Here is a 144,179-nt window from a genome sequence, read left to right on the forward strand (position 1 = left end):
AAAAACTATAAAGTTAGTAAAAAGATTGTAAACTGCTGTAAACTCTCGGATTACAAAACATTTCACGTAACTCATGACTAATTATCAAGGAAGTCATTACTCAGAAATGGGGTCAATAAAATGTACCACTATGTCATTGTGTTTTCCCAAGGAGTGGTCAATAGTTTTTTACATTTGTCATACTGAGATACCATAATGCACTGACTATTTGAAGAATACCCATTAGTTTGGTATTCAAGTCTTAAAGCTGACTGGTATGCATTAAACAACAAAACTCAGCCCCTCAATACTTAGTTGAGGATAAGAATGACCTAGAGTATTTACTTTTCATTTAACTAGGCAAGTCAGTTAAGAACAAATTCTTATTTACAACGGCCTAGGAACAGCGGGTTAACTGCCTTGTTCAGGGGCAGAACAACAGATTTTTTATCTTGTCAGCTCAGGGATTCAATCTAGCAAACTTTTGGTTACTGGCCCAACACTAACCACTAGGCTACCCGAGTAGCCTGGTTTCCAGATCTGTTTGTGCTTTTGCCAACTCCTCGGCCGTATGGTGTGAAAACAATCTTCAGGAGTTGTCTAAAGCACAACGAAGTCTGGTGACCAGACTAGAGCTAGACACAGATCTATCTATACTATAGGGGAACGTCTCACTGTTCTATATTTGGGAGGTGTGCTGCCCAAATTGCGGCCTTCCCGAGTTCCGACTAAGTGCTTGTGATAAAAGTTATTTTTTGAAAGTTATTGATTCTCTGTAGCGAAGTTATGCTCTCTCGTGTAGTATTTGGACGTATTTTATGTTGGTTCATTCAGGAGTAATATCATTTTGGGGAAAATTGTAATATAATTCTGGCTAAATTATTTTGATTTATCAGGGGGTGCTGCAGCAACTCTACTTCACGCGGCCATGTTTGCCATATAGTACTTGTTTTCTGATGCACAGTATCACACGGCATGGATGACGGACATCCACAAATGAATACATACCATACGAAATGTAACATATCATACTAAATGGAGTATATCAGATTTACATCTATTCCTGAATCCAGGTTGGATGAGACCCCTTCCCTGAACAAGTCGGGCTTGTAATATAGAATACATCCATGCACGATGTCTCAAACTGATTGCACAAAGCTTCCAGAACAATGGCAATTTTCTTTTGACGTTCTCTTTGGGAGTTACAAATTCGCGTGCCGATTTTAGAATCAATTGGCTGCGTTGAGTTGAAGAACAGAATGTACAATGAAAGCACAGTCCTCGAAATGACCCAATACAAAAATGTTGTGTAGCCAAGCAACTGTAAAGGTAAATAAAATAAAAGATGGTCAATATAGCTGGCAGGACTGTTATTATTTGCTCTACGTGTGTTATTGAGATGATAAAGGATCGGTGTGGTCCATCAGGCAAATAGAGTTGATGACCACAGGATAGCTATTTGAAGGTGGTCAGCTAACCATACTGTATCTAAGTCTTTCCACAGTAAATGACTGATAGTGTTACCATTTTGTTACACTTTCAGTAAGTGTAATGTGGAAAGACCCATCTGTGCTTACACATCGTTTGGCTAGACAATATGTTGGAAAAACAAATGTGCTGCCTGGCACCCAGGCTACAATACTGAAGAATCCATAATGCAAAACAAAAGCTGCCAACTTTTTCAGACATCTGCCATAATTAATATAGAACTGTCACAAAACAGACCAAAAACTAACTAACTAACTTATATATATATATATATATATAGTTTTAATTCATGACACCCTCTTGATAGCTCATAACAAAGCACAAGGAACAAGGAACTGCTCTCTCAGTTTACAACATTTACCATAACTCACAACAAATTACTAAGTCATTAGACTCAGAAATGGAGTCAATCAAATGTACTATTACGTCAGTGTGTTTTCCCAAGGAGTGCTAAATTGTTTTTTAAATTTGCGATACTGAGATGCCATAATGCACTGACTATTTGAATAATACACATTCGTTTTGTGTCCAAGTCTTAAAGCCGACTGGTATGCATTAAACAACAAAACTCAACCCCTCAATACTTAGTTGAGGATAAGAATGAGCTAGAGTATTCTGGTTTCCAGGTCGGTTTGTGCTTTTGCCAACTCCTCGGCCGTATGGTGTGAGAACCATCTTCAGGAGTTGTCTAAAGTACAACAAGATCTGGCGACCAGACGAGAGCTAGACACACCCACATGCATCTATAGGTGAACGTCTCATTGAAAAGATCCGAGATTCAGCAAGTCTGACCATCATGTATCTGGGATGTCTGTCAGTCAGTTTTAGGATGACAAATGGGGTCCAACCAGAGTCGAAGGTCTCAATCTACATTTGGGCAAAATGTCCTTGAATCTCACGTACTGTACCAACCCCAAACCAACACCAGTTCCAGTCCTGGCTGAGGAGCCATCAGCTCCAGACAAGCTCAGCTCTGGCCTTGGTCAGTATGAATGGAGATCAACTCCATCTCTCATTATTGTTTACTACTCAATATCTCCTATACATGTAGCCTTTCTCCAACACATCCCAGATGTTGAGGGATGTGTAGGAGAACTCTGCTTTGTTATCTAGTGCTTTGATGGGAAGAGAGAAACAAGTTGATGAAGCCTAAAAGAGAGAAATAAAACTGGCAAAACAGTGTTTAGAGGCCAAGGTTAAGTCAGTGCTTGGCTTCTTGATGACCAGCCAAGAACACCTCCTTGACATTCCACTCGGCACAAGCTGGGAGTCAACCCCATTGATTTGAGCTTTAATACAAACGTGTGTAAACTATATTTTCCCTTGTTGCTGCACCCCTATTGGGCATATGGTTTTCTTCCTGTACCTTTCCATTATGACAGGAAATGGGTAACGCGACTGCTTCCACATATCAGTGGGAGTATGATAGGATGACAAAGCCCAGTGACTAAACCACGTATCATGTCTGATGTATTATACACTATTCATCCAAACGCGCTCACCTGATACAACCAACACAGACATACAGTAACATTGGGGAAAGGAATTGACTAACCTGGGAATTGACTAACCTGAATTCCTGGCCATAAATCAATGTCAATGAACAAGGCACTCCTTCATGTAGATATAAAGCAGAAACCTTTTATCAAAATTGGCTACATATTCTTTCACGAGGGTGTAACGAAAGACAAACACATAGGCCAATACAGCCTGGCAACATCAATAGATATGAAATTGATTACATTACTGCTAAACGCTGGTTTTGGCTAGTAATTCAATAGACAGAAGTAGGTCATTCACTCAGGTCATAAAAAGTCATAAAAACACTCTACATCTGTAGGCTAATCAAAAGGTAAATGATCAAATACATCACCACTACAATGGCAACATTAACATAAGTCAACACAAACTCTTACATGTAAATGCATAGAAATGGAATACATGGCAATGTCTGATTTTAACCTGGGGAAGCACTTTAATTCCTCGAACAGTGCCCGAAGAGGAACTGACAGAGGTGTCAACTCACCAGTGCATAACAATGGGAGAGTGCAGAGCTTTTGAAAGTAGGCTTCCTTGTGGGAACCTCTACTAACAACGCCAACACGATTGTTATTTTGTGTAGAGGACGATGCACACAGTGTGGGTTGACTCATAACCCGCTATTTAGGGTCAATACAATAATATAAATCTCTAAATGTATAGCCTAATTATTGTGTGATTTATATCTATAGGCTACATTTGTTTTTATTGTATTATTTTTTAGGCTGTCATTAGGGTCATAAAAAAAAAAGACTCTGCATGGTCAATCTGACATATGTGGCCATACAGCATTTCCTGTGATGCAGCCTATGCAGAAGTCAGAGCATTAAGAGCCAATTTAAGCTTGATCTGAAAAGGTGGTCGGAGACTCCGTATGGAGGGAGGGATGCAATTGCAGATCCTCCAGAGGCATACAGAGGCCAAAATGAGCTCCGTACCGCATCACTGCGCCTCCCAAATTTTGCAACAGCGCAGAGGGCTCGCGTTGACATGATTGGCTGACGGTAGGTGGGGGTGGGAGGTCCTGTAAAAACCTTCTTCACAACAGCTCTGTGAAGTGCAAGGAGTAGGAATGCTCTGCCAATGCAGATGTCGGATTGACCATGCAGCGCCTTTAAACGAGGAGTTTGTGTTTATACAGGACCTCCCGCCCCGACCTACCATCAACCAATCATGTCAATGCAGAGCTATACGGAGCCCTCCCCATTGTTACAAAATTTGGGGGTGCATGGCGATGTGGTATGGAGCTCGCCTTGGCCTCCGGATGCTCCGCATCTGCGTGATACCCTCTGTATGGAGCTTCCGGAATGCATTTCCAGAGCAAGCATAAATTGGTATTAACTTCACATGAGCCAAATAGCCTACACGCCAATCGCCAAATGCTTCTAGGAATGGCAGAAAAAAAATTACGGTTCATCCACTGAGGCAAAAAGGACAATGAGATGAATTCAATAACAGAAAAGCTGCGAAACGGAGAGTTGAAAAGAAAGAGAAAGGAGGGCCAGGAAAGTAATGTTTGAGAAAGATTTGGTGAAGTGGTAAAAGAGGATGATAGCAGTACTGGCTTTGTTATGTGTGATGATTGTGAGGCGCTATACAAATTCCACAGTCACAAGACGGGGACTTCAAATACGGCCTATGGCACATCAAGGGAACTGTAGACTACTGTTCAGATTAGTTCAATTGAAATCTGGACACCGACTGTAGGTCTACATAACTTTACTATTAACTCAGAATGAAGCACTTATTGCAGTAAAACGATACACCAAATGTACATTTAAAAAAAATCAGGAATCAAGGTAAAGACCCAGATGCAGACTGTCGAAGTAACAATGTTTACTGTAGCAACCAGGCAGGAAAAGACAGGCAAGAGTCGAAAATCCGGGGTAAGGCTAAGGTACGCGATGGCAGGCGGATTCAGGGTCAGGGACGGGCAGAGTAGTTAGGCAGGCGTGTACAGGGTTATGACAGTCAACGGTCAAAACCAGTAGGAAGAGGAAAGAGGTTGGGAAACGATAGGAGCTTTCAGGAAAACCGCTGGTTAGCTTGAACGAAAAACTTGAACTGGCAACAAACAGACAGAGAACACAGGTATAAATACACAGGGGATAATAGGGAAGAGCGGCGACACCTGGAGGGTGGTGGAGACAAGCACAAAGACAGGTGAAACAGATCAGGGCGTGTCAATTTTGACTTGGGAACCGGAGTGGATAAAAATGTATTTCCTTCAGCATTTTGAGAGAATGCAAATGCACAGTTAGGGACATCTGTAGAGGTACTATCTTGATCAGTATCATAAAAGCTGATAGTATTTGGTCAAACTGATGCAATTTGGAAATTTCACAGAAAATATTTCCTGTTTTTTGGGGGAGCATTTTCTCCCCTGTGCCTAAATGTCTTTGCTTCATGAAAGAAGCAGAGATGAGAGAGAGAACCTTATCGAAGTCGACTAGGTTGAAGCATTCATTCTATCGATTTATGACATTCTGGTGAGCAAGGGTTTATTTCGTTTTCATGGGCAACTTCCACTGAGTGAACAAAACATTAAACCCTTTCCATGACGGACTGATCAGGTGAAAGCTATGATCCCTTATTGATGTCACTTGTTAAATCCACTTCAAATCAGTGTAGATGAAGGGGAGGAGACAGGTTAAAGAAGGCAAGACAAAAGATTTAAGTGCCTTTGAATGGGGTATGGTAGTAAGTGCCAGGCGCACTGGTGTGTGTCGAGAACTGCAACGCTGCTGTGTTTTTCACGCCCAACAGTTTCCTGTTTGTATAAACAATGATCCACCACCCGAAGGACGTACAGCCAATTTGACACAACTGTGGGAAGCATTGGAGACATGGGTCAGTATCCCTGTGGAACACTTTCAACACATTGTGAGTCCACACCCCGACAAATTGAGGCTGTTCTGAGGGCAAAAGGGAGGGGGGTGCAACTCAATATTAGGAAAGCGTTCTTAGTGTTTTGTACACTCTGTATAATGACAAGAGAAGCTGCATGTATCCAATTATAGACCGTTGACTAAGAAATCGATAGAACCTTGTATTCCCCAAGCTATATCTGCAAAAAGGTGGATTCTGAGAATTGGCTTTAATGTTCTGAACCGTGATCGGTTTGAATGGCATCAGCAATTTGTAAACTTGTATTATGTTGAACTTAACAAGAATTGGGATATTGAGTACTATATTTGGAGCACGTTGCACTGTGAATGAGGAAATATATGACTGTTTCTCCCTCGAGTTGTGTGAGAAACCACACGCTTGCTCCGTAAATGCACGTGAGATCTATGCACATTTATCCAAACAACATGGGAGAAATCGGACTCTTGCGCTGACATGTCAGGACTGTTCTCTTGGTACTTAACCATGTCTCTGGACTTCACACATCTACTGAAATATAGTATTAAAGACTGGTGACTATGGATTGTCATTCAAATGCAATCTATAAATCCAAAAGTCGTAACCCTCGATCTAGACTGGCCATTATCTAGTTGCTTCTACTGTCTGGAAATGTGCAATCTAACCCAGGTCCTGACATTCTTACCCCTGCCGAATTAAGTAGTCAGAGGCCTAAAGTTTCTGCATTTGAATGTAAAAAGTATTCTGCCGAAGCTTGATTTTGTGAATATATGGATAAAAACTGCCGACCCTGATATATTTATGCTTTCTAAAATCTGTCTTGAAAAATCTATTACAGACAAAAATATTGGCAGAAATAGTTCATGTTTTTCATACAGATTGTAAATCTAAGGGTGGTGGTGTTGCTGTATACGTAGAAGACAAGTTCTCAGCAGGCGTTCTGACTTCTGTTACTAAACCTACGCAATTTGAATTATCTGTCTTTGAACCTAAACCTTGGCTCATCTTATTGTTGTATCTTGTTAACGACCATCTGCTACTGCTGGCTCACTGGATTGTATTTTCAAATTGTTATAACAGAATGTCAATTCTGAATTTGTCCTGATGGGTGATCTGAATCAGGACTGGTTAACATCTAGCTCTGATCAACTCAAAGTTCTAGTTCTAATACCTATAATCTCACTCAGATTGTCAACAGTGTAACGAGGTCCAATATAAAATATCCTCTGAAATCCTCTGATTGATTTGACCCAATAGTCATCGTTTTAATGCTTATGGTATTTTTGCAAATGACATAAGTGATCACTGTGCTATTGCCTGTGTGAGAGATGGTAAAATTCCTAAGCAATCTCCATGTGTCATTACGAAAAGAAACTGGAAGCGGTTTGATATGTTTTTTTTTATACATGATGTATCTAGCATTGAATTGAATGGAATTAATCCCTGATGTTAAACCAGCCTTTTCTTACTTCCACAATGCATTCCAAAATGTATGCAAAAGGCATGCCCCAAATTCAGGATTAAGGGCAGCGAGAACCCTTGCTTTACTGAGGAATTTACTAAAATCATAAGGGAACGAAATGCTATGTGGGCTAAAGCAAGAGGGACTGGTTCGGCGGATGACTGGATGGCTTTTAAACGTCTTCGAAATATGGGTGTGGCTATGACCCGTAAATTGAAAGCAGACCACTACCTGAAATCTACATCGGATAATTGATATAATTTTGGCAAGTAGTGAAAGGTTTGGAGTGCAAAAAAGATACACAGCTTCCCAAACAATTGTTGGTAGACACACAGATTGTAACCGACAGAAACTCCATTCTGAAAGCTTTAAAATCAGCATTTTCTAGATGCAGGCAGTTTATTTTAAAAAGGTCAAAAGGTATAATTGAGCCCCCTATAAATTTACCTGACACCCCTTTGCCAGGTTCTCCTTTTCATCCTTCTGTTTCAGACGTGTGTAAAGCCTTGAAATAAATTGATAGAAAAAAAAATAATCCCCTGGCGATCTAGACCCCCGCTTCCTACACCTAGCTGCAGACATCATTGCGCCCCCGTAACATGTATTTTTAACCTCACTTCATGTTAAGGAAATCCAAGTTATGGAAATCTGCTTATGTACAGTGGGGCAAAAAAGTATTTAGTCAGCCACCAATTGTGCAAGTTCTCCAACTTAAAAAGATGAGGCCTGTAATTTTCATCATAGGTACACTTCAACTATGAAAGACAAAATGAGGAAAAACAATACAGAAAATCACATTGTAGGATTTGTTATGAATTTATTTGCAAATTATGGTGGAAAATAAGTATTTGGTCACCTACAAATAAGCAAGATTTCTGGCTCTCACAGACCTGTAACAACTTCTTTAAGAGGCTCCTCTCTCCTCCACTCGTTACCTGTATTAATGGCACCCGTTTGAACTTGTTATCAGTATAAAAGACATCTGTCCACAACCTCAAACAGTCACACTCCAAACTCCACTATGGCCAAGACCGAAGAGGTGTCAAAGGACACCAGAAACAAAATTGTAGACCTTCACCAGGCTGGGAAGACTGAATCTGCAATAGGTAAGCAGCTTGGTTTGAAGAAATCAACTGTGGGAGCAATTATTAGGAAATGGAAGACATACAAGACCACTGATAATCTCCCTCGATCTGGGTCTCCATGCAAGATCTCACCCCGTGGGGTCAAAATGATCACAAGAACGGTGAGCAAAAATCTCAGAACCACACGGGGGGACCTAGTGAATGACCTGCAGAGAGCTGGGACCAAAGTAACAAAGCCTACCATCAGTAACACACTATGCCGCCAGGGACTCAAATCCTGCAGTGCCAGGCGTGTCCCCCTGCTTAAGCCAGTACATGTCCAGGCCCGTCTGAAGTTTGCTAGAGAGCATTTGGATGATCCAGAAGAAGATTGGGAGAATGTCATATGGTCAGATGAAACCAAAATAGAACTTTTTGGTAAAAACTCAACTCGTCGTATTTGGAGGACAAAGAATGCTGAGTTGCATCCAAAGAACACCATACCTACTGTGAAGCATGGGGGTGGAAACATCATGCTTTGGGGCTGTTTTTCTGCAAAGGGACCAGGACGACTGATCCGTGTAAAGGAAAGAATGAATCGGGCCATGTATCGTGAGATTTTGAGTGAAAACCTCCTTCCATCAGCAAGGGGATTGAAGATGAAACGTGGCTGGGTCTTTCAGCATGACAATGATCCCAAACACACCGCCCGGGCAACGAAGGAGTGGCTTCGTAAGAAGCATTTCAAAGTCATGAGTGGCCTAGCCAGTCTCCAGATCTCAACCCCATAGAAAATATTTGGAGGGAGTTGAAAGTCCGTGTTGCCCAGCAACAGCCCCAAAACATCACTGCTCTAGAGATCTGCATGGAGGAATACCAGCAACAGTGTGTGAAAACCTTGTGAAGACTTACAGAAAACGTTTGACCCTTTGTTATATACCCTTTGTTGGCAATGACAAAGTATTGAGATAAACTTTTGTTATTGACCAAATACTTATTTTCCACCATCATTTGCAAATAAATTCATTTAAAAAAATCCTACAATGTGATTTTCTTCTTCTCATTTTGTCTGTCACAGTTGAAGTGTACCTATGATGAAAATTACAGGCGTCCCTCATCTTTAAGTGGGAGAACTTGCACAATTGGTGGCTGACTAAATACTTTTTTGCCCCACTGTACTGCCTCTCTTGAAAGGTCCTTCGCTACTTGACTATCGACCCACATAAAAATTGTCTGTACTGTCTAAGGTATTGGAGTCCTTAGTTTGTAGGCAGCTGAAGGCCTACCTCCAAGAAAACATCTTAAATGGAATGCAATCAGGTTTTAGGTCTGGCCACCACTGTTTCAGCAACATTGAAGGTTTTAAATGACATCCACTGTGCTCTTGACAAGAAGTTACATTGTGTGTCTGTCTTCATTGAGTTGTCGAAGGCATTTGACACCGTGAACCATCCTGTGTTATTGCAAAGCCTAAAATATAGAATTACTGGGCATGCTCTAGATTGGTTTATAAATTACCTATCAAATCGTACACAATGTGAAATGGCGGATGGTTATAAATCTGAGTCCATTGAGTTGTGCTCAGGTGTTCCGCAAGGTTCTATTTTGGGCCCACTGTTGTTCATTTTGTATATCAACAACATTGGGGAAAATATTGAAATGGCGCATGTTCATTTTTTATAACATAATACCACAGAATATGTATGATTTAAAGCTGGTTCTGAATTCAGGTAAAACAAAATGCATGATATTTTCAAATGCCAGACATGTTACTAATCATATCATTGCGACATTGGCTGGACATACTACAGTGCAAGTCAAAGTGTACAAATATTTGGGTGTGTGGGTTGATAAGCTGAGCTTCACTGTGCATGTAGAGAACTTGATAAGGAAGCTCAAACTGAGAATACGTTTTTATTACCGGCATAAGGCTGTTTTTTCTCTGGAGACCAGGAAGGAGCTGGTACGATGTACATTACTGGCGGTTTTAGATTTTAGTGATGTTATATACACTGCTCCAAAAAATAAAGGGAACACTTAAAACACCACAATGTAACTCCAAGTCAATCACACTTCTGTGAAATCAAACTGTCCACTTAGGAAGCAACACTGATTGACAATAACATTTCACATGCTGTTGTGCAAATGGAATAGACAACAGGTGGAAATGATAGGCAATTAGCAAGACACCCCCAATAAAGGAGTGGTTCTGCAGGTGGGGACCACAGACCACTTCTCAGTTCCTATGCTTCCTGGCTGATGTTTTGGTCACTTTTGAATGCTGGCGGTGCTTTCACTCTAGTGGTAGCATGAGACGGAGTCTACAACCCACACAAGTGGCTCAGGTAGTACAGCTCATCCAGGATGGGACATCAATGCGAGCTGTGGCAAGAAGGTTTGCTGTGTCTGTCAGCGTAGTGTCCAGAGCATGGAGGCGCTACCAGGAGACATACCAGTACATCAGGAGACGTGGAGGAGGCCGTAGGAGGGGAGTTCAAAAGTAACCGTATCTGGTTAAGCACTGCAGTGCATCTCCTCATGGACTGCACCAGATTTGCCAGTTCTTGCTGTGAGATGTTACCCCACTCTTCCACAAAGGCACCTGCAATTTCCCAGACATTTCTGGGGGGCAATGGCCCTAGCCTTCACCCTCTGATCCAACAGGTGAGATCCAGGCTCTTCGCTGGCAATGGCAGAACACTGAAATCACGCACAGAACAAGCAGTATGGCTAGTGGCATTGTCATGCTGGAGGGTCATGTCAGCATGAGCCCGCACTGCGTTGAGATTGCAGGCAATGACAAGCTCAGTCCGATAATGTGGTGACTCACCACCCCAGACCATGATGGACCCTCCACCTCCAAATCAATCCCGCTCTAGAGAACAGGCCTCGGTGTAACGCTCATTCCTTCAACGATGAAACATGAATCCGACCATCACCCCTGGTGAGACAAAACCGCGACTCGTCAGTGAAGTGAACTTTTGCCAGTCCTGTCTGGTCCAGTGACAGTGGGTTTGTGCCCAGAAATCTCTATTAAAATTACTCAAACATACAAGTATTTTATACCATTTTAAAGATAATCTTGTTGTTAATCCCACCACAGTGTCCGATTTCAAGTATGCTTTACACCGAAAGCACCACAAACGATTGTTAGGTCAGAGCCAAGCCACAGAAAAACAGACATTTATCCAGCCAAAGAGGAGTCACAAAAAGAGATAATTAAATCACTAACCTTTGATGATCTTCATCAGATGACTCATAGGACTTAATGTTACACAATACATGTATGTTTTGTTCGGTAAAGTTCATATTTATATAAAAAAAATCTCAGTATACTATGGCGCGTTACGTTCAGTAGTTCCAAAAACATCCGGTGACTTTGCAGAGAGCCACATCAATTTACAGAAATACTCATTATAAATGTTGATGAAAATACAAGTGTTATACATGGAAATATAGATATACTTCTCCTTAATGCAACCGCTGTCAGATTTCAAAAAAGCTTTACGGAAAAAACAAACCATGCAATAATCTGAATACAGCGCTCAGACAAACAAATACATCCGCCATGCTGGAGTCAGATGTCAGAAATAACAAATATTCACTTACCTTTGATGGTCTTGATCAGAATGCACTCCCAGGAATCCCATCTATAGGATCTTAACATAAATCTTCAACAATATTCCTACAGGAGAATTCCTTTGTCTTCAGAAAAGCAAAGGAACGGGAAATACCTCTCGTGTGACCAGCACGTGACTGCTGCCAGACCTCTGACTCAATCCCCTTTCATTCGGCCCCACTTCACAGTAGAAGCCTCAAACAAGTTTCTAAAGACGGATGACATTTGTGGAAGCCGTAGGAAGTGCAAAATGACCAATATCCCACTGTATCTTCGATAGGGATGGAGTTGAAAATCGACCAACCTCAGATTTCCCAATTCCTGGTTGGATTTTTCTCTCAGGTTTTTGCCTGCTATATGAGTTCTGTTTTACTCACAGACATCATTCATACAGTTTTAGAAACTTCAGAGTGTTTTCGATCCAAATAATACGCATATACTAGCAACTGGGACTGAGGAGCAGGCAGTTTACTCTGGGCACCTTATTCATCCAAGCTACTCAATACTGCCCCCCAGCCATAAGAAGTTATTATCTACCGTTCCACAGGTGCATGTTCATTCATTGTTTATGGTGAATTGAACAAGCATGGGAAACAGTGTTTAAACCCTTTCCAATGAAGATCTGTGAAGTTATTTGGATTTTTACAAATTATCTTTGATAAACAGGGTCTTGAAAAATTGCCTTTTTTGTTGTTGTTGTTGTCGTCGAGTTTACATCTACATTAGGCAACAAACCCAAAAAATCCCACACCCCCAAAAAATTATTCCACCGTCTGACTGTAGCCTACAATATATTTTCAGGTTAGGGTCAGGGCATCAGATTTTAGCAATGGGTTATTAGCAGTTGCGGGTGGGTGAACAAACAGTTGACCCACACCGCATGGACTTCGTGTAAAATACCATTAGAACAAACCACTTGTTTAAGTGTCAAACCAAAATCAACAAAATCGTGATAACAGCATTTATTGTTTTTCCCTAATCAATTATAAATTCATTGGACAGGTACAGCCCTGCAAATCATTACAAGAATCTGGAACAAAATAAGAGGGAAGATAACCTCAGCCCAAAATTTGGTGTGCTGACAAAAAAAAGAAAGAAAAAGAGCTGTACAAAAAAAGTTATGCGAATAATAATAATAATAATAATCATCCGGGGCAAGATTTAGATGTAGTGTTTTGTAAATTATTTTGTAAACAATAGGCATACAATATAGGAAGTAACAAATGTTACCTTGGGGACAATGAGTTGAACTGTAGACTGCAACACTGGCTGGCATGATTAGACATTTACAGAACCCTAAAGCAATAATATTACCCTCCTTGTCCAATAAATGTCATTAACACAATGTTTTAAAATAGCCACATACGACAGCATCTCTGCTCCATACATCCAACCTTTTGTCCAGTCCCTGCTTGTGTGTTTAGAGATAACGAGGTATAGAAAAAGGTCAATGTCCTTAATTGTTCACCTCTCAGCCACCTATCCAATAAAAACAGAGCATGGTTGTAGTGGTCAGTCATTGTTCCCTATGATATTGCAACGTTACAGAATCATGAAACATGGCTGAATGACTGCAAGACAAAAAAGGGGCATAAGGAAATAAAAGGATAAATAAAAATAGAATATATATATATTTTTTTTTAAAGAACGAAGTGTGACAGCATTTCTAGCACAAAAGGCCAGTTGTTGCTATGGAAGAAAATGCAATTTTTTGATTTACAAAAGTACATCAAATAAATTAAAGATTCATTGCAGGACTGCAAGAAATTACATAATCAAACGATGCATTAGACACATGCACAGAGAAATGTACATTTCATTTAGACAATGTGTACGTCCACAATGGCACCCTATTCTTCTATGGGCCCTGGTCAAAAGTAGTGCACTTTATAGAGTGCCATTTGGGACGCACTGAATTTATTTGTAGACAACATTTTCCAGGACTAGGCACCCCCATTCCTCATAAAATACCATTGTGGTAGTGCCAGCACACCAGAAATGTCTAATGCTTTGGGTTTGTTATAGGTATATGGGTTATATTTAATCACATGATCACTTCCTTACATGGTTTCCAGGCTGTCTCAGTAACAGGGGAAGAAATATTCAGCCACTTTTATACACTTAACTTTAAATTTAAATAGTAAAGCAAAGATGCTAAACAGAGTGGTGAATTACTTAACACGTTCACTCTCAATTTCACCGTTAATACATTTCTTTAAAACAACCCCCCTCCCCCCCATGACCTACACATGATAACATCCAGGAGATAATGCTAATTTTTAAAAAAACTCCCCAGGCCCAAACCCCCCCCCCCCCCCCCCCTCCCATAAGAGACCATGTCATCCAAACTTAGGGCATCCTAACCAAAGCCCCCCCTTCCCTTAACAACCCATTGCTCAAGATGCATTCAACCCCACATCTGCATACGGTAGTAACCCCAACCACATAAACACGTCTCTTTAGAAAGCAAGTCAGTTTGTTTCAAAATGTCTTCCATGATCTTATGGGGTAGTTTAGTTTATTCAATTAAATGGCTCAAAGTGCTAATCGGACTCTTAAGGAAAGAAAAGAATTGAAGAGGAAGAAGAGGAGAAATATGAGGAAGGCCATTCCACAGCTGTCCAACAGCAACCTCTATTGGCCAAGGAATAGAGTCACTATGTTCTCCTCAAACTAACAAGGAAAACTATTTATACCCCCCCCCCATTCCTCTACCTCACCTGGCAGTTCCCCAGAATGATTATAGCTGTTATTATACATGTATATATTGTTATAAATATATATGGCCCTTATTGAAAGAAAACATGAGTTTCACATTAACAAGAAAGTACCATAATCTCTATATAGCTAAGTGGAAAGTGTTCTCAGTGTAAGTGAGCTGGCAGCAGCCTCCATTATTTGTTGCACTCATCAACCAAGGTATAAAACAAGAAATAACCACACAAAGCATCCTCTTTGTAGTTGCAAATTTACACCTCTAAAATGAGTGCTCACTGCACTATACAATTGCCTCCGTTTACACTTTTTCCTGAGTAATACTTATCCTTGTAACAGACAATATCATTATTTATTTTTTGCTATTTCAGTTCTGGGCTATTTCCTGCCACCATCATTGTTATTCTCATTATTATGCTAGCTACAATTGTAAAGTTGATTGCTAAAACCCTTAAGCTCATGGGAGAAAAAAAAAACAAGTTCATTGCTACTCTGTTTGCTTTTAAAAAAAAAGGTACTTTTCATTCTAACGATTAACGAGCAGACCAAAAATGACAAGAAAAACAGACTAAATACATAGATATTTACTTAAAAAATATATCTTAAAAAATTGCATTTGAATAGTCCTTGAAGACCAGTCCTGGGGAGAGGGTTGAGGCATACGCATAGCGGCAGTGTAATAATAATAATTAAAACTTCACTTAATAAAAATAAGAATAAAATAGGAGCACTAAACATTTTTTAGAAAATAAAATAAATGGACAAAACATGAAACTCCAACAGAATGCTGTCCCCTCCCAGGCCCTTATCTGTAGCTTTGGCTTGTTGGGGTTTTGGAACCTGTACTTACTGCCTCATTGACGTCGGCTAACAAACTAGTATACCCTGAGAATTCGGAGACTGGTGTCCTTATCCTGTGGTCCACCTCCCCGCAAGAGTCAGCGCCGTACGACAAGGCGCCGCGGCCGGCCGACTTGAACTGGGATCCAAAGGCCTGGGCAAAGTTCTCGATCGTGTAGGAGCCCTTAGAGGGGTCCAGAGAAGCCAGGTTCTGCGAGTCCTTCTGGCTGCCCAGGTCAGACGGGTTGATCTGGTAGGAGGAGGGGGAAGAGGAGGAGTGTTGCTTCTCCATCTGGTCGGTGAGCTCCTGAGAAGGGGTAAGCTGCTGGTGGGTGGCAGGCTCCAGGCTGTTTAGGTGGAAGCTGTGCTGCGGAGAGGAGTCTGACAGCATCGCAAAGTGGGACTTTGGCACGGAGGAGGGCAGGGTGGGAGAGGCCACCGGCTGGCCGAAGCCACACTCCAGAGGGGACGTAGTGTACATGTGCTTGTCTGTAAAGAGTGGGTTGCGTTGGTGGGTGCTGGTGAAGGGCCCTGTAGCTGGGAGCCCGGGTCCCAGGGGGAAGCCTGTGTTGTGGCTGGTGCGTTCCAGGGCCTGCAGCAAGAAGCGGGAGTACTCGTGCATAATGACCGTCTTGTCTCCAGACGGGCTGGGAGAGTCTGCATCGTGGCTCAGGTCAGAGCCATCTGCTGAGACAGGGTGCAGCGCCACGTGCTGGTCACTGAGGTCAAAGTGCACGTCGTGGTGTGAGCTGTCTGGTTTCTGGGTGTAGTGGTCCAGCAGGCTCTGCAGTACCTCGTCAGGGATCCCCGACCTGTCGTGCTTGTCCACGCCCATGGGGGAGGAGTCTAGCAGACTCAGGGGCGAGTCGCTGTCCATCACACCTGAGACCACCCCCTGGATAACCGACTGCTGGGACGACAGGTGACCAACGTTGACCTCATAATCGTTGGTGCTGCTCCCTGCCACCCCGGCCCCTGATGCTGCACTGTTGGCCGCGTTAAGGTAGCGTCTCTTCTTGAGGAACTGCATGGCATCATCATAGTTGCTGCTGGTGGGACCCGATTTGGCCTCAGAGCCCTGCATGAGGCCCATCCCGACCATCCCAACACCCTCACCCTGCTCCATAGTGCCCTGCTTGGCCTGCCCCAAGCCCCCCTGGTCCAAGGCCTTACGGTTGGCCTTCTTGAAGGCCATCTTAGGGGCTCTGCCTTCATGCTCGTGGTGCATACTGGGCCCTGGCGGAGTGGACGAGGACACAGTGTGATTCTCCACGCTGTAGTCATGGAGACTGTAGCCTCCCGACGGCACCCCGTGGATGTGTTCTCCGCCCAGCCCTCCTGCTTCAGCCGGTCCCGCCGCTTTCTTCCTCTTGCGCTCCCCTCCCTCAGAGTTTTTGGACTTGCCCCTCTTCCGGACCGAGGCCCCAGTGTTTCCCTGAGTGATTCCGTAGCTGCCCTGCCCCATGTCCTCACAGCCCAGGTCCAACATCCCGGGCTCCAGACCCTTCTTTATGGCTTCTCCACAGGTTCGCTTGTGCTTGAGTAATCGGTCTGTCCTAGAAAAAAACTGCAGGGCAGAGAGACCATAAGTAGGGTACAGATTGTAAACAGCAGAATGGGATAGACACGAAGACATTTCCATCCCGAGAAATATAACTTGTCAGGTCATGCCTCATGCCATAATGGAAGTGGGCATATTAGGATGCATTGTCCCCGAGGGGACATTTGCTTCGGCCATTCAAAAGTGCTGCTGCTTCCACAGGTTAAAAGCAGACATGCATCATAACCACTCCCCTCCCAACACACGTCAACCTATTTCAGTAGATTTTTCATGTGGAGGTCACTACCTGTTGGCAGGTCTCACATCTGTATGGCTTTTCTCCACTGTGAGTCCTCTTGTGTCTCTCCATGTGGTATTTCTGAATGAAGCGCATGTTACACTGGTCACAGCAAAAAGGCTTCTCTCCTGTCATGGGAAACATCACAGAAGATCTAAAGAAAAATAATCATCTACAAAACATAGGTTTGCTCATTGTGTCATCCAACTATTGGTGCACAAAGGTAATTGACTGTTTGCCTCTCACGCATCATTAGTGTGCTTGCCATGTGTGTGTGGGATGTATGACATGCCACTCACCGCTGTGGATCTTCTCGTGCCGCTGTAGTAGGTACTTCTGGATGAAACTCATGTTACACTGGCTGCACCTGAACGGCCTCTCACCTAAGGCAACACCACAGCCACACAGTCATGGTTACTAAGTTAAATCCTCTGCGTCTGCCTAGTCTATTCAAAACTAATACTGCACTGGTTTAATTTCAAGGTTTCCTACAGTGACTTTGTGAAAAACTAGGTTTTTCTAACCACACGATCTATTCCAAAAATTTCTGGAGATATTTTTTATTTTATACTCTAGTGAGAAACTAACCGAGACCACACTGAATGCTAGAAATGAACAGACATTTTGATCAGTGGCCTAGGTACCCGTGTGAATGAGGACATCCCATAACAATCTCGTTTGTCTATTCAATTCAACACAAATACTGAACTTCTTTCATTTGTGAAAGTGAAAAATGTTCCCTCAAGATATAATTTTTCATTAAAAAACAAACAGATTAAAAATGAGCCTAATAGATCAGTCAGTAGGGTCCTGGGTACCTGTGTGGATGAGGACATGTCTGCGCAGGTGGTATGAGCTCCTGAAGGATGCGCTGCAGTGCTCACAGATGTGGAGCTTCCCGTTGGGCCACAGGCTGCCTCCATCTGCATCCAGCATCATTGATTGCTTTTGGACAAAAGAAGGTCAATTCAACTAACAAATGCAATTTAATTTATTTAATGCATGATCGTTTCACTGAAGATAGAAACTAAGTTCAGGAAAAAAAATATACTTTGATGTAATGGATGCTAAACTATTGAAAAATGAATTATATCTAAATCAAGATAACTTAAGATGCATATCAAACACATACAACTTGAATAGAAAGGACAGTTCACACACCTTAGGCTCTCCACGTTTCCTCCGGGGCTTGCTCTCTTCACCATTTGACCTTCGACCTCTCTTTCCTGAGGACTCCTTTCCTAACCGACTCGGCAGCTGGATGACAAAAGGGAGGCGCAGAGTGAGCGAGAAGACTTAAATGAACACTTGAGAGAATGGGAACGGCCTAGTTCAGTCACATAGCCGACATATTGCATGTGTACACAAGACAAAAACAGACTCATGCAGCATTTAGTGAAAGCTCATTTCAGCCATTGCAGAAGGCTGCCTTGGGGAAGTGCCAGAAGGTAGAGTAATAAACCACATATTTATGGCTCCCCCTGTGCATCTCTCCAGACAGTTAAGCAGTCATTCAAATGGGAGAGCTGCTGTTAATTTAGGATGCATATCAAAATGGCCTATATAAAGGGAATAGGGTGTCATTTGAGACGCACTTAGAATCCCATAGAAAAGGCCTATGCTTATTAACTAGCAACTCAAGTGTAAATACAGACTCATTAATATTCAGCATGTTCACCCACTATGAAGAGCAATCTTCAAACAAAAGGGTCTGTGGTTTAGGAAAGGGACACTGGGATTTCAATTACACTTCCCAACACCATATGGATACTAAGAACATGGCTGTCTGAAATGGCATCCTATTTCCTATATAGTGCACTAATTTTGACCAACGGCCTATGGGCCCTGGTCAAAAGTCGTACACAGCCTATGAGTGTGGATGGGTGCATGTGAAAGACGACGGAGCTCTCAAATATCAACCAATCATTGTATTAGATCAGGGGAAAGGCTAGCCAAAACAAACCCGTCTCATTTCCGCAACCAAACGAGCGCAGGATCAGTGGGATCAAAATGTCTGCAAGCTCACATTCATGTCATTATCCTGAAAATAATAGCACCATTTGGGGTGCTCCGACTGCACTCCAAATGAAACTACTCATAACTTTAGTAGGGAATCGGCTTTTTGAGTAGAGAAAAATGATTGTCTCCTCAGTAATATAATCATACATGTGTATAGATAACGCAGTTAAATAAAAGGTTAAATAAATAAAACATCTCAAAGTTAATGTAATGTATTCTCTAAGATGTCCTTGGATAAACTAATAAACCATATTTAGTGAGTAGGAAATGATATGTCTAGCTTTTCAATGAGCATGCCAAGTGCTGCCTAGTAAACCTCTGGAGTCTGGCTATTGTTAGGCAGAGAGAGAGAGCATGTGTGTGTAAAGACAATGTGTGAGTGCAAGCTCAAACAAGACGACCGTGTCCTTGCCAAGACGTTTCCATTCACACGGAGGACCAATCTCAATCATTTTGAGAGGGACATATTTTGCATTTGATGCCTTATATTTAGGTCACCATTACTAAATCCTTCCTCCCTCCGCTACCCCCACCCCTTTCACACATTCCCTCAATCCATCAGTCTTTGGTGAGATTGGCCATGTTACAAGCCCACACCCCAAAAGACAGGTGGACATCTGATCAACCAAACCTCCGGAGTAATTATTATTATTAATTTTTTTACTAATTGTAATGCTGCAGTAAATTAGACATTTCAATAGAGGACATTTTATTTTATTTTTTAACATAACAAAAGAGGTAAATTTGGTGTGGGTCAAGGCCAGACACCATAGGCTGAAATTATATTTTTGCATTTACCTATCAATTTAGAGATTTGTTGGTATTTGGGCCATTTAATATTATTCTTTTTTAGAAATGTACATGTCAAACTAAACTCAGCAAAAAAAGAAACATTCCTTTATCAGGATGCTGACTTTCAAAGATAATTCATAAAAATCCTATTAACTTCAGATATTCATTGTAAAGGGTTTAAACACTGTTTCCCATGCTTGTTCAATGAACCATAGACAATTAATGAACATGCACCTGTGGAACAGTCGTTAAAACAGCTAACAGCTTACAGACGGTAGGCAATTAAGGTCACAGTTATGAAAACTTAGAGGACACCAAAGAAGCCTTGCTACTGACTCTGAAAAACACCCAAAGAAAGATGCCCAGGGTCCCTGCTAATCTGTGTGAATGTGCCTTGGGCATGCTGCAAGGAGGCATGAGGATTGCAGATGTGGCCAGGGCAATAAATTGCAATGTCCGTACAGTGAGACACCTAAGACAGAGCGCTACAGGGAGACAGGACGGCCACTGATCATCCTTGCAGTGGCAGACCACGTGAAACAACACCTGAACAGGATCGGTTCATCCGAACATCACACCTGCGGGACAGGTACAGGATGGCAACAACAACGGAGTTACACCAGGAACGCACAATCACTCCATCAGCACTCAGACTGCCCGCAATAGGCTGAGAGAGGCTGGACTGGGTGCTTGTAGGCCTGTTGTAAGGTAGGTCCTCACCAGACATCACCGGCAACAACGTTGCCTATGGGCAAAAACCCACCGTCACTGGACCAGACAGGACTGGCAAAAAGTGAGTCGCGGCTTTGTCTCACCAGAAGTGATGGTCGGATTCGCATTTATCGTCGGAGGAATGAGCGTTACACCGAGGCCTGTACTCTGGAGCGGGATCGATTTGGAGGTGGAGGGTCCGTCATGGTCTGGGCCGGTGTGTCACAGCATCATCGGACTGAGCTTGTTGTCATTGCAGGCAATCTCAAAGCTGTGTGTTACAGGGAAGACATCCTCCTCCCTCATGTGGTACCCTTCCTGCAGGCTCATCCTGACATGACCCTCCAGCATGACAATGCCACCAGCCATACTGCTTGATCCGTGCATGATTTCCTGCAAGACAGAAATGTCAGTGTTCTGCCATGGCCAGCGAAGAGCCCAGATCTCAATCCCACGGAGCACGTCTGAGACATGTTGGATCGGATGGTGAGGGCTAGGGCCATTCCCTCCAGAAATGTCCGGGAACTTGCAGGTGCCTTGGTGGAAGAGTGGGGTAACATCTCACAGCAAGAACTGGCAAATCTGGTACAGTCCATGAGGAGATGCACTGCAGTACGTAATGCAGCTGGTGGCCACACTAGATACTGTTACTTTTGACCCCCCCCTTTTGTCTGTTGTTGAATCTTGTTATGTTCATACAAATATTTACATGTTAAGTTTGCTGAAAATAAACGCAGTTGACAGTGAGAAGACATTTCTTTTTTTGCTGAATTTAGATAAATGTATATTTTCTTTAGTTTATCATACTAGTCAACAGCATAATTCATTTTAACCACTTTAAAATGCACAAAATCATTTCAAAGCTCACTACATTGAATTACACAATTTAAAAGTACATTTCATAGAGAATGTTAAACTGGTCTATTTAGTAACTTACTTTGGAGATGGTGATTAGGTCTAAATAGGCCTTTGACAGCCTAATTTCACTGTACTTTTCTTCAACTGCCATTTACTGAAAGTCAGACCCTTCCCACACACCAAACAACTCATTTTCCTCAGCTTCAGAAGCATCTGGCTTCACCAAATTCTGTATGGTTATGCTTAGGTACAGACTTAGGAAATTGAGGATATCTTGTCAATTTTTTCTTCTGGGTAAGATCTTGTTGGGAAACATTTGCCAAAAAAGCTTTTTACCTACATCTATGTCTTTAGTATTTTACAGATCGAAAGATCGAAAGTATTTACCCACAATTTGCTCTGGACAAGTCCGGTCATGGAGTGTTAAAATGAAACAAAAATATTTAGGCTGTGTCCAGAAAAATTGATTTGCGTGATATGCAATCATGTGCATATTTAATGATATATTGCCCAATTTGCATATTTAAATAAAATATGTATGAAAATGTGTAATACCAAAAAGTCATTTGTCTACATACAACCGGTAAAGGTTGATGGTGAAACAAATACGATTTTTTTAATATTTTTTTTTTATCCCTATTATGGTGTGGTGCCTTGCCTTGAATTCCCTGGTTTAAAGAACATTACAGTCTGGTTTCCCAGACACAGATTAAGTTTAGTCCTGGACTAAAAAGCTATTTCAATGGAGAATCTCTGATGAGAAGGCTTTTTAATCCACAACTAGGCTTTGTGTGTGGGAAACCAGCCCTCGAAGTGTTGATGTGTCAGAAGGCCTTACGTTGCCTAGGCTAAGGTCATGCACCAGCAGATTCTGGTGGTTGCCCATGGACACCTCCAGGAGCTCTGTGCTCTTCCCCGGGCCTCCAGGGTACAGCGGCTGACGGTAGTCATGTTCTGTCATCTTCTCCTGCTTGATCTCCATGGCATGGACATAGTCCCCCACCCCGCCATACTCCACCAGGCCGCCCACCCCAGCCATGCTGCAGTCTGGAGAGTCCCGCTCCTTCTTCAGGATCATCTCGTGAGGGCCTGGCAGGTCCTGCATAACAGACTGGGTGGCCAGCCGGGTGAAGCTGGTCACTGGGGGCAGGTGACTGAACATGATCATGCCAGGGGAGAAGTTGGAGTCCATGCTCCCATTGGAGCGCAGGAAGTCATTACCTAGTTTGTCTTGAATGATGCTCATGATGAACTTGGTGGTGGGCAGGTTCAACTAAAGGGAGCCAACCGGAACCATCCTGGGAAAGAAAGAGCAGATGCTGAAGTACAATGCAACTTTATTGTCCATACGTTATAGCGAACGGAAATGTGTATTCTGCTCTAAAAATGTGTTTCTCCCCCCAGATAGCATATGTCGCACAGACACAGCTGAGAGGAGAGCAGGGTGAAGCTGCAGTGCAGCACTCCTGGATGAGTGGAAAATAAACATTAACATCTGGGTGGCCTTTCCATCAGTGATATATGATGGTTTGTTTTTGGTTTACATGTGCTGCTGACACCAACTCACATGAAATAAATTAACTGTCCACAGACATTGACTGGATGGGCAGCATTGTTACAATGGGCTGTCCCCGAGGAATCAGTTTCATGCCCTCTGATCTCCCCATCAAGTGCTTAGCCAGATTAATAATAAGGGTTTGTGGGTCAACAACAAACAGCCACAGTCTGGAGTCTGACTTGTGTGAATTATGGTACCCTAAAAACAGGCTATTTTTTAGAAAGTCTTCAGTCAACCTCAGATGTAGCTGAATTAACCTGGGTAAAAGGTATAGCCTAGAATATGTTAAACCCTGACGTCCTATGAGAGAGCGGAATAAACCTGAAGCGGTGTGTTAATCTGTCATCCTATTTGAGGACTAGGCTAATTAACTAAAAAAGGCAACAGCCCAGTTAGGTTATACAGGTAAAGGGAAGGTCCATTTCTGTATTTTAATTTGTGACTACAGGTCGTCATCATCATAGGACACCCATCAAACATGGGCTTTAAAGTTAAAGAACCAAGCAAGAGTAGCCAGTACTAGCCACTGAAATACTATCAAGAAACAAAATAAAACTAATAACATGGGTATACTGCAAAACGTTGGCTGTTTAATATACTTGTCTATAGCTACAGGAAGATTAGGCTGATCTCACAAAAGTAACACTTTTCTAAGTTACCATCATAACGCGACATTTGAGATGACTGAGGTTAGTCATGTCTCAGCTGCTGTGCTATTTTACAAATGTAACGAGGAATGACAGAGGATTCCAAAAGGCAAAATCAAAATGGAGTTTTTGGAATAAGAAGAACAACATCATCCAAACCAGTGCATCACCTTGAGGAAGATATCAGTGTCACTGATAGCTTAACTCGGTGAAATAGCGATAACAAAATATAAGCAGCAATTTCATAATTTAACATTGTCCAGACTACCATTACCTAGCCAGTTTCTTGTATTCAATTGAATTACTTTACAATAGTGTGTTTTCATTCACAAGACACAGTTCATTTGAATAGCTTCAGATTTCACGTGTAACTTAATCGTGTCTCTGAACTTCATTGTCTCCACCAGCATAGCTAGCCTAGCTCGATTGCAATTGCATTGGATGAAACTTGCTAGCATGCTGATACCAAATAAAGCTAACAGATGCATATGTAACATGCTACAGTAAAATGGTATGCATTGTAAGAAAGCGTTAGTTGAAAATTAAAACAAATTCAGTGGTAAAAAAAGAAGAAGAAAGTAATGACGTAGGCGGCAAATCGGTTCCCAGTGCTAAACTGTGATTTATTCATCGAGTGTCACTCACTTGGGCTAGAAAGACCGCTAGCTAGCTACTGCTAACGTCTGGCTAGCCACCAAGCAATTAGCCATTTGGCTAACCAGCCTGCCAGGCCCTTTGTGATGCAGGATCATGCAATAATTAGCTAATATGGCCATCAGCAGAGAACAGTAATACTCGGTAAAAATTCAATTAACACCATAGAATGAATTTAATATTACACCAAACATGTGAGGATCTGCCGTTCTCGCCTGACGTAGTCCTACATCGATTCCAAGGTATGGAATTAATTCTGAAATCATTTTGATTGACAAACTTGCGAGTCGGCGTATGCACGCGCAAGAGATTTTAGACAACACGGTGTGTCGTCATTCGTCAACATATTGTGAGCGGTTCTGAAATACATAATACCTGGCTAACTAATTAAACCAGTTGATATAAACTACTTGAACCTCTAACAGGCATTGGGTGAGGACTGAAATAAACCATAACTGAGCATACGTGCGACGTACCCATAACAAATGGCCCATGCAACTCAAGCGAACAATTGATGATGCTCGGCTCAAGCAACGGTATGCTATCTAGCTTTGCGCTTTGTTGTCTGTCCCACACTCTTGCCTGAGTTTCACATATTTAAACTCGCCCAAAATATATATTTCCTTTTGTCTTACCAGTACATGACCACCAATAGCTCTTTCGGCTGGTTTATTTCACCTTTGGTCGTCCGTTTCAATCTTTAGAGCCCAAACATTGTTCTCCCGCAGTGGCTGTATTCCTTCATTTTGTCTCAGCGCGGTGAATTATGGGTATAGCGGACGGGTCCTGCGAAGAGTCACAGACACTCTTGATCCGGGAGCACTGGACCGGGAATTAACACGCAGTGCGGGGACATATGCGTTAACATTTTGAACGACACTGTTGCCTACGTACACCAAATTCAACAGAAATATAAGTGTCATTTGCATAACTGATGGTGCTGTGCCATTTCATTAATTGTATGTGTGTTACCATAATTGATAGGCCTAGTGCCTTTTAACTACCTAAACCAGACTAATAATCATATTAAATTTAGAATACAAAAATGGAATGTTATGAAAACGCTATTATCAGTTAATAAAAGGGTGTGTGATTGGTTGTAGTTGCCTATGTGTAAATCAAATATGCAAGACACTGAAATAATAATGTGCAATGTTCCAGGATACCCATTGATTATTGTTGAATATTACATGCCTTGGGAATTTAGTACAACTGTCTATCATAAACCAAAATCTTAGGTTGCATTATTCCATTCGTTGTTTATCCTATGTTCTACCAAACAAAATGTTAGGGTCAGGCTTTTGAAATTACAGATTGGGAATGTAACATTTAGGGTAGACTATGCATCCACAATATCTAATGAGTTATTTCCTGAAACCTAGGTAAAAAGAAGTCTGACAGTGTGAATAATGGTTTCTTAAAACTATGTTCCAGCCTTGAGGATATTTTGCCTCCCTCATTGTGTACACGTTTCAAAACTGTGACTGTCCCCCTGGGTCCCAATTACTGAAGAAATAGGACACCTCACTAGCTCTTAAAAGTGTACATTGACAGAGCTATGCTATTCAATGATACTGTGCTGCATGAATATTGTGGCATATATAGCACAAAGTAAATACATTCCTGAAATAGCTTCGGACTAATTAGTCACAATGGTCAAGTCTCCTGTGAAGAGAGCGACCCTTAAAAACAAGTAAAATAAAATAAGAAAAGAGAATGAGAGAGGGAACAAGAATAGCCTACTAACAACAAACGTTGAATGAGCCAAGGGAGATACAATCATTAGAGACATTCTCTGAAGTGAAGCAGAATCTCTGAATTGGATATGAATAAGAGCCACATTCATTCACATGTGTGAATGAATGTGTATATATCTAACCACCACTCATCAGACTTTATCCCTCGTTTCCTCTGGTCTCAGCTGCACTCCTAATTGCCTGTGTTAACAACCCAATTAATTCAGAGGAGAGCATCATTGAAATGGAGACGGTATGAGTTAATGCAGAGGGTCAGTGGGCTGCCTTTTCATGTGTACCCCACTGCCCTCCCCCGTCTTCTTAATATATTCCTGATAACAACCCATAATGCTGACAGCAGCTGTATATGTCAAATCACTTCTCATCTCAAAGCGTTTAAATATGCATTAGGACTTCTCTAATCATCAAATTCAGCAGTGTGACACAATGCTAGGCTGGGGTGCATATGGCTGCTGTGCAGAGATCTATGGGATGATCAGAGAATAGATGGTGAGAATGTACATTTATGGCCATAGATTAAACATTCCTCTCCATTAAACAGAAAAGTCATCATTCATGCATAGCAAGACACCTCTTTAACAGTATTAACATACGCTACGACCACATACTGATATTATATTGGGATTAAGACCAGTGGTCTAGTGGAGGATAACCACATGTAAATGCAGTTTACCCACCTTTTTTATGCTCAACAGTTTACCCAACCTTTGCGGAAGAATGCATTGAACGATATAGGAAGCTTTACTTTTCAGATTTCACCCACCTAATATTTTAACACTAAATCTCTGAGAGGAGGATGTTACTTGGAAACCTATACACCATTTCAAATATTCCAAATGCGTCCACTAATTCCATCTCTGTGTTGGTGCATTTTGTTCTACTTGATTCTAATTGTATTGTATTTAGCCTCTCTCCCTCCAGACAGAAGATCTTGGCTGGCAGCCCGGTGGACTGTCTCTCTCTCTCTCTCTCTCTCTCTCTCTCTCTCTCTCTCTCTCTCTCTCTCTCTCTCTCTCTCTCTCTCTCTCTCTCTCTCTCTCTCTCTCTCTCTCTCTCTCTCTCTCTCTCTCTCTCTCTCTCTCTCTCTCTCTCTCTCTCTCTCTCTCTCTCTCTCTCTCTCTCTCTCTCTCTCTCTCTCTCTCTCTCTCTCTCTCTCTCTCTCTCTCTCTCTCTCTCTCTCTCTCTCTCTCTCTCTCTCTCTCTCTCTCTCTCTCTCTCTCTCTCTCTCTCTCTCTCTCTCTCTCTCTCTCTCTCTCTCTCTCTCTCTCTCTCTCTCTCTCTCTCTCTCTCTCTCTCTCTCTCTCTCTCTCTCTCTCTCTCTCTCTCTCTCTCTCTCTCTCTCTCTCTCTCTCTCTCTCTCTCTCTCTCTCTCTCTCTCTCTCTCTCCTCACTCACTCACTCACTCACTCACTCACTCACTCACTCACTCACTCACTCACTCACTCACTCACTCACTCACTCACTCACTCACTCACTCACTCACTCACTCACTCACTCACTCACTCACTCACTCACTCACTCACTCACTCACTCACTCACTCACTCACTCACTCACTCACTCACTCACTCACTCACTCACTCACTCACTCACTCACTCACTCACTCACTCACTCACTCACTCACTCACTCACACACACACACACACAGGACCACAATATTTGAAAAAAGGGTCCTTTGGCTGTCCCCATATGGGAACCCTTTTTGGCTCAAAAGGGTTATCAGTATTACTATACCTTACTATTCATGTTTTTGACTACTTTTACTTTTATCTTGTACTCCATACATTTTCCTTTACACCCAAAAGTACTCATTACATTTTGAATGCTTAGCAGGACAGAAATATGGTCCATTTCACGCACTTATCAACAGAACATCCCTGGTCATCCCTACTGCCTCTGATCTGTTGGGATCACTAAACACACATTTCATTTGTAAAAGATGTCTGAATGTTGGAGTGTTACTCTGGCTATCCTTACATTTAAAAAACAAGAACATTTTGCTGTCTGGTTTGCTTAATATAAGGAATTTGAAATTATTTATACTTTTACTTTTGATATTTTTAGTAATTACATTCACTTTTGATACTAAAGTATATTTTAAACCAAATACTTTTAGACTTAAACTCGGTAGAATTTTTTAAATGTTCTAATGAGGTAGCTTTTCTTTTACTCAAGTATGACAATTCTGTACTTTTTCCACCACTGAAGGTCATACCTGGAACCAAAAAGGGTTCTTCAAAGGGTTATTTTATGGGGACAGGCAAAGAACCCTTTCAGGTTCTAGCACCTTCTTTTCGAATAGTTTAGTTGCAGGGATTTTATCATTGTATTGTCAGTTCGAGTGCAGATAAAGATCAGCTTTCCATCACTGTCTCCTTCCAGCCCAGCGGTTAAGTTAAGGTTGTGGATGGGACAGAAAGGCATCAGAGGCTTCACCACCACTGCACCCCCAGGTAAACCAATCCTCTCTCTGTGCAGAGGAGACTGAGGAGAGAGCTAGTCTGTACAAGCTGTTCTTGACTACCAAGGATGAACAGGTCTGTAGGGTGGCCTAATCCCCCCAAGTGACTCTTTACACTGTATGCAAGGGTTCCTTTGTGTTGTCTTAGATTTCCTTCTTTGTGTTGCTCTTGACATCTCCCATTCTGTCACACCTCTATGAAGCAGAGGTTCTAATCTAATCTAATAGCTGATTGGAGGTTAACTTTACAGTAATAATATTGGTCAACAACTCAGATTTTGAATCCAAACAACTCAGATGTTATAAAGGGGTCTTGGATTCATTGTCTCCTTTTATTTGTTCCTGATCTGCACTTTGAGATACACTCTTCTCTCTTTCCTTCCCAAGGACTCTTGGGGCCATGGCCTTTCAGGCAATGACTTTTCTCTCTCTCTCTCTCTCTCTCTCTCTCTCTCTCTCTCTCTCTCGCTCTCTCTCCCCTCTCTGATCATGCCTAGAATAATGCCTTGTAATGGTTGTTAATGCTTTGTAACTTAATTAAGCTTTATGCATTGTAAAATGTATCGTTCATTTTACAATGACATTAAATCTATTTGCCTTTAGAATGACATTCTCAGACCTTTCTTGACCTTTCTATTACTGTAACTAATAGTCTCTTGCACATTGCTAAATCATCTTAATGGAGTCAGATATTCAGTTTAATAGACTTTGTTAACATACAAATAACGTAGTTCTATCACTTATATATACACAGTTGAAGTCGGAAGTTTACATACACCTTAGCCAAATACATTTAAACTCAGTTTTTCACAATTCCTGACATTAAATTTTTTGTAGATTTTTCCTTTATTTAACTAGGCAAGTCAGTTAAAAACAAATTCTTATTTTCAATGACTGCATAGGAACAGTGGCTTAACTGCCTTGTTCAGAGGCAGAACGACAGATTTGTACCTTGTCAGCTCGGGACATTAAATCCCCCCCAAAAATCCCTGTTTTAGGGCAGTTAGGATCACCACTTTATTTTAAGAATGTGAAATGTCAGAATAATAGTAGAGAGAAGGATTTATTTCAGCTTTTATTTCTTTCATCACATTCCCAGTGGGTCAGAAATGTACATACACTCAATTTTAGTATTTGGTAGCATTGCCTTTCAATTGTTTAACTTGGGTCAAATGTTTTGGGTAGCCTTCCACAATCTTCCCACAATATGTTGGGTCAATTTTGGCCCATTCCTCCTGACAGAGCTGGTGTAACTGAGTCAGGTTTGTAAGGCCTCCTTGCTCTCGCGCGCTTTTTCCGTTCTGCACATACATTTTTCTATAGGATTGAGTTCAGGGCTGTCACGACTCCTATCGAAGGTGGCCCCCTTCCTGTTCGGGTGGCGTTCGGCGGTCGTCGTCACCGGCCTACTAGCTGCCACTGATCCCTTTTCCCCCTTTTCTGTTTATTGGTTGCACCTGTGTTTAGTTTAGGCTAATTGGTTGGGCTTTATTTACCAGCCGGCCCGCCTGCTGGTTGTGCGGGATTATTTTCAGTGTACATGTGTACACGGCTGTATGTCACGGTTGTCCGTGTGTTTGGATTTTTGCTGGACTGTTTAAGTCCCCCGTGTTTGGGGCATTTGTTTGGGTTGGCGTCTGTTCACCGTTGTGGTGCATTAAAAAGTAGCGCAACCCTGAACTCTCTGCTTCCTGCGCCTGACTTCTTCCCCACTACACCCCGGGCGTTACAAGGGCTTTGTGATGGCCACCCCAATACCTTGACTTTGTTGTCCGTAAGCCATTTCCCCACAACTTTGGAAGTATGCTTGGTATTGTCCATTTGGAAGACTCATTTGCGACCAAGCTTTAACTTCCTGACTGATGTCTTGAGATGTTACTTCAATATATCCACATAATTTTCCTCCTTCATGATGCCATCTATTTTGTGAAGTGCACCAGTTCCACCTGCAGCAAAGCACCCCCACAATGTGATGCTGCCACCTCCGTGCTTCACGGTTGGGATGGTGTTCTTTGGCTTGCAGGCATCCCCCTTTTTCCTCCAAACATAACAATGGTCATTATGGCCAAACAGTTCTATTTTTGTTTCATCAGACCAGAGGACATTTCTCCAAAAAGTACAATCTTTGTCCCCATGTCCAAGGACGAACCAGACTTGTGGAGGTCTACAATTTTTTTTCTGAGATCTTGGCTGATTTCTTTTAATTTTCCCATGATGTCAAGCAAAGAGGCACTGAGTTTGAAGGTAGGCCTTGAAATACAGCCACAGGTACACCTCCAATTGACTCAAATTATGACAATTAGCCTATTAGAAACGTCTAAAGCCATGACATCATTTTCTGGAATTTTCCAAGCTGTTTAAAGGCACAGTCAACTTAGAGTATGTAAACTTCTGACCCACTGGAATTGTGATACAGTGAATTATAAGTGAAATAATCTGTCTGTAAACAATTGTTGGAAAAATTACTTGTGTCATGCACAAAGTAGATGTCCTAACCAACTTGCCAAACCTATAATTTGTTAATTAACAAGACATTTGTGGGGTGGTTGAAAATAGTTTTAATGACTCCAACCTAAGTGTATGTAAACTTCCGACTTCAACTGTAATATCATATGATAAGTATTACCCCACTATAGGTTCGACTAGGACAGCAGAAAAACAAATCTCACACAATCTAAGTCCCTAATGACACCCTATTCCCTTTATAGTACATTACTTCTGACCAGAGCACTAGTGCACTAAATATGGAATAGGGTGCCATTTTGGGACTCAGACATCATTACCTCAACTGGTATTTAAGGCAACTTGCTGGGTCACTTGACAAACTGCTCATAGATGGTTATCAATTCTCTTTACTCATCTATAATTCAGGGCATTGCATTACTATGTCTTTCCTCGGTCTCCCTTCCTCTGTTCCTTTGTCTCTCCTCCCCCCAGATCCACCCAACACGAGAGACGATCCGCACAAAATAGAATTTCTGAATATCACATTACATTCTTTGTCTATTATTGGAAGCCAAGGAGAGAGGGATGATTGACAGGCCAGGCTGAGTGGCTGGCCTTGATTTGCAAAACTAAGCTCCTCATTGAGGGAAACCCCTGCCAGTCAAACAACAAGATAGGAAATCTCAACATGGCTGTTAAAGACATTTTGAAAGGCTCATTAACCATTTTAGTTGTGTGTCTACATTATTGCGGTAGCTCTTCTTCTACAATATACTATTATATTAGGATTAAGACCAGTGGTCTAGTGGAGGATAACCACATGTAAATGCAGTTTACCCACCTTTTTTAGTGGGTTTACCCAACCTTTGCGGAAGAATGCATTGAAAGATATAGGAAGCTTTACTTTTCAGATTTCACCCACCTAATATTTTAACACTAAATCTCTGAGAGGAGGATGTTACTTGGACACCTATACACCATTTCAAATATTCCAAATGCATCCACTAATTCCATCTCTGTGTTGGTGCATTTTGTTTTACTTGATTCTAATTATATTGTATTGAATTTAGCCTCTCTCCCTCCAGACAGAAGATCTTGGCTGGCAGCCCGGTGGACTGTCTCCTGCTCTCTGGCTGACTACTTCTGGCTAAAGTTTTTATCTCTCTCTCTCTCTCTCTCTCTCTCTCTCTCTCTCAGGGCTTTATTGGCATGGGAAACATGTGTTAACAATGCCAAAGCAAGCGAGGTAGATAATATATAAAGTGAAATAAACAATACAAATTAACAGTAAACATTACACATACAGAAGTTTCAAAACAATAAAGACATTACAAATGTCATATTATATATATATACAGTGTTTTAACAATGTACAAATGGTTAAAGGACACAAGATACAATAAATAAGCATAAAAAAAGGCACAGCACACCAACACCAAAAACTTATGCCAACTGTAAAGTATGGTGGAGGGAGCATCATGGTTTTGGGGTGCTTTGCTGCCTCAGGACCTGGACAGCTTGCTATCATCGACAGAAAAACGAATTCCCAAGTTTATCAATACAATACAGGCTATCTGTCTGCCAATTGAAGCTCAACAGAAGTTGGGTGATGCAACAGGACAACGACCCAAAACACACAAGTAAATCAACAACAGAATGCCTTCAACAGAGGTAAATACACCTTCTGGAGTGGCCCAGTCAGAGTCCTGACCTGAACCCAATTGAGATGCTGCTGTGGCATGACCTCAAGAGAGCGGTTCACACCAGACATCCCAAGAATATTGCTGAACTGAAACAGTTTTGTAAAGAGGAATGGTCCAAAATTCTTCCTGATAGTTGTGCAGGTCTGATCCGCAACTACAGAAAGTGTTTGGTTGAGATTATTGCTGCCAAAGGAGGGTCAACCAGTTATTAAATCCAAGGGTCCACATACTTTTCCCACCCTACACTGTGAATGTTTACACAGTGTGTTCAAGAGACATGAAAATGTATAATCGTTTGTGTGTTATTAGTTTAAGCAGACTGTGTTTGTCTATTGTTGTGACTTAGATGAAGATCAGATCAAATTTTATGACCAATTTATGCAGAACTCCAGGTAATTCCAAAGGGTTCACATACTTTGTCTTGACACTGTATACAATATTCAAAATGACGTCACTCTAGGGGGCTATAAAGGCTGGTTCAGTTCAGTTCAATATTCATGACACACACACGGAGCCGGTGGAAGCAAAACTTCCCATTATATTCATCTGCTATATAATTTCTGATGGATGCTTTTAATACAGTTTTCAACAGGCCTATCAATGAAAACAATACATCTGCAAAGAATCCATATAATTTCTTTATTTGATACCTCCATCACTATAATTTAGAGCAAGAGAGAAAATTACACCAGTCAATCTTGTGATACTCTGTTCCAGAGGAAAGTAATAAACATTGAATCTAATAAGGTCCAACTCGTTAATTTTAAACTGTATTTCCTGCCAGTTGCTGATACAGTATATTTGACAATGACTCAATACTCTTATTTCAACATACAGTACCAGTCAAAAGTTTGGACACAGCTACTCATTCAAGGGTTTTTCTTTGTTTGACTATTTTCTACAATGTAGAACAATAGTGAAAAGATCGAAACTATGAAATCACACATGGAATCATGTAGTAACCAAAAAAGAGGTCAACAAATCAAAATATATTTTAGATTCTTCAAAGAAGCCACCCTTTGCCTTGATTACAGCTTTGCACACTCTTGGCATTCTCTCAACCAGCATCATGAGGTAGTCACCTGGACTTAAAAATGACGGCGGAAGAAATGGCAGCAGTTTTACAGGCGCTCAACCAATTGTGCTATTATGTGGGTTTTTTCCCATTATTTGTAACTTATTTGGTACATAATGTTTCTGCAACCGTATCTTACAGGGAAAAAAATAGCTCCTGGATATCAGGACAACGATCACTCACCTCGGATTAGACAAAGATTTTTTCCTCAACAAGCAAGACGCACAAGACATTCTCCAAACACCTGACAGGGCCATCATCCCCGTTATTTGCAAGAGGAGGCGACGCAGGTACAGAGAACAACGAGCCGGATGCCTTGTCAGGACCTGGAAAAGACGAGTGGGAAAGCTTCTGTTACCGTCAATACTACTCACCAACGTGCAATCATTGGAGGTACGATCACGAATATCCTACCAACGGGATATAAAAAACAGTAATACCCTATATTTCACGGAATCGTGGCTGAATGATATGGATATTCAGCTAGCGGGATATACGCTGCACCGGCAAGATAGAACAGGACACCCCGGTAAGATGGGGGGGGGGGTGGTCCTGTGCATATTTGTAAACAACAGCTGGTGCAGCATATACGAAATCTAAGGAAGTCTCTAGATTTTGCTCGCCTGAAGTGAGTATATTGTGATAAATTGCAGGCCACACTACTTGTCTAGAGAGTTTTCAGCTATACTTTTCTTGCCTGTCTATTTACCACCACAGACAGATGCTGGCACTAAGACCGCACTCAGACAGCTGTATAAGGAAATAAACAAACCACTCACCCAGAGGCGTCACTCCTAGTGGCCGGAGACTTTAATTACAGGGAAACTTAAATCAGTTCTTCCAAATTTCCATCAACATGTTAAATGTGCAACCAGAGGGAAAACAATTCTAGATCACCTGTACTCCACACACAGAGACATGTACAAAGCTCTCCCTTGCCCTCCATTTGGTAAATCTGACCACAACTCTATCCTCCTGATTCCTGCTTACAAGCAAAAATTAAAGCAGGAAGCACCAGTGACTCGGTCTATAAAAAAGTGATCAGATGAAGCAAATGCTAAAACTACAGGACTGTTTTGCTATCACTGACTGGAACATGTTCCCGAGATTCTTCCGATGGCATTTTCAGAGTACACCACATCAGTCACTGGCTTTATCAATAAGTGCATCGAGGACGTCGTCCCCAACGTGACTGTACGTACATACCCCAACCAGAAGCCTTGGATTACACGCAACATTCGCACTGAGCTAAAGGGTAGAGCTCTCGCTTTCAAGGTGCGGGACTCTATCCGGAAGCTTACAAGAAATCCTGCTATGCCTGGGACGAACCATCAAACAGGCAAAGCGTCAATACAGGGCTAAGATTGAATCATACTACACTGGCTCTGACGCTCGTCTTATATGGCAGGGCTTGCAAACTATTACAGACTACAAAGGGAAGCTGATAAGAGAGCTGCCCAGTGACACGAGCCTACCAGACGAGCTAAATCACTTCTATGCTCGCTTCGAGTCAAGCAACACTGAGGCATGCATGAGAGCATCAGCTGTTCCGGACAACTGTGTGATCACGCTCTCCATAGCCGACGTGAGTAAGACCTTTAAACAGGTCAACATACACAAGGCCACAGGGCCAGACGGATTACCAGGACGTGTGCTCCGGGCATGTGCTGACCAACTGGCGGTTGACTTCACTGACATTTTCAACATGTCCCTGATTGAGTCTGTAATACCAACATGTTTCAAGCAGACCACCATAGTCCCTGTGCCCAAGAACAAAAAGGCACCCTGCCTAAATGACTACAGACCCGTAGCACTCACGTCTGTAGCCATGAAGTGCTTTGAAAGGTTGGTAATGGCTCACATCAACACCATTAACCCGACCGCCGAACGCCACCCGAACAAGGAGAGGGACCGACTTCGGCGGAAGTCATGACAGTTGAGTGTCTAACCTCTGGGGACCCATTCTCATTTCATTTGAACACAACAGCACACCCATTCATTGTCTGTCTGTTAGATTACTGGGAATCTATCTATCACTAAATGACTAATCACAGTGAAACAGCTGGTTATCTCCTTGTGGGCCTGTTAATGGCAGTAACAGACAATTGTACTATTGCAACAGAAAATGTATTTGATCACGACTGCTCTGCTGAACGGACCTACTGTATGTCATCAGCCACGCCACACTAGTCTCTTTCTCTCTCTATAAACACAAGGTACTGCCAGAATAAGTTGCGCCTAGAATTAGCCTAACCACAACTATGACAAACCCCATGTGTGATACAGTGAAGAATTGTTTTGATACACACTGATTGTACAAAACATTAAGACCCCTCCCACCCGTTTGCCCCTCAGAACAGCTTTAATTTGTCAAGGCATGGACGCTACAGGCTGTCGAAAGCAAATTGGCTGAATGTCCTTTGGGTCGTGGACCATTTTTGATATACAGGGGAAATAGTTGAGTGTGAATAACCCGGTAGCGTTGCAGTTCACACAAACTGGTGCGCCTGGCACCTATTATCATACCCAATTCAAAGGCACTTAACTGTCAATCTTTTGTCTTGCCCATTCACCTTCTGAATGGCACACATACACAATACATGTCTCACGGCGTAAAAATCCTTCTTGAACCCGTCTCCTCCCCTTCATCTACACTAACTGAAGTCGATTTAAGTGGTCTTTCACCTGGATTCACCTGGTCAGTCTATGTCAGTGGTTCCAAATCTTTTTATAGTCCTGTACCCCTTCAAACTTTCAACCTCCAGCTGCGTACCCCCCTCTAGCACCAGTGTTCTGTCAAATGTTGTTTTTTGCCATCCTTGTAAGCCTGCCGCACAAATACTATACGATACATTTATTAAACATAGGACTGAGTGTGAGTTCGTGGGAAGTGACAAAGAACTCTTATAGGACCAGGGAACAAATAATAATAATCAATAATTTAGCTCTTTATTTAGCCGTCTTACATATAAAACTTTATTTGTTCATCGAAAATGGTGAATAACTCACCACAGGTTAATGAGAAGTGTATGCTTGAAAGGATGCACATAACTCTGCAATGTTGGGTTGTATTGGAGAGAGTCTTATATAATTTTCCACACACAGTCTGTGCCTGTATTTACTTTTCATGCTAGTGAGGGCCGAGAATCCACTCTCACATAGGTGGTTGCAAAGGGCATTAGTGTCTTAACAGCAAAGTGTCTTAACAGCGCAATTTTCCAAAGCAGGATACTCTGAGCGCAGCTCAATCCAGAAAATTGATTAAATTCAATTTTCACAGAACCGCTTGTTGCAATTTCAATGAGGCTCTCTTGTTCAGATACCAGTAAGCAGACTGGGGGCAGGGCAATAAAGGGGTAATGAATCCAGTTGTTTGTGTCATCCATTTCTGGAAAGTACCTGTGTAATTGCGCAACCAACTCACTCAGGTGCTTCGTTCATTTACACACACAAAAAAAATCACACAATGATGGAAAGACCTGTGTGTTGTCGTTGTTAATGCAGAGAGAGAAGAGCTCCAACTTCTTAATCATCTCCTCAATTTTGTCCCACACATTGAACATAGTCGCGGAGAGTCCCTGTAATCCTAGATTCAGATCATTCATGCGAGAAAAAACATCACCCAGAAAGGCCAGTCGTGTGAGAAACTCGTCATGCAAGCAGTCAGACTCGTGAAAATTATGGTCAGTAAAGGTCAATCAATTAAAAAAAACATGTCAATACTTTACCCCATTGATGACCAGCACACTTCTGTATGTTGTAAAAGCGTTACATGGTCACTGCCCATATCATTGCATAGTGCAGAAAATACACAAGAGTTCAGGGGGCTTTGCCTTAACAAAGTTTTCACTGTAGTGTCCAAAACATATTTCAAGCTCTCAGGCATTCCCTTGGCAGCAAGAGCCTCTCGGTGGATGCTGCAGTGTACCCAGGTGGCGTTGGGAGCAACTGCTTGCACGCACGTTACCATTCCACTATGTCTCCCATTCTTGGCTTTTGCACCATCAGTACAGATACCAACACATCTTGACCACCTAAGTCTATTTGACGTCACAAAGCTGTCTAGTACTTTAAACATATCCTCTCCTGTTGTCCTGGTTTCCAGCGGTTTGCAGAAGAGGATGTCTTCCTTCATTGACCCCCCATAAAAGTAACGGACATATACCAGGAGCTGTGCTAGGCCTGCCACGTCTGTTGACTCATCCAGCTGTAACGCATAGAATTCACTGGCTAGTATGCGAAGCACTAATTGTTTTAAAACATCTCTTGCCATGTCGCTGATGTGTCGTGAAACAGTGTTGTTTGATGAAGACATGGTCTGTATAGTTTTTTTGTCTTTTCCCCCAGCATTGTCCCAGCCACATCTGCGGCAGCAGGAAGAATTAAGTCCTCCACAATAGTATGGGGCTTGCCTGTCCTAGCCACTCGGTAGCTCACCATATAAGACTCCACTAGACCCTTCTTATTAATGGTATCTGTTGATCTTATACATGTCCGACTACTTGACAGTCATCTTAATTGTTGCTCAAAAAACTCCTGCAGCATATTTAAAAAATTGGCATGTTTTTGTTTCTAAATGTCTGCGTTTTTTATGAATAAAAACAAACAAACATGTGAATCACATTTGAATCTGGTGTAGCCTGACGGCATTGCGTACCCCAGTTTGTGAATACCTGGTTTATGTCATGGGTGTTTTGTACACTCAGTGTAGATAAAATGACATAACCATGTCCGACAGATGGTTATGAAGTTCAATCAATGCAGAATCGGACTAACGGGAATTAACATTATAGCATATGCAGGGGATTCAGCCATCTTCTATAGCTACAATACACTCTTTTCTGCTGGGCTGATTAGCAGCAAGTGCCAAGGTTGAACCTACCCATCGTTTTGAAGATGTCCTCTGGGACAGATCTGAAAACTGCGTGGAGTATGTTTGAATCAATAACAGCCTCTCGACAGGAAACTAGAGGAGAGCTACTCCATTAGCAAGTGGGTTGGATTTTTTAGCTGTGTAGAAATAGAATGCACGGAAAGTTGCTACAAAGCAAATTGGAGTAAATTAATAAACACTGTTTTTACTTGACTGTTTTAATAGAGGACATCAAAGAAAAGTATAGGCTCACTAAATCACTGACAGCTGCGCTACTCTCATACGACTGTACGTGCGTTTTCTGTCCGCAAGGTGGCATTGTCTGACGGTTGAGAGTGGTTTCCGGAGGGCTGCATGGGGTACAACCGTCCCGAGTTTCATTAGGCGACAGTAGCCTTGTCAAGTGGTTGTTTTTTGTAATGATCCTATCCGCAGGCCTAACTCTCCTCAAGGAATACTGTTTTTGAATGACATATATTTTTATTTATTTATTTTTATATTTTAACAAATCTGCTGATAAATTATATTGAGTAACCCCACCTCTCTCTCTCTTGCGCACACACACACGCAGTCTCTCAGTGTGGGCATGTCTCTTCAGGAGACTGTCTACTCGGAGCGCACTCTCACTTGAGCGGAGGGACAGCGAGCGAACAATCATCACCTCCTTATGGCACATCAACCCACCATATATACAAACATTTGTGTGGAAAATGTTCAACTAAAGCCGGTGAGAGTAGGATAACAGCTTTTGTAAAGAGTGCACTGTTTTGGGGAGTAAACACAGATCCTTGCGCAGCGCGTTATTGGCCATGGTGTCCTTTACGCACTGCAGATAACAAGTCTTTGTGAAACAAAGAAAACAAAGTAATGGATCAAAACTGCAAGTGATTTTTTTTCCTCACACTCTGGTAAAGTTATGGCCGCGCTACGGAGGAAATTTGGGGAGGACTATCAGGTAGTGAATACAAACCGTGACAACACCGCCTTTTCAGCACCTGTTAAAAAGAAACGCCAGCGGTTCGTGGAGAAGAACGGTCGTTGCAACGTGCAGCACGGGAATCTCGGCGGGGAGACCAGCCGATACATCTCCGACCTCTTCACCACCTTGGTGGACCTCAAGTGGCGATGGAACTTACTTATCTTTGTTCTGACCTATACAGTAGCATGGCTGGTCATGGCTTCTATGTGGTGGATCATCGCCTACATCAGAGGGGACATAAATCATGGCCACGACTCGTCCTACACCCCCTGCGTTGCCAACGTTTACAACTTCCCCTCTGCTTTCCTATTCTTCATAGAGACCGAGGCCACCATCGGCTACGGCTACCGCTACATAACGGAGAAATGTCCAGAGGGCATTATTCTCTTCTTGTTCCAGTCGCTGCTGGGGTCAATCGTGGACGCCTTTCTGATCGGCTGCATGTTCATTAAAATGTCCCAGCCTAAGAAGCGCGCAGAGACGCTTATGTTTAGCCAGGACTCGGTGATCTCACAGCGCGACGGCAAACTGTGCCTCATGTTCCGCGTGGGCAACCTGCGAAACAGCCATATGGTGTCCGCGCAGATCAGGTGCAAACTCATAAAGGTAAGGTAAACAAGCATCAGATGCGCTCTGCACCACAGGGGTATTTAGGCAACTAATCATAAAAGGACCCACGGTGATAATTCTCTGCTAAAAGCCTTCAGGGATAGTGGAAAATTAAACTCTCGAGCATAAAATGCCAAGATGTTGTGTGCTAATGTCATATTTAATGTGCGTAACTAATTGTCATGTATTATATTCGCAAATGCTGTGGCAAACAATCAATTAAACCTGAAAGTGGCGAACAGACAACACAACAAAATGTAATAAATGTAATCAAATTGAATAGAATAAACCTATAGGAGTCTAGCTGCACTATGATAGCAGTTGCATATCAGAGATATATATATATTTTTTTTCTAAGCTTAATTATAAGCAGGTCTTAGTCCACAGTGTGTGCCTTGTTAAACAAAAAAGGCTTAAAATTGTATTAGCATAATCCTTAGTAGTGAGATTGTATTTTGGCTGAGTGGCAGATGTTTCCAAGACAGGGTCTGATAAGAGAGAGAGAGGGAGAGAGAGAGAGAGAGAGAAAGAGAGACAGAGGGGCTGAGGGGCTGAGAGAGAAAGACAGAGGGGGGGCTGAGATCGAGTGTAGCTGGGAGGAGCAGAGAGCAACAGAGAGGGGTTGAGAGAGAGAGAGAGAGAGAGAGGGGGAGCTGAGAGAGTTCTTTGGTGGCGCAGCCATGGCGTGTCCAAAATCAGTCACCCTTCAACCACTGACATATAGAAGAGCAGGTGGTTTAACTGCGGGGCACGGTAGTGTATCAGTGAGCTGCTCTGACAGAGACTTGGGCTCTCAGGCTGGGGTTTAGTTACAACTCCAGCAATGAAACACAAAGAATCAAATCATCATCAGCCATGGAGCAGTATACATGCTGCTCACTCCGATCAAGCATGACGTCAGGTCAGAAGTGGCCCTGGACTTAAAGACCCTGGAGTAATGGAATAAATCATATTTATAGTGCACGTGGATACATTTTTCATCTTCACTCTCATGTTGTAAGGTCTGGTTCACATCACAATGTGATGTTTGAGTAGGACTTTTGTCAGAGACACTCCGATATGAAAACAAAGAGAGGCAAAAACATTGGTTTCTGAGAATACACACACACACTCACACATGCACACATACACACACACAGTGAGGCGCTTTGAGCTTGTTTAAGTATGTGTTCCACCACCGTGAACACATCGGCACAGCACATTGAACATAGTGTGGGTCAACTTAACAACACATACTGTACATCCAGTGTGGCTGAGAGAGAGAGAGAGGAAGGGAGAACCCCACCCCTCAGTCATAGACAGGCAGTCCCCAAAGAGAACAGCCTCCTAGGCACACAGTCTGAACAGCCACAATCGATAGCCCCAAGCAGGGTGTTTCTCTGGGATGAACCCCATCCTCTCGCTCAGCCTCCCAGGCAGACCATTTACAGCAGCTGGAGGGTTGCATCACACCGTTGACGGGGTGCCCGGTGCTCTAAATGGCTGGTCATGTACTAGAGGGCTAGTCTGTTGATTGATTTATCCTGTGCAATAATTGAATAAGGCTCAAGCACAGACCCAGGCGCCTTCACAATATAAAGCTCTCCTACAGTGGGTGTATTTTGAGAGGAAAAAGGAGGACAGGAGAGAAAGAAAGTACCCACTGGGCACAGACGTCCATTCAGCGTCTGTGCCCAGTGGAGTGACGTGGAAACAACTTTGATTCAACCAGTGTGTGCCTAGTGTGTGCCCAGTGGGTAGGCTATGAGTGGCACTCACAGAGATTGCTTCATGAAATATGTGAAGTGCAGGAAGGCACTTTGAGCACAAGTAAGAAACTCACACTCACCTTTTCTCTCTGACTACAAAAGGGGGGGGGGGTGAAATAATAAATATCATCCCCCTCCTCCTCTCCTGCTCTCTCTTTCTCTCTTTGAGGTACCATCCATGGTACCAACCCACACTGTGCTCTGGGGTCTTTAGTAATTGTTGCTCTGCTGTCAGGCTTCACAGCACAGCCCTGTGCTACTTTCACTTCAAAGACCCTTTGGCCAGCACAGAAAATGTACAAATAAGCCTCCTAGTTTTGGGAAAACACATCTGAAATCAAATTACTCAGAGATGAGTCGTGTTAAAACAGTTGTAAAAGTTAACATGAATTATAGTCATGCAAAATAAATCATTACTTCACAGGAAATGGAAATGGAAATGAATGTTTGTATTTTGTCAGTGCAGTACTAGTAGAGGGATGATGGTGGTGCTGTTGAATCATGCCCCTCTTCCACCTGTTCCCCCAATCCCCACTGTTACTCACAAATACCTTCCATTTAGGTATTGACTTGCCATATGTTCATAAATATATACTGTAACATGACCTGGCATGTGTTAGAACCACTTAACACCAATCAAAGAAATAGAGCACATATCGGTTGGAGAAAAGCAAAGTCCTGATGAACTCCTGTAGTCATTCTTCAGTTAAGTCCCATCATTCATACATACATACTGTATGACTGTACAGAATGTGTGTACATAGGTGTGTGTGTGTGTGGCAGTGACAGCTGCTCATTCAAAGGCTCATAAAAGACAGAGGAGAGGATGGGCAGGCAGTATTGGCATGACACCTGTTTGGGTTTACAACATGGTGTAGTTAAGGCATCTGCTCCTTGTGACCATGTCTGTCAGTCACAGTCCACATCTCATTCTAGCCAGGATGGCTCACTTCAATCAAACCCACCAATCGCACAGCCAACCACAGAACCCACATCCAAAAAGCAGCGGCGCCAATTCTGCAGGCAGTAACCGTGAATATAGGCCTATGCAAAGATTTCCTTCATAAGACATTTGCTGGATGATTTGACTGGCACTGTGAGCTGGCTGAGCCGAGCAACAGTCCAGTCCTTGTCGAATTGCGGCCTGATTGCTGGTAGCTAGGCTGCTTGTTTGTTGTTTGGGGGGGAAGTGTTGTGTTGGCTAGCTGGGTGTAGCCTCGCGTAATGCAGCACCGCTGATGTGGCGTGGCTGATTACTAGAGGGGAGCAGACAACAGAAGGGCCCAGCTCCATCTCACAGGGCACAGAAACAGACTAATCAGAGCCGACAGCCATCCAAACCCAGAGCTGGTGCTGGCAGGGCCAGGCAGACTCAGTAAAGCCTCTGAGTGCATCTTGCTGGAACGCTCCTCACTCTCACACCAAAATATGAGAGAGGCGCAGCTGAATGGAGAAAGAGAAGAGAAGAGGCTGTAGTAGAAAATACAGAGAGAGCGAGAGAGAGAGAAAGAGAATGGGTGACAGGTATACAGATGAAGGATCTTCAGTTGTAGTGTATTTGAGGTTGAAATTTCCATTTTGATGTTTCAGAATTTATTTTCCCTTACAAAGAAATGATCAACCCATACAAAAATGTCCATGAATTATAATCCACATTTTTGTTGTTGCTGCAGCATAATGTTTCTGTTGTAGCAAACTGTTTCAAGGTGGGAGATGTGGTATAGGCTAGACAGGCAGGCAGCTACTAGCACTGGGATTGACTTCCATTTGACTTACGAGCCCCTAACCAACAACACAGTAAAAAAATAAAAAAATAAAAACTGAATCAGAATAAGAAACAAAGTAATAAGTAATTAAAGAGCAGCAGTAAAATAACAATAGCGAGACTACATACAATGGGGTACCGGTACAGAGTTAACATGCTGGGGCACCGGTTAGTCGAGGTAATATGTGCATGTAGGTAGAGTTATTAAAGTGACTATGCCCAGATGATAACAACAGAGAGTAAAAGTGGTGAAAAAGAGGGGGGAGGGGGATGCAATGCAAATAGTCTGGGTAGCCATTTGATTAGATGTTCAGGAGTCTTATGGCTTGGGGGTAGAAGCTGTTCAGAAGCCTCTTGGACCAACACTTGGCGCTCCGGTACCACTTGCCGCGGTAGCAGAGAGAACAGTCTATGATTAGGGTGAGTGGAGTCTGACTATTTTTAAGGCCTTCCTCTGACACCGCCTAGTATAGAGGTCCTGGATGGCAGGAAGCTTTGCCCCAGTGGTGTACTGGGCCGTACGCACTACTCACTGTAGTGCCTTGTGAGCGAGCGAAACCTTGAGACTTCCTTGGATATCGTGCACCAGCTGTTATTTACAAAAATACATAGTCCGCCTCCCCTTGTCTTACCAGACGCCGCTGTTCTATCCTGGCGATAAAGCGTATAACCAGCCAGCTGTATGTTGGTAGGTAATGTTGTCGTTCAGCCATGACTCCTTGAAGCATAGGATATTACAGTTTTGAATGTCCCGTTGGTAGTTTATTTTTCCGTGTAGGTCATCAATTTTATTTTCCAAAGATTGTATGTTTGCTAGCAGAATGGAAGGCAGTGGGGGTTTATTCGATTGCCTACTAATTCTCAGAAGGCAGCCCACCCTCCAGACCCTTTTTCTCTGCCTTCTCTTCATGCAAATGACGTAAATGACGGGGATCTGGGCCTGTTCCCGGGAAAGCAGTTTGTCTTTCACGTCGGGCTCGTCGGACTCGTTAAAGCAAAAAAAGGATTCTGCCAGTTCGTGGTGAGTAATCGCAGTTCTGATGTCCAGAAGTTATTTTTGGTCAGAAGAGACGGTAGCAGCAACACTATGTACAAAATAAGTACCAAAATAAGTTACAAATAACGCAAAGAAATGAACAAAAAAACACAATTGGCTAGGAACACTAAAAAGTCAGCCTTCTTCTCCAGCGCCATCTAATAATACTTGTTAGCTTCTTCAGGGTTGCTGGGGCTCTGAAGAGTACATATTTATGTGGGTGCGCGCACACACACACACAGACACACACAGACACACACACACACACAGATACACACAACTATATCATCCGATCCAAGGCAGTGGAAGGGTTAAACACTATCACCTGGCCTCTCATCCCACATTGTTATCCGAGGCAATAAAGGAAGCCTCGCGTGAAGTGTATGTTTGAGGTGTGTGGCGGAGTATGTTTTATTCCTTATATCACTGCCAGAGACCATGTGACCCGTGAGTGATATAGAAGTGGAATGTGGAACGCGGAACGCAGATGGACACGGTGTGTCGGCGGAGATACACCAGAGACAAAAATAAAGCAAGAGCATTTGACCGTAAACCATGATGTTACTCAACAACTGTAGGTTACAGTACAGTGTATTCACAGAGCCACATTAGACTCTTATTCCCAGTGCTTCAATATGAATCCCTCTCAGGTTTTAAATGGAACTTATGGGTGGGCACTGGCAGCACTGTCACATTATGCCCTATTTTGGCCATGGCAGTTGGAACCGGAGTCGTTTTCAACCGCTCCTGTGACAGTCTATGAGCAGTACACAGCACATTAAAACACTGGTTCAAGACAAGAGACAGAGAGAGCTAACTAAACCTCCAGTTTAGCATGACAGAACAGCCTATTTGAATTTCAGAGTGGATTATATTATTTCCAAGAAAACAGTGATTTCCGTTTCCCCTGCGTCTCCTCCTTGTGTGAATCGCTTCCAACCAGCCTCTTTAATTTCCCCAGCAGCCAGTGAACTAGAGACCACTCCAGTACCTAATCAACACATGCACCGTCGCCTGCCTGCCGCTCGGCCTGCCCCCTGATTAATGAGCTTTGGAGAGACCCAGGCATGGAGTGTGGCGATGACTCGGATGACCAGGCCTCTTTAGGCCCAATAAATGTCATGTAGAGCCTGTCCTCAGCCATGAGTCACTCACTGCAAAGATACGACTCAGAAGATATGGCTCCAAAGAGGAAAATTCTCTGGGTGGACAAAAAAAGGACTGAAAGGCTGTTTGAAATGTTTATAAACGGGTGATTGTTTAAGAGTAGTTACTGGAAAAACACACATACGCACACGAACACACACACAAGTTTCTTTTTCGGAACCAAACAATTGATTCCCATTCAAAATCCTATTTTCCCGAACTCTTACTCTTAACCTGACACTAACCTTAACCCCTTAACTTGTTGACGCTACACGTTCCTCTAGGGCACCCCCCCCCCCCCCACGCTCACCTCAAAAGATGGCGCACAGAATGCAAAAATATTCTTAGAAATATTTAACCTCCACACATTAACAAGTCCAATAGCTCAAATGAAAGATAAACACCTTGTTCATCTACCCAGCGAGTCAGATTTCTAAAATGTTTTACGGCGAAAACATAGCACATATGTATGTCAAACCACCACAAAGACACAGACAATATGTAGCCATTTTGTCGAACAAAAGATGCAATCACAAACGCAGGATTAAAAGAAAAATGATTCACTAACCTTTTGAAAATCTTCATCAGATGACAGTAATAGGTAATTTAGTCATTTAGTAGTAGTAATTTATGTTTTTTTCAATAATATGCCATTTATATCCATAAATCTCTGTTTACATTGACGCCATGTTCAGAAAATGCTAAAAAAATGTCCGTATAACCCTAACTCCTAACCCTAATGCTAAACCTAACCTCTAACCCTAATTGTAAGCCTAATTGTTACCCAAACCCTAAACCTAAACACTACGCCTAAAATAGCCTTGTTCAAATCAAACTAAACTAAATTGTATTTGTCACATGTGCCGAATACAACAGGTACAGTGAAATGCTTACTTACCAGCCCTTAACCAACAATGCAGTTTTAAGAAAATACCTAAAAAAGTGAGAAATAAAAGTAACAAATAATGAAAGAGCAGCAGTAAAATAACAATAGCGAGGCTATGTACAGGGGGTACCGGTACAGAGTCAATGTGCGGGGGCGCTGGTTAGTCGAGGTAATTGAGGTAATATGTACATGTAGCTAGTATTATTAAAGTGAATACGCATAGATAATAACAGAGAGTAGCAGCAGCATAGAAGATGGGGGCAATGCAAATAGTCTGGGTAGCCATTTGAATAGATGTTCAGGAATCTTATGGCTTGGGGGTAGAATCTGTTTATAAGCCTCTTGGTCCTAGACTTGGCGCTCTGGTATCGCTTGCTGCAGTAGCAGAGAGAACAGTCTATGACTAGGGTGGCTGGAGTCATTGACAATTTTCAGGGCCTTCCTCTGACACCCCCTGGTGCTTCCTGCTTTAATTTTTAGCTTGAAAGCAGGAATCAGGAGGATAGAATTATGGTCAGATTTTCCAAATGGAGGGCGAGGGGAGAGCTTTGTACACGTCTCTGTGTGTGGAGTAAAGGTGGTCTATAGATTGTTTTGCCTCTGGTTGCACGTTTATCATGCTGATAGAAATGAGTTATAACTGATTTAAGTTTCCCTGCATTGGAGTCCCCGGCCACTAGCAGCATCCCCTCTGCATGAGCGTTTTCCTGTTTGCTTATGGCTTTATACAGCTCATTGAGTGCTGTCTTAGTGCCAGAATCGGTCTGTGGTGGTATGTAAGACAGCTACGAAAAATACAGATGAAAACTCTCTAAATCAAATAGAATTGTATTGGTCACATACACATGGTTAGCAGATGCTAATGCGAGTGTAGCGAAATGCTTGCGATTCTAGTTCCGACCGTGCAGTAATATCTAACAAGTAATCAAACAAGCTTATACACACAAGTGTAAAGGAATTAATAAGAATATGTACACATAAATATATGAATGAGCGATGGCCGAACGGCATAGGCAAGATGCAGTAGATGGTATAGAGTACAGTATATACATGTGAGAAGAGTAATGTAGGGTATGTAAACATTATATGAAGTGGCATTGTTTAAAGTGACTAGTAATACATTTATTACCTCCATAATAATACTTTTTTAAAATTATTAAAGTGGCTAGAAATTTGAGTCAGTATGTTGGCAGCAGCCACTTTGCCTTCCTGTGACATCGGGTGTCCCTCTGCTGTTTCCTGAAGTCGACGATCATCTCCTTTGTTTTGTTGACGTTGAGTGTGAGGCTATTTTCCTGACACCACACTCCGAGGGCCCTCACCTCCTCCCTGTAGGCCGTCTCATCATTGTTGGTAATCAAGCCTACCACTGTAGTGTCATCTGGAAACTTGATGATTGAGTTGGAGGTGTGCATGGCCACACAGTCATTGGTGAACAGGGAGTACAGGAGAGGGCTGAGAATGCACCCTTGTGGGGCTCCAGTGTTGAGGATCAGTGGGGTGGAGATGGAGTTTCCTACCCTCACCACCTGGGGCCGGCCCATCAGAAAGTCCAGGACCCAGTTGCACAGGGCGGGGTCGAGACCCATGGTCGAGACCCATGGACGAGTTTGGAGGGTACTATGGTGTTGAATGCTGAGCTCTAGTCAATGAACAGCCTTCTTATATAGGTATTCCCCTTGTCCAGATGGGTTAGGGCAGTGTGCAGTGTGATTGCGTCGTCTGTGGACCTATTGTGGCGGTAAGCAACTTGGAGTGGGTATAGGGTGTCAGGAAGGGTGGAGGTGATATGATCCTTGAATAGTCTCTCAAAGCACTTCATGATGACGGAAGTGAGTGCTACGGGGCTATGGCGATAGTCGTTTAGCTCAGTTACCTTAGCTTTCTTGGGAACAGGAACAATGGTGGCTCTCTTAGAGCATGTGGTAACAGCAGACTGGGATAGGGATGGATTGAATATGTCCCTAAACACACCAGCCAGCTGGTCTGCGCATTTTTTAAATTTTTTTAATTTCACCTTTATTTAACCAGGTAGGCTAGTTGAAAACAAGTTCTCATTTGCAACTGTGACCTGGCCAAGATAAAGCATAGCAGTGTGAGCAGACAACAAAGAGTTACACATGGAGGAAACAATTAACAAGTCAATAACACAGTAGAAAACAAAGGGGGGAGTCTATATACAATGTGTGCAAAAGGCATGAGGAGGTAGGCAAATAATTACAATTTTGCAGATTAACACTGGAGTGAAGAATGATCAGATGGTCATGTACAGGTAGAGATATTGGTGTGCAAAAGAGCAGAAAAGTAAATAAATAAAAACAGTATGGGGATGAGGTAGGTGAAAAAGGGTGGGCTATTTACCAATAGACTATGTACAGCTGCAGCGATCGGTTAGCTGCTCAGATAGCTGATGTTTGAAGTTGGTGAGGGAGATAAAAGTCTCCAACTTCAGCGATTTTTGCAATTCGTTCCAGTCACAGGCAGCAGAGTACTGGAACGAAAGGTGGCCAAATGAGGTGTTGGCTTTAGGGATTATCAGTGAGATACACCTGCTGGAGCGCGTGCTACGGATGGGTGTTGCCATCGTGACCAGTGAGCTGAGATAAGGCGGAGCTTTACCTAGCATGGACTTGTAGATGACCTGGAGCCAGTGGGTCTGGCGACGAATATGTAGCGAGGGCCAGCCGACTAGAGCATACAAGTCGCAGTGGTGGGTGGTATAAGGTGCTTTAGTGACAAAACGGATGGCACTGTGATAGACTGCATCCAGTTTGCTGAGTAGAGTGTTGGAAGCCATTTTGTAGATGACATCGCCGAAGTCGAGGATCGGTAGGATAGTCAGTTTAACTAGGGTAAGCTTGGCGGCGTGAGTGAAGGAGGCTTTGTTGCGGAATAGAAAGCCGACTCTTGATTTGATTTTCGATTGGAGATGTTTGATATGAGTCTGGAAGGAGAGTTTGCAGTCTAGCCAGACACCTAGGTACTTATAGACGTCCACATATTCTAGGTCGGAACCATCCAGGGTGGTGATGCTAGTCGGGCATGCGGGTGCAGGCAGCGACCGGTTGAAAAGCATGCATTTGGTTTTACTAGCGTTTAAGAGCAGTTGGAGGCCACGGAAGGAGTGTTGTATGGCATTGAAGCTTGTTTGGAGGTTAGATAGCACAGTGTCCAAAGACGGGACGAAAGTATATAGAATGGTGTCGTCTGCGTAGAGGTGGATCAGGGAATCGCCCGCAGCAAGAGCAACATCATTGATATACACAGAGAAAAGAGTCGGCCCGAGAATTGAACCCTGTGGCACCCCCATAGAGACTGCCAGAGGACCGGACAGCATGCCCTCCGATTTGACACACTGAACTCTGTCTGCAAAGTAATTGGTGAACCAGGCAAGGCAGTCATCCGAAAAACCGAGGCTCCTGAGTCTGCCGATAAGAATATGGTGATTGACAGAGTCAAAAGCCTTGGCAAGGTCGATGAAGACGGCTGCACAGTACTGTCTTTTATCGCTGGCGGTTATGATATCGTTTAGTACCTTGAGTGTGGCTGAGGTGCACCCATGACCGGCTCGGAAACCAGATTGCACAGCGGAGAAGGTACGGTGGGATTCGAGATGGTCAGTGACCTGTTTGTTGCTCTGAGGACGCGGCTAGGGACCTGTTACATGCTCTGAGGACGCGGCTAGGGATGCCGTCTGGGCTGGCAGCCTTCCGAGGGTTAACACGTTTAAATGTTTTCCTCACGTTGGCTGCGGTGAAGGAGTGCCCACAGGTTTTGTTAGAGGGCCGTGTCAGTGGCACTGTATTTTCCACAAAGTGAGCAAAGAAGTTGTTTAGTTTGTCTGGGAGCAAGACGTCGGTGTCCGCGACAGGGCTGGTTTTCTTTTTATAATCTGTGATTGACTGTAGACCCTGCCACATACGTCTCGTATCTGAGCCGTTGAATTGGTACTCTACTTTGTTTCTATACTGACGCTTAGCCTGTTTGATTGCCTTGCGGAGGGAATAGCTACACTGTTTGTATTCTGTCATGTTTCCGGTCGCCTTGCCATGATTTAAAGCAGTGGTTCGCGCTTTCAGTTTTGCGCGAATGCTGCCATCAATCCACGGTTTCTGGTTGGGGAAGGTTTTAATAGTCACCGTGGGTACAACATCACCGATGCACTTGCTAATAAACTTGCTCACCGAGTCAGCGTATACATCAATGTTATTGTCTGATGCTACCCGGAACATATCCCAGTCCACGTGATCGAAGCAATCTTGAAGCGTGGAATCCGATTGGTCAGACCAGGGTTGGATAGACCTGAGCACGGGCGTTTCCTTTTTTAGTTTCTGTCTATAGGCTGGGAGCAACAAAATGGAGTCGTGGTTAGATTTGCCAAAATGATGGCAAGGGAGGGCTTTGTATGCGTCGCGGATGTTAGAGTAGCAATGATCCAGAATGCTTCCAGCCCGGGTCGCGCATTTGATATGCTGATAAAATTTAAGGAGCCTTGTTTTCAGATTAGCTTTGTTTAAATCCCCAGCTACAATAAATGCAATAAGGTTCTTTCATGGCCTTCGAGGTGTCTGCTTGGGGGGTATAGACGGCTGTGATTATAATCGAAGAGAATTCTCTTGGTAGATAATGCGGTCGGTATTTGATTGTAAGGAATTCTAGGTCAGATAAACAAAAGGACTTGAGGAATTCTAGGTCAGGTGAACAAAAGGACTTGAGGACTCTAGGTAGGTAGTGTGGTCTACAGCTTATCATGAGATACTCTACCTCAGGCGAGCAAAACCTCAAGACTTCCTTAGATATCGTGCACCAGCTGTTGTTTACAAATATACATAGACCGCCACCCCTTATCTTATCTTATACTGCCGATAGAGTGTATAACCCGGCAGCTGTATGTTATTAATGTCGTCGTTCAGCCACGACTCAGTGAAACATAAGATATTCGTTTTTAATGTCCCGCTGGTAGGATATACGTGCTTTTACTTCATCCCATTTATATTTTGTACATTGGCAAACAGTACCACTCGTCACCTGATCCTCACAAGGCACCCCGATCTCCTTCCTCGAAATCTCTGTCTTTTTCTCCTACGAATGACGGGGATGAGGGCCTGTTCACGTGTCTGGAGTAAATCCCTCTCGTCTAACTCATCAATTTATTAAATTCAAGGTCAGTAATCGCTGTTCTGATGTCCAGAAGCTCTTTTCGGTCATAAGAGACGGTAGCAGCAACATTATGTACAAAACAAGTTACAAACAATGCGATAAAACAAACAAAATAGCACGGTTGGTTAAGAGAGATAAAACGGCAGCCATCCTCTCTGGCACCACTACTACACAAATGTGCCCACTTGTCTGAATTGTCCTTGTTTTTACTATCCTTGAGAGGACTTCTGGTCCCCACAAGGATAGTAAAACAAAAAACACACACACACACACAGAAACAAAACAGACACACAAAAAACACACAAAAACACACAAGTTAGCGTCTTTTTCATCATGAATCTTGTTCTGGAGGCTAGCTGCCACAAGCACAAAGTCATAACATCATATTTTAAACCTAACCGTAAATCTAACATTAACCACATTGTTTACCCTTATTCCTAACCTTAAATTATGACCAAAAAGCAAATGTTTGTTTTCATAAATTTTTTACAATATAGCCAATTATGTCTTTGCAGCTGGCCTATCTAAGGGGAAATAGCTCTGTTCTGCCTCCAGGACAAGACTCAAGACAATAAATGTTAACCTGCCAGACACATACACATCCCAGTTAGCACATTTGGTTCCTCAGAAGTTGTAGGAACAAACATTTTTTGTTTCCCATTGGTTCTAGGAATAAAGCCATACGATTCCTACGATGGATATTCTAGGTTATTGGGAGCTTTTTGAACAACTTCCTTAAAACTTTCACTGAATGTTTCAATAAGACTTGTAATAAGACTGCTAGTTTATTTTTGTTTCACTATTTTAAACTCAAAGCACAGATAGGACACATGTAAATTATTTTCCTTAGGCATTAACCATGCAAAAATGTTTTTTTTATTGTGACTCGGGTGAGATTGGGGTTGGGATTGGGATTCAAACCTATAATCTTATTTTTTCAATCCATGGAATTAGTCCACTGCACCACCGGGATGGCGCTAGCATGCCATGTTCTTTTACTCATAAAAGCTGTTCTTTTTAGTCTATTCAAACAGACCACATTTCAAAGGAAACAAGCACTCATTGAGATCAGGTGTGGCCAATTAGCAGGCACGGCCAACACACCTGTAAACACTTAACAAGGTAGAGGATATAAGAGAGTTTTGTTGATGCTGAGAACGGAATGTATATGTTTTTAAATAACATTCTTAGAACATTCTCTGAAGGTTACTAAAGTTTTTTTGTGGTTTTTATGGGAATTTTCCTTAACATTCTCGGAACAATTTGAGAACATGACTTTAAATAGAACCACGAGAAAACATGTAGGAAACTGAAGTGCTGAAATTCCCACCAAAAAGAGTTTTTCCTTAACGTTATCTGAACTATTTGAGTACATTTCCAATGTTAAACCAGTTGAAGAACATTGCTATAACATTTAAAAATTGAAATGAAATGTAACCATGTTTGAACTTCTTAGGAAACGTTCTATTAAAGTAATGAAATGCCAAGAAAATAATGTTCTATAAATGTTCTATAAATGTTCTATAAATGTTCCAAGCCAAACAACTATCGTGCACCATTCCCAGAAAGTTGTGGGAAACCAGGCCCTCACCAAGCTCTAAGAAACATCTGGTTCTCAGAACGTTATGTATCATACCAGCAGTTTGGTGCTGCCTTCCCAAAAGCATCTAGAATTGATAAGTTAAAATGTCCTGTCTGTCTGGTTATGTCAGTGGGAAGGTTAGCGTGTTTGTTTGAACAGAGACAGAGATGTAGAGAGAAAGACTGTGCACCAACAGCTATCTCTGATTCTTCACTAAGAGAGTGGAGGAGAGTGCCACAGGCACAGGAAGATTTGCTTGTCAGCATTTGTGATACAGTCATCCGTCTTTTTAATCTTAACTGACACAGACAGTAAAAAGCAGTAGTGCCCAGAACCAATTTGGTGCTAAACCACACACAGAAGAACAATAGCCAACACATGTCCAGTATTCACTGGGCTGTAAACACCTGATAGTAGACATGAACATTATCCCCTCTGAACAGAGAGAGATGAGTTTATCATAACACAAACCCCACCGTGCCGCTCATTGAGATTCAGTGTGTGGTAAGACAGTGGTGATATTTCCTGGCATCCCAGAGGATGTTTACTGATGCATCATTCCCTGTTTGGCACCTCAGAGGACTAGACCACAGGCCAATGTCATGGGGAGGTCAGTATCAGACCAGACTTGGCATTTTTGTCATTTAGCAGACGGTCTTACACAGAGCAACTTACAGGAGAAATTAGGGTTAAGTGCCTTGCTAAAGGGCACATCAACTGATTTTTTAAATCTAATCGACTCTGGGTTTCGAGCCAACGACCTCTTGGTTACTGGTCCAACACCCTTAATCGCTAGGCTACCTTTACACACAGGATTGAGAAGCCTCCTCTATCTATATGGATGTATGATCTTTGTGGATCCTTGTATCTGTACAGGGTGAACTCTGAATTACTCTTATGCAAAAGGGAATTTACTTACATTGGTCTCATCCCACACACAAGCTCTTTGATGCTGTGACATCCTGTGGAGATTGGGATTTAATGGTCAGATTACATGGTTAACTTGGTATCGTTTCATTGGCCAATGGTGCTTGGTTTTGGGTTGAGAAGGTTACATCTTCAGATGTTATAAATGGAATTAAATGCCTTTCTTTTCTCTCTTATCCTCTATCCCATCCAGGGAGGAAGGATTGTATGATCAATTCTCATTCCCTAGATTTTTAGGTATCTGGCCTAATGGGCATCTCTTTGTTCATGCAGTACCAGTCAAAAGTTTGTACACACCTACTCATTCAAGGGTTTTTCTTTATTTTTACTATTATTCTACATTGTAGAATAATAGTGAAGACATCAAAATAAAGAAATAACACATCATGTAATAACCAAAAAATGGTTAAACAAATCTAAAATATATTTCATATTTGAGATTCTTCAAAGTAGCCACCCTTTGCCTTGATGACAGCTTTGAACACTCTTGGCATTCTCTGAACCAGCTTCACTTGGAATGATTTTCTAACAGATTTTCCAACTCATCCCAAACCATTTCAATTCAGTTGAGGTCGGATGATGTGAGTGCCAGGTCATCTGATGCAGCACTCCATCACTCTCATTCTTGGTCAAATAGCCCTTACAACAGTCTGGAGGTGTGTTGGGTCATTGTCCTGTTGAAAAACAAATGATAGTCCCACTAAGCTCAAATCAGATGGGATAGCGTATCGCTGCAGAATGCTGTGGTAGCCATGCTGGTTAAGTGTGCCTCTCACACATTCCACTCCAATTTGCTTACTGCCCAAATAGGTCCACAGGCGATGCAATCTCAACCACACTGCACACTGCCCTAACCCATCTGGACAAGAGGAATACCTATGTGAGAATGCTGTTCATCGACTACAGCTCAGCATTTAACACCATAGTACCCTCCAAACTCGTCATCAAGCTCGAGACCCTGGGTCTCGACCCCGCCCTGTGCAACTGGGTACTGGACTTCCTGACGGGCCGTCCCCAGGTGGTGAGGGTAGGTAACAACATCTCCACCCCGCTGATCCTCAACACTGGGGCCCCACAAGGGTGCGTTCTGAGCCCTCTCCTGTACTCCCTGTTCACCCACGACTGCGTGGCCACGCACGCCTCCAACTCAATAATCAAGTTTGCGGACGACACAACAGTGGTAGGCTTGATTACCAACAACGATGAGACGGCCTACAGGGAGGAGGTGAGGGCCCTCGGAGTGTGGTGTCAGGAAAATAACCTCACACTCAACGTAAACAAAACTAAGGAGATGATTGTGGACTTCAGGAAACAGCAGAGGGAACACCCTCCTATCCACATCGATGGAACAGTAGTGGAGAGGGTAGAAAGTTTTAAGTTCCTCGGCGTACACATCACAGACAAATTGAATTGGTCCACCCACACAGACAGCATCGTGAAGAAGGCGCAGCAGCGCCTCTTCAACCTCAGGAGGCTGAATAAATTTGGCTTGTCACCAAAAGCACTCACAAACTTCTACAGATGCACAATCGAGAGCATCCTGTCGGGCTGTATCACCGCCTGGTACGGCAACTGCTCCGCCCATAACCGTAAGGCTCTCCAGAGGGTAGTGAGGTCTGCACAACGCATCACCAGGGGCAAACTACCTGCCCTCCAGGACACCTACACCACCCGATGTCACAGGAAGGCCATAAAGATCATCAAGGACAACAACCACCCGAGCCACTGTCTGTTCACCCCGCTATCATCCAGAAGGCGAGGTCAGTACAGGTGCATCAAAGCTGGGACCGAGAGACTGAAAAACAGCTTCTATCTCAAGGCCATCAGACCGTTAAACATTGAGTGGCTGCTGCCAACACACTGACTCAACTCCAGCCACTGTAATAATGGGAATTGATGGGAATTGATGTAAAATATATCACTAGCCACTTTAAACAATACTACTTAATATAATGTTTACATACCCTACATTATTTATCTCATATGTATACATATATACTGTACTCTATATCATCTACTGCATCTTTATGTAATACATGTATCACTAGCCACTTTAAACTATGCCACTTTGTTTACATACTCATCTCATATGTATATACTGTACTCGATACCATCTACTGCATCTTGCCTATGCCGCTCTGTACCATCACTCATTCATATATCTTTATGTACATATTCTTTATCCCTTTACACTTGTGTGTATAAGGTAGTAGTTTTGGAATTGTTAGCTAGATTACTCGTTGGTTATTACTGCATTGTCGGAACTAGAAGCACAAGCATTTCGCTACACTCGCATTAACATCTGCTAACCATGTGTATGTGACAAATTAAATTTGATTTGATTTGACATGCAGAGATCCGTTCACCTACTCTGCGTCTCACAAAGACACAGCGGTTAGAACCAAAAATCACAAATTTGCACTCATCAGACGAAGGGACAGATTTCCACCAGTCTAATTACCATTGCTCGTGTTTCTTGGCCCAAGCAAGTCTCTTCTTCTTATTGCTCTCCTTTAGTAGTTGTTTCTTTGTAGAAATTTGACCACGAAGGCCTGATTCACACAGTCTCCTCTGAACAGTTGATGTTGAGATGTGTCTGTTACTTGAACTCTGTGAAGCATTTATTTGGGCTGCAATTTCTGAGGATGATAACTCTAATGAACTTATCCTCTGCAGCAGATGTCACTCTGGGTCTTCCTTTCCTGTGTCTGGTTAGACTGTAAACTCTCCTTCCAGACATCAAACATCTCCAATCCAAAGTTAAATCTAGAATCGGCTTCCTATTCCGCAACAAAGCATCCTTTCACTCATAGTCTCATTTTGCGCAGGTTAACATGCAGTGAGGCCATCTCTCACTTAAACGATATTCGACCTTTACTTTTGCTCTCAACCCCAAGTGAAAAGCAAACTTGCTCGCTCTTCGGGGTCCATCTCTTGCAAACTGGACTAGGTTCATGGCTTGTAGGCAGGGAACAACATAACCTTTTGAACGGCATGCAGCACGACTGGGGAAACCTTTCTATTCATATAGACACCATTCTGTGTACCTCTGGCCCTTCCTTGGACACTGTGTTAACTAACCTCCAGATGAGCTTCAATGCCATACAACTCTCCTTCCGTGGCCTCCAACTGCTCTTAAATGCAAGTAAAACTAAATGCATGCTCTTCAACCGATCGCTGCCCGCACCTGCCCACCCGTCCAGCATCACTACTCTGGACGGTTCTGACTTAGAATATGTGGACTACACTACAAATACCTAGGTGTCTGGTTAGACTGTAAACTCTCCTTCCAGACATCAAACATCTCCAATCCAAAGTTAAATCTAGAATCGGCTTCCTATTCCGCAACAAAGCATCCTTTCACTCATGCTGCCAAACATACCCTCGTAAAACTGACTATCCTACCGATCCTCGACTTCGGCGATGTCATTGACAAAATAGCCTCCAACACTCTACTCAACAAATTGGATGCAGTCTACCACAGTGCCATCCGTTTTGTCACCAAAGCCCCATATACTACCCACCACTGCGATCTGTATGCTCTCGTTGGCTGGCCCTCGCGTCATACTCGTCGCCAAACCCACTGGCACCAGATCATCTACAAGTCTCTGCTAGGTAAAGCCCCGCCTTATCTCAGCTCACTGGTCACCATAGCAGCACCCACCCATAGCACGTGCTCCAGCAGGTATATCTCTCTGGTCACCCCCAAAGCCAATTCTTCCTTCGGCCGCCTCTCCTTCCAGTTCTCTGCTGCGAATGACTGGAACAAACTGCAAAAATCACTAAAGCTGGAAACTCTTACCTCCCTCACTAGCTTTAAGCACCAGCTGTCAGAGCATCTCACAGATCACTGCACCTGTACATAGCTCATCTGTAAATAGCCCATCCAATCTACCTCATCCCAATACTGTATTTATTTATTTATCTTGCTCCTTTGCACCCCAGTATCTCTACTTGCACATTCATCTTCTGCACATTCTTCCATTCCAGTGTTTAATTGCAATATTGTAATTACTTCGCCACCACGGCCTATTTATTGCCTTACCTCTCTTATCCTACCTCAAAAAATGTTCTGGCCATGAAACCCCCTCATGTGAAATTGCACACTACGGACAATGCTAACATGCAACTCACCTGAGTAAAGCATTAGATTGGGGGTGGGGGGTCCTGTAGATTCCAATGAATTATTACATGGGCCACTAATATTTAATCTAGGATAGCATGTCCTAACCAGGCATGTTCTGTTGCATCTAACTATGTTATATATAAACAGCATACTAAACAGTGTACTCACTGCAAACAAACAGGAAATGTAGTGAAGATTTGTTGGGATCTGGGGAGGGATCCCCCCAGGCATTTCAACCAAGGTATAGGATGGGTCATCTAGCATCGAAGTGTTGGAACCTTGGAATTGGGAATCTCCCTTTCTTTATGCGTCTTAAACTAGACACAGAGCAAATGTTTCAGACTTGAATAGCACTTGTCTGTAGCCTCCCTGGTGTTGCCCAAAATCCCGTCCTCTCCTCATCTTCCAGACAGGTCAAGCTACAGAGCTCAGCCATTTTTCCTATTCATTGAAACTCTAATTCGTTAAGCGTTCCTTGTTTTTGAACATGAATAGTATGTTTTAACCAACAACGTGATCATTGGACAGACCACAGTGTTTTTTTGGAATACGTGGGAGTTTATTATGGTGCGTTTGGACAGGTTTCAACTTTAGTCAATTACAAGGTATAGACATTCTCTCAATGTATGGTGTGAGCATGTCATTATCGAGCAAATTATTCAGCAAACCCTCTTTTATAAATATCCTGACTTGTTTGAGAAACGGCTGCAGACTCTACCCCAACGCTTTAAACTCAAAATGCAGTTGCCTGGAGCTCAGATGCTCAGACTAACTGTCATTCTAACATAGCCGGGGAGACTGCTACAATGTAGTCTCAAACATATGTTTAGAATATTTAACCCTTTTAATCGGGTATGGTAGTCAGTTGTGTTAGATTTCTGAGGGGGATTTCTATTCATATGCGTATTGTGCATCTGGCCAAGTCCATCTGATATGTGACAAGGGTGTGTGAGTTATGAGTTTGTCCCACCCCTCCGATAGTCAGTGGCTGGCTGGGTGGCTGTTTGTTAATAGGCTACACAGGATGGTCTAAGGTATTGATAGGAGTTTCCTATGTTTACATTTGTCTGCGTGTTACAATGATGATTGACTCTTTCCCCTTACACAGTAAATATGACATGTCCGACTGATTCGATTTCAGATTTGAACTTTTTATGATTCAACCTGTGGATGTTGATTATTTTTCTATCATTTTAGCTAATCACTGACACAGTGGAAAGCTGATTACTTTGATACATTTCTCAGCTTCGGCTCGATGTCCCTTTTATGTGCACGATAAAAGGGAATCGCGTTCAGCTGGTTGGTTTTCCATAACATACTCAGCTCTCAATGTGAAACAGTGGATTTTATTGCATTTTTAATGGCAGATTATGATTATCCCACTTTTGAACGGACTCTGATAGAAGACCTTGGCTCAGGCAACTCTTTCACTTTGTTCCATATAGGCATACGTTTGTCTACATTATACAGTTGAAGTCGGAAGTTTACATACACCTTAGCCAAATACATTCAAACTCAGTTTTTCACAATTCCTGACATTTAATCCTAATAAACAATTCCCTGTCTTATGTCAGTTAGGATCATCACTTTATTTTAAGAATGTTAAATGTCAGAATAATAGTAGAGTGATTTATTTCAGCTTTTATTTCTTTCATCATATTCCCACTGGATACACTCAATTAGTATTTGGTAGCATTGACTTTAAATTGTTTAACTTGGGTCAAACGTTTTGGGTAGCCTTCCACAAGATTCCCACAGTAAGTTGGGTGATTTTTGGCCCATTACTCCTGTCAGAGCTGATGTAACTGAGTTAGGTTTGTAGGCCTCCTTGCTCGCACACACTTTTTCAGTTCTGCCCACAAATGTTCTATAGGATTGAGGTCAGGGCTTTGTGATGGCCACTCCAATACCTTGACTTTGTTGTCCTTGGCCATTTTTTTCCCAACTTTGGAAGTATGCTTGGTGTCATTGTCCATTTGGAAGACCTATTTGCGACCTAGCTTTAACTTCCCGACTGATGTCTTGAGATTTTGCTTCAATATATCCACATAATTTTCCTTCCTCATGATGCCATATATTTTGTGAAGTGCACCAGTCACTCCTGCAGCAAAGCACCCCCACAACATGATGCTGCCACCCTTGTGCTTCACGGTTGGGATTGTGTTCTTCAGCTTGCAGTCCTCCCCCTTTTTCCTCCAAACATAACGATGGTCATTATGGCCAAACAGTTCTATTTTTGTTTCATCAGTGTCACGCCTTGGTCTTAGTATTTTGTGTTTTCTTTAATTATTTGTTCAGGCCAGGGTATGACATGGGTTTGTGTGTTGTGTTTCGTATTGGGGTTTGTAGTATTTGGGATCGCGGCTGATTAGGGGTGTTGTATAGGCTTGGCTGCCTGAGGCGGTTCTCAATCAGCAGTCAGGTGATTCGCGTTGCCTCTGATTGGGAACCGTATTTAGGTAGCCTGAGTTTCGCTTTGTCTTTCGTGGGTGATTGTTCCTGTCTCTGTGTAGTTTCACCAGATAGGCTGTAATTAGGTTTCACGTTCCGTTTGTTGTTTTTGTATTTATTAGTTATTTAATGTATCGTCACTTTTTCCATTAAAGACATGAGTAACCACCACGCTGCATTTCGGAACGCCGTTACAATCAGACCAGAGGACATTTCTCCAAAAAGTATGATCTTTGTCCCCATGTTTTTTATTTATTTATTTTACCTTTATTTAACCAGGTAGGCAAGTTGAGAACAAGTTCTCATTTACAATTGCGACCTGGCCAAGATAAAGCAAAGCAGTTTGACAGATACAACGACACAGAGTTACACATGGAGTAAAACAAACATACAGTCAATAATACAGTATAAACAAGTCTATATACAATGTGAGCAAATGAGGTGAGATAAGGGAGGTAAAGGCAAAAAAGGCCATGGTGGCAAAGTAAATACAATATAGCAAGTAAAACACTGGAATGGTAGTTTTGCAATGGAAGAATGTGCAAAGTAGAAATAAAAATAATGGGGTGCAAAGGAGCAAAATAAATAAATTAATTAAATACAGTTGGGAAAGAGGTAGTTGTTTGGGCTAAATTATAGGTGGGCTATGTACAGGTGCAGTAATCTGTGAGCTGCTCTGACAGTTGGTGCTTAAAGCTAGTGAGGGAGATAAGTGTTTCCAGTTTCAGCGATTTTTGTAGTTCGTTCCAGTCATTGTGTCACACCCTGGTCTAAGTATTTTGTGTTTTTTCTTCATGTATTAGGTCAGGCCAGGGTGTGGCATATAGTTTTTGTATTGTGGTGTGTTTTGTCTTGGGGTTTTGGTGTGTATATATTTGGGATTGTAGCTAGTGGGGTTTTCTAGCAAAGTCTATGGCTGTCTGGAGTGATTCTCAATCAGAGGCAGGTGCTTATCGTTGTCTCTGATTGGGAACCATATTTAGGCAGCCATATTCTTTGAGATTGTCGTGGGTGATTGTCCTATTTGTCTTGATGTCCTTGTATATGTTAGTTGACACAAGTATAGGCTGTTTTCGGTTTTCATTTCGTTTATTTGTTTTTGTAGTGTTCGTGTTTAGTTCGTGTTTTACGTTTGTCTAATAAACATGGATCGCAATCGACACGCTGCAGTTTGGTCCGACTCTCCTTCATCACCACTAGAAAGCCGTAACAGAATCACCCACCACCAACGGACCAAGCAGCGTGTCAACAGGCAGGAGCAGCCCAAAGAGGAGAGGCGCTATAAGGATTTCTGGACATGGGAGGAAATCCTAAACGGAGAAGGACCCTGGGCTCAGCCTGGAGAATATCGCCGCCCCAAAGAAGAACTGGAGGCGGAGAGAGCGAAGAGGCGCTGTTATGAGGTGGCAGCACGGCGACTCGGAAGGAAGCCTGAGAATCAGCCCCAAAAATGTATTGGGGGGGGGGCTCAGGGAGAGTGTGAGAGAGTCAGGAGTCAGACCTGAGCCAACTCTCCCTGTTTATCGTGAGGAGCCTAGGAGGAGACCAGAGCCGGTGTTGGAGGTGAGCGAAACAGAGACTGTGAAGGAGTTAATGGGGAAATTGGAGGAGAGAGAAATGAGGGAGTTGCTGTGTTGGTGCTTTTTGCATGGAATTCGCCCGACGGAACGTGTCGGGGATTTGATGGCACCTGGGTTAGCGCTCCATACTCGTCCTGAGGTGCGTGTTAGTCGGCTGGTGAAGTTGGTGCCAGCCTCACGCACCAGGCCTCCTGTACACATCCCTAGCCTTGCACGTCCTGTGCCAACACTGCTCTCAAGATCTCCAGTACGCCTTCACAGTCTAGCCCATCCTGTGCCACCTCCACACTCCAGTCCTCCGGTAGCAGCTCCCCGCACCAGGCTTCCTGTGCGTGTCCTCGGTCCAGTAACACCAGTACCAGCACCACGCACCAGGCCTTCAGTGCGCCTCGCCTGTTCAGCGCAGCTAGCGCTTCTCTCCTCTCCTGCGCTGCCGGAGTCTCCCGCCTGTTCAGCGCAACCAGAGTTTCTCTCCTCTCCTGCGCTGCCGGAGTCTCCCGCCTGTTCAGCGCAACCAGAGTCTCTCTCCTCTCCTGCGCTGCCGGAGTCTCCCGCCTGTTCAGCGCAGACAGAGCTGTCAGCCTGCATGGAGCAGCTAGAGCTGTCAGTCTGCATAGAGCAGCCAGAGCTGCCAGTCTACAAGGAGCTGCCAGTCTACATGGAGGAGCCAGAGCTGTCAGTCTACATGAAGCAGCCCGAGCTGCCAGTCTGCATGAAGCAGCCAGTCTACATGGAGCAGCCAGAGCTGTCAGTCTGCATGAAGCAGCCAGAGATGTCAGTCTGCATGAAGCAGCCAGAGATGTCAGTCTGCATAGAGCAGCCAGAGCTGCCAGTCTGCAAGGAACTGCCAGTCTACATGGAGCAGCCAGAGCTGTCAGTCTGCATGGAGCAGCGAGAGCTGTCAGTCTGCATGGAGCAGCCAGAGCTGTCAGTCTGCATGGAGCAGCCAGAGCTGTCAGTCTGCATGGAGCAGCCAGAGCTGTCAGTCTACATGAAGGAGCCCGAGCTGCCAGTCTGCATGAAGCAGCCAGTCTACATGGAGCAGCCAGAGCTGTCAGTCTGCATGAAGCAGCCAGATATGTCAGTCTGCATAGAGCAGCCAGAGATGCCAGTCTGCAAGGAGCTGTCAGTCTACATGGAGCAGCCAGAGCTGTCAGTCTGCATGGAGCAGCCAGAGCTGTCAGTCTGCATGGAGCAGCCAGAGCTGTCAGTCTACATGAAGGAGCCCGAGCTGCCAGTCTGCATGAAGCAGCCAGTCTACATGGAGCAGCCAGAGCTGTCAGTCTGCATGAAGCAGCCAGAGATGTCAGTCTGCATAGAGCAGCCAGAGATGCCAGTCTGCAAGGAGCTGTCAGTCTACATGGAGCAGCCAGAGCTGTCTGTCTGCATGGAGCAGCCAGAGATGTCAGTCTGCATGGAGCAGCCAGAGCTGTCAGTCTACATGAAGGAGCCCGAGCTGCCAGTCTACATGGAGCAGCCAGAGCTGTCAGTCTGCATGGAGCTGTCAGTCTGCACGGAGCTGTCAGTCTGCACGGAGCTGTCAAACTGCAAGGAGCTGTCAGTCTGCAAGGAGCTGTCAGTCTGCAAGGAGCTGTCAGTCTGCAAGGAGCTGTCAGTCTGCAAGGAGCTGTCAGTCTGTAAGGAGCTGCCAGTCTGCAAGGGGCTGCCAGTCTGCAAGGGGCTGACAGTCAGCACGGAGCCGCCAGAGCTGTCAGCCTATATGGAGCAGCCAGTACCGCCAGTCTGCCCAGCGCCGCCAGTGCCCCCAGTCTGCCCAGCGTCGCCAGTCTGCCCAGCGTCGCCAGTCTGCCCAGCGCCGCCAGTCTGCCCAGCGCCGCCAGACTCTTCCAGATCTGCCAGTCGACCAGACTCTTCCAGATCTGCCAGTCGACCAGACTCTTCCAGATCTGCCAGTCGACCAGACTCTTCCAGATCTGCCAGTCGACCAGACTCTTCCAGATCTGCCAGTCGACCAGACTCTTCCAGATCTGCCAGTCGACCAGACTCTTTCAGATCTGCCAGACTCTTCCAGATCTGCCAGTCAGCCAGACTCTTCCAGATCTGCCAGTCGGCCAGGATCTGCCAACCAGCCAGGATCTGGTAGATCTACCTACCTGACTGAGCTTTCTCTCACTCCTGAGCTTTCTCTCACTCCTGAGCTTTCTCTCACTCCTGAGCTTTCTCTCACTCCTGAGCTTTCTCTCACTCCTGAGCTTTCTCTCACTCCTGAGCTTTCTCTCACTCCTGAGCTTTCTCTCACTCCTGAGCTTTCTCTCACTCCCGAGCTGTCTCTCACTCCCGAGCTTCCCCTCAGTCCCGAGCTGTCCTTCAGTCCCGATCTGCTCCTCAGTCCAGTGGGTTTCTGGGTGAGGATTACTAGGCCATGGTCGGCGACGAGGGTGGTCTATCCAGGGACGCGAGGAGAGGGGACTAAGACATCAACTGAGTGGGTTCATCGTCCCGCGCCAGAGCCGCCACCATTGGACAGACGCCCACCCGGACCCTCCCTATTGTTTTGAGGTGCGTTCGGGAGTCCGCACCTTAGGGGGGGGGGGTTCTGTCACGCCCTGGTCTAAGTATTTTGTGTTTTTTCTTCATGTATTAGGTCAGGCCAGGGTGTGGCATGGAGTTTTTGTATTGTGGTGTGTTTTGTCTTGGGGTTTTGGTGTGTATATATTTGGGATTGTAGCTAGTGGGGTTTTCTAGCAAAGTCTATGGCTGTCTGGAGTGATTCTCAATCAGAGGCAGGTGCTTATCGTTGTCTCTGATTGGGAACCATATTTAGGCAGCCATATTCTTTGAGTTTGTCGTGGGTGATTGTCCTATTTGTCTTGATGTCCTTGTATATGTTAGTTGACACAAGTATAGGCTGTTTTCGGTTTTCGTTTATTTGTTTTTGTAGTGTTCGTGTTTAGTTCGTGTTTTACGTTTGTCTAATAAACATGGATCGCAATCGACACGCTGCAGTTTGGTCCGACTCTCCTTCATCACCACTAGAAAGCCGTAACACATTGGCAGCAGAGAACTGGAAGGAGAGGCGGCCAAAGAAAGAATTGGTTTTGGGGGTGACTAGAGAGATATACCTGCTGGAGCGTGTGCGACAGGTGGGAGATGCTATGGTGACCAGCGAGCTGAGATAAGGGGGGACTTTACCTAGCAGGGTCTTGTAGATGACATGGAGCCAGTGGGTTTGGCGACGAGTATGAAGCGAGGGCCAGCCAACGAGAGCGTACAGGTCGCAATGGTGGGTAGTATATGGAGCTTTGGTGACAAAACGGATTGCACTGTGATAGACTGCATCCAATTTGTTGAGTAGGGTATTGGAGGCTATTTTGTAAATGACATCGCCAAAGTCGAGGATTGGTAGGATGGTCAGTTTTACAAGGGTATGTTTGGCAGCATGAGTGAAAGATGCTTTGTTGCGAAATAGGAAGCCGATTCTAGATTTAACTTTGGATTGGAGATGTTTGATATGGGTCTGGAAGGAGAGTTTACAGTCTAACCAGACACCTAAGTATTTGTAGTTGTCCACGTATTCTAAGTCAGAGCCGTCCAGAGTAGTGATGTTGGACAGGCGGGTAGGTGCAGGTAGCGATCGGTTGAAGAGCATGCATTTAGTTTTACTGGTATTTAAGAGCAATTGGAGGCCACGGAAGGAGAGTTGTATGGCATTGAAGCTTGCCTGGAGGGTTGTTAACACAGTGTCCAAAGAAGGGCCGGAAGTATACAGAATGGTGTCGTCTGCGTAGAGGTGGATCAGAGACTCACCAGCAGCAAGAGCGACCTCATTGATGTATACAGAGAAGAGAGTCGGTCCAAGAATTGAACCCTGTGGCACCCCCATAGAGACTGCCAGAGGTCCAGACAGCAGACCCTCCGATTTGACACACTGAACTCTATCAGAGAAGTAGTTGGTGAACCAGGCAAGGCAATCATTTGAGAAACCAAGGCTGTCGAGTCTGCCGATGAGGATGTGGTGATTGACAGAGTTGAAAGCCTTGGCCAGATCAATGAATACGGCTGCACAGTAATGTTTCTTATCGATGGCAGTTAAGATATCGTTTAGGACCTTGAGCGTGGCTGAGGTGCACCCATGACCAGCTCTGAAACCAGATTGCATAGCAGAGAAGGTATGGTGAGATTCGAAATGGTCGGTAATCTGTTTGTTGACTTGGCTTTCGAAGACCTTAGAAAGGCATGGTAGGATAGATATAGGTCTGTAGCAGTTTGGGTCAAGAGTGTCCCACCCTTTGAAGAGGGGGATGACCGCAGCTGCTTTCCAATCTTTGGGAATCTCAGACGACACGAAAGAGAGGTTGAACAGGCTAGTAATAGGGGTGGCAACAATTTCGGCAGATAATTTTAGAAAGAAAGGGTCCAGATTGTCTAGCCCGGCTGATTTGTAGGGGTCCAGATTTTGCAGCTCTTTCAGAACATCAGCAAAATGGATTTGGGAGAAGGAGAAATGGGGAAGGCTTGGGCGAGTTGCTGTTGGGGGTGCAGTGCTGTTGACCGGGGTAGGAGTAGCCAGGTGGAAAGCATGGCCAGCCGTAGAAAAATGCTTATTGAAATTCTCAATTATGGTGGATTTATCAGTGGTGACAGTGTTTGTGTGCAGTTGCAAACCGTAGTCTGGCTTTTTTATGGTTGTTTTGGAGCAGTGGCTTCGATATAGGACTCGTTTTACTGTGGATATAGATACTTTGTACATGTTTCCTCCAGCATCTTCACAAGGTCCTTTGCTGCTGTTCTGGGATTGATTTGCACTTTTCTCACCAAAGTACGTTCATCTCTAGGAGACAGAACGCATCTCCGTCCTGAGCGGTATGATGGCTGCGTGGTCCCATGGTGTTTCTATTTGCGTACTATTGTTTGTACAGATGAACGTGGTACCTTCTGGCATTTGGAAATTTCTCCCAAGGATGAACCAGACTTGTGGAGGTCTAAAAAACTTTTTATGAGGTCTTGGCTGAATTCTTTTGATTTTCCCAGTATGTCAAGTGAAGAGGCACTGAGTTTGAAGGTAGGCCTTGAAATACATCCACAGGTACACCTCCAATTGACTCAAATGATGTCAATTAGCCTATCAGAATCTTTTAAAGCCATGACATAATTTTCTGGAATTTTCCAAGCTGTTTAAAGGCACAGTCAACGTAGTATATGTAAACTTCTGACCCATTGGAATTGTGATACAGTGAATTATAAGTGAAATAATCTGTCTGTAAACATTTGTTTGAAAATTACTTGTTGTCATGCACACAGTAGATGTCCTAACCGACTTGCCAAAACTATAATTTGTTCACAAGAAATCTGTGGAGTGGTTGAACAACGAGTTTTTGTCAAGGAGTTCCTCCTCTTCTTCCGAAGAGGAGAGGCGAAAAGGATCAGAGGACCAATATGCGGCGTGGTAAGTGTCCATGGTTCTTTTAATACGTAAACGTGCACATGAACAACTCATTACAAAAACAAGAACCGTGTGAAAACCTAAACAGTCCTATCTGGTGCAAAACACAAAGACAGGGACAATCACCCACAAACACACAGTGAAACCCAGGCTACCTAAGTATGATTCTCAATCAGAGACAACTAATGACACCTGCCTCTGATTGAGAACCATACTAGGCCGAAACATAGAAATACCCAAATCATAGAAAAACAAACAGACTGCCCACCCAACTCACGCCCTGACCATACTAACTAAATACAAAACAAAGGAAATAAAGGTCAGAACGTGACAGTTTTAATGACTCCAACCTAAGTGTATGTAAACTTCCGACTTCAACTGTATGTTCCATGTCTTACTGTTTCTGTCCTGTCTGGAGAATAACCCAATGTTTTACTCGACAATTATACTGACAGGCTTACTAACACACAGCTAACTTGTCTTGTTTTAGGTTATCCCGAAACAATTTGAATCTTGTGTGGTGACCACATTACATTTAACTGTTCTCCCTTTGTTGTCACACACAATGCAAGACAAAATGGCTTATGTTGGTTTGCAAGGGATCAGATTAATGTTAATGTGGACGCATGGTCAAATCTTCCTGTTGACCACACCCATCTCTATGGATGTGTGTGTTTTCAAGAGGGGGCTCAGATTGGGTTTACAAATCAAATTATTCATATTTGATTTGCACAAGCAGTGGGTGAGCTTTGGATCTCACTCCCAAGTTGTATTTTGAATTTTGATAGGTGACTTGCTAAAGATAGCATAGTTTTAAAATTAATATTTGAATGTGATTTTGTCAGGTTGGAAATACATTTTGTTACATACGACAACTCTGTCTCCAAAGACAGAACACGGAGTTAGTCACATACCAATTATTAAATGTTTAAAGATGCAGGTAAATCTCTACTTCCTGATTGGGAGAAAAAAACATTTCAACACATTTACTTTGAAAACCCTCTGGTGGTTGAGAAACCAGTTCGAAATTGCTTTTATTACCTGTTGGCAGAGAACATCAGCAACCAAATACATTTGTTTTTTAAATTAGAATATTGATTGATGCTAAATCTTACTAGACATAGGCTTGTATTAATAACTTTGTTGTTATCCAACTGTTTTACAGAACATTTTATTGCTTTTTGTTTTTGACATGCTTCTTTATTGATCTTGGGGTGATTTGTTTTCATGAATATGGTTTTCATATTTTTAAGGCAAACTTCCTCCCAGAGGGGAGAGTTTTTAATTTATTTTAAAACCCCTTTTTCTCCCCAATTTCGTGATATCCAATTGTGATCCAATTACTTGTCTCATCGCTGCAATTCCCCAACGGGCTCGGGAGAGGCAAAGGTCGAGTCATGCGTCCTCCGAAACATGACCCACCAAACTCCGCTTCTTAACACCCGCCCACTTAACCCACAAGCCAGCTTCACCAATATGTTGGAGGAAACACCATTCAACTGACAACTGAAGTCAGCCTGCAGGCGCCCAGCCCGCCACAAGGAGTCGCTAGAGCGTGATGAGCCAAGTAAAGCACCCCCTGCCAAACCCTCCCCTAACCCGGACGACACTGGGCCAATTATGCGCCGCCCTATGGGACTCCCAGTTACGGCCGTTTTGTGTCACAGCATGGGATAGAACCCGGGTCGGTAGTGACGCCTCAAGACTGCAGCGCCACTCGGGAGGCCTGGGGGAGAGGCTTTTTCAATTGATTGTTCTGTAATAGTGTAACTTTAATTACAGTGCATTCGGAAAGTATTCAGACCCCTTGACCTTTTCCACATTTTGTTACGTTACAGCCATATTAAAAGGGGGATTAAATACTTCCCCCCTTCATCAATCTACACACAATACCCCATAATGACAAAGCAAAAACTGTTTTTTAGAAATGTTGCAAATGTATAAAAAATAAAACACTGAGAGTCACGTCTGGATCGGGTTCAAGTCCGGGCTCTGGCTTGGCCACTCAAGGACATTCAGAGACTTGTCCTGAAGCCACTCCTGCGTTGTCTTGGCTGTGTGCTTAGGGTCGTTGCCCTGTTGGAAGGTAAACCTTAGCCCAAATTTGAGGTCCTGAGGGCTCTAGAGAAGGTTCTCATCAAGGATCTCTCTGTACTTCGCTCCATTCATCTTTCCCTCGATCCTGACTAGTCTCCCTGTCCCTGCCGCTAAAAAACATTCCCACAGCATGATGCTGCCACCACCATGCTCCACCGTAGGGATGGTGCCAGGTTTCCTCCAGACGTGACACTTGGCATTCAGGCCAAAAAGTTCAATCTTGGTTTCATCAGATCAGAGAATCTTGTTTCTCATGGTCTGAGAGTCCTTTAGGTGCCCTTTGGCAAACTCCAAGTGGGCTGTCATGTGCCTTTTACTGAGGAGTGGCTTCCATCTGGCCACTCTAGCATAAAGGCCTGATTGTTGGAATGCTGCAGAGATGGATGTCCTTCTGGAAGTGTCTCCCATCTTCATAGAGGAACTCTGGAGCTCTGTTAGAGTAACCATCTGTCTCTTGGTCACCTCCCTGATCAAGGCCCTTCTCCCCCGATTACTCAGTTTGGATGGGCGGCCAGCTCTATGAAAAGGCTTGGTGGTTCCAAACTTCTTCCATTTAAGAATGATGGAGGCCACTGTTCTTGGGGAATTCTAAAAAAACGTTTTTGCTTTGTCATTGTGGGTTATTGTTGGAGATTCACGAGGAAAAATGTTATTTAATGCATTTTAAAATAAGGGGAAAAGGTCAAGGCATCTGAATACTTTCCGAATGCACTGTATGCATTTAATGGCCTTTCATTTCCTTTTATATCCATCTGATTAATTCTTGATAAACTTTAAGGATACCATTGACCAGACCAACCAATCTGACAACATGCAAAGTCAAACAGGGACTAGTAACTCTTGACTGTATTAATGCTTCATCAAATGTTGAGAACTGATTGGGGCTCCCGAGTGACACAGCGGTCTAAGGCACTGCATCTCAGTGCTAGAGGCGTCACTTCAGATCCTGGTTTGTTTCCAGGCTGTGTCACAACCGGCCGTGATTGGGAGTCCCATAGACAGGCGCACAATTGGTCCAGCGTCGTCCGGGTTAGGGTTTGGCCGGGGTAGGCTGTCATTGTAAATAAGAATTTGTTCTTAACTGACTTGCCTAGTTAAATAAAGGTTAAATAAAAAGATAATAACTGATGTAATCTTTCTGCCGTTCACAAAAAATGATGTTTTATTGAACTTAGTTTAAGGAATTTGTACTTAGGGACATTGGCATGTCAAAAGCACATTGACAATGCTCCCATGTAAGAAACCCCTGATGTCATGGGCCCAAGGACTAGAAGTGAGGTATATATAATATACTGTACATACACGTCAAATATTACTGCCCATTACAGGTTCTATGGTTTGGTCTGGAAGTACTGGAAATGCTCTTGAGATTCATATAGCAGGGGTTGAAGGCAGGATAAGAGGATCCTAAAACAGCAACAGCAGTGTGTTGATGTGTTGAGTGGAGGAGTGGGACTCGTGTGTGTGTGTGTGTGTGTGTGTGTGTGTGTGTGTGTGTGTGTGTGTGTGTGTGCGGTAGAAAAGAGTTAGAGGTGAGGTGTGTGTAGTCGGTGAGGCTGACACATCATCCCAATTATCAGGAAGGCTGAGATAAGAAACAGAGATGAGAAAACTGCAGTAAGAATCATTACCTCCGTTTTGGAGACTTACTGTACAGAGAGAGAAAGAAAGTTTAAGAAAAATGAAAAACATAAAAGAAAATTACGATTGTGTTCTTCAATGTGAATAACAACACTCCAAAACAGTGGGAATAGAAACAATTCTGTGACTCTCCACACTCAGTTGTCCTTCAATTTGAACCACAAAACCTCAATTTCTGACAAAAAGCATGTCTCAAATGGCCAATCAGCCGTTGCTACATCCATTTGTGGACATAAATTGATTCTTGATTCTTGAAGAATATAACCTATGAGCTTAGTTTAACTGCCGTACACCATCAGAACCTAAAATATAAGCTTGTTTTACTCCAATGTATGCCAACCAAATAAATGTAAACAAACATTGTATAGTCTCAAAAATGGGTTAAAACTATAATTTTAATATCATGGATGGCCATCAATTGCTCTGTCTATGAATTTGAGAGTGAATCCAGCCCAATCCCTCAGTTTTTACAGAAACAGTGGTGGGGAGCCGGCTTTGTTATTGTTTCTGCTGATTGGCCCATTCACGTTCATTAACCCTCTTATTTGCCTCACGGAAAATCCCAGCAGGTGCATTGTGCACAGACTTACAGCGAGATACAGAGAGTGGTGTAAGGAAAAGAGAGGGGAGCGGAGGGAGACACAGAGAGAGAACTATTAGAGAGGGCTTCAGAACGAGTGAGAGAGAACGAAAGAGACAGAGAGAGTTAAAGAGAAGAGCCCAGTTCAGCTTAGCTCAGACAGCTGAGAGCCCAGCTGGGCAATGAAATGCTTCCGCACCAGTTAGCAAGCCATAGGTTGGGTCTGTCTAAACAGGGTTTTCTCACCACCTCCTCATCTAATCCTCGACAGGCCCACTGCAAATGAATATGAAGGGCTAGGCTTGCTACCGACCCGGGCTCTATCTCAGGCTGTGTCACAACCAGCCGTGACTGGGAGTCCCATAGGGCGGTGCACAATTGGCCAAGCGTCGTCCGGGTTAGGTGAGGGTTTGGCCGGGGGGTTTTACTTGTCTCATCGTGCTCTAGCGACTCCTTGTGGCGGGCTGGGCACCTGCAGGCTGAGGATGGTTGTCAGTTGAACGGTGTTTCCTCTGACACATTGGTGCAGCTGGCCTGCGGGTTAAGTGTGCGGGTGTTAAGAAGTGGAGTTTGGCGGGTCATGTTTCGGAGGATGCATGACTCGACCTTCAGCCTTGAATATTCAGAGGAAGGAATGCCGTCGGGCGCTCCCACGTGGTACGGGGAAGGAGAGAAAGACAGAGTTTGCATTTATGTGTGTGTGTGTCTCACCTTGGAGAGCGGTGAAACTAGCAGAGTTTGGTGGTTGTTTCCTTGCACAGATGTGTAGTGCTTCCCTGGGTTGTAGATAAGGCGAGGGGGATGGGATGGTGTGCTGGGCGATAAGAGAAAATAGGTACATCGTGCTGAAGGCCATGGCACCTGAAACATGAAGGTTCTATCATATATATCGATATATGGCCCCCATGTCCTGAAATGTTCCTATATTACTTTTGCCTGCCTACTTTGTTCTGCTTTATGTGCTGTCCACTCACCCACCTCCTGAAGGGAAGAAAATAGGAAATTAACAACAAGACAAACAGCATGTGGTGGTGTAGAGAAGATTGATAGGCTCCAGGCTTCTCTGCTCCAGTCACACTGTTATCTACAATCATCTTGGTAGCACTGCAAAGTGACTCTAACAGAAGCCATGGTAGAGTGGAAAAATGCAAGTCTACAGTTTAAAGTAATTTAAAAAAAATCTCTCTCTCTCTCCTATTTCTCCTTTCTCTCCTCCCCCTCCCTCTCTCCCAGTCTCGTCAGACCCCGGAGGGAGAGTTCCTACCCCTGGACCAGTGTGAGCTGGATGTGGGTTTTGGGACGGGTGCGGACCAGCTCTTCCTAGTGTCACCTCTCACCATCTGCCATGAGATCAATCCTAAGAGTCCTTTCTTTGACCTGTCCCAGCGATCCCTCATGAACGAGCAGTTTGAGATTGTTGTCATCCTGGAGGGCATCGTTGAGACCACAGGTGAAGAACCACGACCCTCTCTCCTCCTGTTAACCCTTTACTCTCTTCTTCCTACCCTTCTCTCCTCGTTATTAATTGATTATTCTTTCACTACCCTTTCTCCTCCTTTTAACCCCTTACTCTCTTCTTCCTAAAGAGGCTGCTCCTTTTCAAAGGCCCAATGCAGCCATTTTATTTCTGGGTAACAATTAAGTACCTTACTGTAATAGATTTCCATTCAAATTGGCATAAACATTTTTGGGGCAAAAAACTGTTTCACAAGAAAGTTTCACAATGGAAAGCCAAAACTCCCGCCCATTCAAACCTGCGGATTAGAAGGTCGCGTGTAGATTGTATTTTAACCCTCCTGCTGTGGTCGAATTAGACCGATTTACAAGTTTTCTCTCTGAAAAATGTAGTTCATTTAATCTGATTGTCATAAGGTTCCATGACTTTGTCCACACAGGGCATCTGAACACACTAAATACTTTTGGATGATTTCCATAAAATGCTATTTAACTTATGTACCTGTGGTGTTCCTGGTCAAAAATGAGCAGTCATTAGAAATGAATGGGTGAGACTACAATTAGTGTATAATATTGAGTTCAGACACATGCCCATTCATCAGATGGACACACTTCCTCTCCCAGACCCCCACATGCGTGTGGGTTTGAGCACACACACGCACACCTCACTCCCTTTCTTGGCTTCCATGGCAACCCCCACGGGAACCTTTCCCCAATAGAATCTTTCCCCCACGGGAACCACACCTGTTGGCCTTCTCACAAGCAATCGCAACATTGTTTCAATAATATATACCTCTGGTATATGAATCTTTTTTGAGGCCTTGCTCACAATTCGTTCTGTGGCAGCACAATGACCAAACGATATACTGTATGTGAGACTCTTGATCATATCTTTGATCATGAAACTGGTGAGGAGGAGAGAGTCTGTTAAACTTTGACACAAAGTAGTCTGTGATAAATAGCACAATATATTTAATATGAGTATTTGTTATAGTCAAAATAATTGATACATTACGCTTTTTTAAACTCAAAAACAAGTTGTTCCGAGCTCAGATTAATGAGGCCTACAGGCCATAAATAGCAAATAGAAGTTCCAAACTTGTAATGTTCACAAGAACTTAAGTTGATAAAAAGATCTAAAACAACATTAGGTAATAATATATGTATTATTATGGATTAATAATCAGCTATAATGGCGGTCATTTTGGACCGGGAACACAGAATTAATTAACATGAAACGAACACAACAGCAACTATCAGGAAATAACACTGATAAAAAAAATGTCACGTATTTACAGTGGTAGTTTCATCAGCTGTTGTACAATATGATACAAAACACTGGGCCTTTAATTAGTCCTTTTCTTCCTTCACCCCGACTGTAATCTCTTTCCATTCGGTGGGTTGCTCTTTCCCTATCTCCACCATTTAGCTTGCAATTCTGTTATTCCTCTCTCTCTCCTCCATTATCTGAACTCGAATTAAACTGTATTCTTATATGCTCATCAGTCTTACTTCCTCATGTCAACCTGCCACATATTCCCATGCAATATCTCCATCCAGATTCTGGAGATAGAGTCAGACTGACACATCTCTCTGAATCTCCAAAGCCCTGTAAGAATGTAGCAGATATCAGGAGGCGTTCAGTGGTAAACAGAGCGAGCAGTGGAGAGGTGGACGTTGGGTATTGAGGACAGCACCAGGGAAGGGCTTCTTTTTTTTTTACATGCGGGATGGTTTTTATCCCTACCCCATGTATAATAGATAGGGTCATAGATGCGAATGTCACTTAGATAAATAAGATGGGGGGGTTCAGTTGAAGCTTTGCTATATTTCTCACTGGGCAGAATGCAGGATTAATTCTGGGATCATTCTGAAACAGTAAGAGACGTTGAACACAACAGCTGTACTGAACTACAGGCAGGCTGCAGGTGTGCTGGGTCGCCTACGGCAACAAAAGTGTTTTTCTGTCTTCTACATCAAACAATACGATGCCTCATCCTAATACTCATACATAAATAACAAAGTCTGTCTTCTCTGGCATCATTTATTTATTTCTCTGCTCCCTTTTCTTTTTCCTTTCATCTATCCTCTGTTCTTCTCCCCTCCTCCCTTCTCATTGTCCTGGGCTTAGAGGAGGAGGGTGGGATGAGCAGGCAGGGAGCACGGTCTGTGCTCTGTTGATAATGTCATTAAGGCAGGCTGCAGCCAACCGTTTAGCCCCTTCTCTCTCTCTCTCTCTCTCTCTCTCTCTCTCTCTCTCTCTCTCTCTCTCTCTCTCTCTCTCTCTCTCTCTCTCTCTCTCTCTCTCTCTCTCTCTCTCTCTCTCTCTCTCTCTCTCTCTCTCTCTCTCTCTCTCTCTCTCTCTCTCTCTCTCTCTCTCTCTCTCTCTCTCTCTCTCTCTCTCTCTCTCTCATTCTCTCTCTCTCTCATTCTCTCTCATGAGTGGGGGGTCTGATCTGTATGAATGAGTTGGCCTTGGAGTCACCTGTGTGGTTCCGTGCACAGTGTACATCCCTTACTCCCCAGAGAAATAAATCCATATCATCCACTGAGAGACAGACAGCGCATTGTCCTGCCATTTGAGAAACCTTCTGTCAACAACGGACAGCCTTTGCATCCTTCTGGTGTTTGACTGGATGGTTATGAGGTCTCTCTACTACCACTACGATTGTGCATCAGCTCCTGTTCCAATAGAGATGTATGTTACGTAGGCCTAGTTGTCACAGCTTTCTGACAGGTGTGTGTGTGTGTGTGTGTGTGTGTGTGTGTGTGTGTGTGTTAGATGCAGAGAGCCAGTAGTAGGATTAAAAAGAGGCTAGGAGAAGAAGAGGCATTGTATTATGGAAATGCTCCACTTGAGGAGTGCCAGTGGAGGCTTTACATAAAGCTCTCTCCAGGGACACGTCTCTCTCTCTATCCACCAGCTGTTTGCTCACTTGCTCAGCCGCTTTGATTTTCATTCAAGACCCACAAAACTGACTGTCAGTGTAACGCACGACACTTCGATGATGATGGGGCGAACTGGCAGGAACGCTGGGCCCTGACATTTCCTGTTGCAACGCCATCAATGGGCAAATTAGAGCGAATTATCACCAAATTCTATATGCAGGAATATAAAAAAAACTTGAATTAATTTCAGCTTTGGGTTGAGGATAGTCAAGGGTTTGTGTATAAGCTTAGGCTTAGGTTGTGATAACCCCTTGGTAGTGATATTACTGTGTCTGTCACTATCTTGGAAATGAGTGGACCAAGGCGCAGCGGATGTTGAGTTCCACATATTTCATTCAAAGAGAAACTAACAAAACAAAATATATCAATAAACAAACAACTAAAACGTAACTACGTGGTGCACATGCACAAACACAAAACAATATCCCACAAATGCAGGTAGGGAAAAAGCCTACCTAAATATGATCCCCAATCAGAGGCAACGATTACCAGCTGCTTCTAATTGGGAACCACACAAACCACCAACCTAGAAACTAGATAACCCCCCTAGTCACGCTCGGACCTAAACACCATAGAGAACCGAGGGCTCTCTATGGTCAGGGCGTGACAGTGTCAGTCAAATGTCAGGGAAAGGATCAGTTTCTCTTTCTGCAGTCAGCCAGCTCTGTTTAATAGAGTAATACAGTGCTCATAAGTGCTTATTGATAAGTGAGGGCCCTCGATACAGATATAATTGTCAAGGAAATCATTTTACAATTGTATTTGTCACATGCTTCACAGATAACAGGTGTAGACTAACAGTGAAATGCTTACTTATGGGTCATTTTCCAACAATGCAGAGTTAAAGATAAGATCAAAATAATACACAGTAGATAACGGGGAAAAAAAGAGTAGAAATGACATGGCAAATGATAGGGAGTAGAAAATAACATGGCTATATACAGGTAGAATTGTTTTCTAATTTATTAATATCACATTTACATAAGTATTCAGACACTTTACTCAGCACTTTGTTGAAGCAAGCTTGGCACACCTGAATTTGGGGAGTTTCTCCTATTTCTTTCTTTCATCACATTCCCAGTGGGTCAGAAGTTTACATACATTCAATTAGTATTTGGTAGCATTGCCTTTCAATTGTTTAACTTGGGCCAAATGTTTCGTGTAGCCCTCCACAAGCTTCCCACGTTAAGTTGGGTGAATTTTGGCCCATTCCTCCTGACAGAGTCAGGTTTGTAGGCCTCCTTGCTCGCACACGCTTTTTCAGTTCTGCCCACACATTTTCTATAGGATTGAGGTCAGGGCTTTGTGATGGCCACTCCAATATCACAACTTTAGAAGTATGCTTGGGGTCATTGTCCAATTGGAAGACCCATTTGCGACCAAGCTTTAACTTCCTTGCTGATGTGTTGAGATTTTGCTTCAATATATCCACATAATTTTCCTACCTTATGATGCCATCTATTTTGTGAAGTGCACCAGCCCCTCCTGCAGCAAAGCACCCCCCACAACATGATGCTGCCACCCCCATGCTTCACAGTTGGGATTGTGTTCTTTGGCTTGCAGGCCTCCCCCGTTTTCCTCCATACATAACGATTGTCATTATGGCCAAACAGTTCTATTTTTATTTCATCAGACCAGAGGACATTTCTCCAAAAAGTACGATCTTTGTCCCCATGTGCAGTTGCAAATCGTGGTCTGGCTTTTTTATGGCGGTTTTGGAGCAGTGGCATATTCCTTGCTGAGCGGCCTTTCAGGTTATGTTGATATAGGACTTTTTTTTACTGTGGATATAGATACTTTTGTACATGTTTCCTCAAGCATCTTCACAAGGTCCTTTGCTGTTGTTCTGGGATTGATTTGCACTTTTCGCACCAAAGTACATTCATCTCTAGGAGACAGAACGCATCTCATTCCTGAGCGGTATGAAGGCTGCTTGGTCCCATGGTGTTTATACTTGCGTACTATTGTTTGTACAGATGAACGTGGTACCTTCAGGTGTTTAGAAATTACTCCCAAGAATGAACCAGACTTGTGGAGGTCTACAATTTAATTTCTGAGGTCTTGGCTGATTTGTTTTATTTTCCCATGATGTCAAGCAAAGAGGCACTGAGTTTGAAGGTAGGCCTTGAAATACATCCACAGGTACACCTTCAATTGACTCAAATAATGTCAATTAGTCTATCAGAAGCTTCTAAAGCCATGACATAATTTTCTGGAATTTGCCAAGCTGTTTAAAGGCACAGTCAACTTAGTGTAATAATCTGTCTGTAAACAATTGTAGGAAAATTACTTGTGTCATGCACACAGATGTCCTAACCGACTTGCCACAACTATAGTTTGTTTACAAGAAATTTGTGGAGTGGTTGAAAAATGAGTTTTAATGACTCCAACCTTAATTTATGTAAACTTCAACTGTAGGTGCTCCTTTTGTCCAAGTGGGAAAGGGCAGTGTGGAGGTTAATAGAGATTGGGATTCTGGGATCTGGGGGGAGAGTATGTGAATTGGAGTGGGTTCAGGGTGTCTGGGATGATGACCAGCCTTTCAAAGCATTTCATGACTACAGATGTGAGTGCTACGGGGCGATAGTTATTGCTAAAGTTTACCTGGGTATTTTTGGGCACAGGGACTATGGTTATCTACTTGAAACATGTAGCTATTCCAGACTGAGTCAGGGAGTGGTTGAAAATGTCAGTGAAGACACTTGCCAGCTGGTCAGCGTATTCTCGGAGTATGCCTCCTGGTAATCCATCTGGCCCTGTGAATGTTAACCTCTTTAAAGGTCTTTCTGAAATCAGCTAAGGAGAGTTTGATCACACAGTCCTCCAGAACAGCTGGTTCTCTCACACATGGTTCAGTGTTGCTTGCCTCGAAGTGAGCATAGAAGACATTTAGCGCGTCTGGTAGGCTCGTGTCTCTGGGCAGCTCGTGGCTGAGTTTCCCTTCATAATCTGTGATAGTTTGCAAGCCCTGTCACATCCGACAAGCGTCAGAGCCGATGTAATAGGTTGCGATTTTAGTCTTGTATTGACAATTTGCCTGTTAAATGGTTCGTCGGAGGGCGTAATGGGATTTTGATATTAGAGTCTGGGTTAATGTCCTGCTCCTTGAATGCAGAAGCTCTATCCTTTAGCTCAGTGCAGATGTTGCCTGTAATCCATGGCTTCTGGTTGGGATATGTACGTACGGTCACTTTTGGGACGACGTCGCCAATACAATTATTAATGAGGAACCCAGAGAAGGCTGTGCTCAGGATGATGCTCCGGTCATTATCTGACTCCTAGATGTTACGGTTTTCTAGTGGTGATGAAGGAGAGTCGGACCAAACTGCAGCGTGTCGATTGCGATCCATATTTATTAAACAAAACGTAAACACGACTAAACAATCAACACTACAAAACAAATAAACGTAATGAAAACCGAAAACAGCCTATCTAGTGCAAACTAACAGAGAGTACAAGTAAGACACTAAGGACAATCACCCACGACAAACTCAAAGAATATGGCTGCCTAAATATGGTTCCCAATCAGAGACAACGATAAACACCTGCCTCGAATTGAGAACCACTCCAGACAGCCATAGACTTTGCTAGATAACCCTACTAGCAACAATCCCAATACCACCACCAAAACCCCAAGACAAACACACCACAATTACAAAAACCCCATGCCACACCCTGGCCTGACCAAATACATAAAGATAAACACAAAATACTTTGACCAGGGCGTGACACTAGATACCTTTTTTAAATAGGACCAGGATGTAATGTAACCAACCACTGGTATAGGGACCTTTTCATATAGGACATCATGCAAACAGAAATACCAGACTAACCTTTCCTCGGCTACAGGTGCTACATGTTTTATTTTTATTGTTGCATGGATGCTGCAATTTCTGCTCCAATGTTACTGCTCTTTACTTAGGATTATCATGTTTTGTTTATGGTAGATTAGATTCAACTAATTGATATGAATAAGGCTATTAGTACCATTGATAGGAGTGATGTTAGGTGAGGACCCAAGGCTCCTGCAGCATCAAGGTATGGATCTGATAAAGGTGATGTTAGGAGATTCCTTATTAGCCTGAGCAGAAATAAACAACAGGTAATTATCATTAAATGCCTTACAACACTGATCAAAGGGATGAGTCACCTTTGGCCTCTAGTGATTGCCATGGATACAAAATAACAGCTGTAGAATCTGGTAGGATGAGATTTCATTGAGACAGAGCTAGATATAAAAATAGAAAAGAAAAGTATCTAGCTATGACTCTAAACCTAGAAAGACTTGCAGCCAATATGTCCTTTAGTCAGCTGTTTCCATCAAGCTTATTTGAGCCAATGGCCCCACACTCTGCAGAGGCAGAGGGAGGTGAACAGTGAATGAAATATCTCTGCTGTTTTGTCTCAGGGACAGCCTCAGCCAAACCTATTAGTGGAAATGGTTCGATGAGTAACAGTGCCGTGGCCATTTCTACACGCCGTCAGAGGAACGGCAAAGGTCTTCCGGCTAGATTTACGGGCGCATCAGTATTTAAATCTCCCCTTTATGGCCGGAGTGAGGGAGGTGTGTGCCAAAGCAGGTCTGTGTCAGGACAATTGCTCTTTTCTCATGCTGTCAGACAACAATTCAAAGACTGAATTGGTTCCACACATGATGAGAGCGGAAGAGAAAGAACAAGTGGGATGGAAGCAGAGGATTAGAGAAGCAGGGGCGATTGTTTGCTGCTTCATTTATTTTTGGTCTTATTGTTTGATGGTAACTGAACTCCACAGTATTTTCAGCATATTTATCAGAAATGACAGTTATTACAGGGCTATTTAACACGTGTGTTTGTGCTACCTAGTCAATGCTAGAGGCTGAGTTTGACTTTTTAATTCTCTCTCTCTTTCTACCGCTCTCTCAGGTATGACGTGTCAGGCGCGGACATCGTACACGGAGGATGAGGTGTTGTGGGGCCACCGCTTCCTGCCTGTCATGTCTCTGGAGGAGGGATTCTTCAGGGTGGACTACTCCCAGTTCCACAGCACTTTCGAGGTCAACACCCCACCGTACAGTGTCAAGGAGCACGATGAGAAGTCCTCCCTGCCTTCACCCCTCTCCACCCCCACGCTGGGCGAGAGCCACGGTGCCGCCCGACGTGCCCGGGTCTTCTCTGTGGACTGCATTAACACTACGGACCGGGAAGAGCGGGCGGGGCAGTCCAGGCTGCCCAGTAAGCTTCAGAGGATGAGCTCCTCTGGGAAGGAGGACCTACAGAGGAAGGTTCTGATGCTGAGCTCCCAGCACTCTGAGAAGGCCTGCAGTACTGGAGACCTGCCTCTCAAGTTGCAGCGTCTGAGCTCCTCCCCCGACCCAGAGGCTGCAGATCGGCTGCAGCTCAAGGCCTTGAAGGTGGGCTTTGAACCCATGACCCAGTCCACTGGAGACCTGCAGCTGCCCCCCACCCCAGCCCCCGTCCCCGCACGCATCCACACCCCTCTGCCCTCAGGAGGGGGCCGACCAGAGGACAACCTGCCAGCCAAATTACGCAGGATGAATGCTGACCGCTGAGGTCATCATGACCAGACTTTGCATGCATCCCAATGGAACCCTATTCCCTATATAGTGAACCACAATAGACCAGGGCCCAGGGGGCTCTGGTCAAAAGTAATGCACTATGTAGGGAAGAGGGTGTCATTTGGGACGCATCCCCAGAGTCTAACTTCTTTTTGACCACACATCAAACTATGGAGACAGAAAATGAAATGTAACTGAATATACTGAAAGACAATGATATGGAAGGGAAAAAAACTATGATGGATGGTGTGTCACTATCTCTGTTTTTTCAAACACAATCTTTACTGGAATTACTGTGATTTTTGGGTGTTTTATAGCAACAGTGTTCATACTGGTCAAACACATACACGTTCTTCATCTTTCCCTCATCACACACACACTCTAAAGAATTGTGCATGTATACAATCGATCCATCTGAATGCACTACATACCCCCTCTCTTAGTTTTAAACAAATAAAATATATTTAAGATGATAATATGTGGTGTACCTGCAACTTCCTTTGTCTATATTCTAGTTTCCATCAAAGGGAGCATCTACTTAGCTAAGAATACAGTTCAAATTCAATCACACTATTTTGTTATTATTCATAATTGGGGCAGTATGTTATAGTAATCTGTTACTCATTAGTTTACATAATACCTTTGGTTTTTACGTTCAACGGGCTGTTGATGGCCTAATCTTAGCTGCTGGCGAGGAACACTTTCCATAACAGTTCCATTAGTCCTTTGAACAGAATGAGTGGATAATGGACTCTGCTGATACCAGAGAGAAAACAGTCTTCGTCCCAAATGGCACCATATTCCCTCGATAGTGGAGTGCACTACTTTCTTACCAGGGCCTGTAAGGAACAGGCTCTCATTTGAGACCCCGACAGAGGCTTGTCCTTGGTGGTGATTGGCTGGTGTTTGGGAGTGGAGGATAGGGAGTGAAACAATGGAGGAAGTGTCCACCCCCTTCAGATGGGCAGAGACAAGCAGCATGGCTAAACAGACATACAGACACACAAACACACACACTCTTTCAATTGACTTGTAGCCCATTGTAGCTGAAATGGATTATGATTATTATATAGAATAGGACACACATTAGTCACAAGACTTTACTCTCACAATGAAGTCTCCATGATAAGGTCCAACAGCAGACTTTAAGGACAGAAGCTTTGAAATGGACGCAACCTTTTACTCACCCGAACAAATGGAGAGGAAAATGTGGAGACGGAGAGAGCAATGGAGGACTGAGAGAAAAGAAAGAGTGGAGAGGGTCACCTGAGCTCAGGGACAGAGAGCGAAGTAGGCTTTGGGATGATTTGTCCATGGTTGCATCCCAAATGGACCATAGGGCTCTGTTTAAAAACATTGCACTATAAAGTGGAATGGGGTGCTATTTGGCACGCAGGCAATACAGGCCTCAGTGGGATTTAGCACTCCTATGAGTAGAGGGTTCAGAACCAACGGATGTATCATAGTTACACCCACCCACCCACCAAGCTCTAATTTCTCCACCAATGCCACAAAGGGAGGAGAATCGATCTGGGGAATTGGATTTTCCCTACTTGAGGTGCACGCCGACCTGCGTGGAGCGATCTCTAGCCTCTGGTAATGAATTCCTCACTGCGTTCGCACACTCAGAGTTTAGGATAGAGCCTAACCTGATCCAAACACTCCAACCTTTTCATTTAGCAGCATAAAGAGTCCGTAAGTGTGTGTGTGTGTGTGTGTATTAAACACTACACTCCTTCCACTGGCTCAGCAGAGGATAAGTCACCCAATCACACTACAACAGTGAATATAAATAGCCTCATTACAATAAGAGGAAAGGGACGAGTGACCGGGACTGAGCTCAATCTACACCTCTTCAGAAGATGATTACAATACACTAATATCATGGTCACAGACCGTATGCTCTTAACAAAGATGTCATACTGTGTGAACGAATAGATGCACCACATAAGAGCATATTACTGTCATATACAGATGTAGTCTCTTCATTTGTTGCAGGAGAACTTTCCCGCAATGAAGAAAACATTTAACTTGTAGTGTATTTGAGATTTAAAAGGATTCTGAAATAATTCTCACTTTGAAGTTTCAGACTTAATTTTCCATTATGAAAAAATGATCAACCCCGACAAAAATGTTGATTAATTATAATCCACATAATACTGTGATTCACATTTCCTGTTGATGTAGACAACTGGCTCAAATTAAGATCCTTCATCTGTACATCATTTAGTCAATGTCACTATTAGAGACTGATGTAAACGCTCTGGCTGAAGATACATGGTTGGCATGACAATGAGTGACATGGAGTTGGCAGTGATAGCGTGAGCAGACTGGAAATCAGGCTAGAAGATACACTGAACCTATGGACATTACTCCTTCTTATCGGTTCTCAAAAGACCGATTTAAAGGTCCGTCGGGAACTTGCTACATCCTAAAAATAAGGATATTGAAGACCTTTCCTGTGCTCCATCATTTCCTGCTCCATATTTTGATGTCTTATTCAGGAGTGTCAGAGGTTATTTAGGTAAAGATCTATCTCAGAGATAACATCTCCACTGGGTAAAAATACCAGGAGCATGAATAATTGGTTTGCGTACCAAATGGCACCCTATTCCCTATGGGCCCTGGTCAAAAGTAGTATAGGGTGCCATTTGGGACACTTATTTGGCATGGTGAAGTACAGCACAGTGAGATTAAAGAACAGTCTCCCTTTAGATTGTCTGTTCTGTTCTGCCCCCGAGTCTGTTTGTCTGGCTCACTGTCGATATCACCGTCTTCCTCCCACAGCTTCAGTCCTTGGCTTTGATCATGGAGAGAATACAGTGCCTAGTGAAAGTCTACACACCCCTTGAACAGTCTTCACATTTTGATGCCTTAAAATGTATTCTAAAAAGAGATGACATTTGATTTATTTCCTACTGATTTCCACAACCTACTCCACATTTTCAGGGAAAGAAGAATTCTAGAAAATGTTCCGAAATACTAAGAAATATAAAATGATGATGTATTGGATGCGATTATCTTGACACCCCAGAGTTAACTTTTTGGTTACTGCATTGTTATAACACATGTGTTATTTCATAGTTTTGATGTCTTCACTATTATTCTAGAATGTAGGAAATAGTCAAATGAATGAATTGAATGAATAGGTGTGTCCAAACTTCTGACTGGTACTGTATGTACATTGTATAATTTATTGATGGTCAGTAATTAGCCACATAGAGATATCCAACATCGAACTACCTTTACCACGGTCAGTGTGCGTTCCGAGAGAGAATTTATGGGAATTACTTGAAATCAAACCCAACCCTCAAATATGCCATGGAAAGCAGAGACATCATCAATCCCCTAAATCTCAGACATTCTCATATTGTAAAATGCTGACTTGATGACCAAAGTTTTCACTTTTCAGTCAATTTTGGGACTAGAATAGAATTGACTTCTACCAATGCCACAAAGGCTGTTTTCATCCAGGTTTTTGGTTTTCCGGTTTAGTTCCTTTTTAAACAATGAAGTGTACAGCCTGTCAGTGTGAGTCTGAATGAATCACGAGTGTAAAGAAGTGGGAGGAAGGGAGAGATGTCACTCATAAACATGCACTTCACACTAGTGGAGGCTCCTCAGAGGAGGAAGGGGAGGACCATCCTCCTCGGTGTAAAAAAAGTTCAGATAAAACTATACTAAGATCCAACTATACTAAATATATTAATGTCACCAAATCATTGATTAAAAACACACTGTTTCACTATGAAGGTCTGCAGTAGCCTCAGCTTGCATTCTGTAGGGTAGCACCATGGTGTAGCCAGAGTACAGCTAGCTTCTGTCTTCCTCTGGGTACATTGACTTCAATACAAAACCTAGGAGGCTCATGGTTCTCCCCCTTCCATAGACTTCCAGAGGACATACTCCAAATTATCAGAGTTCACCCATTCAGAGAATGAATCTAGTACTGAAAGCATAAGCTACAGCTCTCTAGCACTGCAGTGCATAACATGTGGTGAGTAGTTGACTCAAAGAGAGAGAAAGACAATAGTTTAAACTTTTTTAACAAATTCATTTAATCCAAAATTAAGGAGAAGAAGGAGATAGATAGCTATAGTTGGTTGTAATTTTTTAAAACTTTCATTTTCACTTAGCTAATGAATGTAGCTCGCTAGTTTCGCCTACTCAAACACTCGGCTCAAACTGAGAGGGATGCAATGTTAGTTAGCTGGCTATGGCTATCCAACACTGGAACTCTTCCATGTCAAGGCTTTATTAATTTATTGCCACCTGGGCCAACTGCTAAACTGCTTGCTGATTGTACACTGTACTACATGATTGTAGTGGGTTTACTAACGCATTAGCTCTACTAGCTATGTTGGCATGACAACGATATAGGCTGTGTGTAGCGGTTAGTGGTCATGATATGAAGGTTTGGTCACAGACAGCTGATGTGTTGTGCACTGAAGTCCACCAGCGAAAGGAAAATGTGAGGGGAGGAGAGCGGGTAGATAGTTGCAAGAAGGAACTATATATACAATGATGAAAGTGATCCTGCTGTTTTTATGTGGCTGCTTTGAAAGAGAACCGTGTTTGTGTTTTATGAGGGGTGTAGTAATTCCTCCGATTCTGTTAAAAACGTTTCTTAAACTGAAGCAAACATAAAGGAACAGGGATAAAGATACCTGAATTTGTCCAATAGAAACTCACATTTGCAACTGTTGGACTAATGATTACACGCTAGATCAGCTAGATGCAGGCAAGACTGTGCAAGGCGGTATTGAATGTGTCAGTCTGTCACCTTGATTACTCAAAATTCTCTCGCCCCCGTTCACATACGTTGTAAACTCTCATTCATAGGCTAGGTTGTAGTAACCTCATGATGGATACACAAAAATGTGAGTATCATGTAGTAGCCTAAACCTATCAACGTTACATTGAGCTGGGTCAATGGAATATGAATGGCAGTCATCCAACATGCTGTAATAGAAATAAGATGTATCATCCTCCCACATAAATGGCACCGACCTCCAGTACTTCACACACACCATATGGGGGAGGAAGGAAGAGATCTCTCTCTCTCTCTCTCTCTCTCTCTCTCTCTCTCTCTCTCTCTCTCTCTCTCTCTCTCTCTCTCTCTCTCTCTCTCTCTCTCTCTCTCTCTCTCTCTCTCTCTCTCTCTCTCTCTCTCTCTCTCTCTCTCTCTCTCTCTCTCTCTCTCTCTCTCTCTCTCTCTCTCTCTCTCTCTCTCTCTCTCTCTCTCTCTCTCTCTCTCTCTCTCTCTCTCTCTCTCTCTCTCTCTCTCTCTCTCTCTCTCTCTCTCTCTCTCTCTCTCTCTCTCTCTCTCTCTCTCACACACACACACACACACACACACACACACACACACACACACACACACACACACACACACACACACACACACACACACACACACACACACACACACACACACGCACACACACAGGCACACACACAGGCACACACACAGGCACACACACAGGCACACATACAGGCACACATAGGGCCAATTATGTCAACCTTCACCACACCAATTCTAGCTGCAACATTCCTCAAGCGGACACAAACGAAACAACAGCATCCCTCCAACAACACGACAGTCACCAAGGCAATCTGGGAGCCTGTCTCACCCTGCAGTGATAGAGGCTTATCCCTAATTTTGCAGTCAGTTTTAGAATGGGTGGCCAGTAATAAAATGGTCCTGAACATCACTAAAACTAAGAGCATCATATTTGGTACAAATAATTCCTTAAGTTCTAGACCTCAGCTGAATCCGGTAATGAATGTGTGGCTGTTGAACAAGTTGAGGTGACTAAATTACTTGGTATTACCTTCGATTGCAAACTGTCATGGTCAAACATATTGACTGAATGGTTGTAAAGATACACTTTCTTTCCCTTGCTCCTCTAAATTGGAGCTTGAACTTGACTGAACCTCCCATGCATCTCTGATTAGTGCTAGATGAAGAACCTAAAGCTAAAACAAACCCAATGGAAACAGCCAAGAAATGATCAGTAAAAAACCCATATAAAGCAGATCAATGCAAATCTACTCTTACAGAGAAAGTAGTACTGCATCTAGATGTTAACGTCTAGAAACGCTAACATCTAGAAACCCAAAGGTTGCGTGTTTGAGTCTTACCACGGACAACGTTGGCATTCTAGCTAATTAGCAACTTTGCAACTGCTCTACTTATTACTTTTAGCTACTTTGCAACTACTTAGCCCTAACCCTAACTTTAACCCTTTAACCTAACTCCTAACCCTAACCGTAACCCTAACCTTAACCCCTAGCCTAGCTAATGCTAGCCACTTAGCTAACGTTAGTGTTTGCCACCTAGCCAACGTTAGCCACAACAGATCGTAGTTCATAACATATAATTCATATTGCAAAATCGTAACAAAATTGTACTTATTACAATTTGTAAAATAACATGTGAATTGTAATTCGTAACATATCATACGAAATGGATGATGGACATTCACAAATTATACAATACAATACATACCATACCAAACATGACATACTGTATATCACTAACGTGAGCGTCTCCTGAGATTTACTCCTGAGTCCGGACTGATATATCTGGTCAAAAGTAGTGCACTATATAGGGAATAGGGTGCCATTTGGGATGCAATCTGTGTATATCACACAGGTCTCTGGGGATGTACAGATCTACTCAGTGTAACCAGACCACAGATCGAACTGGCCAATCAATACCTGTCTTACTGACGCACCTCAAACCCTGACCGGCACGAAACACCACCGGAGAAGGGTAGGGGTGTGTGTGATTCTGGCAGAATATTTATGTGAGTCAGGTAGAGTTGACCATGGCCTCAGATCACCTCACAAAATCCTACAGACCAACAAAACTACTATCTCAAAACACAGAAGCTTTATACCTGTTATCTATTGGAGAGATCTCTGGGCATATTCTTTTCTTTTTCTGAGTTACATAACATCCTGCAGAGCATCCTTGACCAATGCTGTGGATGGACTCTGTGGCCAATGAAATGACAGGAAATTCAACAAGCCTGCAGGTAGCCCCACTTGAAATTTCCACACGAACGTGTGGCTGACTGGGGATGTGTTAAGGAAAAGAAAAACAACACCAGGGATAGAACAGAGATGACTTGACTCACACTCACGCACACAATCCTTCCTGCCTCACACACACTCACGCACACAATCCTTCCTGCCTCACACACACACATGAATACATGCATGCGCACACACACATTTGTTTTACTATCCTTGTTGGGACCCAACAATTGATTCCCATTCAAAATCCTATTTTCCGTTACCCTTAACCCTAAGCCTAACTCTAACCCTTAACCTAACCCCAAAACTAAACCTGAACCTAACCCTACCTCCTAACCCTAACCCCTAACCCTTAACCTTAACCCTAATTCTAACCTAACCCTAATTGTCTCCCTAACCCTAAACCTAACCCCTAAACCTAAAATTGTGTTTTTCCTTGTGGGAACAGTGACATTTTCCTTGACAACTTGAAAGGGAATTGTTTGGTTTTACTATCATTGTGGGGACCAAACACACACTATCCTTGTGGGGACCAAACAATTCCCATTCAAGTTGTCATAATTACTGTGTAAGTCTATGGAAGCGGATGAGAGACACAAGCCTCCTAGGTTGGGTTTTCAAGTCAATGTACCCAGAGGTGGAGAGAAAGTAGATTTTTAAAGCTTGACATTCACTGAGGAGGATAGTCCTACCTTCCTGCTCTGAGGAGCCTCCACTGCCCTAAACATAACCCTTAAGCATAAAATTGCCTTTTTCCTTGTGGGGACTGGCAAAATGTTCCCACTTGTCCAAATGGTCCTTATTTTACAATCCTCGTGAGGACTTCAGAACCCCACAAGGATAGTGAAACCAAACACACACGCATACATGCGCGCACACACAAACAGAGAGAGAATCTCTCCTGCCTCACAAACACATACATTCAAACATGCTCACAATGAATAAGAGAACAAAATGTGCTGTTATCCCAAACATTGGTATTAGCAGCAGGATTTCCAACAGCACACAGAGAGACATGTGTTACACCTCAGCTGTCTTACTGGACGGTACCTGGACCGTCATCAGAATACCAACCCTTACAACAACAAAAATAGTTGAACAATGTGATAAAAAAAAAAATAGATATTCCACATAATGACATTTTCACACTAGTCAGATGTGGTTTTTGGAAACATATGTGAAGTTTCACATGTAAAATAAAATCCCCCACATGACACTTTTTTCACGTGACATTTTTCACAATTTCCAGCTGCTTCTGGTCTGCCATCCAGGGACCAACCCTACTTAGCTTCAGAGGCAAACCAGTAGTGGGATGCAGGGTGCTGTGTTTCTGGATTGAGTGTGCCCATACTTGCTGCTGGAATCCATATAATGCATCATGGACTGACCATCCATGATATCACAATTATAGTTTTAACCCTGTGTTTAGACATGACAGTGTTTGTTTACATTTAGTTTGCCTACAAACATTGGAGTAAATGTGGAGTTTTCTATCATGCGAAACGGCCAATTAGATTTGCAGTGAAAAACAATCCGGTGTGATTTAGTTTTAGGCCTAGATTCAATCAGATGAGGCGTTAACTGGCGATAGCATCAAGCAGCATAGCAGATGTTTTGCAGGTGTTGGATGTGGAATTGTGTTGGAGCCTTCATATCAGTGAGCAGCTTCTCTTGCAATCGTTGTCGCGAAGCCACATCCACCGCACTCGCGTTAGAAGTTCAGAACGAGAAAGTGTGGGCTGTGTAGAAATAGTTATGCTCAAATTGAAAAATCATTCAACAAAATAATAATCCTAATCGAGGTCTCACATTCCAGGGTTCGAACTTGTAAACAAGGCTGCATAGAATTTCTGTTAATGACAATGTCCGCTTCAGGTATAATGCCAGGAGCCACTCGTGGATTTGACAGCTATTGCGCAGTTCCACCTCTGACACCGTCAAAACAACTTTTATGTAGATGTCGGCTAAAGCGGATCTCATTGAATAGAGCCCTTAACATGTGAACTCGATACGATTCTCACATATTAACCTTTTTTAACATGTGAAACCGCAAATTTCACATGTGAAACTGCAATTCACATGTGAGGTGGAAACATGTTATTCTCCTCACAGGTGAAAAGGTGGTGTTAAGATGTTAACTCAGAATGTAATATGTAAAATGTAAAACTCTTCCTGCCATTGGGATATTGCCTGGGTATAAGCTATGCAACACAACAACAAGCATCCTCTGCACGCACATGGGCTTATCCAGGCCCCAGTAATTAGGCACAGTGAGACAACTGCATTGAGTTGATGTGAGCTTTGCTATTCAGTCTCTGGAACAGGTGAACTGAGTAAAGCTAGGGAAGAGAAGAGAAAGGTAGAGGATTTGAGTGGGAGCATCTCCATAAGGATAATATAATAACGCCGAAACCATGTTGTTTTAGAGAGAAGATCAGTGGTGTAAAGTACTTCAGTAAAAATACTTGAAAGTTGTTTTTTTTGGGGGTATCTGCACTTTACTTTACTATTTTTGACAACTTTTATTTTTACTTTAAGAGAACTATGTATTTTTTTTACTCCATACATTTTCCCTGGCACCCAAAAGTACTCTTTACATGTTGACTGCTTAGCAGGACAGGAAAATTGCCTCATTCATACACATATCAAGATAACCTTCCTGGTCATCCCTACTGCCTCTGATCTGGCAGACTCACTAAACACATGCTTTGTTTGTAAATTATGTCTGAGTGTTGGAGCTTGCCCCTGGCTGTCCGTAAAATAAAAAACAAGCAAGAAAATGATTTGCTTTATATAAGGAATTCAAAATGCCTTTTACTTTTGATACTTAAGTATATTTGATACCAAATCCTTTTAGACTTTTACTCAAGTAGTATTTTACTGGATGACTCTCTTTTACTTTAGTCAATTTCTATTAAGGTATCTTTGCTTTTACTCAAGTATGACAATTGGGTACTTTTTCCACCACTGGAGAAGATGGAGTTAAGTCAGGGCCATACTGTTACAGTAATTGAGCAGATACTAGCAGATACTGTTTGACAACCAATGATAACAATCTGCAGATATATATATTTGCCCAGGCTACTACAAGTGAATTGTGGTTAAGGCACTGTGAGACATACTGTACAGGCTAACAAAATCCTCGTCATGGACTTTGGAGCCACTAAAAGGGAGAAATCTGTATTTATAGGTCTATATTTATGGGTGTCAAATTTGAATATCCAGAGGATTAGAGAAACCATGCTAATAAATTAAGCTGCGGGCGCTAGCTGCATAAGTCTGCCATGAAACACAATTAGGCTAAACACAATGAAAGCAAAAACAGAGCAGTTAAGAACTCCCCCATTTATTTACACACATTAACACATGCAGGTGCAAGCACATTCATTTTCAGAACAGACATGCAAGCACACGCAAACACACACAATTTAACGTTGATCTTGTTTAACCCTGCCCCACTAGACTGAGTGAGACAATGATTCATGTTAGTGTGCGTGCATGTATGTGTGTGCACGCACTGGTGTGTGAGTATACAAATCCTGTGAGTGTGTGTTCTTTGTGTTTGTGTTTGTGTTTGTGTGTGTGTGTGTGTGTGTTCATGTGTGTGAATATACAAAGCCTGTGTGTGTGTGTGTGTGTGTGTGTGTGTGTGTGTGTGTGTGTGTGTGTGTGTGTGTGTCTGAAATGTTACATTTGTATGATGTGTAGGTGTGTGTGTAAGTACACTGTACATGTGTGTGTGCATTTGTGTGTAAGTGTGTGTTAAAAGGCCTCACAGTGCCAGCCAAGTCTAATTCGATTCACTAACACACCATTACAATTGAGCCCTTCCCTGTGGTTAAGAGATAAATAAAACCCTGGTGCCACCAACCTGTAAACATGAGTAATGGCTACTCTCCATGGTCCATTTATCTATTTACTCCCACTCTCTTCCTTCCTCCTTATTTATTTCTGTTTCATAGCCCTCCCTTGCTTTGTGGCCTCCTGCTCCAGTGCTATATTGTGCCTGATAAGCGCTTTTTCCCCGGCCACATCGTTTGTCTGACAGTACCTCTTCGGTGAAATTATACTTTTCACACACCCAAACACATACGTGGCAGGCAAAGTACACACACACACAAATACATACACACACACATCTAATAGAGTGAGAATGTATGGATTACCATCGCTCTTTCACATCACAACTGGCCTTCAGCAGCAAACTTTTTGAAACTTTATCTCAAATGTATTTGTTAGTCTGTGAGAGAGCTGATGCATATTTGTAGAGAAAGAGGGTGAGAGAGAGACAAAGGGAGAACAAAGGATGAGGGGTGTTCAGGAGATCAAGACAGGGAAAAAGAGGGAGGGCCCTCAGAACAAAATGACCTTTTATCATCCTGTCTTCTCTTCAAAAGCTTAATTGGGTTTCCAGGGGAACCTGTAAACTACATCCTTTCCCCCCTTCACTGCCCTGCTCTGCCCATCCAAATGCTCAATCAGGTTCCTCTGTTTAACATGAAGGGCATCATGGGAATTAATCACTATTCACGTCACACACTAATAGCCATGCCAGCTCAGTTACTGTATGTACTGTATTATTCTACCACTTGCTTATGTGATGTCGTGTGCTGTGGTGAGAGCTCATTTCACGTGTGGTCAATTAACAGGATTGTATTCTCTCCTAGAGCATATGAGGATATATGGGGCTCCCGAGTGACGCAGAGGTCTAAGTCACTGCATCTCAGTGCTAGAGGCGTCACCACATACCCTGGTTCAAATCCAGGGTGTATCACAACCGGCCGTGATTGGGAGTTCCGTAGGGCGGCGCACAATTGGCCCAGCATCGTCCGGGTTAGGGTTTGGCCGGGGTAGGCCATCATTGTAAATAAGAATTTGTTCTTAACTGACTTGCCTAATTAAATAAATGTTAAATAAAATAAATATATTACTCAGAGGGGAAGAGTATTATTGTATTGTTTTTGACAATCAATGTCTGTTAATCTTCTTCCCCTCAGACCACACAGTGCTCCAAACAGATTGTGTATAAGGGGATATGCAACTTTACCTCACATACAGTAGATATGGACACCATTAAGGTGACATGCTCTCCATTCTTGAGTGGGATAACAAAGTCATCAAAATGCAGCCCAATCCACACCAAACAGTAGAGGCTCCTCATGGTTCTCATGGTTCTCACCCCCTTCCATAGACTTACACAGTAATTATGACAACTTCCAGAGGACGTCCTCCAACTTATAAGAGCCCTTGCAGCATGTTGTCCACCCAATCAAAGGATCAGAGAATGCATAAACTACAGCTAGCTAGCACTGCAGTGCATAACATGTGGTGAGTAGTTGACACATAGAGTGGGAAAAACAGTAGTTGAACAGTTTTGAACAAATTCCTTTCTTCCAAAATGAAGGAGAAGCAAGATAGAGATTTTCCCTTACTTAGCTAGCAAGTGCAGCTAGCTAGTTTAGCCTACCTAAACACCCTGCTCAAACAGAAGGATGCTATGTTAGCAAGCTGGCTATGACTATCCAGCTGGCTCGACTCTTCCAAGTCAAGGTAAGCTTTTGGATTTACAAATGTATTGCCACTTGGGCTCGCCGGTGTAAGTGCTAAACTGCTTACTAACTGTACACTGTAACGCTACTGCATGATTGTAGCGGGTTGACTAACATGTTAGTTGTATTAGCTATGTTGACTATGACATTACTTTAGCTAATATGGTGACAACGATGTAGGCTGTGTGTAGTGGTTATGATATGGTTTGCAAAGTTATTTTTTGTGCATTGAAGCATACAAGTGAAGGGAAAGTGTGAGAGGAGGAGAGCACATAGATGCGAGAAGGAATACAACGTGGCTGCTATGAAAGTGAACTGTGTTTATGCTTGATCGTGGTTGTATTCATTCCGTCATTTCTGTTGAAAAACGTTTCTTAAACGAAAGCAAGCGGAATAAAACAGGGATAAACATACCTATATCAGCTAGATGCAAGCAAGAGTGTGCAATGCTGTATTGAATGTGTCACTGTCTGTCTATGTGTCTATCTGTAACCTCAAATTTGTCTCTCGATTTGTGTGCACCTACATCGTAAACTTTCAATCATTGGCTAGGTTGTAGCAACCTCATAGGGAAAATGTTTGTATCATGTAGTAGCCTAAACCTATCACTGTTACATTGCACTGGGTGAATGGAATATGAATAACTGTCATCCAATATCCTGTAATTGAAATAAGGCCATGCTCATGAAAAATAATAATCGTCCTACCTCACGGCACTGACTGCCACTGACACCAACCACACCCAGTTACAGTAGCATCATGTCTGTTAGCCCTACAGCAGTCTCTCTGTTTAGCCCTACTGGTAACACAGAGATAAACCTGTATCAATCAGCATAGCAAGGCTTTATGAGAGGATGTGATAACTAACACCGCCCAGCAGGCCATGGTGCTGATAACAGCACTCTTCTCACTCTCACCACCACTCTGTTCCTAACGCTCAATCAATCTGTCCTCCTCAAACATCCCCCGTCATCTCACTCTCCTCCCTGCTTGAGCCATATGTCATCCCTTTCATTTTACCCAAATATTCATCTTACTTAAGGGAGAACTGTTCCCATCCTCTTCCTTCTGTTCTCTCTCTTGTCATGCAGCAAGGAGCAGAGAGACCTGTTCTCTGTGTGTATAACACACACACACACAGCTCCTAATCTCCAACGCAGCTTTTGTTTTTAAAAACGTCCAAACACTCCAGCCACTCTCACAGGGGAGAGGAGCCTCAGTCTCTGGTCGACTGTTTAAACATCTGCCAATACTGTCTGGCTGCCAGCTCACGTCTTCAAACAGCCCCATCCCATTCAGACATTTACCAAAAGTGGATTAAATCACAGACACCTCGGTTGCATTCCAAATGGTACCCTATTCCCTATATAGTGCACTACTTTGAAACTGGTCAAAAGTAGTGCACTACAAATGGACAAGGGTGTCATTTGGGATGGAGCCGTGGTGAAAAGGACTGCTTTAGCAGGTGGGTTTCAGGGTTTGCTAAAGGGGATGCTGGGTAAACATACTACCCAGCTAGCACATGTGGTCCTTGAAAGTGTTCTGTGAAGAAAGCCATAAGTTTCCTAATCGGTAAAACGTAATGTTTTTTAAACGTTCTGAGAATGGAAGTGAAAATTTAAGCCTGTCCTTGGAAAGTACATTTTTAAGTTGCAGGGTGGTTCTGAAAACCTTTTACTATGGTTCCCTGAAGGTTTTCCTGGGAGGTTTTATTAATGTTCAGAGAACAGAAATGATAGGTTATTTGAAGGTAGTAAAATAGAGGACATCATGTTTCAATAAGACCTTTATCAACAGTGCTAGCAATAGTTTGGGTTAACTGTTTTCAACTCCAAGCACAGATAGGACACATGCAAATTAATTCGCTTAGGCATTAACCAAGCAAACATATAATTTGTTTTATTGTGGCATGGCATCAGTGAGATTTGTACCTATAATCTACTGTTTTCTATCCATGGAACTAGTCCACTGCGGCACCACGATGGAGCTAACATGCCATGTTTTTTTAAAACTCATACAAAGTTGTTCATTTTAGTCTATTCAAAAAGACCCCATTTCATTAATATCAGGTGTGGCCAAATAATGGGGGTAACTCACCTGAACACACTCAACAAGATAGAGGATAGAGAGTTTTGTTTATGCTGAGAACGAAACATATATGTTTTTAAATAACATTCTTATAAAGTTCTTTGAACGTTGCTAATGTTTTCTTGTGGTTTTTATGGAAAGTTCTCTTAATGGCCTGAGAACATGACTTTAAATAGAATCTCAAGGAAACGTTATGCTGAAGTACTGAAATTCCCACAGATAAAACGTATTTTCATTAACGTTCTCTGAACAATTTGATAACATTATTTTGCACCATTCCCAGAACATTGGGGGAAGGTTTTATGCAAAATAAGCATAGGACAACCACACTCTCAGCAAGCTCTAAGAAACACGTTCTCAGAACATTATGTGCGAGCTGGGTAGTGTGTCTCAGCAGGGAACAATTGGAGAGCTTGGCTTGCCATTGAACAACCAGTATTGATTGGCTTTCTGTTCAATAGCTGAGTCATACAGGAGAGTGTTGCTGCTCAAACACCACAGCTAGGTCTGTGTTTACTCCTAACAGATAAGATATGAAACATACAGCAGACCAGGTCTGGCCCATTGTGTGATGTGGGTCTATGTCATCTGAGATGGTAGTGCCAGACCAGGCTTTGAATCCCTACAGCCAGAACACACAAGTAGAAAGAGAGCGAGCGTGCGAGAAATGTGTCTTAACTTTTCTTCTACACAAATCTGCCCACCCAGAACAAACAGAAGCTGTCTCTGGTAATACTGGGATATATTCTCTCTCTCTCTCTCTCTCTCTCTCTCTCTCTCTCTCTCTCTCTCTCTTCCCCCCCCCCTCTCTTACATTCATTCTCACTTTTACATCTCATACTTTCTATCCATGTGTCTTTTGTGTCCCTCACTCCCTATCACAATTACTATACTCCATCGGTGTATCTTAGCCTCCTTCTCTCTATTTCTATCTCTCTTTTTCCCACGTAGGTCATGGATGAGAAACTGAATATTCTCAGAGAGCGCAGCATGGGGTCCACAGATGCTATCACCCTGATATGTTTTCTCATATTACCAGAAAACCATGAAAGATGCTGTGAATGAGACTGGGAATTGGAAAATTACACTGGAAGCCAATAATCTGACATTATATTAATTATATGACACTCACAATCAGTGGCAAATGGCCAATGGTCAAGGGTCTATCCCTATTCATATATTATCCACTCCTATGTTCTATTTAAAATAGTGTCATCCATTTTCACCTCACAAAGAAACTCTCTAATCTCAAATCAAATCAAATGTATTTATATAGCCCTTCGTACATCAGCTGATATCTCAAAGTGCTGTACAGAAACCCAGCCTAAAACCCCAAACAGCAAGCAATGCAGGTGTAGAAGCACGGTGGCTAGGAAAAACTCCCTAGAAAGGCCAAAACCTAGGAAGAAACCTAGAGAGGAACCAGGATATGTGGGGTGGCCAGTCCTCTTCTGGCTGTGCCGGGTAGAGATTATAACAGAACATGGCCAAGATGTTCAAATGTTCATAAATGACCAGCATGGTCAAATAATAATAATCACAGGCAGAACAGTTGAAACTGGAGCAGCAGCACGGCCAGGTGGACTGGGGACAGCAAGGAGTCATCATGTCAGGTAGTCCTGAGGCATGGTCCTAGGGCTCAGGTCCTCAGAGAGAGAGAGTGAAAGAGAGAATTAGAGAGAGCATACTTAAATTCACACCGGATAGGACAGGAGAAGTACTCCAGATATAACAAACTGACCCTAGCCCCCCGACACATAAACTACTGCAGCATAAATACTGGAGGCTGAGACACTAATAGTTGACACTAATAGCAAATGCCTGACCCTAAAGTATTTGAATATCCCCTGCTCAATTCATGAGGCATACAAAAGGTACATCTTATCACATCACAACCACCGTCCGGAAGCTGAAGTGCTGTTTTACAGTGTTCCGGAACAGAGAATTAAAGACTCACCTTAACTTTCATACCTCATTGTTTCAGGATCAGATAAGCAAAATAGTACAGGGGCCATACTGTACCTCTGTGCTAACATCACTACCTGATTAATTCTGTCTACAGAAAATATGGGAGAATACAAAAGTGAACCAGAATCAACTTTCATCTGTCAAGCTGTGTATTTATACATCCTCCCTCTTTACTTTTTTTTGTTTTGTTTTTTTGTTTTGAATTTTACCCTGTTTTCTCCCCAATTTCGTGGTATCCAATTGTTTTAGTAGCTACTATCTTGTCTCATCGCTACAACTCCCGTACGGGCTCGGGAGAGACGAAGGTTGAAAGTCATGCGTCCTCTGATACACAACCCAACCAAGCCGCACTGCTTATTAACACAGCGCGCATCCAACCCGGAAGCCAGCCGCACCAATGTGTCGGGGGAAACACTGTGCGCCTGGCAACCTTGGCTAGCGCGCACTGCGCCCGCCACAGGAGGCGCTGGTGCGCGATGAGACAAGTATATCCCTACCGGCCAAACCCTCCCTAACCCGGACGACGCTAGGCCAATTGTGCTTCGCCCCACGGACCTCCCGGTCGCGACAGAGCCTGGGCGCGAACCCAGAGTCTCTGGCGGCACAGCTGGCGCTGCAGTACAGCGCCCTTAACCACTGCGCCACCCAGGAGGCCCCTCCCTCTTTACTTTGACTGATGCTGCGGAACAGCAGCTTGCTGATAATTCCGTTGTAAAACACGCTGAGACAACATCCACACGTCAGACAGGCACAGTCTCTTGATTATTCATTTCTCTCCCTCTGATGTGGCGGCCTGTGTTCTTTTAACCGTGGGGGGGTCAGAGAAACACACCTGTCCTGGGTTACAATGAGCCCAGAGAGGATGCACTGAGATAAACTCAGTTTAGACTGCCATTCACGTCTATAATACCCCACAGACTGAGAAAAAAATGCCTTATCAAAGCACATCACATCCCTCAAGCTGTTCACTGTGAGGTTTCCTCTAGAGAAATCTCATTATTTTAGCTAGGAAAAATGATACTTCTCACTTGTTCTGCATACTGCAGTGACGTCCTTTTTCCCTTCTGAGCGGACAGGAAGTGATACTGCAATAGGATTATTTGACCTCGTAACAACAAAAAAAATCTATACCATCAGAGGGAAGTATAATATAGCACTCCCTAATGCCAAATAGTGTTTTGTCTGCCTAATCCCAAAAGGGAAAAAAGTATGTTTTAGAACATGTGCAACAGAGCTGAGATGTACTGATCTATTCCCCACCACATGGCACAACACCAAAGAATAGAATTGGACTTTGATTTAGCCATAAACAGACTTTCAAACAAACGTGCAATGGGCCAGTTGAAATTCTCCTTGAGGGATGATAAAAGCTGTATCTGAAACCGAAGGACACCAACAAGACTTTTAACTTCCGAGGCAAAGGTGTTGTAACAGAATATGGGAGAACCACAGAGTCTTTTTTTGAACTAGAGAACTTGACAAGATGCTTTGTTCGGATGCCGAGGTAGCACAGTGCCACACTCATTTCTTCTAGACTCTCTCCCTTTTGAAGAGGCTTGAAAAAAAGATTGTGGGCTCATTGTCCCTTCAGGCAGTCAGACTTCAATATTACAGTACAGAGATTTCAGGGGAAATGGGGCTTTCGGGAATAGGGGATAGGAGTTGCATCCCAAATGACACCCTATAACCCATATAGTGCACTACTTCTGACCAGGGCCCATAGGAAATCGGAAGCCATTTAGGACACAGCCAGGGTCCTAATGCACTGAGAGCTCAGGTTGTCACGACTCAACCACAGACTGTTTCCTTTACACTCACCTGCTGAACAAAGAAGAAACAGCTATTACAGTGATAGACCCATCACTTATACGTCAAATACATGTAAGTGCTCTAAATATTGAAGATGCATTAGCAAATAAAGCACTTGTTGTGTTCATTCAGCTTCATATTTGTTGGATGCTAATTCATATTCTGAAAGGGAGTTAAACAGGAATTCATTTAGGTACATTGTGTGCCTAGAGGGTGCCCAAATGGCACCCTATTCTCTATGTAGTGCATTACTTTTGACGAGGGCCCTTAGGGAATAAGGTGCCATCTGGGACACGGCAGAGGGGGACAGGTTTAGTCAGATCCATTTAACACGGTGAGGGCAACACCGACTCCAATAACAAGCTCTGTCTCACTCTCTATGCATAAACACACTCGATATTCACCACACTGGCAAGGAACAGATTATGGTAAACAACATTTATTTATTTATCTCTTTTACAGAGGAATGCAATTTAGCGATCCCGAAGCCCTCCTTTTGGGGATATTAGTCAAATGCAACTGCTGTATTACTGACAGCACCTCTCGTCAGAGGCAAGAGAGAGAGAGAGGCTCTTATAAAATGGTGGTGGCAGGTCTGTGCAGACAGAGACAGAGACAGAGTCCCAGCACCATTAGGGATGTCAAACACAATCTAACTCTACTCTGTGGTGACTCTACAGACGCATACACCCACTGGTGTCTTTGAGTTTGTCTCCCAACCAGGGAGCATTGTATCAGGGCTGACATGAATCAGAATATTTGCTGCTACTGCAGCAGTGAGTGCAGTGAAGGGTAAAATACTATCAAGTTCCAAAAGTATTACTAGTCTCTCTGTTTATGGATGTTTAGAGAGGGCCCAAGCATGAATTGTTATTAAAAGTTTATGCAGGAGTTGGACAACTACGGTATGGATCGTCATATTTTAGTAAACAAACCTAGGTATGGTATTTTAAGGTCATACCTGAGCATAAATTGTCAATAACTCACATTTACACTACATGTGTAAGAGATGCGTGACTGGCTGCAGGGAAGTCAGGTGCAGGAGAGCAGAACTGGGTAATAACCGGAGCAGTTTAATATGCAAAAACCAACGGCACCCAGAAACATCAAAATATGGGTACAAAATAACCCGTAGCGAACCAGGCAGAGTGCACAAACACTTTACAACAAACAATTTCACACACAGACATGGTTAAATACACGACAAGTGATGAGGGAATGTAAACAAGGTGTGTGGGAAAACAAGACAAAACAAATGGAAAATGAAAGGTGGATCGGCGATGGCTAGAAGACCGGTGACGTCGAACCGCCTGAACAAGGAGAGGAACTGACTTCAGCGGAAGTCGTGACAACATGTCAACAGCAGTGGAGGCTCCTCAGCGGAGGAAGGGGAGGACCATCCTCCTCAGTGAATATCATAAAAAAATAGTGATAAAACTATACAAAATATATTCACATGTTACCATATAATTGATTAAAACACACTGTTTGGTAATGTATGTGGACACCCTTTCGAAATAGTGGATTTGGCTATTTCAGACACACCTGTTGCTGACACACAGACATGCAATCTCCATAGACAAGCATTGGCAGTAGAATGGCCTTACTGAAGAGCTCAACTGTAAGTGCTGTTATTGTGAAGTGGAAACGTCTCGGAGCAACAGTGGCTTAGCCGCGAAGTGGTAGGCCACAGAAGCCCACAGAACGGGACCGTCGAGTGCTGAAGTGCGTAGCATTTAACTTCAGTTACAACACTCACTACTGATTTCCAATCTGCCTCGAGAAGCAAAGTGTTTGTCGGGAGCTTCATGAAGTGGGTTTCCATGGCTGAGAAGCTGCACACAAGCCTAAGATCAACATGCGCAATGCCAAGCATTGGCTGGAGTGGTGTAAAGCTCGCTGCCATTAGACTCTGGAGCAGTGGAAACGTGTTCTCTGGATTCACCATCTGGCAGTCCAACGGATATGGGTTTAGCAGGGGCCAAGCGAATGCTACCTGCCCCAATGCGTAGTGCCAACTGTAAAGTTTGGTGGAGGAAAAATAATGGTCTGGGGCTGTTTTTCATGGTTCGGGCTAGGCTCCTTAGTTCCAGTTCCATTCTAGACGATTCTGTGCTTCCAACTGTGTGTCAACAGTTTGGGGAAGGCCCTTTCCTGTTTCAGCATGACAATGCCCCCGTGCACAAAGCAAGGTCTATATAGAAATGGTTTGTGGAGATTGGTGTGGAAATAAATTGATTGGCCTGCACAGAGCCCTGACCTCAACCCCATCGAACACCTTTGGGATGAATTGGAACACTGACTAGTAGCCAGGCATAATCACCAAACATCTGTGCCCAAACTCACTAATGCTCTTGTGGCTGAATGGAAGCAAATTCCTGCAGCATTGCTTCAACATCTAGTGGAAAGCCTTCCCAGAAGAGTGGAGGCTGCTTTGGCAGCAATGGGGGGACCAACTCCATATTAATTTCCATGATTTTGGAATGAGATGTTTGACTAGCAGGTGTCCACATACTTCTGGTCATGTAGTGTAGCTAGCGCTACAGTGCATAAAATGTGGTGAGTAGTTCACTCAAAGAGAGAGGAAGACAATAACTGAACAGTTTTGAGCAAGAGAGTGAGAGAGAAAGAGAGAGAGATATATATTTTTTTTTACACCTACTTACCTAGCAAATGTAGCTAGCTAGTTGGGCCTACTCCAACACCCGGCTCAAACAGAGGGATGCTATGTTAGCTTGCTGGATATGACTATCCAACACTGGAAATCTTAGAGGTCAAAATAAGCTTTTGGTTTCACTATTTTTTTGCCCCCGGGGCCGCCAGTGTAACTGGTTAACTGCTAATTGACTGTAACGTTACACTGTACTGCATGATTGAAGCGGGTTTCCCAATGCGTTAGGTTTATTAGCAATGTTGACTATGATGTTACTTTAGCTAATATGGTGACAACGATGTAGGCTGTGGGTAGTGGTTATAATAGGAAGGTGAGAGGAGGAGAGTGCGTAGATGCGAGAAGGAATGCAACAAACTGTTTGTCGGGAGCTTCATGAAATGGTGAACTGTTCGCGTGTGACCAGGGGTGTATTGATTGCTCCAATTCTGTTGAAAAAATTTTCTTAAACCGAAGCAAATGGATCAAAACAAGGATAAACATACCCAAATGTGTCCTTGTTTGAAACTGTTGGACTAATGATTACACCATAGATAAACTAGATGCAGACAAGAGTGTGCAAGGCTATACTGTCCATGTGCCACTGTCTGTCACCTCAAACCTCTTTCTCTTGACATGGGTGCACCTACGTTGTAAACAATCAATCATAGGCCAGGTTGTAGCAACCTCATGATGGGTATAGAGAACATTTGAGTATCATGTAGTAGCCTAAAGCTATCGATGTCACATTGAGCCGGGTCAATGGAATATGAATGACAGTCATCCAATACGCTGTAATAGAAATAAGGCCATGCTCATGAATAATAATCATCATCCCTTATCTTAAACGACACCGACCACCACTGGTCAACAGAGTATTCACCATTTCTCTGTTGACCCATTGTAATCATGCATTAGGGAAACACTGCAACTAACTCAAACAAGGTAGACATGCGGCCATGGAGCCCCCCCCCCCCCCCCCCCTTGAACAAGATGGACATCCCACAGTGTGGCAAGCCAGTGGAATATGACTTATTTGGCCTAAGGGCCAGCAGCCTCAGTGCTAAGTCAAGCCTGATCTGTGTCTCTCTCACCCTCCCTTTATGATTAAATCAGATGCCCTTCCATGTCTGGCCAGTAATGCAACATTAACAAACCTCAACATGGAGCAATACCAGCCTGGAAGATTCGGACACAAAGCAGAGTGTGTCTCTGCCAGTTAGAACAACTCCACTGGCCTGCTCTCAAAGTGGGCGGCATATTCAAATAACACTTCACAAAACAGATACATATTCACACAACCTAACCGTCTCTCCCTGTGTCAGTCCCTGTTTGCCACTGATTTGAACGCCACTTTTAAAGATACTTTCAAAATGGCGTCAAGGGCCGGTTCTAGCTTTTTGGGGGCCCTTAGCGATTTGCCCACCACGTGGCAAATTTTGTTAGTGACCCCCCCCCCTCTTGACGGCAGAGAGGAGAAATGTACATTTTACAGTTAATTTCCTGCAATTCTACACATTTTGCCATGGGGTGGAGAGAATTCTTTGCAGTTTTAAAGCTAATTTCCTGCAATTCTACATAACTTGCAATGACGTATGCCATGCTAATGATATCTGAGTGAAAGTGACTAACAAAATCAATGGGGGCCCCCTGGAGATCAGAACCCCTGGGCACAAAATAACCAGCTAGACTAACTTACCAATCTAAAATCTTGTTAACTGACATGGCTAAAGGTTAAGTAAAATAAAATAAAAGCAAGTTGAGACCCCGACTGAGTAAAAACAAAAAGAAAAGGTGACCGCTTATGCCTGGAGCCAGAAGCGTTAAACAATGAGAGTGTGGATGTAAATAAAGCAGCGTGTTCATCTATCATGACCAGTCATTTCCTAACTGACTGGATGCTAATAGACCTGGTCATTGGTGCTGTCTGCTTCTGATGTCCCTCTGAGGGAGACAGACACATTTACTGTCCATATCCTCCAATCAACCCGAAAGACACACACACAGACTCACACTCACTGACACATATACGCACAGACACACACACACAGACACAACCTGGAGCACACACTGACCCCAGTGCTAATCTCAGCCATGCAGGGCACTTCTGTCCTCTGTCATCTCCAACCTCCCTTCCAGTGCATAGAGAGATCATATCATAAGGTAAAGAGAGAGGGCGGGTGAGCACAGTGAGTCAGACTTGCAGAAGAATGTGCCCTGAGTCATAGCCTACAGCCCCAGGCACTCCAGATCCCCACAGTCACCACGGCCACATGGCTCTCTGTGTCTGTGTGTGTAGATATCCGCAGGGCTGTGGGTGTCTGATAACATGTGAACTTGAGTGTGCATGTACAGCATGTGTGAGTTTATTGTGCGGTTAGTTCTCCAGGACACCTACTCAGCTCCTTGATAAGTGCTAGCTAGCACACCATTCTCTGATTGGCTGAACCACACACTCACACAGATTGATCAAGCATCAACACTCCCCAAGTGATTGCAGGGAGATATACGCCAGGGCACATAAATGCAGTCACTTTCCTCTCACTCTTTGAGGAGCAGTGAGATAGTGGAGCACATGGCGAGCAGGCCTGCGCTAGCGTGAGATTGGTGCCTTCGCTGTGTTCTGGATATGGGTGACCAGCTGTTGGTATGCTTGTGACCACCATCAAAGTGCTTGATTATTTCATACAGTGCATTACATATATTATGAGGCCTTACTTTGAGGGTGTTTTTCCCTAATACAATGGCCACATCAGGCCTGCAAATCACATGATGTTGGCTTGCAAAAGTGATGTTTAATTCCTATTGGAATCCAGTCAGAGCGGGGATATCGAACAATTGGACATTTTATACACCTACAATCTGCATTCTGTATGGCTGCCAGAGTAAGAAGGGACTCTAACCCGGAAGCTTGTAAGAAATCCTGCTATGCTCTCTGTCGAACCATCAAACATGCAAAGCGTCAATACAGGACTAAGATGGAATCGAACTACACCGGCTCTGATGCTCATTGGATGTGGCAGGGCTTGCAAACTATTACTCACTCCAAAGGGAAGCACAACTGAGAGCTGCCCAGTGACACGAGCCTACCAGACAAGCTAAATAACTTCTATGCTCGCTTTGAGGCAAGTAACACTGAAACATGCATGAGAGCATCAGCTGGTCCGGATGACGGTGTGGTCATGCTCTCCACAGCTGATGTGAGTAAGACCTTTAAACAGGTCAACATTCACAAGGCCGCAGGGCCAGATGGATTACAAAGACGTGTATTTTGAGCATGCGCTGACCAACTGGCAAGTGCCTTCACTGACATTTTCAACCTCTCCCTGTCTGTCTGTAATACCAACAAGTTTCAAGAAGACCAGCATAGTCCCTGTGCCCAAGAACACTAAGTTAACCTGCCCAAATGACTACCGACTCGTAGCACTCCCGTCTGTAGCCATGAAATGCTTTGAAAGGCTGGTCATGGCTCACATCAACACCATTATCTCAGAAACCCTAGACCCACTCATATTTTCAAACCCGTACCAACAGATCCACTGATGATGCAATCTCTATTGCACTCCACACTGCCCTTTCCCACATGAACAAAAGGAACACCTAGGTAAGAATGTAATTCATTGACTACAGCTCAGCGTTCAACACCATAGTGCCCTCAAAGCTCATCACTAAGCTAAGGACCCTGGGACTAAATTCCTCCCCCTGCAACTGGATCCTAGACTTCCTGTTTCAAATATTTTTTATTAAACACACACAAGAATGGTGTATAGGTATACAAGACAGGTATACAATTCTTATCTAAACATAAAAGAGCATACAGGAACAACAAGACCCAGAGTTCTGGGTGCAGAACAAATCATGCAAAACACGACATACAAAACAAGGACACGTAGAAAGAAAGAGGGAAGATGTCCCCCCTATCCCCCCCTATCCCCCCCCCGCTTATTCCCCCAACCCCAACCAATTCACTGAGCCATAATTTGGTAGATGGCGCTTCCCTCCTTTTCCAAAACAACAAGATGAGTTTTTTTGCCGAGATGAGACCGTACGAGATTAGTTGTTTTGGGGGGTTGGTTAATCCGTTTAGGGACTCAGATACTCCCAGGATTATCAGAAGCGGGTCTGGATCTATTGAAGTCTCCAAAACTTCAGAGAGGATCACAAAAATTCCACACCAATAACCATGCAAGCTAGAGCATAGGGCAAAGCAGTGGAGTAGTGTACATTTATCACATGTAGGGGATGTGTCAGGAAATATCCTATGCAGTTTAGTTTTGGAATAGTGTAATCTGTGTAATACCTTGAATTGTATGAGATGATGTCTGGAATTAATGGAGCATGTGTGGATATACTCCAAGCTCTCTTCCCAGTCTGCCACCGAGATGTGAGTCCCTAGTTCTTCCTCCCATTTTGCCTTGATGGCATCAGTAGAAGGTGTGCTAACAGATTGAAAAGCATCATATAGACGCGATATCAGTTTATCTGAGGTGGGGCATATTTTTATGCATCCGTCAAACATGGAAGGTTTAGCATTCCCAAATGTTGGGAGGTGTTTTCTAACGTAGTCTCTAATTTGTAGGTATCTGAAAAAATTACTTCTGGGAAGATTATAAGTTTCCCTCAGCAACTCAAAGGAAGCAAAGGTCCCTTCTATGTATAAATCCCCTAAGGTACTTATCCCCAACTCTCCCCATCGCTCAAAGGTGTTATCAAGGTTAGAAGGGGCAAAGGAGGGATTCCTGGCGACAGGGAGCATGAATGACATTGGTCTAAGCTCAAAGTGGACTTTAATTTGCTTCCAGATTCGGACTGTGCTATGTATAATAGGATTGTTACAATAAAGTGACATCTCCAGATTGACAGGCGACAAAATCACAGCGCCAATAGAGAAGGGGTGACACTCCTCACGCTCCATACTAAGCCAGCTGGATGCCGGAAGTACGTCATCCAACAGAAACGTAACAACGCGGAGGTTAGCGGCCCAGTAATAAAATATAAAATTTGGGAGAGACAATCCTCCTTCCATCTTGGATTTACAGAGGTGTTTTTTACCTATCCTGTGTGTTTTATAATCCCAGATGAAAGGATTGATAATTGAGTCCAGTTGTTTATGAAAGGATTTAGGTATGAATACTGGGATGTTCTGATATAGGTAGAGCAGTTGTGGGAGGAAGACCATTTTAATGGCATTAATTCTTCCGAGCAAAGAAATTGGGAGAGTTCTCCAAAATAGTATGTTTGCTTTGAGTTTTTGTATCAGAGAGGGGAAATTCTCTTTAAATAGTAAGGAGTATTGTTTGGTAACTACAATTCCTAGGTAGGTAAATTTTTCTGAAGATAACTTAAATGGGAGATGTTCTAGCCAGGAGGTATTTTGCGACCGTATGGGCATTAATTCACTCTTGTTCCAATTGATTCTGTATCCCGAGAAGGTACCAAACAAATTGATCACATCAAGAATAGCTGGGATACTAGCCTGGGGTTCTGTTACATAGAGGAGGATGTCATCTGCGTATAGGGAGATCTTATTTAGAGTATCTTTAGTATTATAGCCGTGTATTGCTGCATGAGATCTAATCGTCTGAGCGAGCGGTTCGATAATTAGGGCGAAGAGCATAGGCGACAGGGCACAACCCTGCCTTGTCCCCCTGTTGAGGTTAAATCGGGGCGACAATGATTGGTTAGTGAGTATTCTGGCACAGGGGTTCCTATATAAAAGCTGGATCCAATTTATGAACCTATCTCCAATATAACATTTCTGTAGGACCTTGAATAGATAGGGCCACTCAACTTGGTCAAAGGCCTTTTCGGCGTCAAGAGATATGACGGCAAGGTCCACGTTGGGTAACCTCTGAGAATACATAATATTGAAGAGGCGCCTGAGATTGAAGAATGAGTTTCTGTTAGGGATAAAGCCGGTCTGATCCGAATGGACCAATTTGCCAATTAAAGTGCTAAGCCTGTTAGCCAGAGTTTTTGCTAAAATCTTTTGGTCTGTATTAAGGAGAGATATTGGTCTGTATGACCCTACCTCTTCTGGATCTTTACCCTTCTTATGTATAACTGTAATGAACGCTTCCTTCAAAGTAGAAGGGAGAGCTCCATCCTCATTGGCCTGAACCAACATTTTGTGCAGGTAGGAAGAGAGCATGTTGCTGAATGTTTTATAGAATTCACCAGGGTATCCATCTGGGCCCGGGGTCTTGCCACTCTTTAGAGATTTAATTGTTTCTCGAATTTCATCAAGAGATATTTCCTTATTCAGGAAGTTAGAATCTTCCTGGTTCAGGGCAGGAAGATTACAGTCCTCCAAAAATGTTTGCATAATTAAGGGGTTAGGATTCGCTTTAGATGTATATAGAGTCTCATAAAACTGCCGGAATCTGTCATTGATGTCTTTGGGGGAAGAGAGTAATTCCCCAGATGCAGATTTAACCCTGTGAATCATTCGGTCACTCACATTTTTTCGAAGTTGTCTGGCGAGTAATTTGTGTGGTTTGTCACCAAACTCAAAATATTTTTGCTTGGCATAGAGAAAAGATTTAGCACCCATCTATGTTTCTCCATAGATGGGTGGCTAGCATTCTCCCTATCCAGTAAGTGAATTTGTCCCTCCAGTTCTTCCAGTTTTCCTCTGTTTTGCCTACTCCTGGCAGCCTGAAAGGAGATGATACAGCCTCTCAGATAATCCTTCAGTGTTTCCCACAATAATGCTGGGGCGGTCTCTGTGTTGTCGTTGGTATCAAAGAAAAATTTAAGTTGGTCTTTAAGATATTCACAGAATGTTGGTTCTCTGAGGAGCTGAGGATTCAACCTTCAGACCCTCTCGTTTGGTACAATGTCACCCAATCTCAGGGAGAAGGTGAGTGGACTGTGGTCCGAGATTATAATATCATGATACCTCACATTACAGGTATAGGGGAGTAGCCTAGCATCCAACAAAAAGTAGTCAATTCCTTGTGAACATGAGAGTAAAAGGAGTATTCCCTACCCGTAGGGTTAGCGATCCTCCATATATCAAATAAGTTCACATTTTTTATGTAAGTATTCAAGAATTCGCTTGAATAGGAGGTAGGGGTTCGCCAGGTAGAGGATCTATCCAAATATTGGTCTAGCACACAGTTAAGGTCCCCTCCAATGACCAGGTTAGTATGAGAGATATCTGGAATCAGGGCAAGGACTCTTTTGAAAAAAGAGGGGTTGTCAATGTTTGGCCCATAGATATTTAGTAGAGTTACTGAGGTAGAGTCGATTTCTCCTATTGCGATCACATACCGACCCTCTTTATCCACGGTGGGCGTCTGTCCGCGGTGGCGGCTCTGGCGCGGGACGCGGACCCCACTTAACCATTGTCTTTGTCCGCCTTATTGTCCGCCTCCGTGGCTTTCTAACCATGACCACCCCTCTCAATGACCCCACTGGACAGAGGGGCGGAAGCTCTGGACAGAGGGGCGGAAGCTCTGGACAGAGGGGCGGAAGCTCTGGCGACTCCGGCAGCAGCGCCGGACAGGCGGGATACTCCGGCAGCGGCGCCGGACAGGCGGGATATTCCGGCAGCGGCGCCGGACAGGCGGGAGACTCCGGCAGCGGCGCCGGACAGGCGGGAGGCTCCGGCAGCGGCGCCGGACAGGCGGGAGGCTCCGGCAGCGGCGCCGGACAGGCGGGAGGCTCCGGACAGACGGGAGGCTCCGGCAGCGGCGCCGGACAGGCGGGAGGCGCCGGACAGGCGGGAGACTCCGGCAGCAGCGCCGGACAGGCGGGAGACTCCGGCAGCGGCGCCGGACAGGCGGGAGGCTCCAGCAGCGGCGCCGGACAGGCGGGAGGCTCCGGACAGGCGGGAGGCTCCGGCAGCGGCCCGGACAGGCGGGAGGCGCCGGACAGGCGGGAGGCGCCGGACAGGCGGGAGACTCCGGCCGCAGCGCCGGACAGGCGGGAGACTCCGGCCGCAGCGCCGGACAGGCGGGAGACTCCGGCCGCAGCGCCGGACAGGCGGGAGACTCCGGCCGCAGCGCCGGACAGGCGGGAGGCTCCGGACAGGCGGGAGGCTCCGGCAGCGGCGCCGGACAGGCGGGAGACTCCGGCAGCGGCGCCGGACAGGCGGGACCACCTGCAGGGAGGAGACAGAGAGACAGCCTGGTGCGTGGGGCTGCCACAGGAACCACCAGGCTGGGGAGACCTTCAGGAGGCTTGGTGTTAGGAGGCACCTGAAGGACCGGGCTGTGGGGGAGCACTGGAGCTCTGGTGCGCAACCTTGGCACCACTTCCCCAGGCTGGACAACTACTCTAGCCCGGACCCTCCAGAGTGCAGGCACAGGTTGAACCGGGCTGTGGGTAAGCACGGGAGATCTAGTGCTTACTACACGCACCTCTCCCTTAGGCTCCACTCCCACATTCGCCCGGCACGAGCGGAGCGCAGGCAGAGGACGCACTGCACCCTCCCAGCGCCCCGGAGACACAGCACGCAGAGCCGGCGCAGGATAACCTGGACCAAAACTGCGTACCGGCGACCAGACCCGCTGAGCAGGCACCATACGCCCTGGCTCGATGCCCACACTCTCACGGCACTTTCGGGGGGCTGCCCTATAGCGCACCGGGCTATGGGCACGCACTGGCGGCACCGTGCGCTTAACCGCATAACACGGTGCCTGACCAGTAATGCGCTGCTTATAATAAGCACGAGGAGTGAGCTCAGGTCTGCTACCTGGCTTACTACCACACCTCGTCTGCCCCCCCCCAAAACATTTTTGGGGCTGCCTCTCGTACCTGTCGCACTGCCGTGCTGCCTCCTCATATCGCCGCCGCTCAGCTTTCGCTGCCTCCAGCTCTGCTTTGGGGCGGCGATATTCCCCAGCCTGTGCCCAGGGACCTTTCCCGTCTAGAATCTCCTCCCATGTCCAGGAGTCCTGTGATGCTGGCCGCTGTTTTTGCTGTTGCTGCTGCTGTCGTCGCTGCTGTTTACCACGCCGCTTGGTCCTTGGTTGGTGGGTGATTCTGTCACGGGCGTCCTCCTCTTCATCTGAAGAGGAGAGGCGAGAAGGATCGGACCAAAATGCGGCGTCGTAAGTGTCCATGGTAAATCTTTAATAAAGAAAGTACTGACACTGCATACAAAACAATAAACAAATGACGACCGTGAAGCTACAACATAGACAATCACCCACAAACACACAGTGACACCCAGGCTACCTAAGTATGATTCTCAATCAGAGACAACTAATGACACCTGCCTCTGATTGAGAACCGTACTAGGCCGAAACATAGAAAACCCCAAATCATAGAAAATCAAACATAGACTGCCCACCCAACTCACGCCCTGACCATACTAAATAAATACAAAACAAAGGAAATAAAGGTCAGAACGTGACAGTGTCAGTGAATCATATCGCTGAAATCGTAAGAAGTGTAGGACTTACCAACATAATAACTTCACAAACATCAGCACATGGCAAACCAACAGCAAAGAACGTCGATATAACGTTAGTTAGATTGAGTTAATCACTAATCACATGGAATAAATAATAATCATCAGATATGACTTAGAGAATTATGTTCTCCAGGTACATCACCCAATTTAATTATATTACTCAGTCTGCAAACCAAAAATTGTAAGATCCTGGTCGAATAAAACAGACGGAGGCACAGCTAAATAGTCAAAAAGGTTTATTCACGGAACGTTCTAAAGTCAAGAATACAAAACAATTCATTTTATACTGACTTCTCACGCCCACACATTCACACAGCCACACAGCCACACACACACACAGCCACACAGCCACACACACACACAGCCACACACACACACAGCCACACACACACACAGCCACACACACACACAGCCACACACACACACACACACACACGTCCTGCTACCCAGCCGCCAGAGCTTTGTGACCTTATTCTTGACACGTACTCCCTGTTCTCTCCCAATCTCTAGTCAGGTCGGCACCAAGCTCAGACAGTCTGTGTTTAAAAATACCATAAAGACATATTGTTTTACCCTGACTTCTGACTAGGACTACATATTTATTGATTATGATTTTATACATTCTAATCAATTCCATACAATTATATGTTTCAGGGCAGAATATTCTAATCATTCAATTAACAGACAATTCTCACCTATCACTAGGGCTTTACATTGATGGAGAAAACTTGGGATTAAGTTGGTTAAAATCTTCCTATGAGTCAGAAAAACATGACGAGGGACATTTCAAAATGCAGATTGTGGGCAATTTAGCAAGTTTATAATTAAAAAACAAAATCTGATTTATTGAGTTTTCCATGTGGTCTGCATTAAAGGGGATTAATATAACAGGCTTTTAAAATGTAATATTGGTGTACGATTCCTACTTAAAAGGGACACAAAATGTCCTCTAGAGTCTAGACACACACAACATGGCAGCCAACACATCTCAAGGCCAAAAAAGGGACACAGGAAATGTGACAGTGTATATGAAAAATCATAGAAAAATACTTTCCATATCAGATAATTAACTTTTCACAACAGGAACATTTCCATAATGTTCTAAGGACTAAGTGTTGTCATTTGTAACACAGAATAAATTACTTTATATAATCCATGATCTTTTTATGTCTCATATTGATGAGTGTTTTGGACATTTGTCTGAAAAATAATGAGCATATTAAACTGAAGGTAGTCTATTGACTTCCAAATCTCCACGCCTGCATATTACCTTGTACAAATTGTTCAATTGCAAAGAAATAACTAGAAAGATAATGTACTTTTGAGCTGACCATCTTACCCACAGAGAACTATTCTAAGAGCTAAATTTAAGCCCAGCTAAGGTTAGGGCTTTTAGCTTTCCAATTCACTCTTCAGACTGGTGAGACAGAAAGTTACTGGAAATACAAGCCAGCAGACCTCCACACGACAATCCCAGGTGTGTGGTGTGTGGGTGCATTCGTGTGTCCAAGGTGCCATCATTGGGAGGATGAAGTGCACAAGGTGTTTGTCCATGCCAATGCAACACCAACATGCCCAGCACACCCTGGAACCTCAGGGGCTTCACTCGTCTGTGAAGGAGATGACACTGTTCTGTAGGAGGTGACACTGAGCCGGAGGAACTGACACTGTCATTGTGCCTGGCTACAGAGGTGCCACAGTTTTGGGCTTTCAGTCCACAGGCTGGATTGGGCTGAGCTGAGCAGGACTGGGATGGATTGGACTCAGCTGAGCTGGGCTGGGTTTGGATGGGCTAGACTGGCCTGGGCTGGGCTGGATTGGGCTGGTTAGGGCCGGATTGGGCTGGACTGGGCTGAATTGGACTGAGCTGGGCTGGGCTGGTTTGGTCTAGACTGGCCTTGGCTGGTCAGGGTTGGGCTGGATTGGGCCTGGCTAGGCTGGCCTGGGCTGGGAATGCCCGGGATAGACTACTTAGGCTGGTTAAGGATGGTCTGGCTGCAGCTGCCTACAAAGTCTGCACTGTCCTTAATTAGCAGTTAAAGGTCACTTTCGCACATTTCAGTCAGGCAAGCTGTGGGTCACCCTGAGAGACCATGGTCCATGATATTAAGACAGTGCCAAGTTGGCTTGGGAACACTAAGGAGCTGCTCATTAGAACAATAACAGTTAATATTCAAAGCCATGCATGGCAATATTTATCCCATCTGACCAGTGGAAAACTCCACGTCTCCAAGGGATTATGGGGAAGAGCAAAGCGTGTAAAATGTCACCATGTTTTCTTCCTCCTATTTTTTCTTTTTTTTGGGCTTGCCTGTTTTGCATGTTATTTTGTTATTAATACGTGTCACATATCAGTTTGCAAACCATGTAAAAAAATCTATATATCATTGAGTGTAATAAAGCTGCATACAAACATGGTCTCTTTTTTGTTTTCTTGATTAAGGCAGCTCAAAAATGACAGGTGTTTCAGCCTAGTTCCGTGCTTTCTGTGGTGGTGGGGCAAGCCAGCAGAAAATACGGAGCATTGCACCATGATTGGCTTCTTGGATGGGCACCAAGAAGGCTCAAGGTCATTGGCCACAGATAAAAGTATGTGATATCACGTTATATATACAGTAGCTTTGATTGAACTGATCATGTTAACATCATACTTTCAAAATCTTAGCTATCACTCATCATTATGAATCAAGTTGACAATCTACTGGCAAATCCTTTTTAAATCCTTGTCATATGAAGATAAATTATAGATAAAACGTATCGGTGCTCATCAGCCATTGGACATAAACATTACACATCAAGTTGTAAATCGCAGATTCAACAAATTCAAAGCAATCACTGGACTGCTATTAAGTGTAGTGGCTGTGTGGTCCCAAATCTGGGATTAAGGAGCTCTTTTCCAAGTTTAAAATGATAAACATTCAACATTGGCCATGCTGTCAATGAAGCATGATTTGTGCCGTACTCAAAACAACTGTTAACTTGGGAACTGTGAAAACCTGACTTCAGTGAGTTCAAGGCAACTGGGAAATTGGGAACAAACAAGCTCCGACTGGGAAAATACGTTTTGAACAGTCATCCAACTCGGAATTGTAAATCCGGCCTCTTTCTAGAGCTACAAACCTGAAGATAAATGACGTCATCATGATTCAACCGTGTTTTTTCCATGTTCCCAGCTGTTTTGAAAGCACCATAAATCTAGAGAATGCCAGACATTGATGACAAAATTTGCCCACGAAGGACTGCAACGCCACCTTCCTATTCAAGTGAGCACAGCACGACAAGGTGAGTCCAAAAATGTATTGTACTTTGCTTCATAAATTATGTAATATGCCAGGGAGATATGTATACTATAGCTAAGAAAGTAATACTAAGTGTAAACTTCTGTTCAAAAGTTTGAGGTCATTTAGAAATGTCCCTGTTTTTGAAAGAAAACCACATTTTTTGGTCCATGAAATAACATAAAATTGATCCGAAATACAGTGTAGACATTGTTAATGTTGTAAATGGAATATCTCCATAGGCGTGCAGAAGCCCATTATCAGCAACCATCACTCCTGTGTTCCAATGGCACGTTCTGTTATCCAATCAAACTTTTTCATTTAAAAGGCTAATTGATCATTAGAAAACCCTTTTGCAATTATGTTAGCACAGCTGAAAACTGTTGTCCTGGTTAAGAAGCAATAAAACTGGCCTTCTTTAGACTAGTTGTGTATCTGGAGCATCAGCATTTGTGGATTCAATTACAGACTCAAAATGTGCAGAAACAAAGAAATCTCTTCTGAAACTCGTCAGTCTATTCTTGTTCTGAGAAATTAAGGCTATTCCATGCGAGACATTGTCAAGAAACTGAAGATCTCGTACAAGGCTCCTTAAGCTTATAAGGAGTCCCACTCCTTGAAAGAGGGAGCTCTACCCTTTAGCTCAGTGCGGATGTTGCGGATGTTGCCTGTAATCCATGGCTTCTGGTTGGGGTATGTACGTACAGTCACTGTGGGGATGACGTCATTGTTGTGACTGATGTGGTGTAGTCCTGCAGCTTAGCATTTGCTTCATCTGACCACTTTTTTATTGAGTCCCTGGTGCTTCCTGCTTTAATTTTTGTTTGTAAGTCGGAATCAAGAGGATATAAATATGGTCAGATTTGTCAAATGGAATGCAAGGGAGAGCTTTGTACGCGTCTCTGTGTGTGGAGTAAAGGTGGTCTGGAGTTTTTTCCCTCTGGTTGCACATTTAAGATGCTGATTTAAGTTTCCCTGCATTAAAGTCCCTGGCCACAAGTAGCGCCGCCTCTGGATGAACATTTTCCTGTTTGCTTATGGTGGTATACAGTTCATTGCGTGCGGTGTCAGTGCCAGCATCGGGCTGTGATGGTATGTAGACAGCTAATAACCCGCCAGCTGATGTTATTCATGCCGTCATTCAGCCACGACTAATATTACAGTGTTCAATATTCCGCTGGTAGGATATAAGTGCTGTTAGCACATCCAATTTTTTTACAGTGATTGTACGTTGGCCAGTAGTACGGATGTCAAGGGCAGATTAGCCACTCGTCGGCAGATTATCACAAGGCACCCCGATCTCTTTCCGCGATATCTTTTCCGTCTCTTTCAACCGCGAATGACGGGTATGAGGGCCTGTTCGGGTGTCTGGAGTAAATCCCTCTCGTCCGACTCATCACCATGGGGAGCTTTAGAATGTTAATTGTTTAAAAGTACAAATAATATTAAAATGTTGAATGCAAGCACAATTTTCCAGACCAGTCTGCACATTTTAAAGTTTGAATGGAGTTTCTAGCTTAAATGATGTAAAAGTTGTATCGTTTTAAATTCAGGACTTTTACTTCGCAAGTCCCACCTAATAATAATTTTGGAACTGAGTCTGGGCTTACTGTTAGTTTGGTTGTGCATCAGCAGTTTTTGCTATGTCAGTTACTGACAGTCACTTAATTAGCCCATGCCAGCTAAAATAGTTTTGATTGGTACGTTAGTGTTGTGGCCAGCTCTCTAAAGTTGAAGTAATCATGGTCTAATTACTCTCCGGTTGACCCCCATTTATTTTGTTAGTCACTCTCACTCAGATATCACATTAAAAACTGTAAACATTTCTCTCCGCCCCACGGGAAAATGTGTAGAATTGCATGAAATGTGTTATATAATTGCAATGTCTTCTGTCCACCCCATGGCAAAATGTGTAGAATTGCAGCAAACTTGCTTTATCTTATTCACGCCACACGTACCTCTAGGGGTACCATCCCCCCCTGCTCAACTGACACAGTGGCGCACAGAACGCAAAAATATTCTTAGAAATATTTAACCTCCACACATTAACAAGTCCAATAGCTCAAATGAAAGATAAACACCTTGTTCATCTAGCCAGCAAGTCAGATTTCTAAAATGTTTTACGGCGAAAACATAGCACATATTTATGTCAAACCACCACCAAAAGATAGGCTAATTTACATAGCCATATTTGTGGAACAATAGATGCAATCACAAAAGCAGGATTAAAAGAAAAATAATTCACTAACCTTTTGAAAATCTTCATCAGATGACAGGAATAGGACATGTTATACAGTACATTTATGTTTTTTTCAATAATATGCAATTTATATCCATAAATCACTGTTTACATTGAACGTCATGTTCAAAAAATGCTACTACAATGTCCGGAGAAATTATTTTAACTCTGCCAGATAACAGAAATACACATCATAAACGTTGACTAAATATACATGTTCTACATATAGTTAGAAAGATACACTTCTTCTTAATAAAACAGCTGTGTTACATTTATTTTTAACGTTACAGAATTCGTTCACTTGTCAATAATATGAGACGGCACTCATAGATTAGCAATATGGCTCCGCTATTTCGGAGTCCACAGAAACACATAATAACCACATAAATATTCCTTTACCTTTGCCGTTGTTCGATCAGAAGTCGTGGAAGAAGTCATACTTACCAAAACCAGCGTTTGCCTTTCAAATGTGTGTCTTTGGGTTATCAAACGCGACTAATTTCGGCTGAAATGCACCCAAAATTCTATGGGTTGCGCATCAAAATTACATATTATATGTCGACTAAACTGGTCAAACTAAGTTCTGAATCGAGCTAAAACATGTTATAAACATACATAAAAATCCTTAGCCCGAAAGGACAAGCCTATATCGTTTGGTGGATCTTGGAACGGAGAGAGAAAAACAAGGAGGCGCGCACGTATTATTGCGTGACCCGAGGGTTTCTTCCCGCCAAAGGGTGAGGGAGCGCACGATCTTCACAATGAAGCGCCCCATTGAAAGAGGACATCGCGCTGAAGAGATAGGAACTGTTCCCAGATCCGTAGCTGGTTGGGAAGGGTGGGGGCGATGACGTCAAAGTTGGGCCAACTTTTCTGCTGACAGAAAGAGTTTGGAAGAATGGCTGCACTGTGAGTTCTGCTTTACATAGAGACATAATTTGAACGGTTTTAGAAGCTTTAGAGTGTTTTCTATTCAATAATATTTATTATATGCATATATTAGCAATTTTGGACAGGTTTTTGTCAGTTTACTATGGGCACGCATTCCTCCAAAGGGGGCAGTATTCTGCCATAGCCTTAACAGGTTTTAAACTGCAAAATTTACAAAGCTGCAACATTTTCTATGCGCCCCATGGTAAATGTGTAGAATAGAGGGAAATTAACTGTAAAGGTGGGGAGGCCGCTAAAATGTTTTGGTTGCAAGGTGGGTGTCACGCCCTGGTCTAAGTATTTTGTGTTTATCTTCATGTATTGGGTCAGGCCAGGGTGTGGCATGGGGTTTTTGTATTGTGGTGTGTTTTGTCTTGGGGTTTTGGTGTGTATGTATTGGGATTGTAGCTAGTGGGGTGATCTAGCAAAGTCTATGGCTGTCTGGAGTGGTTCTCAATCAGAGGCAGGTGTTTATCGTTGTCTCTGATTGGGAACCATATTTAGCATATTCTTTGAGTTTGTCGTGGGTGATTGTCCTTAGTGTCCTCTGTGTTAGTTTGCACCAGTTTTAGGCTGTTTCGGTTTTCACATTACGTTTATTGTTTTTGTAAGTTCGTGTTTCTTAATTATTTAATAAACATGGATTGCAATAGTCACGCTGCATTTTGGTCCGATCCTTGCTACACCTCCTCGTCTGAGGAGGAGATAGAAGAAAGCCGTTACAGAATCACCCACCACAAACGGACCAAGCAGCGTGTTAACAGGCAGGAGCCACAGGAGAGGCAACAGAGGCAGCAGCAGCAGGAGCAGCAGCAGCTGCAGTGGGAGAGGCTGCACTACCTGGAGAAATGGACATGGGAGGACGAACTGGACGGTAAAGGACCCTGGGCTCAGCCTGGAGAATATCGCCGCCCCAAGGAAGAACTGGAGGCGGTGAAAGCGGAGAGGCGCTGGTATGAGGAGGCAGCACGGCGACGCGGATGGAAGCCTGAGAGTCAGCCCCAAAAATGTATTGGGGGGGGGGGCTCACAGGGAGTATGGCTATGCCAGGTAGGAGACCTGCGCAAACTCCCTGTGCTTACCGGGGGGCTAGAGAGACCGGGCAGGCACCGTGTTATGCTGTGGTGCGCACGGTGTCTCCAGTGCGGGTGCATTTAGATTGAGCTTCGAGCCAAATGCCATGAAGCCGGCTCTACGCATCTGGTCCCCAGTGCGTCTCCTTGGGCCGGCTTACATGGCACCAGCCTTGCGCTCGGTGTCTCCGGTTCGCCTGCATAGCCCAGTGCGGGCTATTCCACCTCGCCGCACCGGCAGGGCGACCGAGAGCATTCAACCAGGTAAGGTTGGACGGGCTCGGTGCTCAAGAGCTCCAGTGCGCCTGCACGGTCCGGTCTATCCAGTACCACCTCCACACCCCAGCCCTCCGGTAGCAGCTCCCCGCACCAGGCTTCCTGTGCGTGTCCTCGGTTCAGTACCACCAGTACCAGCACCACGCATCAGGCCTACAGTGCGCCTCGCCTCTCCAGCGCTGCCGGAGCCTCTCTCCTCTCCTGCGCTGCCGGAGTCTCCCGCCTGTTCAGCGCAGCCAGAGCTGCCAGCCTGCATGGAGCAGCCAGAGCTGCCAGCCTGCATGGAGCAGCCAGAGCTGCCAGCCTGCATGGAGCAGCCAGAGCTGCCAGTCTGCATGGAGCAGCCAGAGATGTCAGTCTGCATGGAGCAGCCAGAGATGTCAGTCTGCATGGAGCAGCCAGAGCTGTCAGTCTGCATGGAGCAGCCAGAGCTGTCAGTCTGCATGGAGCAGCCAGAGCTGCCAGTCTGCAAGGAGCTGCCAGTCTGCAAGGAGCTGTCAGTCTGCAAGGAGCTGTCAGTCTGCAAGGAGCTGTCAGTCTGCAAGGAGCTGCCAGTCTGCAAGGAGCTGCCAGTCTGCACGGAGCCGCCAGAGCTGCCAGTCTGTAAGAAGCCGCCAGAGCTGTCAGCCTACATGGAGCAGCCAGAGCCGCCAGTCAGCGTGGAGCAGCCAGAGCCGCCAGTCAGCATGGAGCAGCCAGATCTTTCAGTCAGCCAGGATCCGCCAGTCAGCCAGACTCTTCCAGATCTGCCAGTCAGCCAGACTCTTCCAGATCTGCCAGTCAGCCAGACTCTTCCAGATCTGCCAGTCAGCCAGACTCTTCCAGATCTGCCAGTCAGCCAGACTCTTCCAGATCTGCCAGTCAACCAGACTCTTCCAGATCTGCCAGTCAACCAGACTCTTCCAGATCTGCCAGTCGGCCAGGATCTACCAGTCGGCCAGGATCCGCCAGTCGGCCAGGATCCGCCAGTCAGCCAGGATCCGCCAGATCCGCCAGTCAGCCAGGATCTGCCAGTCAGCCAGGATCTGCTGAAACCACCAGCCAGCCAGGATCTGGTAGATCTATCTACCTGCCTGAGCTTCCTCTCACTCCTGAGCTTCCTCTCACTCCCGAGCTTCCTCTCACTCCCGAGCTTCCTCTCACTCCCGAGCTTCCTCTCACTCCCGAGCTTTCTCTCACTCCCGAGCTTTCTCTCAGTCCCGAGCTGCCTCAGTCCCGAGCTGTCCTTCAGTCCCGATCTGGTCCTCAGTCCAGTGGGGTTCTGGGTGAGGACTACTAGGCCATGGTCGGCGGCGAGGGTGGACTATCCAGGGACGCGAGGAGAGGGGACTAAGACATTGACTGAGTGGGGTCCACGTCCCACGCCGGAGCCGCCACCATGGACAGACGCCCACCCGGACCCTCCCTATTGTTTTGAGGTGCGTTCGGGAGTCCGCACCTTAGGGGGGGGGTTCTGTCACGCCCTGGTCTAAGTATTTTGTGTTTATCTTCATGTATTGGGTCAGGCCAGGGTGTGGCATGGGGTTTTTGTATTGTGGTGTGTTTTGTCTTGGGGTTTTGGTGTGTATGTATTGGGATTGTAGCTAGTGGGGTGATCTAGCAAAGTCTATGGCTATCTGGAGTGGTTCTCAATCAGAGGCAGGTGTTTATCGTTGTCTCTGATTGGGAACCATATTTAGGCAGCCATATTCTTTGAGTTTGTCGTGGGTGATTGTCCTTAGTGTTGTTGTTCCTATCGCTTTGTTAATTTACACAAGTATAGGCTGTTTCGGTTTTCGTTACGTTCTTTGTTTTGTAGTGTTTGTGTTTATTCGTGTTTTACGTTCATTAAACATGGATCGCAATCTACACGCTGCATTTTGGTCCGACTATCCTTCACACCTAGAAAACCGTAACAGTTGGGGACAATGTCACATAGAGATCTCTATTCATCTCTATGTAACAACAGGAAAGAATGAGGAAGTGGATAGAATCTTGTTTCAATTAAATAATTTATAAAATATTGATTACTATGTATAGCTTTGTAAGACCATAAATGACCAACCACCTAGCTTTGGGGTAGTTAGGTCTTTTCCCCTGATTTTGAGAGGAGCTGGCTAGCAACTGCACTAAGATAATGATGTGCTTGCTACCTTCAACTTCCTTTCAACTGCAAGCAGAGACATAAAAATGGTATCCATGAGTTCATCTGGGTAAGTAGGACAAAAGGCTTAATTCCCCAAATCCCCAAGTATCCCTGTAATAAATGTACTGATATCCAAAATGGCTTTGTGGTGGCTACAAAACAGTCATCCATGATTTATACACATCATTGTCCAGACCACTGTGTGGGGGTATGGCTACGCTGTCAAAGTATGGCCTTATGATATATGCAATGTATTGTCATTAAGAGTTTAATTTCAACAATAAAATATTAAATTAGGCACTCACTTGGTGAAGGCTACAGGACTGAAAGCCACTGAATAAGTGATGGCTCTAAGAGCCGGCTCTTGCAAGTGTACGTTGGGAGCTGGCTCGCATATCAGAGGGGCGAATCAATTTATAAAAATATATATTTTTAAAGCTATGAATAAACAAAATTTAAATGAATAGAATTCATTCATGAAAAAATAAATACAATTTTATATATATATATATATATATATATATATATATAGGCCTAAATGCTCAAGCACACACACATTCGTTCTGACTATCTGCTCAGAATAACAGCCTCACCTGTTGTTCCTGTCAATCAGACACGCAGTGTCAACCAATTAACCAAAGATGCGTGAGGGAGGGCCGAGCCAACTCACTCAGTCACACACTTAGCAGCCGAGGAGAGAGAGAGGAAGGACACCTATGAAAACAACAGCTGAAAAATGAGTCAGAAGCACAGTAGCATTTTAATGCATTTTAATAATGTAGACAATGTTAGAGCACAGTGTAGAATTTTCCAAAACAAAATCTCATATAAAGCGGTTCTACACACAACCATGTGCACTGTGCACCCAACTGTGAAGCTAGCTGTAGCGGAGCTTCGAGAAACTAGCGGCCTGCTAGTGATAGTGGTGGAGTCAGCACCTCCACACGTGGAGATGTATCCACTCAGTCAAGTAGGCCTGCTAGTGATAGTGGTGGAGCCAGCACCTCCACATGTGGAGATGTATCCACTCAGTCAAGTAGGCCTGCTAGTGATAGTGGTGGAGCCAGCACTGCCACACGTGGAGATGTATCCACTCAGTCAAGTAGGCCTACTCCGCGACCCACAGCAACGCAGTCTTCTACGGACCAGTTTATGCCAAAGTCTATGTCTGTAACAAAACAAGGCCAAATTGATATTGCATAGGCTAAAATGATTGCCACGGATTTCCAGCCATTTTCAATCGTGGAGGACAGAAGTTTTAGAAATTATAGCAATAGTCTAAATCCAATGTACACAATTCCAAGCAGGAAAACCCTTTCAAAATCACTTATTCCACAACTGTACGAGATCACACAGGCTTCAATGAGGGAAAGAGTCCAAAAAGCTACTACAGTTTGCCTTACCGCTGACTGCTGGACATCAAGGGTAACCACTTCTTACATGTCAGTTACATGTCACTTCATTGAAGATTATTCGATGTCTAGCTGTCTTCTGGACTGCTTTGAGTTCAGCAACAGACACACCTCAGAGAACTTGGCAGAGGAACTGTTGAGAGTGGCCAGAGAATGGCAAGTAGATGGAAAAGTGGTCTGTCGTGTCAGCGGCAATGCAGCTAACATAACCAAAGCCATGAACATTTTTAAATGGACCCATCATCCATGTCTTGCCCACACAATCAATCTGATTGTAAGAGTTGCTCTGAAGGTGATGAAGCCCACCGTGGACAAAGTGAAAGCAGCTGTGGAATTTACAAAATAGCCTCATTTACAAAATAGTCTCCAACACTCTACTCAGCAAATTGGATACAGTGCCATTTTTTTTACCAAAGCCCCATATACTACCCACCACTGCAACCTTTATGCTCTCGTTGACTGGTCCTCGCTACATATTCGTCGCCAAACGCACTGGCTCCAGATCATCTAAATGTCTTTGCTAGGTATAGCTGCGCCTTATCTCAGCTCACTGGTCACCATAGCAACACCAACCCGTAGCACGCGCTCCAGCAGGTATATTTCACTGGTCATCCCCAAAGCCAACACCTACTTTGGCCGCCTTTCAGTTCTCTGCTGCCAATGACTGGAACGAATTGCAAAAAATCACTGAAGTTAGAGACATATCTCCCTCACTAACTTTCAGCGTCAGCTGTCACAGCAGCTTACAGATCGCTGCAGCTGTACAAAGCCCATCTGTAAATAGCGCATCCAACCAACTACCTACCTCATCCCAATACTTGTTTTTGTTTTTCTGCTCTTTTGCACACCAGTATTTCTACTTGCACATCCTCATCTGCACATATATCACTCCAGTGTAAATTGCTACATTGTAATTACTTCTCCACTATTGGCCTATTTATTGCCTTACCTCCTTACTTCATTTATACACACTGTGTACAGATTGTTCTATTGTGTTATTGACAGTACGTTTGTTTATCCCATGTGTAACTCTATGTTGTTGTTGTTGTTGCTTTGCTTTATCTTGGCCAGGTCGCAGTTGTAAATTAGAATTTGTTCTCAACTGGCCTACCTGGTTAAATAAAGGTGAAATTCAAAAATCAAGAAAAAAAATGAATAAATACTTACAGGGGCCCACAAAAAACTAAAGTCTACACAGCGTCAGATGGGGATGCCTGAGCTTAGGCCTAAACAAGACTGCATTACAAGGTGGAATTCAAAATGTTATATGTTGAAATGGTTTCTTGAGTCAAAGCATGCCATCATCTCTACCCTGGCCATTGTCAATGCACCTGTTGATGCTCTGACCCAAGAGGAATGGGAGGTGGTGGAGGAGGTGTGCAGAGTCCTGGAACCCTTTGAGCAGGTCACTGTGGAGATCAGTGAAGGGTTACAGTAAGCAGTTATTACTACATCATTATTTAATCCAGTATTATATATGTATATGAGCAGTAGATGAGACTGTAGTATCAGTAGACAAAACATGAACCTGAACTAATAAGTTACTGTTCTCTCTTTTCAGCTATGTGACAGCCTCAATAATGATACTCCTGTGTAAGGGTCTACAGCGAATCACAGTCAGCCACCAGAGAGAAGCAAATGTAACCACAGGACATGTGACAGAGTTGATGGACACCCTATGTTCATCAATGGACAGAAAGTTCCACAGAATGGAATATAATCACGTGCTATCTGAAACCGCTGCACTTGACCCCAGGTTTAAGAAGTTAGCCTTCAGTGATGCCAGAGCGATTGATGAGGCTCTTCAAAGAATAACCTCAGCAGCAGGGAGGGACAGCCCCAGCAGTCAGCTGGCTCAGGCACCAGGGCAACAGGAAGAAGAGGGATCAGATGGAGCAGAAGCACCAGCAGTAATGCCACAAACATCTGCTGTATGGATGCGGTTTGACAAGAGAGCAACTGGGGATGCAGCACGAAAGAACCCCTCAGCGGATGCCATAATGGAGATCCGATCCTATTTGGAGGAGCCCCTCCTCCAAAGATCTGCAGATCCTCTGAGCTGGTGGAAGAACAAGGCCTCTGTCTACCCACGGCTTACTAAAGTCATGACAAGGAGACTCTGCATAGTGACCACATCCGTTCCCTCTGAGAGGGTCTTCTCGAAAAATGGGACAAATAATTACTGAGAGAAAAAAACGCATCAGCCCCTCAAAGGTGAGGCAGCTTGCATTTCTGAATGCAAATCTCTCATAAAAGCAAAATATGGTCAGCATTGCTGTGTGCTGCTGGTTATAACATGGCAACAAAGAAGAGAGAAAAGAGAGACCAGTTTAATGTTTTAAGTGGGATGCTGCAGTTTTGCACAGTGTTATTTATTTTTCATTGATATGGTGCAATATTCTATTTTTATGCTGTTCAGATTGTATTCTTTTTGAATAGTTAGATTTATATGCACTTTGTTTATATATACATTAAAAAGTTATAATTTAAATGCAAATGTTTAATAGCATTCTTTTTCATAACAAACCGATGCACTTTTAAATACATTCTGGTTAAGGTAGAGTATGATTTCATTTAATTGTTTTAACACCAATCATACTCAAACTATCAAACTGTTTGACTTGAAAAAATACCAAACATATATTTTTTGGAGCCAAAAGAGCTCTTTTTTGTTGAGCTGAGCCGAATGAGCCGGCTCACTGAAAAGAGCCCTAATGCCCATCACTACATTGAATGCAACAACCATGTCTCTGTCACTAGCAACCACAGTCATGGGTGGTATTGGTAACTCTAAGATTCACTTGAAATAGGCAAATAAAGCTTTACACCCTGCAGTGTTAAAACAACACTCCCCAAAAAATGCTGAGGTACGTTTTTGCAACTGAAAAGGAACAAACGGCTTTGTCACCGTGGTGGCACCCTAAAAAGACAAATCTGTACCTTTTTTAAAGGTATGCTTTGTACATGTACTATCTTGTCCCCTAAGGTACACTATTTGCTCTTTTAAGGTATGAACTGCAAGGCTACAATTATGTGTCCATAACTAAAGGTACAAAGGATGTAGCTTATAGGGTACCACGGCAGTGACAAACGTTTGTACCCCTTTAAGAACAAATCTAAACCTTTATTTCTGAAAGTGAATGGAGTGAGAGGGGATCAACCTCTGGCAGCCACGCTGGATTAGTCTACAACACCGCTCTTTAATAAATCCATTAATGTGACATCCATATCCACCCTCCACCTTCTTTCTCTCTCTGTCCCCCTCTCTCTTCTTTCCCCTGTCTCTTTTCTCCCCTCTCTTTGGTCCCTCTCTATCTGTTCTCTCTCTCTCTCTCTTTCTCTCTCAATCTGCACCCTTTCTTCCTTCCCCTCTCTCCCCCCTCTCTGTCCCCCTCTCTTCTTTCCCCTGTCTCTTTTCTCCCCTCTCTTTGGTCCCTCTCTCTCTGTTCTCTCTCTCTCTCTCTCTCCCTTTCTCTTTCTCTCTCAATCTGCACCCTTTCTTCCTTCCCCTCTCTCCCCACTCTCTGTCTCCCTTCAGAACTAGCTATCTCTGACTCTCAGGGAGACATCAGAAATGAAGCCATGGAGAATACCATGACCTGGCCTGGCCTAGCCTGGCATAGAATTCCTGGGCACTGTGTCACAGTCCAAGCAGGAGGGGATCAGGGCCGCAAAATCAATTTCCTCCACTGCCTGACTGCCTAGTGCCGAACTCCCCCGAACCAAAATGAATTAAATTCCGCCAGTCGTGACCCCTCAATTAAAAAAAGACTCACAAAGTATATTGCTCTCTCCATCCATTTCAAAAAGAGATTAGCCACGGAAATGACTTTTCTCTGAGGAATAATGGAAATGTATTAAAAATCGCAAAAAAGAAGAGGCTGACCATTTCCCCTTTTGCCCTGCTCTCAGTCTAGCAGCTGCCTGCTCTTGACAGATAGGTACAATGGATGTAGTTGCTGCTGTGATCCTCCATCCTGTGCAATGAATTAACCACAATACTCCATGTAAAGGTGGTGCTCCAAACTTACTGTTACTTACTGTTATTAAATTGTTATAACATATGTAGATGTAACATGGGACAAAGTATTTAACAACAATATTACACAATGATACAATTCTAAACCCTTTATTTCCGAGGATGAAAAATGTCAATTTCAGAAGACGGAGAGTAGGAAAATCAGACTGTGCCCCTAGTTTCCTCTGGGGAAGACAGTAGTAATATAGAAAAGCCGAGCAGAGAGAGAAAAGTTCAAATGAAAGGCTGTCAGTGGCCTGTGATTCCTCCATCTCCTCAGCATACCCCAGACTACTCTGTGACCCTTGACCCCTCCCCAGAGAACCAGTGAGAGAAAGCCCAGTGAGAGGTAATGAGAGAGTACAGACGCTAGCCTCTGAGCTATTACACTGTCACACAACTCACTGGCAGACGGAGAGGAGGAAAATAAGGTTGAAATGAAGGAGAGGGGAGTGAAAAGGGGGGGGGGGTGTAAAGAGGACATGAGGAAAGAGGGGGAGATGAGATAGTGGCAGGTGGGAACGGGTAGAGGGAGAGAAAGGAGGAATAATTTTGAAAATCTGAGCTGATTACTGTTAGGGATGGACATTTGAAATTATTTCACTATTGGAATAATATCCCGATTAGTCCCAAAAAATTAGGTGTATATATATATATATATATATATATATATATATTTAAAAAATGCTCTACTCTCTTGGCCTATCAGAATGATGCAAAATACCAGAAAAGCCGACAGTGTGCAGTTGTTTTAAAGTTGCTTTTCCAGTAGCTTTTGGCTGACAGTAAACTAGGCTAACAGTGAAGGAGAACTGAATACATTTTTAAAAAGTTTTCTGGTGAGTGTTTTGTATTGATCTGTGTCAGGTCTTGTGGACACACCGTTGGTGTGCTCCTTTAGGCTAATCACTATTTTATGTGGGGAAAATATAATTATTTTATCAGTGCTGACCTGAGGGCTGAATGCGCTATGATAGTAAAACACAACCTGAAACCTATAAGAGAGAACATGAGCTTGAGGATAAGACAATCGCTTTGTGCGCAGTCAAGAACTGTAGGCTACATTTACAGTGTACAACTGTAAACAATGTCAAAGCCACGTGGCATCTTTAGCAGTAGGGCAATGCACCATAGGCTACATAAACACTACACTCTAAAGTTTGTTGTTTTAGTAAATGAAGCATTTCAAATGTCATGGTGTGTAGCCTAGTGTGGAACAATGTGACATGGACAATTATATTTGGACAAAGACTTTCAATTGAATCTAAAAAAAAGATACAGAAATGAATACTCTCACAAGTGTTTGAAAACTACGTCCGTTCGGATATCCGAATATGAATATATTGCATTGATCTAATCGAAGGCATTTAAAGACAGTCTTAGTACATTCAGAGACAATTCTAAAGGTGATTTTGATAAAAACCATACAGGATAGCTGCCTGCCTGCCCTGATCAGAATCATTTGGTCAAATGACAGCAATACATCCACCCAGCATCCATTATGGCATTTCTGTGGAGGACGTAGAACTAATTGTTTTTGTAAATCAGTTTAAACAAAAAGGTACAAGAGGGTCGGGTCCAATCCATCACTCATCGAGGTGCTTGACACCTGTCCCAAATACATTTTTTCAGAACATGAACAGGCTCCTTCGAGCCATCACCACTCTGCCTATCACCAGCTGCACCGGAAAAGGTCTATTTTCTACTGTCAATCATTCAGGCTCACAGGCCGCCTGAACAATTTCTTCCCTGCTCTCCTTTGAAAAGAGAACTGACCGAGTCATTGGATTATGATGATATCTTTTCAAATATTCAACACTGTTGTCTGACAACAATGGTGGGTCTATGTTATTGTTTTCCTTTTGCTTTCACTGAACTGTATATTCTACTGTTATTATTTACGTTACATTTATTTGGTATAAGAGCATGTAGGCCTAATCTAATGCAAATAAATCTGATTGGTTTCCATATTGCTGTGCGGTCTTTAGAAGAGGAAACTCCAAATGTGCTATTTTGTTCAATTTATATAAATAATACAGTCGCCCCGTAATGTTTTTTAAGACCTGCCTAAGATAAATTATCAAAAACATTTTGTCATGGTGTATTAAATGGATTTATTACAGATTTATTAAGCATTGAGGCAATTACGTCACTGTGCTATGGATATGCACCATGCCCCTGCCTATTTAATTTGTTAATTTAGCAAACAAGCCAGTTACAATCCAGTGCTTTAATCACAGTCAACACACCAATTACTGAACAAAAATATAAATGCAACATGCAACAATTCCAATGATTTTACTGAGTTAAAGATCATATAAGGAAATCAGTCAATTGAAATAAATTAATTAGGCCCTAATCTATGGATTTCACATGACTGAGCAGGGGGGCAACGATGGGTGGGCATAGGCCCATACACTTCGGAGCCAGGCCCAGCCAATCAGAAGTAGTTTTTCCCCACAAAAGGGCAGACAGAAATACTCAGACAGAAATACTCAGTTTTATCAGCTGTCTGGGTGGCTGGTCTCAGATGATCCCGCAGGTGAAAAAGTAGAATATGGAGGTCCTTGGCTGGAATGGTTACACGTGGTCTGCGGTTGTGAGGCCAGTTGGATGTACTGGCAAATTATCTAAAACTACATTGGAGCCAGCTTATGGTAGAGAAATGAACATACCATTATTTGGCAACAGCTCTGGTGGACATTCCTTCAGTCAGCATGCTAATTGTACGCTCCCTCAAAACTTGAGACATCTGTGACATTGTGTTGTGTCGCACTGGAGGCCTGATGCATGGTGTCGGCACTGGTGGTACCGGGCTGATGACACACACCTCAGTGCGAGTGCGAGTGCGAGGAGCAGGAACAGGACGTACTGGACTGTGCAGGCACACTGGAGGCCTGGTGCGTGGGACCGGTACAGGTGGCACCGGGCTGATGACACGCACCTCAGGGCGAGTGCGGAGGAGAGGAACAGGACGGACCTGACTGGGGACACGCACTTGAGGGAGAGTGCGAGGAGCTGGCACAGGACGCACTGGGTTTTGAAGGTACACTGGAGACCTGGTGTGTATAGCCGGCATCAATTGTTCCGGAACTTTAACACACATTTCAGGACGAGTACGGAGAGCTGACTCAGGTGGCACCAAACTGACAACATGTTCCTTTATTCCAAATTCGTGCGTCCTCCACCAGCTCAACAACTACCCCATTTCTCTCTCCTCCGAATCCCCCTTTGTCTCCCAGACTGGCTCTGGTTTACTCCTCGGCTCCGCCGACTGCTCCATGTACCTCCCCCCCCAAAAATATTGGGGTTTCTGTGGCCTACCTCGTTGGTATAACTCCTCGTAACGTTGCCGTTCCGCTTTCGCTGCCTCTACTTCCTCCTTCGGATGGCGATACTCCCCAGCCTGTGTCCAGGGTCCTGCTCCATCCAGGATCTCCTCCCAAGTCCAATCCTCCTGAACATGCTGTTTGGTCCATTTTTGGTGGGATCTTCTGTCATGATCGTCGTATGAATGAGACCAAGGTGCAGCGTGAATAGAGTTCCACATATTTATTAATAAATCGAAACTCACTAAAACAAAACAACAAACAACCAAACGAAACGTGAAGCTACTAGTGTGCACACAGGCACCTAACTGTAGACAAGATCCCACACCAGAAAGTGGAAAAAGGGCTGCCTAAATATGATCCCCAATCAGAGACAATGATAAACAGCTGTCTCTGATTGGGAACCATATCAGGCCAACATAGACATACAAAACCCCTAGACATACAAACCCTAAACATACCAAAAACCCTAGACATACAAAAAACTAGAGTACCCACCCTAGTCACACCCTGACCTAACCAATATATAGAGAATCAAATCAAATCAAATTTATTTATATAGCCCTTCGTACATCAGCTGATATCTCAAAGTGCTGTACAGAAACCCAGCCTAAAACCCCAAACAGCAAGCAATGCAGGTGTAGAAGCACGGTGGCTAGGAAAAACTCCCTAGAAAGGCCAATACCTAGGAAGAAACCTAGAGAGGAACCAGGCTATGTGGGGTGGCCAGTCCTCTTCTGGCTGTGCCGGGTGGAGATTATAACAGAGATATCTAAGGTTAGGGTGTGACACTTAGTGTATGTAAACTTCTGACCCACTGGAATTGTGATACAGTGAATTGTAAGTGAAATAATCTGTCTGTAAACAATTGTTTGGAAAATTACTTGTGTCATGCACAAAGTAGATGTCCTAACCGACTTGCCAAAACTATAGTTTGTTAACAAGAAATGTGTGGAGTGGTTGAAAAACAAGTTTTAATGACTCCAACCTAAGTGTATGTAAACTTCCGACTTCAACTGTACATTGTAAACTTTCATTCATAGGCTAGATTGTAGGAACCTCATGATGGGTATAGGGACAATTTCTGTATCGTGTAATAGCCTAAACCTATTGATGTTACATTGAGCTGGGTGAATGGAATATTAATGACATGCTGTAATACAAACAAGGCCATGCTCATGAAAAAATAATCGTCCTCCCTCATCTTAAAAGGCACTGACCACCACTGTATTAGGCCTATAGTATAATGCTAAACTAATGTATCATAAATAATGTAGCATATGAAATTAATTAACAAGGAACGTTTGAAGGGGGAGAGAGAGAGAGCGCTATAGTAGCCTATTAGTAGAGACGTTTCTTAGGTCATTATTATCCCAGCATGTGCCTTATTGTCACGTATACTCCCTCTCCGGCCTCTAGGTCATCAGGCTGCTGATTATTCCGCACACCTGTCAACATCGTCTCGCGGACCTGAGCTTCATGACACTCACCAGGGCTCCATCACCTCCTTGATTATCTTCCCTATATCTGTCACTCCCCTTGGTTATTTCCTCAGGTGTTAATGACTCTGTTTTCATGTCAGGGCGTTGTTTGTGTTTCATGTTCATTGTCTCATATTTATTAAAACGCTCACTCCCTGAACTTGCTTCCCAACAAATTGAGGCCACCATTAGTCATGGTTATAACCTATTCAGCCTGCTACTTCCACTTTACTTGTCAGTCCTTGCATCCATAGCTCCATCGAAACAAATGAAAGAGTGTCCCTTTAACATCCCTCAATCTGTATTTCTAGGTCGACCTCTAGATGAGGAGGAGCCCATGGAGGTTGACTATGTGGAGGAACAGGAGGAAAGGTCTGTGGTTCAGTTCATTGTCACTGTCCAGAATGGGTTCCCCCACTACAGAATCCATGACAGAGTCGAAATAGTCAACCAAATAATAGCGATCAGGACTATCTGCATTGACCCTTTTTGCTCTAACTCATCACATACGCTGCTGCTACTTTTTATGATCTATTCTGTAGCCTAGTCACTTTACCCCTACCTATATGTACATATCTACCTATCTACCCCTGCACATCGACTCTGTACCGGTATTACGTGTGTTTATGGCTATTAGTAATTCCCTGGACATACTACATTTGTGTAAATCCAAAGTATTTATTCAAAATGTTTTACTAAAACATAGGAAGTGACTCTACTAATAATATTAAGTGTCTTCTTGCTTTCATAAAAAAAAAGTAGATTCAACATTTAATGTTTTACAGTGTAGCCCAGGGCAACATCCTGGGAATTTGAAAGCCTCAAACATTCCAATAGTTTTTCTGCTTAGTGAACCGTAATGCACCTCAGTATCCCTCTCCATCTGTGAGTGAGGGGGGAAGCATGCACAGTATCATATTAAAATATAAATACATACAGTATAATAAATATGATCATGTCAATTAGAAAGAAGTAGTTATAATACATATGATAATATATAGCCAAGTCATACTTACTCATTGTGTATGTATTCCTAATGTAACGGTTGTCGTCGTCTGATGAGGAAGAATCGGACCAAAGCGCAGCGTGGTAAGTGTTCATGACTTTTATTAAACTGAACACTGAAACAAAATATCAAAGTGCAAAACGAAACCGAAACAGTCCTGTCAGGTGCAGAACTCTAAACAGAAAACAACTACCCACAAAACACAGGTGGGAAAAAGCTACCTAAGTATGGTTCCCAATCAGAGACAACGATCGTCAGCTGTCCCTGATTGAGAACCATACCCGACCAAAACAAAGAAAAACAAAACCTAGAAAAAAGAACATAGAATGCCCACCCCAAATCACACCCTGACCAAAACAAAGTAGAGACATAAAAAGCTCTCTAAGGTCAGGGCGTGACATCTAAAGCCATTATTTATTTGATCTATTATTTTTCTCTCTGCATTGTTGGGAAGGGCCCGTAAGTAAGCATTTCACTGTTAGTCTACATCTGTTGTTTACCACACCTGTAACAAATACAATTTGATTTAATTTGACCAAGAGGGAAAAAGTGGAACAGGACGACATTTCAGAAGAAATCCATCCTCCCTCACTACCAATCTTTTTTTTTCTTTCTGGAATCTACATCCATCTATTTTTGCATACAACTACATTTGCGTAAGATATAAACCTTGAACAGCTTTGCCACCCCCTTGTACTGTACCATAGCTACTAATACATCTTAGAGAAAACAATTTGCTGTGTGGAGGGAACGGCATAATTCATCTCTTTGATCATGCTATTAGAGGTTCACCTGAATAATATGTACACAGCAATTACCAGCCACAATGTAATGTCTAACAAATTAGCTTGATGATTCATCAGGTGGCTAACTGAGTTGTGTTTTGGTGATGTAGTTATAATTTACAATTTTAAATTAGCTCAAATGTATAGCTTACCTAGAGTATAAGCTTTTTTTAAATGTATATATATATATTACTGTTTTTCAGGACTTCCAAAATGCCAACATGTGAAGATTCCACACAAACATGTATGTGGCTGTACAAGGATGGGGCCAGTGGTTGGGTATTTCCTACAGTGGTTCTGTGTTTGGGATCTGGGCAGAGCTGCCTGGAAGGAAGGCGGGCAGGCGCTGCTGCTGTGTGAATGTGTAATCCCCTCCTCGACCTTACAACATCTCTTCTTGTTTGAACAGCCCTGCCTCCCAGCCACTGGTAAATGTTGCCATTAGCATTTTGGCATTTCAACAGTTTGTGCCTTTGTGTTCCCGTGTGCGTCACGATGTGTGCATACTGTGGCATCATGTGCATTACTGTTGCAGTGATTGTGCAGTATTTTGTTACTATTCACTAACCCAAAATCACAGGAATAATCACCAATAATTCAGAACAGAACAGTGAGAAGCCACACTCTGCACTTTGATTCAGAACTACTATGTACTTGGTTTCAGAACTACTCAGCACTTGGTTTCAGAACTACTCAGCACTTGGTTTCAGAACTACTCTGCACTTGGTTTCATGACTACTACACTCACTAGAAATTCTCCACATTAAGCCAGCCTTTCTGAGGGTCAAAAGATCACTTTTCACTGATCTTATTACAGACACTGGCATTTCATTACCTCAGGAGCCATCATAAAGGACCATTGTCTCACTATCTGATGGAGTCTACCGCATCTACAGTCTCCCAGTCCAGCTGTAAATTATAATCCAATTCAGAAACCTAGTGAGGGACAGAGAGAGAGCATAAGAGTGAGAGAAAGAGAGAGAGGGGGGAAAGCTTTGACTATATACAGACTCAGTGAGCATGGCCTTACTATTGAGAGATGGCAGACTAGGCTTTCAAGGGAAGACAGGCTATGTGCAGCACACTGCCCACAAAATTAGGAGGAAATTGAGCTGCACTTCCTAACTTCCTGCCAAATGTATGACCGTATTAGAGACTCATATTTCTCTCAGATTACATAGATCCACAAAACAATTGAAAATAAATTCAATTTTGATAGACTCCCATATGTATTGGGTGAAATAGCAGTGTGCCATCAGAGCAGCTATTGTGTAACAATACTAACAAAACTATTGTGTAGCAATATGTGTAACCTGTTGCCACAGGAAAAGGGCAACCAGTGAAGAACAAACACCAATGTAAATACAACCCATATTTATATTTATTTTCCCTTTTCTACTTGAACTATTTGAACATGGTTATAACACTGTACACAGCCATAATATAAAAGTTGTAATGTCTATATTACGTTGGAACTTTTGTGAGTGTAACGTTAAACTGTACATTTCTTATTGTTTATTTCAATTTGTTTATCTATTTCACTTGCTTTGGTCATGTAAACATGTTTCCCATGACAATAAATCCCATTGAATTGAATTTATTTGAATTGAGAGGAGGAGATCAGGCTAATAACCTGTTATCCACATACATGACAAATGATACACTGTAAAACATTATTCTGGGATGAATTGAAATTGACAACAAAAAAAACCTATACTTAATAACAATCAGTTTAAGTTGTTTCAATGATTGATTAATTTAAAAATATATATATTTTATGAGGTGATAATATTAATAACAATAATAATAATATTTCTTCAAATGAATCCATTTAAGTTCTTGCAAGGATTGTGGACAACTCAACATTTTTTTTACTTTTATGTTTGAAGAAAGAAAACTATATTTCTTTATGACTATTAAGCAGCTTGCTGTGTTTCAATGATCATACCACCCATTCTTACCATCCACCGTCACCATTCTTAAAGACAGAGACAAATTCAACATTATGCGTTGCTTGCAGTTCTATCTCCAGGTAGGCTACTGCTGGTGGAGCATTGTTCGAAACAATACCTGCCAAAGCGGGTTAAAATGGCAAATGATCAAATACCCTAATATGTTGGGTACTGAATATTTGTGTGACATCAATTCATATTTAATCATATTATCAGTGAATCCCATTTTTTTCTATGGCAATTAGTAATTCCCTGGGCATTTTTCATTTGTGTAAATCCAAACTATTTACTCAAAATGTTTTACTAAAACATAGGAAGTGAATCTACTAATAATATGAAGTTTCTTCTTGTTTCTTTCATTTTTTAAAAGTAGATTCAACACTTAATGTTTTACAGTGTAGCTTGTATGTCTCCATAATCTATGGAGAATGAGGCGGGCAACATCCTGGGAATTTGAAAGCCACAAACATTCCAATAGTTTTTCTGCTTATTGAACCGTAATGCACCTCTGTATCCCTCTCCATCTGTGAGTGAGGGGGGAAGCATGCACAGTATCATATTAAAATATAAATACATACAGTGTAATAAATATGATCATGTCAATTAGAAAGAAGTAGTTATAATACATATGATAATAAATACACTCTATATACAAAGGTATGTGGACACCCCTTAAAATTTGTGGATTCGTCTATTTCAGCCTCACCCGTTGCTGACAGGTGAATCACGATTCATGGATGCCAGATGTTTGGTGGATGCCAGAAGAACACTGTGCATAGTGCCAACTGTGAAGTTTGGTGGAGGAAGAATAATGGTTTGGGGCTGTTTTTCAGGGTTCAGGCTATGCCCCATAGTTCTAGTGAAGGGAAATCTTAACGCTACAGCGTACAATGACATTCTAGACAATTCTGTGCTTCCAACTTTGTGGCAACAGTTTGGGGAAGGCCCTTTCCTGTTTCAGCATGACAATGCCCCAGTGCATGAGGTGAGGTCCATACAGAAATGGTTTGTTGAGATCTGTGTGGAAGAACGTAACTGGTAGCTCAGAGCCTTGACCTCAATCCCTGTCGAACAACTTTGGGATGAATTGGAATGCCAGCATTAATACCCAACCTCACTAATGCTCTTGTGGCTGAATGGAAACAAGTCCCCGCAGCGATGTCCCGGCATCTAGTGGAACGCCATCCCAGGAGAGTGGAGGCTGTTATAGCAAAGGAGGGACCAACTCCATATTAATGCCCATGATTTTGGAATGAGATGTTAGACCAGCAGGTGTCCACATACTTTTGGTCACGTAGTATATGATAAGAGTACATAATACAGGAGTGGAGAAATGTATTTCATTTAAAAACCACCAATGAATGTTTAGTCACAGGGCTCTATAGAAGCATGTGTGCTGCTGCCTCTGTGAGTGGGTGTGTGACCCCTAGCCCTCTTTATGTGTGTGGGAAGCTGGTGAACAGAGGAGAATACCGCAGTAATTAACTAGATTACATAGAACCCTGTTATAATTACACAGAACCCTGTCAAGATTATTAGATCAGCTTGATTATCTGGTGAACAATAACCCTACTTTTGTGATTTTTGAACACGTAACACAATACAGGCCAGAGATTGTTTTTATATCACTGTAGCCTAACAATTACACACAACACAATTTTCTGAATAGCTCGGCATTTGCAACCGATTGGAAAATAAATTAAGCTCTTGTATGGCATACTTTCAAACCACCACTGTAGTCAACTTCCACATATACTGTTGAAGTCGGAAGTTAACATACAGCTTAGCCAAATACTGTCACGGCTATTGAAGGATGAGGACCAAGGTGCAGCGTGGTGAGTGAACATTTTACTTTATTTAAGAAATGACGCCGACAAACAATAAGCAATACAAACTGTGAAGCTTAAGGCTATGTGCCATCAAACAAAGTTAACTTCCCATAACCACAGGTGACGAAAAGGGTACCTACGTATGGTTCCCAAACAGAGACAACGATAGACAGCTGTCCCTGATTGAGAACCATACCTGGCCAAAACATAGAAATAGAAAATCATAGAAACACAAAACATAGAATGCCCACCCCAACTCACACCCTGACCAAACCAAAATAGAGGCAAGAAGTTGCTTTAATATATATATCCACATAATTCTCCTACCTCATGATGCCATCTATTTTGTGAAGTGCACCAGTCCTTCCTGCAGCAAAGCACCCCCACAACATGATGCTGCCACCCCTGTGCTTCACGGTTGGGATGGTGTTCTTCGGCTTGCAAGCCCCCCTTTTTCCTCCAAACATAACGATGGTCATTATGGCCAAACCGTTCTATTTTTGATTCATCAGACCAGAGGACATTTCTCCAACGATCTTTGTCCCCATGTGCAGTTCCAAACCGTAGTCTGACTTTTTTATGGCAGTTTTGGAGCAGTGAATTCTTCCTTGCTGAGCTGCCTTTCAGGTTATGTCGATATAGGACTTGTTTTACTGTGTATATAGATACTTTTGTACTTGTTTCCTCCAGCATCTTCACAAGGTCCTTTGATGTTGTTCTGGGATTGATTTAAACTTTTCGCACCAAAGTACATTCATCTCTAGGAGACAGTCTCCTTCCTGAGTGGTATGACAGCTGCATGGTCCCATGGTGTTTATACTTGCGTACTATTGTTTGTACAGATGAATGTGGTACCTTCAGGCGTTTTGGAAATTTCTCCCAAGGATGAACCAGACTTGTGAAGTTTTTTTGGGCTGAATCCACAGGTACACCTCCAATTGACTCAAATTAAGTCAATTAGAAGCTTCTATAGGCATGACATCATTTTATGGAATTTTCCAAGTCAATTTAGTGTATGTGAACTTCTGACCCACTGGAATTGTGATATAGTGAATTATAAGTGAAATAATCTGTCTGTAAACAATTGTTGGGAAAATTACTTGTGTCATGCACAAAGTAGATGTCCTAACCGACTTGCCAAAACTATAGTTAGTCAACAAGAAATTTGTGGAGTGGTTGAAAAACGAGTTTTAATGACTCCAACCTGTCACTTCAACTGTACCTGTTTCAACATCAGAACTCAACAGTTTTTTTTGCTGGCAAAGGCATTCTGTAGAATAGATTGTGTGTAAGCGAATAACATAGTGCTCTGCTTTGACTCTGCATGTTTTGGATAATTTGTGTGAAATCCAAGCTGAGCTTTAGAATCTGTTCCTCAGGATGTGATCCAAATGGCACTCTATTGCCTATGTAGTGTACTACTTTTGACCAGGGCCCTTGTCAAATGTAGTGCACTAGATAGGGAATAGGGTGCCATTTGGGGCACAGCCTGGGGAGTCTGTCATGTACGAGTCCCAACGCTGTTTATCTGGAAGCTGCTGGCCACCCGACCGTACGACAGCCAATCTCCACACAGAGCTTTTGAAGTGTGAAACTCCACTATCTGCCATGTTCAATTACTGTACGGCTCAAACAAATGCCTCTGTGCTTCACTGGGCTGAGCGAGAGAGAGCGCTCTGAGAGAGAGCGAGAGAGAGCGAGAGAAATCTCTGATATCCTACAGTATATGACATCCAGATGATTTTGAACTTGCTTCACAAATTGTGCGACGATTTGAAAACTTCAACCAATGTATAAGGGTCTTTCTATGAACTAGGGTATCAGTGAGGATTTCCTACACTCGACAACTTGTTATAGCTGTTGGTAAGTCATTGATAATAACCTGCCAAGTTTTTCACATCATTACATTAAGATATAAGGGGGGGATCATAGCTATATGCAATAAAATCCACAAGTTTATTTAAAGCCTATGTTTAACCCTTTATCATGGTTGGTGTTTTGACGGATTTGTCCAAAATCGTGTGACATGAAACAAAACTTTTCTGTCCTTGCATTTCTGGCAGTGTAAGTTGTCATTATATCATATATTACGCATTAATCAGTTAAATTAGACATTGAACTTGAACCCTGTAATAATCCTGGATCAAGCTGTCTGACAGTTTTTTTGTATAGAGATCTCAGAAATGCAGTGTAACTACCTCACATTTTTTTGTCTCCTTCTGTTACAAGGTGAAAACAGTTTTCAAGTGCACACAAATCCAAAATAATGTATGTGATTGCAAAAATAAAATGCTTCTAACCGAAAGAGTCACCTTAACATGATACTTAAAACCTAAATCAAAACTGTCGTTAACGTGGTTCTTCAATCATTATGCATAATACTTGTTCGGATGTGCATTTAGTGTCCAGCTGATGAGTTACGCCATGATATTTTCACACATCATCATCTGATCCAGGAAGGAATTTTTCTAATGACACTCAGGTGACAAACTGGTGATAGCGCATTCGATGCAACAACAGCCCACGTGTCGGGAACCCAAACGGCATGACGAGGTACTCATAATGGCCGGATGTGGTACTAAACGCTGTCTTCCACTAGTCTCCCTCCTGGATACGCACCAAGTTATACTCGCTCCTGAGATCCAGTTTTGTGAAGAAGCATGCTCCGTGAAATTACTCAATCGCCGTGGCGATGAGAGGTAGCGGGTAACTGTACCCCACTGTAATGGAATTTAGACCTCTATAGTCAATGCACGGATGCAGACCTCCCTCCTTCTTCTTCACAAAAAAGAAACTCGAGGAGGCGGGTGACGTGGAGGACCGAATGTACCTCTGCCTCAGAGATTCAGAGACATATGTTTCCATAGCCACCATCTCCTCCTGTGACAGGGGATACACGTGACTCCTGGGAAGTGTGGCGTTTACCAGGAGGTTTATCGCATAATCCCCTCGTCGATGAGGTGGTAATTGGGTCGCCCAGTTTTTACAGAAGGCAATAGCCAAATCCGCATATTCGGGGGGAATGCGCACGGTGGAGTTTTGGTCTGGACTCTCCACTGTCGTTGCACCGATGGAAACTCTCACACACCTACCCGAGCACTCCTCTGACCACCCCTTTAGAGCCCTCTGTTGCCACGAAATAGTGGGGTTCTGCAAGGCCAACCAGGGAATCCCCAGCTACACTGGAAACGCAGGAGAATCAATGCGGAAGAGACTAATTCTCTCCTGATGACCCCCCCTGCGTAACCATGTCCAGTGGAGCCGTGGCCTCCCTGACCCCCTCCCTGACCCTAATGGTTGACTATCTAGGGAGGGCACCTGGAAGGGTTTGTCCATCTGAACCAGGGGAATCCCTAACCTATGCGCGAAACCATTGTCCATAAAATTCCCCGCTGCGCCTGAATCTACTAGCGCCTTATGCTGGGAATGGGAGGAAAACTCAGGAAAAGAAATCAACACATACATGTGACCAACAGGGGGCTCTAGGTGATTCTGGTGCTGACTCACCTCGGGTGTCCGAACAGTGCTCGGCCTGCCGTCTCGACATTGAGACGACCTCCTCCAGCACAGTGTGCCCTCTCCGACCTCTCCGACCACACCTGGTGCAGGAAGAGGCTCCTCCTCCGATCGCCCTCGCTGCAGCACCCCCTAACTCCATGGGGGTTGAAGGGGAGGTGCTGGGGGTGGAACCAACAGGACCCGATCCGGACACCCTCGCGTAGCCAGCAAGTTGTCCACTAGCTGGTCCAGGGTGAGGGTAGCATCTCTGCTCCCTGCGGAAGTCCTCACGTAAACTGCACCGATAGTGGTCAATCAGGGCCCTGTCGTTCCACCCCTCGCCGGCGGCCAAGGTCCTGAACTCCAGAACGAAGTCTTGTGTGCTCCTTGTCTCCTGCCATAAATGGAACAGATGTTCACTCTAGGTAGTGGCCCCTCGCCGAGTCTGGTCCATCCCAGACCGCGTTGGCCCACTCCAGATCTTTGCCTGACAGGCAGGAGACGAGGGCGTTCACGCTCTCACCTCCCGAAGGAGCCGGGTGAACGTTTGCCAGGTAAAGCTCCAGCTGGAGCAGGAACCCCTTGCACCCGGCAGCCATCCCATCGTACTCCCTCGGGAGCACGAGCCGTATACCGCTGGGGACGGACGATGCCGGAGAAGGTGGTGGTGCTGCATGGAGTGTGGCTGGTGGAGGGTTAGGGAGGCCACCCCTCTCCCATCGCCATCACTTGATCCATGGCGGTCCCCAGACGGTGGAGAATGGTGGCATGGTGTTGCACGCCCTCCTCCATGGAAGTGGAGAGCGCGTCAGCTCCTGCTGACTCCATTTTAATGGGTGGGGGATTCTGTTACGTGCCTCCTAAGAGGAGGAAGGCGCAGGAGTCAGGAGAGCAAGGAAGTCCCAGTAGCACTATCGTTTATTAGCAGTCCCAACTCAACAAACAACAGGTGGGGGAACACACCCAAACGAAGTCACCACAGGAATAAACGCAACACACGGAGGAGAAACCTCTACTCCTAATTACGGTCCAAAACGATACAACGACTGTGAGAAAAAAACCTGTGGCGCAAACACGCACCCCTAACATAGCAAACAGAAAAGAATCCCGCACAAGGAATAGCAAGCAGCGGAGGTTAGGGGAACTTCACCCGTTCAGCTGAAAAGGTGGCGCAGGGAATTAAAAAATATTTTTTTGAAATATTTAACTTTCACACATTAACAAGTCCAATACCTCAAATGAAAGATAAACACCTTGTTCATCTACCCATCATGTCAGATTTTTCAAATGTTTACAGCGAAAACACAACATATATTTATGTTAGACCACCACCAAACCAAAGAAAAAATGCAGCCATTTTTTCCAGCCAAAGATAAAATCACAAAAGCAGTATTAGAAATAAAATGAATCACTAACCTCTTGAAAATCTTCATCAGATGACAGTCATATGACATGTTACACAGTACATTTATGTTTTGTTCGATAATAGGCATTTTTACATCCACAAATATCGGTTTACATTGACGCCATGTTCAGAAATTCCTCCAAAATATCCAGAGGAATTATAGAAAGCTACGCCAGATAACAGAAATGCTCATCATAAACTTTGACTAAAGATACATGTTCTACATATAATTAAAGATACACTGGTTCTTAATGCAACCTTTGTGTCAGATTTTTTTTAAACGTTATGGAAAAAGCTTAACATTGCAATAATCTGAGACGGCGCTCAGACGTAACAATATTTCTCCGCCATGTTGGAGTCAACAGAAATATG

At 43.6% G+C, this 144,179-nt stretch overlaps 2 protein-coding genes across 2 annotated transcripts; one reads left to right on the forward strand and one right to left on the reverse strand.

The window, feature by feature from the left end:
- Positions 1-12,963: 12,963 nt before the first annotated feature.
- Positions 12,964-25,491, reverse strand: LOC109898372 (zinc finger protein 281-like). Its single transcript, XM_020493331.2, has 7 exons — positions 25,284-25,491; positions 22,628-23,087; positions 18,571-18,666; positions 18,228-18,354; positions 17,709-17,792; positions 17,419-17,537; positions 12,964-17,138 (listed from the first exon to the last, which is right to left on the reverse strand). The coding sequence occupies exons 2-7, from the start codon at positions 23,033-23,035 to the stop codon at positions 15,537-15,539; spliced, it is 2,436 nt and encodes an 811-aa protein (XP_020348920.1). The 5' UTR covers positions 23,036-23,087; positions 25,284-25,491; the 3' UTR covers positions 12,964-15,536.
- A 13,852-nt stretch (positions 25,492-39,343) lies between these two features.
- Positions 39,344-83,115, forward strand: LOC109898373 (G protein-activated inward rectifier potassium channel 1). Its single transcript, XM_020493332.2, has 3 exons — positions 39,344-40,546; positions 73,912-74,128; positions 81,987-83,115. Exons 1-3 carry the CDS (start codon positions 39,878-39,880, stop codon positions 82,631-82,633), a joined length of 1,533 nt encoding a protein of 510 aa, XP_020348921.1. The 5' UTR covers positions 39,344-39,877; the 3' UTR covers positions 82,634-83,115.
- Positions 83,116-144,179: the final 61,064 nt, after the last annotated feature.

Source organism: Oncorhynchus kisutch, linkage group LG10, assembly GCF_002021735.2.
Source record: "Oncorhynchus kisutch isolate 150728-3 linkage group LG10, Okis_V2, whole genome shotgun sequence".
In the NCBI taxonomy this organism is placed as follows: Eukaryota; Metazoa; Chordata; class Actinopteri; order Salmoniformes; family Salmonidae; genus Oncorhynchus; species Oncorhynchus kisutch.

Coding starts and splice junctions, on each gene's coding strand:
- LOC109898372 (XM_020493331.2), bottom strand. CDS start 23,035: ATGAGCATCATTCAAGACAAACTAGGTAATGACTTCCTGCGCTCCAAT. Junction 18,355..18,570: donor GGAAACGTGGAGAGCCTAAG/GTGTGTGAACTG, acceptor TTTGTCCAAAAG/CAATCAATGATGCTGGATGC. Junction 17,793..18,227: donor ACATGTCCTCATCCACACAG/GTACCCAGGACC, acceptor GTGTTGCCTTAG/GTGAGAGGCCGTTCAGGTGC.
- LOC109898373 (XM_020493332.2), top strand. CDS start 39,878: ATGGCCGCGCTACGGAGGAAATTTGGGGAGGACTATCAGGTAGTGAAT. Junction 40,547..73,911: donor TCAGGTGCAAACTCATAAAG/GTAAGGTAAACA, acceptor CCTCTCTCCCAG/TCTCGTCAGACCCCGGAGGG. Junction 74,129..81,986: donor GGGCATCGTTGAGACCACAG/GTGAAGAACCAC, acceptor CCGCTCTCTCAG/GTATGACGTGTCAGGCGCGG.